This window comes from Myripristis murdjan, chromosome 1 (genome assembly GCF_902150065.1).
Source record: "Myripristis murdjan chromosome 1, fMyrMur1.1, whole genome shotgun sequence".
NCBI lineage: Eukaryota > Metazoa > Chordata > Actinopteri > Holocentriformes > Holocentridae > Myripristis > Myripristis murdjan.
In genome coordinates this window covers 2,711,074-2,855,252 of record NC_043980.1, presented here as the reverse complement: position 1 = coordinate 2,855,252, position 144,179 = coordinate 2,711,074, and the positions used below count along the sequence as shown (strand labels likewise).

The following is a 144,179-nucleotide window of genomic DNA, read 5'->3' as shown; positions in this document are numbered from 1 at the left end:
TATTGATTTTAAATAAACAAACACAAAATCTCATCTAGCCTATATGGTCCTTACACTCCCACCAATCATTCATTATAAACATCCCATTCTTGAATGATTCAAAATCTTCAGGACCATTTAACCCTTTGAGTTGTGCAAGTAAACAAAGGTTGCATTATGTAAAGGGCTAAATGTGCATGTCTGTGCAAATATGTGTACATGTATTCTATCTCACCGTTCACTTTCAAAGAGCAACACTAACTTTTGAAACTGGTCTCTCCACAATTGTGGGCTTGATTTGGAATGAAGCTTCCCTGAGTCCTTCTCTCCCACTTGTAGTTTCACTTCTTCTCACTAGGCCGTCACTGTCCACAGTTGTTTCCACTATTCGTCCCAACTGCCACTGATTCCTTGGAAGTAAGTCCTCCTTCACAATAACCACATCATTCACCTTGAGATTGCGCCGAGGCACATGCCACTTCTGCCGGGTGGAGATGTTAAGAAGATACTCCCTCTTCCATCGACTCCAGAACTGCTCAATCAAGTACTGAACACGACGCCAGTGCTTTGCACTATACACATCTTCACTCACAAATTTCCCTGGAGGTGGAAGAGCAATCTTTGACTTCATTTGAATTAAATGATTGGGTGTTAAGGGCTCAAGGGAATTGGGGTCATTTAACCCATCTACAGTCAAAGGCTGACTATTGACAATGGCCATGGCCTCATAAAAGAGTGTTCTTAACGAAGCATCATCAAGTCTTCCTAGGCTTTGAGCCAAGGTGGCATTCAGTACATTTCGAACAGTGCGTATCTGACGCTCCCAAACTCCACCAGCATGACTTGCTGATGGAGCATTGAAGATAAACTCACATTGCTTTTCGGCCAGAAATGCTTGCAACGCTTGATGATCACATTGTTTGAGTGATTCCTTTAGTGCATTACTTGCTCCTATGAAGTTCCGGCCTTGGTCACAGTAAAGTTGTCGCACTGCCCCTCTCAGGACTGATAAAGCACCGTAAGGAGTTGATGAAGGAGTCAGTGGATAGATCCTCTAACATTTCAAGATGGACAGCTCGAGAATAGAGACAGGTAAATATCAGGCCATACCTCTTATGCTCTTTGCGATTCTTTTTATGACAAATGGTCCAAAGCAATCCATGCCACAGTGTGTGAATGGGGCAGATGCTTCAATGCGCTCCTTAGGAAGTCAGCCATACGCTGCTCCTCAACTGGACGCCTCATTTTCCTACATAGAACGCATCTTGTGGATCACTTAGCGACCAACTTGCTACAGCTGATAATCCAAAAGCCATTTGCTCTGAGCTCCATTTGAGTCTGACTTCGACCTTGGGACATGTTTGAACGTGATAATGAGATATGATAAGCTGAGTGATATGGCTGTCTTTCGGCAGAATAAGCGATGTCTGAATTCTTCACTGAGAGAGGAATGTTTAAGTCTTCCACCAACATGCAGTATGCCCTCCTTCAAGAATGGATCGAGGCAGAAGAGGGGACTAGAAGAAGGAAGGCTTTTCCCAGCCTCAAGCACCTTCATCTTTCTGCTGAATGCTTGCTGTTGAACAGCTTTATCACAGTTTCAACAGCATTCTCACACTCCTTGACAGTCACAACATTTATAAGACACTTTGGCCTTAAAGCTAGTCTCTTAATTCTTGCCACCACCTTCAGAAGTGTTGTCCAGGATGAAAATCTTGACAGACGGTTGAGAATGTCTGTACAATCACTGATTCTCGTGGCAAAGGTTCTTGGAAGTTTTGACCTCAGGGTCGCCGACCAGTCAGGTCAGTTGATGGTCTAACTCCCTCATGAACTTCTTCCTTCCACAAGAATTCAGGCCCTGACAGCCAGTTTGTTGACAAAATATCAGAGGCTCTAAGACCCCTGGAAGCGTGGTCAGCTGGATTTTTGGCTGTGTCAACATAACGCCACTGGCTGGATTGGTGTTCTCTCTTATCAACTGTGACACGATTTGCCACAAACACATGAAATCTCTGTGCGTCATTGTTGATGTATGCTAGAGTGACTTGAGAATCTGTCCAAAAGAATTCTTCATCAATCTTAATGTCAAGTTCTGATTTCAACAGAATACTCAGTCTGTGCTGCAGTCACAGCAGCTGAAAGTTCCAAGCGAGGGATGCTTGTGATCTTTGTTGGAGCGACTCTTGCTTGGCCATGACTAGACTGCAGTGTACTTTATTCTCATCATTCTTGTATTTCAGGTAAGAACATGCACCATATCCCACATTACTCGCGTCTGAAAAGTGGTGCAGCTCTACCCTTACGATCTTGCCGAAGTCTCTAGGATGGTAACACCTGGGATTGACACCCTGCATAGATTTTGAAGACCAGCCTTCCACTCCTCCACCGTGGGTGCAAATCATCCGGAAGCAGGTCCATCCCATCCAACACTTCTGCGACACAACTCCTGCAGAACACACTTTCCACTCAAGACAAATGGAGCTACAAAGCCCAGTGGATCATACAGAGAAGCTATGACAGATAGAATGCCACGGCGTGTAGCTGGCTTGTCTTTCAAGTTTATATTGAAACTGAAACTGTCACTTTCTATTAGCCACTGGATCCCCAGGGCATGCCTCCAATGAAGGAAGGATTTTATAAATGCAATACATAGTATGAGCCTACTTCCTACAATCACTAGACCCAGCAGAATTACATCTCATAGTGCCACTCTCATTGATAACATATTCACCAATGTAATGGAGAACAAAATAAGTGGATTATTAATCAGTGATATTACCGACCACCTGCCAGTATATACAGTATTGATTGTAATTATAGGAATAAGACTGATAAACAAAAATTATACAGATGAAACAGGACAGATGAATCAATTAATATGTTAAAAAATGAACTAGTGTCACAGAACTGGGAATATGATATATAGTGAAGCTGATGTGGACAGCGCTTATAACACATTCTTATCAATATTTAGGTCATTATATGATAAACATGGGTCCAATCAAGGAATATAATAAAAAGCTAGCATATAATAAGTGTGCATGGTTGACTAAAGGTTTACAAAATGCCTGTAAAAGATAAATGCACTGTACAGGAACTTCATTAGACAGAGAACTAAGGAGACTGAAGATAAATATGAACATATAAAAATAAGCTAACCAGTATTATAAGAATAAGTAAGAAAGAATATTATAAGAATAAACTAGATAACAATAAAAATAATATAAAAGGGGATATGGAACATATTAAACTGTATTATAAGAGATGGTGCTAGACAAAACAGCTTACCTAAATATTTTATTGAAAACGATATTGAAAAGCACAATATGGATGAGGTGGCAGATTGCGTCAATCAGTTTTTTGTTAATGTAGGCCCTGATCTAGGGAGTAGAATTCTGGATCGAGGGGCAAATGGGGAGCAATTGGGGGAACTGGTTGACAGAAATCCATGTTAAATGTTCCTTAAGTTAGTGGATGAAAATGAAATATTGGATATAGTTAGAAATTGCAAAAACAAGAAAATCGACCGATTTTAATGATATTGACATGTCACTGGTCAAACTGGTCATTGAGGGGATTTCTAAGCCGCTTACCGCACATATGCAATCTATCTTTCAAAACCGGTACATTTCCAATCAAATGAAAATAGCAAAGGTCATTCCACTGTATAAAAATGGGAGCAAACACCACTTCCACGAACTACAGACCTGTTTCATTACTGCCACAATTTTCAAAAATACTGGAGAAACTTTTTAACAGTAGACTAGATCATTTCTGGAAAAGATTTAATGTACTTTCGGAGAGTCAATATGGCTTCAGAAATAACAGATCAACTTCTCAGGCATTAATGGAATCCATAGAAAGAATCACAGACGCAATTGACAATCAGCAATATGCAATTGGCATATTCATTGATCTCCAGAAAGCTTTGATACGATAATCACAATATATTACTTAATAAACTGAGAAAATTGGTATAAGAGGTATTGCTTTAGACTTGGATTAAAAGTTATTTGGACAGACGTCAACAGTTTGTGAAGCTGGGTAATCATAGCTCTAAGTGCTTGGACATTGTTTGTGGCGTCCCCAGGGGTCAGTATTGGGGCCCAAACTTTTTATTCTATATATTAATGACATTTGCCAAGTATCAAGGTTCAAGGTTCAAGGTTCAAGGTAAACTTTATTGTCCCCAAGGGGCAATTTGTTCCACAGACAGCAGGTAAAAAACAATGAAAACACAGTGTACATACAACAACAATCATACATAAAAAGTCATACATAAACACAACAAGGTTACAGGAGGCCGTTCAGTAAGCCAATGGAGGCCGGGACAAATGAATTTTTAAGTCTGTTAGTCCTGCATCTCGGCAGGATATATCTACGACCCAACGGTAGCAGTTTGTACTCCCCGCACAGGGGGTGGCTGTGATCAGCCAGGACTGACTGGGCCTTCTTTGTGGCTCTGACCCTGTATAATACGGAGAGATCCTCAAGATGAGTAACCAGCGATCTTGCTGCTGACCTTGGTACTTTTTGGCTGATGACACAAATGTTTTTGCTCTGGTGATAATATAGATAAATTACAGGAGGACATTAATGAAGAACTAAATAAACTGAAGTTATGGTTTGATACTTATGTGAATTAGGATAGTATTGGCTAAATGTATGATATGGATGCCTGTGTGCATATATGCATGTATGTGTGTGTATATGTATGTATGTATGTGCATATATGTGTGTGTGGATATATACATATATATGTGTGTGTGTGTGTGTGTGTGTGGGTATATGTATGTATATATGTATGTATGTATATGTATATTTATATATATTTATATAGTATAAAAATATATGTGTGTGTGTATATATATATATATGTGCGTGTGTGTGTGTGTGTGTATGATATATATGTGTGTGTGTATGATATATATATATATATATATATATATATATATATATATATATTGATATAAAATTGAGTAATATAAGAGCAGTAGTATAAGCATGGAAGTCAACATAATTATTAATGTAAGCCATTATAAGAGGGTGAGAGGTACATAAGTTTTACTTCTTCTCACTCCTTTTCGGATATGTTTAGATTCTTTTGTTTTGTTCTTGATTTTTTTTTTTCATTTTTGCTATTTGAATCTGTTATTCATTTTGTATGTCTTTTTTTGGCAGTTTTTTTTTTCTATGATTTAAATTGCAGAATTGTGTTTATGGAGATATTCGAAATAAACATGACTAAACTGAAACTAAACTGAAACTGAATTTTCCTTCTTGTGATATGAGGGGTTATTTATGTATTATGTAACTGGAGGAGCCTTCAAATAAGATGTAACCAATAATAAAAATTACCTTGAAAGAAATATTTAAGTTAATTGAATAGACCAGCGCCCACGCAGCAAGAGAGGGGCAACAGACCTTACCAAAGCATGCTCTGCAAACAGGTAGATTTAGGAATGCATGGATGGATGTTTGTTATGGGTGTATGTTCATTATTGGGTGTGAGTGAATGGGTGTTTTGTCTGTCTGTTCCTTTGTTCTTTGTATGTCTAATAGGAATTATAAGGGGGTGAGCGTGATTATGTTTTCTCTATCGTATGAGAATATCTCTCCACCACATATAGAATATATGTTATGGGATTTACTGCATTCTAGCAGCTGACGTGAAAACCTCTTTAAGACACACCACACCTACCGTGGCTTCCCCTGCGCCCTATAAATTGACCCAGCTGCACAGGGATCAGCTGATTCTCTGATTTTCACTGCAGATCAGACGACGTGAGAACGAAAGACAAGAGACGAAAGTTGTGAGAGAGGGAGACGAACGGTGGCTTTGTGCGACCCACATACCTTCGGGTAGAGAGCTGGTCTGTGTTAGACTCCTCTCAGGGTGAAAAGTCGCCTTTGCTCCCTTACAGTTCTTGAGGAAAGGAGTTGAGTTGGGGGTACTCAGCGTACAGTTGGTCTGAGGAAGCGACGAAGTCGCGGTGCAGCCAGCGTCCTCTCTCATATCTCCTTTTTTCCTTTTAGTGTGGGGAAGTTGTCCATTAGGAGGATTGTGCCGTACAGGTGCAGCTGGCCGGAGAAGCGACAAGTCGCGGGCGCGGCCAGCACTTTCTTCCTGGGCGGCTTTCTTGCCATTAAAAAAAAAAAAAAAAAGAGCTTCCTCGTGTATTGTGTTGTCGTGTCGGCAGTGACACAACAGCGCCCATTCTCCCCATCCCCTTTCCAGGTCGATTCTTGTGGGAAATCTAACTCACAGGGGAACAAAAATAAAGCTAACAAACTTAGCAAAACAAAGAGCACAACTTTCCGGGTCACGTGACGGTGACGTCACCGCGATGAGCCGGGAGAGTCCATTGTGCCTGGGCTGTGGGGGGAAGATCCCATAGATGATTCCCATGACTTGTGTGTTTTTTGTTTGGGAGGGGAGCATGCATGGGCAGCACAAGAGGATCCTGCTGCATGTATGAGTTGCGTTTGCATGTCAGCTAGGCAAAGGGAAGCACGTTGCCGTTTCTTTCAGAAACAGGGCATAATACGGGAGACCCCTACTGTGGGCCTACAGGCTACCAAGCGGTTCAAGCCTACAGCTGTAGAAACTGGGCAGGCTGGCATGGCTTCTGCTACAGGCCCCCTTACTGTGCGGACAGTGGGGGGGGGTGCGGTCTGTGTCCAGGTCTGGTCCAACCGAGGTGGTGCATTCGCCCCCAGGGCCCTCATATGAGGAACGCCCCGCATCCCCATTGATAGATTTGGAGGGGGATGACGAGGAGGTTTCCCTGTTTCCTTCGGAAGAGGAGGATATGTTCGCTGCAGACCAGCAAGAGGAGGGGGAGCTTGATGAGAAGCGGTCACCCTTCCTGCAAGGTCTTATTAGCAGGGCAGCAGCAGCTCTTGGCGTTGACATGCCGCCTATACAGGAGCTCGGCCCGTCACGGTTTGATGATGGAGAAAAGGGGTCCCAAACTTCGATGCGCTTCTTGGTGCCCCTCCTCTCAGACTTTGAGGAGGTGGTCAGGAAGCAATTTAGAGAGCCGCGGGCAACGGGTCACTGGTCCGGGCTCTCTAGGGCCATGACTGTAGTTCACATTCCAGAGAGGATTGGTTGTGGGCCGCCACCCTCGGTGGATGCAGCATTGGCAGCTCTGGTGGCTCCCTCAAACTCAGTTCTGGGGAAAGGGAAGAGCCGGAGCAAGAATTGCAATATGATGGATGGTTTGCTGGTGAAGATGCAGGGGGCTATGGCAGTCCAGACAAAACTGGCCAACACAGCGGCCATATTGTCCCTGTATCAGCGACACTTAGTCCAGCAACTTTCAGCCGAGTGTGGGGGGCAGCTCGTAGAGGAACTGCAGCAGGTCTCCTCACTTCTCCCCAGGCTTATGAGAGAGCAAGGGGAGGCAGCTGGCAAGGCCTTGTCAGGTCTCTGGCAAGCGCGGCGTCATCTGTAGCTGTCGCAGTCCCAGTTGCAGCCTGACGACAGGGCATGTCTGCTCAGGCTGCCTGTGGAGCCGACAGCTATGTTTGGGCCGGACGCGACGGTAATGATCCAGCAGGCGCAGGAGGCTCATCGTGCGGCTCGTGAAATGTCAAATGCCCTGAGGCAGACCACGGGCTGGCAGGAGGTGCGTTGGCCACAGCAGGGGCACCAACAGCAGCATCAAGCCAGTCATGCTCAGTCAAATCTGAGGGTCCAGCTGGATGCAGGGCAGCGCAGCAGGAGAGGACAAAGAGGGTGCTGGGGCAAAGCACCCCAGGGGCCCAAGTCCCAGTCCTGATGCCATTTTTCCCCATGTCGGCATAAGCCCTCAGGGGCCTCATGCAGCATGGGAGTCCCTGGGGGCGGACCCCTGTGTCGTTTTAACAATGACTCAGGGGTATCATCTTCAGTTTTTGAGTGCCTCCTGTGACTTGGTGTCTGCTTTTACCATCGTTGCAGATCACCAACACAGAGGGATTTTGTGCTCTGACCCATTTTGGACCTCAGGGGCTTGAACAAGTTTCTTTGACCCCTGAAGTACAAGATGTTGTCCATATCACTGGCTCCCCGCACCTTACCAGGTGCATGGATGTGACCCTAGGGCCTCTGCAGCCGCAGGGTCTCAGGGTAATAAATTGCCTGGACAATTGGCTCATATGCACTCAGACAGAGGAGCAATGTTGTCACCATGTCCAGATGTCGTTGGCGCGCATCCAGTATCTGGGTCTGTGCATCAACAAAAAAAGTGCAGTCTGTAGCCATCTCAGGCCACCCAGTTCCTCGGTATGTGGCTGGATACCAGGACTGGATTGGTAATGCTGACTCAGGCCTGACAGGATTCCCTCAGGGAATGTCTGGAGCAGTTCACCTGGGGGCCAGGGTCACAGGGAAACTGTGTCTTCGCCTGTTAGGTCATGGCCGCTGCTGTACAGGTGGTGCCACTAGCTCTCCTGCACACGCGGCCAGTACAGAGGTACCTGTACGGCTTGGGGCTCTGCCCTCAGAGGCATTGCCGGGCGTCAGTGCTTGTTACCAAGAGGTTGTGCACAGCTCTCAAGTGGTGGAAGGTCCCAGAGAACTTGGCGAGAGGCAGCAGGCTGGGCCCTGTGCTGCACCGCCAGGTGATCTCTATGGATGCATCCCTCGAAGAATGGGGTGCCATCCACGAAGGCAGAGGGACCAGTGGATGTTGGGGAGCCCTGTGGCAGGGCCGCCATATCAACACCTTGGATCTGAGGGCAATCCACCTGGCCTTGGTGCCTTTCCTCCCAGTACTGCAGGGCTGCTACGTGCTTGTAAGAACTGACAACACCACGGCAGCCGTATACATAAACAGGCAGGGAGGCATGGGCTCTTTGTGCCTGAGCAGGCGCCTCCCCTGGGCTGCGGTGCCATAGCACACCAGTGGCCTCAGGGGCAGCTCTATGCTTCCCCCGTTCAGCCTCCTGCCCAACCTGCTGCAGAGGATCGGCCAGGAGGAAGTTCATGTGATTCTGGTGGCACCGGATTAGCCACACATGTTGTGGCTCTTATGGGTGACACCGCTGTTGGACACCATGGAAGCTCCCAGTTCGCCGGGACTTGCTGAGCCAGGCGCAGGGGACCCTGTTCCACCCCTTTCCGCAGGGGCTAAATCTTTGGGCCTGGCCACTGAGAGGGCCAGCCTGTTAGACATGGTGCTCTCAGGTTCGGTGGTTCATACCTTGCAGAATGCTTGAGCCCCATCGACAAGGGCTCCTATTGGTGGGAGCTGTTTGCGTCATGGTGCAATGCCAACCAGTTCGACGCAATGTCATGCTCGGCTCTAGAGGTACTCAGATAACTGCAAGAGCTCAGGTAAGTCAAGCTCCACCCTGAGAGGTGTAGTAGCGGTCATAAAAGCCTCTTGTATTGGGGAGGCTATGCTAATGGCAAGGATGCTAGCCTCATTGCACAGTGCCTCAAGGGGGCACAGAGGCTGGTGCCACGCCATAGGCCGACAATCCCGACATGGCACCTGGGCAAGGTCCTGTCAGCTCTGGGACAGGAGCTCTTTGGGCCCCTGACAACCATGAGCCTTCAGTGGTTGCCACTCAAGCTGTTTTTCCTCCTGGCAAACACATCTGCTAAGAGGGTAAGGGAACTGCAGGCACTCTCGGTGCAGGAGAGTGCTGCCGATTCCTTCGAGAGGATGCAGGGGTTATCCTCCGTCCAAACCCAGCATTTTTAAGACCTAAGGTGCTCACTGATTTTCACATAAATCAATCAGTGGAGTTGCAAGCCCTAGGCCCTCCCAGGGGGCCGGCAGGGATCTGCAATGGTCAGCACTGTGCCCAGTTAGGGCACGTAAGATTCTATTCAGCATACAGCTGCATTCAGGAAGACTGATCAGCTGTTCGTCTGTGTCCAGCCTCAGTGTCGGGGGGAAGCCGGTGTCTAAGGCTGGGCTTTCTCACTGGGTGGTGGAGGCCATCCACCTAATGTACAGTGAGATGGGTGAGCCGGTGCCGGAGGGAGCGAAAGTGCACTCTACACGAGGTGTATCCACCTCCTGGGCCTTGTGGCACTGGGCTGCCCTCTCAGAAGTGTGTGCAGCCGCCACATGGGCCACACCAAATATGTTCACCGGGTTTTATAGTTGAACGTGGCCACCAGTACCTCCTTTGGGGAGCATGTGCTGGGGTTCATGCCAACGTGAACACTGATTCACTGTGCCCTCGGCCAGTTGACCTCGGGCCTGGCCAGGGTGATTTTAAGATCCTAGTCAGAGGCCTAGCAGAGTGCGGGCCATCTGAGTGACCTCTTCCTTGCTCCCAGCCCCTGCATCTGAAAAAAGAGATAGCAGGGTTGGGTATGCAAGAATCATGTACAGCTGGTGGTGGCGCATAGCGCCTTGCGGTGTCGCCACCTTACATGCGTGCATTTGTATATAGTTCTGTGGTGTTTTTGTACACACTGTAAATTTTGTGCACTCGGGGTGGGGACGTCTCATTCGAAACTACCTCATGGGGTTACTATTGGAGCGGTGTCTGCTCTGTCTCTTTGGGACCCTCACGGTGTGTCTTACAGAACCCATAACATATATTCTATATGTGGTGGAGAGATATCCTCATACGATAGAGAACGTGGGGTTACAGTGTAACCCTGGTTCTCTGAGAATAGAGAATATCTCTCCACATCGAGGCCGCTCGGGACCCGTTCAAATCAGAGTGAATCAGCTGATCCCTGCGCAGCTGGGTCAATTTATAGGGCGCAGGGGAAGTCACGGTAGGCGTGGTGTGTCTTAAAGAGGTTTTCACGTCAGCTGCTAGAATGTCAGTAAATCCCATAACATATATTCTATATGTGGTGGAGAGATATTCTCTATTCTCAGAGAACCAGGGTTACACTGTAACCCCATGTTTTGTTCGTTTGGTTCCCTATTAAAGTTGTCACATCAGTCTAGAGCTTGGTCAAGAATATTCACCTCTATGTCCACCAAACAGGATGTTGGATAGTAGTCATATTAAAATACACCCTAATAATTTTACTATTACAACATGGAACGTAAATGGAGTTAAAGACAGGGTAAAGCAACAAAAAGTCCTGCAACACCTAAAGAATTTGTCCTCAGATATTGTTTTTTTGCAAGAACTGCATCTGAAACCTGGTGAGATTAAATTCCTAAAAAAAACAATGGGTAGGAGAGGCATTTGAATCTACTTATACATCTAAAAGTAGAGGAGTAGGAATTTTAATAAGTAAATCCCTACCATTTAACTTAATCTCACAAAAATCTCTCTTTCCACTCTTTTCTGCTGCTTCTATTGTTTTTACTGCTTTTAGTTGCTGATTAATAATTTCTTTCTTTACTTTTTAATACATATTTATGTTGCCTGCATTGTTTTATTGTTTTAATTTTATTGTTTTTAATTTATTATCATTTATTACACTTCATTTTTTTTATATGTTTTTATATATATATATATATATATATTATTTATTTACTTATTTCTTCTCTATTCCGTTTAGTATTGATTGTATTTTACTCTGTTATCTTTTAGTTTTTAGCTCCAGTGTTTTCCTCATGGGGGCCCTCCACACCGGGAGCTGTATCTGGCCTGCCTGCGGGGGGTGCCGTCCTGGGGGTTGTCCTGGCCTGGATGGTTGGGGGCCCTGCTCCAGGGCCTTATGGCCGTGGCGTGGGCTCCTATCTGTCTGGGTCGGGGTGGTCTCTGTGGTGGTGCCCCCTGTAGTCGTGGGCTGGGACGCCTCCCGGTGTGGATGGCTCCCAAAGAATGAATGGTGTTTCCTCATCTGGTCCCTCAGTGCTCAGCCATATTTTATTCTATCTTTGGGTTGGGTTGGGGTGGGCTGGGGCGTGGTGGGGTGTATGCCTGGAGTGTATGCATGTGTGAAATATGTTGTACTTGTGTGTGTGTGCGTGTGTGGGTGAGTATGAGGGGGTGGGGGATTAGGGTTGTATGTATTTTAATGTAAAGCACTTTGTGTTGCATTTTTTTTATGTATGAAAGGTGCTATATAAATAAAATTTGATTTGATTTGATGAAAAATCTGATCCAGAGGGATGATATTTAATAGTTATGTGTGAAATCTATGGAGATAAATATACACTGATAAATATTTACTCCCCTCCCTTAACCAGTATGAAATACCTCATGAGTATTCAAAATATTGTTAACAGTAACTCAGTAGGAATAATTTTATTTGCCGGAGACTTTAATCAGGTTTTCACCGAGCAAGACAGTTCTAGCAGGAAGAGGAAACCCAATGTTCCTAGGGAGCTCCTGGATTTCCTCTCATTAAATGACCTAACTGATGTGTGGCGACTAATGCATCCAAAAGATAAAGATTATACATACTCCTCTTATGCACAAGACAGCTATAGCCGCTTGGATTACATCTTTGTATCCAAAGCAGGAGTAGAAGACGTGACCACATCTAAAATACAGGATATAGTAATATCAGATCATGCAGCAGTTACATGTACAATGTGCCCACCAACAAATAAGGTATGACATAGAATTTGGAGAATGAACAGAAAGTATTTGAAAGATGAGGAGTTTATTAATTATCTAACCAAACATATTAATGAATTTATAACAATAAACTTCACAAACCCTAGCGAGGATAAGCCGCCAGTTCATATAATATGGGATGCTTTCAAAGCATACATTAGAGGGATTATTATCTCTTTTTCATCTAGAAAGAAGGCAGAATTAGACAGAAAAGTTAAAGAATTAGAGATGGCTATCAGCCGGGTGGAACACCTTCACAAGAAAACTGGGCTAAGAAAGGATATCGAACATCTGCAAGAATTAAAGCTTGAGTATGACCAACTGCTGCTGGAAAAAGCCAACAATGTTAGGTATAATTTAAATAGATTAAGATACATATCAGCAAACAAGACAGGTAAGCAGTTATCCTCCTTAGTTAAGAAATTGTCTAAAAGAGAGAGTATTATTCTCAAAGATCCGGTCAATAACTTGGTGGTTAGAGACAATAAACTTATTAATCAGGAATTTGCTTCCTTTTATGAAAAATTATATTCCTCTGAAATTGTATGTCAATCAGACGAACAAAAGACCTTCTTAAAATCAGTCAATATTAAAAAGTTATCAGAGGAAAATAAAGCTATATTGGCTAAAGAGATTTCTTTGTTGGAAATCAAGAAGGCAATTGACAGTTTTACAAAGGGTAAGGCACCAGGTATGGATGGACTACCAACAGAGTTCTATTCAATATTCTGGCCCCAAATTAACCTATTTTTCCTTGAAGTTATAAAACATGCAACTATAAATGAAATTCTACCGCCTTCAATGTACAAGACTATTATTAATGTAATTCCTAAACCAGGGAGAGAGTGCAATAAACCCTCCGATTTCAGACCAATAAGTTTAATAAACTGTGATAATAAAATAAGTAAATAAGCCAAAGTGTTAAATAACAGAATAGCTGAAGTTCTCCCATCAATCATTCATTTTAACCAAACAGGATTTATTAAAGACAGAAATTTAAAAAACAATGTAAGGACCTGCATATCCTTAATCCAATTTGCTAAAAAGGAAAGACTAGATGTGACATTAATGGCAGTAGATGCTGAGAAAGCATTTGATCGCTTAGAGTGGAGCTACCTATATGAGGTACTGGATGCATATAACTTCCCAAAGAAAATAATAAATATGATCAGAACTGTATATAAGTCTCCTATGGCATATATATACTCCAATGGGATCCTATCAGAAGCAATCCAGATAACAAGAGGCACGAGGCAGGGATGCCCACTATCCCCGTCACTCTTCACTTTGGCTGTTGAGCCAATGGCTCAGAGAATTCGTCAATCAGACAGGATATGTGGTATAAATGTTGGCGGAGAATGTTATAAACTTAGTTTGTATGCAGATGATCTAATGTTGTATCTGACTAACTTAGATAAATCCATACCATACCTAATGGAAATTATTGAGCACTACTCAAAAATATCAGGTTATAAAATGAATATAGAAAAAACAGAACTCCTATCAACAACGGGACTCGGGCCCAAAAAAAAAAATGACCTATTAAAATACAACTTTAAATGGCAAAAGGAAAGGATTAAGTACTTGGGTTGTTATATCAGTTTAGATAAGACAAAATTATATAAAGATAACTATACATCAGTAATTAAAGAACTTAAGTCTAGTTTAGATAAATGGATAGACCTTCCTATCAATCTAATTGGCAGAATAAATTTGCTTAAAATGATATGTCTTGTTCCTCTTCCAGACAATACCAGTGATCCCCCCCTAGGGACTTTTTTAAAACTATTAATAAGTTATTTAGTTCATTCATCTGGTCAAATAAGGCTCATAGACTGAGTAGGAAACTACTTCAGAATAACAGAAAAGAAGGAGGGGTTAATTACCCAAATCTTGAGTTATACTACTATTCTGCTCAGTCCTTTTATATTAATAAAATTATTAATAGATCAGAGGAAGATATGTGGATACACATAGAGGATCACCAGCTTGGAACAAAAAAAAACTGTCCTCAGCCTTATTTACAAAGAAAAAAATTAAAAATGTCTGTTTTGTCACGAATAGTACTTTAAGAAGATGGGAAAAAATACAGCACATTTTGGGAATGGAGATTAGTGTCCCGAAGAATACATGCTTGTGGAACAATCCATCCATTACCATTCAGAAGGAGAAACTGCAGTGGAGATCATGGATGGACAAAAGAATAAGAACTATTGGAGATATTAGCTCTCAAAATAATATAAAGCCATTTGAACAACTGGCAAGAGAATTCAATTTAACTAACAAGGAAATATTTAGATATCTTCAACTAAAAAGTTGGATAACAGAAAACTTTGTCTTAAACTACAACACAGAACCCTCACCTATGGAGAGGCTACTTCTAAATTCAGGAGAAAAAAAGAAATTAATAGGGAGAGTGTACAGCCTGCTCATAGATGCACAGGTAGATAATTATTCACTCCAAAAAGTATATGAGGGCTGGAACAAGGATTTTACAACCAATGACTCTAGTGTAACATGGAAAGATTGTTTAAATTTAACTAACACTATTACCACTAATGAGAATTTGCGCCTCATACAATATAAGCTTATGACAAGAATATACTACACTAAATCTAAAATAAATAAATTTGACGTCTCCGCCTCTCCCCTCTGTGTCAAATGTGGCACACAAGAGGAAACAATAATACATGCCTTCTGGAAATGTGACAAAGTTTATAAGGGCTGGTTAGAAATTCAAAAATGGTTGACCAAGGCTTGTAAAATCCCAATTAGATTTACAGCTCTGAATGGTATCTTCCAAAAGACAGACAATCTGAAATACCCCATAGGATGGAAAGTCCTTTTCTCCTCTTTGGTGTATAAAAAATTACTTTTAAAGCACTGGAAGGATACACGGGCCCCGTCACTACAAGAATGGAAGGGATTACAGTTTTTCTCAATTGCTAAAACACTAAACCCTGTTATCTGAACCAAATGCTCCATTGCCTGAACCCACTGATTGAATCAGTCACTCTTTTGGCAAAACCATAAGCACGTTTCACCTGTTTAGACACAACTTACCAACACATTTTCATTGTGATGCACCTGTGCTGCATAATGGTGAGCACTGGTGGCAAAAGTCAAACACAAGTAAAGCACTGGTGTCACTGGTTAAACACAACAACTCAAAATTGATCACACTTTTGGCTAATGATGTGAGGGAACATATATACAGTTTTTTTCAATCGCTTTACCAGTTAATCCATAGGCCTAATGAGAGGCGCACTTCCCAAAATAACACATTTTGTTTGCAAAAGGCTCTTACCATGACAAAACATTTCAGACATGCAGCAAAAGCACATTTTGTCACCATCCAATACAACTTGCAGTCAAGCTACATAATCCAGCCACTCACTCACTTCATACTCAACACCAAAATACAACACGCCCTTTTTAGTCTGAGCAGGATCAACCTTACTTTTTTCCTGTGTATTGCAGTCATTTTTTTTGACAATTTACATTGTTACATATTGTAAAGCAAGTAGCAAAATCCAATATTTCCCTCAAACAACTCAACTTCTGCCCAAATGAGTAGATTCCTTCAGTCAGCTCTACTGTACTGTAACACAGCTGACAGCAGAATACAAAATACAGCTGTCAGTTTGAACAAGGTTCTCCTGTGTGCTGCACATTCAAATGTGAACTTACAGTAAAGAATTGCATCCAAACTCAGAAAGACTTTGAAGTGAAAATTTACTGTATTGATGGCAAAAACTGAAATACGGTAAGTCTCATACAGTATTACACAGAAAAACTCAAAGGAGTTGAGAAAAAAAAAATACAGAATACAATTTATAGGCCCCTTTTCTGTAGGTGCATACTGATTGATTGGTGAATGGTGATTTGTGGAAAGGGTAGTGATGCAGGTGCACTAGTGATTTCACAGTGATGCAGGTCATTTCTATCAGCTGTGAGCAGATGTTTTGCTTTTGACCACCATAGTGAGGTCAATGGAGTCAGGGCCATGTAAATGACACATGTGAGAAGTGTTGTGCAAAAGAGCGTGAAAAATGTGTGAATCCAATGAAAAGGTATGAACACATTTGCAAAAGAAAACTTCTGCTGTGGTTTGGAGGTGAAGATGACGACAAAGTGGACCCCAGTTCCTTTATACTGGAAAAAGCGATTGAAAAAAACTGTAAGACAGTTCAGAGAGCACTGCTTTGGGAGGCCCTACAATGGATAGAAATCTGAGAGGAGGAGTTTGTGTGAGAGGAGGTCGAGGTGGTCGAGGTGGTTGAGGAGGTCGACCCAGTACGGAGAAATGATGCTGTGGCTGAGTAATGCCCTTCTCATTTGTATATTTATGTACTTTATTTTTACGTAGACTTACTGTATACAAGTGCTAAATGCACAAGATTTCTGTTTGTTTTTGTACTGTGCAAGTGCTACTTGTAAATACACAAGATTTCTGTTTTTTGTACTTTTTTTTTTACTATGTACAAGTGCTAAATGCACAGGTTTTTTTTTTTTTTTTTTGCAACATGCATTTAGCCTACAGTGAACACTAAACATTTATTTCTACAGCTTCATGTCCTGAGCATTGTGTTTTCTATTTTTCTATGTAGTGTTTAGTGACTGCTCAGTAGTGTTTTTAATTTTGATTGACTCGGGGCACAATTTGACAACAAAGTTCAGTTTTGAGCACAGATTGAACTGTTTTGAGGTGAAAGTTTGGTTTTGCAAGAGGAGTCTGAGGTTTTGTGAATGTAGCTTGAAAATTGGGTTTTGTGTTCACAGGTTAGAGAAAAGGAGAGCAACTTTCGAGAAATGTGTCTTAGCAATCGAGAAAAACTGTAACTGTAACAACTATAACAACTGTAACAACTACCCACATAGCAAAATTGGTCTGGCCCAATTCTGGCCCACATAATGCACTTACACTCGGCCGACATACCGCAAAGAATGACGGCCCTTTGGTGGCCCAGATCTCATTTGCCAGAGCTGGCCCATACATGGGCCAGCACAAAGCCAGCTGCGGACACACTGCTGGTCCTGTTCTGGCCCCGAACAGTTTCTGCACTGGCACCAGATGTCAGCCTCAAGTATACCTTAATCAAGCCATGTAATAACCACACATGCCCTATTTGGCCCAGATTAAAAATGACTCAACAACGGTGGTACAATTATACAAATGACTTGTATTTATTTTGATATGGAACATGTTCTAAATAACAAGCAATTCATATTAAATGAGAATTCAATATGAATTGAACATTCAACATTCAACATTCAACATATGAATGAACACTGACTGCCTATGGCATCACTCCATGTACAAGGTAAACAGAATTTCAACATACAGGGTAGCAACACTATGTAACTTTGACCGCTAACCCTGGCTTCCAGACTTAAGGATGCACATTCATACTTGCATAAAACAGCAATTTTAGTAAAACCGGGTCATATTTTACAGAGAAAATGTCCTTTGGTTTTCCCTCTGATGTCGTGCGACTGTTCTGCCTCAACTCTGTGGTTCATGGAGGTTCCTACAAGCTGCATGTCCGCTTCCTGCCAACTGAAGCAGCAGCTCCAGCATCGGGACGACCGCGGGTCGGTTGCTGGTGACAGAACCCACAGAATACTGTTATAACACATAACAGCTTGCAGGGACATATGTGCACTGTATGTTAAGTCACAAAGTTATTCCTTAATCAACAATATTAAGAAACTGTACAAGTGGATATAATAAGACCGTAAACATACCTTCTCTTTTCTCTCTTTTGCTCAAAGTAGCGCACTCCAAAGTAAACATTCAGTTCTGTGCGCGGGATTTACAACAGGAAGTAGCTACAGCCAATGAGAGCACAGGAAACGGAGTCACATGTTGAGAGTTGGCCAATGAGAGCGAAGGACACAGCCTGACACGTTCAGTGGCGACCGAGCGGTGGTTTTATTGGTTGGCTGTCAGGGAAACATCACGACCAATCAGCGGACAGTCTTTCAGGAATCAGGCAGTGAACGATTTCTTTTAATATAAATAATATATTTAATATAATGATATTTCTCAACACAAAAACACGAAGTTGTCCTTGATAACTCAACAATAAGGTTAAGGCCATCAGTTTTAATTATTAGGCTACTCATTCGATTCTGAGAAATAAAGTTTTTTTTTTTGTCAGTTTTGAAGCTCATTGTGTTGTGGATGTGTTTATCATTTTAAATTCACTTATTACTGTAAACTCTGAAAGACTCAACTGATTTAGGAGTGTATATGTATTTTGGGGTGGTGATGTGTGAGACAAGGTAGAAAAACATTTGAAAGGTAAGACTTAACAGTTCTTTATTTTTACAGAACCTATGTGCGTCAGTTAATATAAGACAGATCTGGGCCACATAAACCCAACCACAATCGGCCCACATGTGGCATGCTGTCACATATCCGGAAAAAGGACAGGCTGATTGACGACCTCAGATCGGTCGCCTTATCCCAGTCAAAGCACATTATTTCATACATCCAGGCATCCCGACTCCCATCTTCACCCTCCCGGCTGTCACAGGCCGTGGCCTCGGACTCTGCTGCAACCCTTCCCTGGGCACCGGCTGGTACAAATCCAGACGCCGGAGCGGAGAGCCCGTTGGCTGCGGTGAATGAACGGTCGGCTGCCGCAATGATGCCAAGTATCGCAGCTGCAGCGAGCGAACCATCGCCACCAGTTCCAACCCAGCCAGCTGTCGATGAATGGGCCCGACTAGGAGCCCGACCCAGGTCCCCGATCCTCACCTCCACACCAAATCGGACAGCCCCTCAGAAACTGCTATCCTGGTCCGAAGTCGTCCGAGGCGGCAGGAACTGCGGTAGGAACTGCTCGGGCGCAAAAACATCACTAACAGGCCTTGAGCTGTCAAACCGCTACGAAGCTCTGCCTGATGATACCCCGGCCCACCCGACGGACGCTGCAGTGGTCGCCCCTTCACCTGCCGACATCCCTCGGGCTCCGCACCAGCTCACCTCAGAAACAGGAGGCAAGCGATCCCATCCAGCGGCCAAGCCCTCCTCCTCCTCCTCCTCCTCTCGTCGTAGGCTGCTGAAAGAAGCGGCTTACAGGAGCAGCTCTGGGGGCTCCCTTCGCCTGGAGACACCCGGTGCCCGCTGTGCCGTGAAGGTCACCTCCCCGGTACGGCTGCTTCCAACCCGGTCTGCCGAGAGGGAGAACGCCTCCTCGCAACAGTCTGGGCCATCCTCCGCCGAGAAGGACTCCGCCACCGCGCAGCAGCTGCCTCCCGTTGCCGAGATGGGCACTGCCAGTGCGCAGTTGCCTCCCCCTGCTGCTGCTCCGCCACCATCCAGCCAGCCGCTTTTCCCCCCAACAGCACTGATTATCGGTGACTCCATCATACGGGATGTACGTTTCTTCAATGCCACCACACTTTGTCTCCCTGGGGCAACAGCCTCTGACGTTTTGAAGAAGCTCCAGAGTTTACTTCCATCTCTCCCGTCCTCCATAACAAAGGTCGTAGTTCACGTTGGTACCAATGACACTGCACTCCAACAGTCTGAACGCACCAAAAGTGACTTTGATAATCTCATTCACTTCCTGAAGTACTGTGGAATGGCTGCTTTTATCTCCGGCCCCACCCCCACAGTCAATCGCGGTTCTGGACGCTTTTCAGGAATCCTTGCCTTGAATTCCTGGCTGCAGTTTGCATGCAGACCTCATAACGTGGGCTTCATTGACAATTTTAATTTGTTCTGGAACCGCAAATCCTATTTTAGCAGGGACGGCTTGCACCCAAACAAGCTGGGTTCCCGTATGCTGTCGGCAAACATTCAACACCAGGTGTCATCTCACCCACGTGATTGACTGTTCACGTCACACCCAGGCCCATCGGCAACCGACTCTTCTTCTCTGGCCCCATCACACTCCAGTAATTTGATTAACAGCTCCCCCTGCAGCCCTCCATTGCCACAAGCTCTTCCACCAGCTACCGAAAATAGCCATACCTTCTCCATTGTCACTAACCCCCCCTTGTGGACCGCTCACAGCGCTGCCCGCCCTATTCCTACTCCTGCCCATTTCACATACAGGCTGCCCCCTCCGATAAGTGATCTTCCATCTATTACTGACTCATCAGCTATTCCGGTTATAGTGACCAACAGAAAAAATATGCCTGTCAGACGCAGCTCACCGAGAAAACATAATGTCTGTAATATAATCTCTGTTACCTGTGTATCACAACCCCCTCTACAAAAGAGACTGCCTGATCAGATCAACATGGCACTGTTAAATGTGCGGTCACTCAGCAATAAGTCATTCCTCATAAACCACCTTATAGATGAACATAAATTGGACTGTATGTTTCTTACAGAGACTTGGCTTAAGGATGATGGTGCAGCTACTCTAATGGAGGCATCACCAGCTGGCTTCAGCTTCAGTTTTTCTGTGAGGTCAGGGAAAAAAGGCGGGGGAACGGCTGCCATATATTCAGATATTCTTCGCGGCCACACTATCTCTATGGGCAATTTTGGCTTGTTTGAACATGAGGCTTTCATTTTAAATTGTCTTTTTCCCATCCTAGTAATTATTGTATATAGACCTCCTAGGCAGTGCACTGCCTTTTTAGAGGAATTTTCTGATTTATTATCAATTGCCAGCACTAATCATGACCGGATCATGATTGTAGGGAATTTTAACTTACATTTAGACAACTGTGCTGACTCCCAAGCTGTTGAATTTCTCAGTATTCTTCATGCACTAGATTTTACTCAACATGTCCAGATGCCAACTCATGACTGGGGCCACCTGCTGGACCTTGTCATTACACGTGCAGTGGACATTACTATCACCTCAATTACCGACTTAACTATTTCAGATCACTACTGCATCTTCTTTTCAGTTTATCAATCACTTCCAAATCCTGCTGGAAAAAGGGTGGTCAAGAAGAGATATTTCAATACAGAAACTGCCTGTAAATTCATAGCCCAGATAAATAAGTCTCCCATTTGTCCTGTCATCTCATCGAATGAGGACATGATGATTAATTTTAACATAAAACTAAGGAACTCTTTAGACCTCATAGCACCACTGACGCTGAAACAGACCTCCTTAAGGCAAAAACCTCCCTGGAAAACGGCAGAGATCTGTCAGCTTAAAAGAGCATGTAGGAAGGCAGAGCGACGTTGGAGAAAATCTAAACTGGAAGTACACCGAGGCATTTTTAAGGAAAAACTGAATACACTGAATAAAGAAACCCGAAATGTGCGCCGAATCTACTTTTCCAATCTTATCACCGGTAACCCTCGTACTCTCTTCTCCACTATCAGCCGCCTTCTAAACCCAGCACCGAACCCGTCTAACTTCACAATAAGTTGTGAAGATTTTGCTGTCTTTTTCCAAGACAAGATAAGAAATATCAGACAGTGTATTGAACAAAAATCCAGCCTTTGTCTTAGCTATGAGGAAATGCCTCCCTCTCTTCCCTACAATTGGAATGCTTTTTCAACAGCTGACACAGCTCTACTTAGGAAAGTGGTAAATGATCTCAAAAGCTCAACTTGTGATCTTGACCCAATCCCCACCTGGTTCTTCAAGGAGGTTTTCAGTTGTCTTGAAGATACTGTTTTAGAAATTGTAAACCAATCTCTGCTCTCGGGCACTTTCCCCACAGCTCTCAAAACTGCAATTGTCAGACCTCTTCAAAAGAGTACTAATGTGGACTCTCTGGTTTTAAGCAATTTCAGACCCATCTCAAATCTACCTTTCATGAGCAAAATAATAGAAAAATTGGTCTCAGTTCAACTAAATTCCTATCTAAACTCTAACAATATCATTGAGAAATTTCAATCCGGCTTCCGTTCTCAACATAGCACAGAGACAGCACTCTTAAAAGTGGTAAACGATCTTAGAATGAATCTGGATGAAGGAAAGATATCTGTTCTTGTCCTTCTCGACTTAAGTGCCGCTTTTGACACCATAGACCATAGCATCCTTCTCAACCGACTCCAGACCAATTTAAACATTTCAGGCACAGTTCTAAGCTGGTTCAGATCATTTTTGACAGGGAGAGACTATATAGTGTCTCTCGGTGATTCTGTCTCCTCCAAAACTGAGGTCACTTGTGGTGTCCCCCAAGGGTCCATTCTGGGACCCACTCTTTTTAACCTGTACATGCTGCCTCTGGGAGGAATCCTCAGAGAGCATGAAATCAATTTCCACTCCTATGCGGACGACACTCAGCTATATATCTCCTTTTCATCTAACGACACTAGCCCAATTGACAAACTGTCTTCCTGCATTAACCATATTAATTCATGGATGTCACAAAATTTCCTGCAACTGAACCGGGATAAAACTGAGGTACTTCTCATTGGTGCCAAAGAAATGCACTCTCACTTTAATTCTCATTTACAAAAGCTTGCTATGAACACAAAGCATGAAATAAGAAACCTTGGAGTTACTTTTGACTCTGATCTGTCCTTTGAACCCCAAGTGAGAAATATCACCAAAAATGCATTTTACCATCTCAGAAATATTGCTCGTGTGCAACCTTTTATATCTAAAAAGGACACAGAAACACTTATTCATGCTTTTATTTCAAGCAGGCTTGATTATTGCAATGCCTTGTTATCTGGTTTCCCAAAGAAATCCCTGCACAAACTGCAGATGATACAAAATGCAGCAGCACGACTACTCACTAAGACAAAACGCAGAGAACACATTACTCCAGTTCTGAAAGCTCTTCATTGGCTTCCTGTTCATTTCAGAATCCATTTTAAGATTTTGCTCCTAGTTTTTAAATCCCTCAACGGACTGGCACCTGTGTATTTATCCGACATGCTGATCAGATACACTCCCTCTAGATCCTTAAGATCCTCCACCTCTGGTCTACTGATGATCCCCCAGAGTAGAACTAAGAAGTACGGTGATGCTGCTTTCTGTATCATTGGCCCTCGTCTCTGGAATAGTCTCCCAGACGAGGTCAGGCTCTCTGGCTCAGTGGCCAGCTTCAAAAAAAATCTCAAAACCCATCTCTATCGACTTGCATTTGCTTAATTGTTGTGCCTCTGTATATGCATATGTACGTATGTTTGAGTGTGTGAAGGTCTGTGTGCGTTTATGTGTGTGTGTTTGTGTGCGTGTGTGCTGGTGGATGTGGAAGGATTGGGGGAGGGGGGCAGTTTTACTTTACTTATTTATCTATTATTCTGCTTTTCTTTTATTTGTCTCTGTCTCCACTTTATTGATGTAAAGCACTTTGAGTTGCACCTGCTGTATGAACTGTGCTATATAAATAAAGTTATTATAAACAGTGCCATCAATTCCAGACCTGGCCCACATCCGGTTAACATACCACTTGCCATGCCAGCAGTAGCCCAGCAGTGCCGTCTTAATGCCGAATCCGGGCCAGACCCATCTGCTATGTGGGTATACATGAGGGCAGACAGTGACTCAACATCATCAGCGACATCATCCATCCTCACGGCATGTCTGGAGGAGACAAAGGTATGGATGAGCCATAGCTTTCTCCAGCTGAACGGCTCAAAAACTGAAGCTATCCTCATCGGCTCCCCTCATCAGATCCAAAACTCCACCATAACCTGCATTACTTTCTCTGGCAAGGACATCCCACTATCATCAACAGTTACCAACCTGGGTGTCAGGTTTGACCCCCATCTAACCTTTGAAGCCCACATCAATCACCTCTGCAAAATATCATTCCACCACCTCAGAAATATAGCCAGACTTCGTCCCACACTCACCTTAAGAGACGCGGAGAAGCTCGTCCATGCCTTTGTTTCCTCCAGACTAGATTACTGCAATGCACTTCTCAGTGGGATTCCCAGCAAGAGCATACAGAAACTGCAACACGTGCAAAACAGTGCCGCTAGAATCCTGCTGAGAGTGCGTAAATATGAGCACATCACACCCCTCCTCCACTCATTACACTGGCTACCCATCTCTGCTCGGATTAAATACAAAATTTCCCTCCTGACATTCCAGTGCATCCATGGCAACGCCCCCCTGTACCTTAAAGAACTCCTCACCCCCCAGTCCTCAACACGCTCACTCCGCTCTACCAACACCCACAGACTTCTCCCCCCAAGGACTAAGAGCTGCACACTCGGGGACCAAGCTTTCTGTTCCTCGGCTCCTCGACTGTGGAACACCCTCCCAGAACATCTGAGGGCCCCACAGACTATTGAGTCTTTTAAAAGGGGACTTACAGTTTTTCTCAATTGCTAAAACACTAAACCCTGTTGTCTGAACCAAATGCTCCATTGCCTGAACCCACTGATTGAATCAGTCACTCTTTTGGCAAAACCATAAGCACGTTTCACCTGTTTAGACACAACTTACCAACACATTTTCATTGTGATGCACCTGTGCTGCATAATGGTGAGCACTGGTGGCAAAAGTCAAACACAAGTAAAGCACTGGTGTCACTGGTTGAACACAACAACTCAAAATTGATCACACTTGTGGCTAAAGATGTGAGGGAACATATATAAGCCAGTTCAGAGAGCACTGCTGTGTGAGGCCCTACAATGGATAGAAATCTGAGAGGAGGAGTTCATGTGAGAGGAGGTCAAGGAGGTTGAGGAGGTCGAGGTGGTTGAGGAGGTTGAGGAGGTCGAGGAGGTCGACCCAGTACGGAGAAATGATGCTGTGGCTGAGTAATGCACTTCTCATTTGTATATTTTTGTACTTTATTTTTACGTAGGCTTACTGTATACAAGTGCTAAATGCACAAGATTTCTGTTTATTTTTGTACTGTGCAAGTGCTACGTGTAAATGCACAAGATTTCTGTTTTTTGTACTTTTTTTTTTTTTTTTTTTTACTATGTACAAGTGCTAAATGCACAGGTTTTCTGTTTTGCAACATGCATTTAGCCTACAGTGAACAATAAACATTTATTTCTACAGCTTCATGTCCTGAGCATTGTGTTTTCTATTTTTCTATGTAGTGTTTAGTGACTGCTCAGTAGTGTTTTTAATTTTGATTGATTGAAGAGGAGTCTGAGGTTTTGTGAATGTAGCTTGGAAATTGGGTTTTGTGTTCACAGTTTAGAGAAAAGGAGAGCAACCTTCGAGAAATGTGTCTTAGCAATCGAGAAAAACTGTAAGTGTATGTTTATGAGTTGCAGAACATAATAAATTATCTTGAAGGAGTAGATGTTAGGAGTAGAAGCATATTGTTAAATAATAATTTAACAATATGTTAAATTATTATTTGTTTTAAAAATGTAAATTACTTATCAAACAGACCTAACAATTCAGCTACCAATGAATGAGCAGTAGTATGCATGTGATAACATAGATTGAAAAATAAGCCGAAGTGATACCTCTTCTCTGAATAGACAAGCTAAGCCAGTGTGCTGCTGTTAGCCAGTGAAAACAGAGCGGAGTGGCAACTCTTCGTTTTATCACACAATCTATGTCAGTGCGCTGCTGTAGCTGGAAAGTTTCTCTGCCTTTTGGACTCCTATGGTGCCGGTGCAGTTGTTGTAATGTTTTTCTTAGTGGTGCAGGTGAAATGACTGGAGGGGTTGTGCCACCCAGATTCGCTTCCCTCCATGTAAAACACCTCTGCTTTCAGCGTTAGCGCGAGGTCTTCAGTGACGTATTCGTAGCATTTTCCCGGGGCTGAATTGCGTTCAAAATTATTGGTTCCGCCGTTCTTTGTTTAAGTTACTTTATCAAAATAATCGTAGCTGACAAATGAAACGTTTGACGAGAAATGCAATATGGAGAAATTACATACAGAACAAATTTTAAGACCTAGATATCAAAATTCAAGGCTTTTTCAAGTCTTTTTAAGGTATTATTTCCAAATTCGTAAATTCCATGCTTTTAAGACTTTTTAAGACCCCGCGGGAACCCTGTCTGTTGCATCACGTTTGTTTGTGGCATCCAGTGCCAGCCCTGCCTATGTTGACACCCTAGGCGAAATTACTCCCTTGCTCCCTTGCGCCCCTCCATGCCTAACACCTCGTAAATGTTGAATTGGATATTTCCATTACAGTTTTTCTCGATTGCTAAGACAAATTTCTTGAAAGTTTCTCTCCTTTTCTCTAAACTGTGAACACAAAACCCAATTTTTAAGCTACATTCACAAAACCTCAGACTTCTCTTCCAAAAGCAAACTTTCACCTCAAAACAGTTCAATCCGTGCTCAAAACTGAACTATGTTGTCAAATTGTGCCCCGAGTCAATCAAAATTAAAAACACTACTGAGCAGTCACTAAACACTACATAGAAAAATAGAAAACACAACGCTCAGGACATGAAGCTGTAGTAATAAATGTCTGTTGTTCACTGTAGGCTAAATGCATGTTGCAAAACAAAAAACTTGTGCATGTAGCACTTGTACATAGTAAAAAAAAAAAAAAAAAAAGTACAAAAATCAGAAATCTTGTGCATTTACACATAACACTTGCAGTACAAAAACAAAAAGAAATCCTGTGCATTTAGCACTTGTATACAGTAAGCCTACGTAAAAATAAAGTACAAAAATATACAAATGAGAAGTGCATTTCTCAGCCACAGCATCATTTCTCCGTACTGGGTCGACCACCTTGACCTCCTCAACCTCCTCGACCACCTCAACCTCCTCGACCTCCTCGACCTCCTCTCACACAAACTCCTCCTCTCAGATTTCTATCCATTGTAGGGCCTCACACAGCAGTGCTCTCTGAACTGGCTTATATATGTTCCCTCACATCATTAGCCACAAGTGTGATCAATTTTGAGTTGTTGTGTTCAACCAGTGACACCAGTGCTTTACTTGTGTTTGACTTTTGCCACCAGTGCTCACCATTATGCAGCACAGGTGCATCACAATGAAAATGTGTTGGTAAGTTGTGTCTAAACAGGTGAAACGTGCTTATAGTTTTGCCAAAAGAGTGACTGATTCAATCAGTGGGTTCAGGCAATGGAGCATTTGGTTCAGACGACAGGGTTTAGTGTTTTAGCAACTGAGAAAAACTGTAATAAATACATAAATGATCGCTCGAAATTCAAGGTGTTCATTTTTCTTTGCCGGTAGGGCTGTGAAATAGGCCGAGAAATAGGTATTAATTTTTGATATAAATGGTCTTAAAAAGGTCTTAAAAAGACTTGAATTTAACTTGAAGAAACCTGTAGGAACCCTGAACAGAATATGTTTCCCCTTCAATTAATTAATAATGCAGTTTAGTTGTATAGGAACATAATTTTTAGGAGACAAAGTTGCTATAATTTCTTTTGGGTTTGACTTCATAAAATAGAGTTTAAAGTCCAGTATTTCAGCTTCCTGTAATAGTTGTTTTTTCTATGGATACTCATTGTTTTACTGTTATGTAATGTGTATAGCCAGTTTTGTATCTGAGGATGGCCAAAAGTCATATTGTGATCATACACTCTTAGAAATAAGGGTTCCAAAAGGGTTCTTCATGAGGGGCTCAGGTTCTAGCCAGAACCATTTGCTTCTGAACAACCCTTTTTTGAAGAAAGGGTTTTTCAAGGGTTCTTTGTAACACTAAAAGTTCTGGTAAGAACCATTTTGATCCAGAGAACCCTTTTTGGAGGAAAGAGTTCTTCAAGTATTGTTGAAAGCATGGGTATAAGATCCTCACCCTACATCCTACATTAATGTAATTAAACTTGCTCAATAAAGAGGCAAATAAACAAATATAATCATCCCAGGGAGAATTTTGCTGTTGAAAAGACACTTAAACAGGGTACCAGCACTGAGTCTTGAACCCTGCTCTCCCATGTAAAAGATAAATGTGATACCGCTCATCCACCACTGCTATGTAATTAAACAATACATGTTGAATAGACCTCTATCCTGTCTTGAACCCTCAATCTTCAAAATAGCACTGCTATGCTGTTACCTACTGAGCCACCATGCTATATTGTTATGCTATGCAACTACAACCTCTGGAGGGAGGAGCTCATGAGCCATCAAAAGAAAAATAAGAAAATGGTATTTTCTTTTTAGAACGTGGGCAGTTGATCATCCTCATCTATTTTTCCTTGAGTATGGATAGTGCAGGTGCTGGTGGGATGATAATGTCGGGACTTGAACCCCGATCTCCCAGAGGAAAGGCTGAGGTTCAGTGTGTCAGGCCAGGGAGCTGGCTACCCTGCCAATGGCCATGTGGGAGCTAATAGCTGGTTTTAATGTGGATTGCGTCACATGGTCTGCCCTTCTCAGCAAAACAGGTGTGACACATCAATAGTGATTACTGTGGTTAGAGGCCAGACTGAAGTGACAGAAGATCAAAAACTTCAGAGGATTAAGGTAAGCTAAATATGATTTCTTATTTCAGCAAGCTTGACTCTAGCTAAGGTCTTTTTATGGTGAAAGATGGACTATTTTAATGCATGCATTTGTTTCTTTTTTTTTTTTTTGTAGAATGAGTTACACAGCTTGAACAACAACTGAAGTGTGCCGCTGGCTTGAGCAAGAGGGTTATAACTTAATAACCTGTATTCCTTTTTGTTTTGAAGAGAATGATATTGATGGAGCAACCCTCGAAATTCTCTCTGAGAGGATGTCAGAGAGATTAATCCCATCAATAAAAAAACAAGCACAATTCCTCAAGTATCTCGAGCGGTTGAAGTCATCATCATCATCGCCATCATCATCATCGTCAACAAGAACAAGAAATTGGAACAGTTAAAATGCTGTCAAGATACTGTAATTCTGGTCATTTGTGGGGGAAACTTTATTTCTCTACTAGTTACAGTCTGTTCATTACTATTTCACACAGCTCGGTCTAACACATTCTTGCATTTTTCCATATTACAGAGACCTCATGATGAGCAAACAGCTGGACCTGCTTCACTGGGTCAGTTTGCTTTCCTCAAAGCATTAAAAGATACACTTGAGGCAAAGGACCCAGAACTTTTGTCCCCTCGGAGAAATGATCTGTCACTGTATGACATCCTCAGCAGCCAAACAATGTAGGTTACTTTTATTATTATTATGGAAAACTACTGCACATTGTAGCTTTAAATTGAGATTATACTCCATATAATGGCACTTTAAGACAACATGTTCAACTTATTTCTCTCCCCAACCAAGGTATCCCTCAGCCAAACAATATACAGAGATTTTAAGCCTGTTCATACGCAGATGTCCCTTCATGCGGGAGAAAATTGGTTCAGGACATGTGAGTAAGCACAAAATGAGTCTGTTAATGTATGTTTGCATATCTTAATTGTATAGATATAGCTACTGTACATACTGTATCTCAATATATAATAAACAGAAAATGCATTCACCTAATGTTCACATTTGCCAAAAATGAGTGTGTCTAACTTTTACTTTATAGGTGTATTTTACAAAATGGCTTGATGTTGACAAATCTGGACAATACTGAGGTCAACAATCATCTCATTATCGACTGCACTATCCCCTTAAGTAAACAATTCCTCTCTTGGTTGTAGGATGATTTACGTGAGTCTCTAACAAGTTCAAAAAGGAAAGGCAACCCCTTATTGGTGACTCAATGGTGCAACAAATGTGTCCAAAATTTTCTGTGGCAGGATCTGGAAAGAAGCGCCATACTCCGGGTCAACCAAGCCAGGTTTTCTACATAACCAGGCCCGCTGTAAGTCTTTGGAAACAACATATAACTTAAGCATACTTTTTAAAAAATGATCATGTACACCTCATCTTAGTGGTGACCTCTTACCATATTGTTGTGTCATTTTTCATGCATCATAGGCTCAGGAAGATGGAGACTTTGGAGAGGATGAACGGACCATTCAAGCTCATATCCAAAATATGTCTACAGAGATGCTTAAAGTACACCCAGATGAGAAATCATTAAAGGAGGGAATGAGACGAACACGTGCTTACCGAAAAACCTTCATGGCAAATGCCAAGGCTGAGGAAATCATTGAAAAGTTTCCAGCAATGGGGCTTCCTAAAATAGTTGAATTGATCATATTTAATTTCATGTCTATTACTGGATTTATGATAATCAAGTATTTAGAGCTAATATATTTTTGTCCCTCCTTTCAGCGTCTGTGGGAGATGAAGGCACAATTCCTTGTTGAGGCTGATCACAAAATGGTCACACAGCTGGATCAGATGTAATGGGAACTATTGGGTAAACATGAAATTCATGTGTTATGTTTTATTTAAAGGGCTATTTAGGTAGTCAACAAAGAAACATAAAGTACTTGACATGTAAACTTTGGTAACAATTTTAGTTTATGTTTGGGGTCAAACTGACCCCTAAAAGATGTTAGTAAATTTGAACATAACAGGAGGGTTAATGTGGAAACTTTGTGGTGTTCCCTCACTTTCATCTGATTCTATTCCACTGTTACCATTAGTGCTGTATGTGCCCATATGCTGATTGCTCTCATTGGACCATGCATTATTTTATTGTTTGTAGATAGTTAACTGCTTCATCTGGTACAGTGTAAGTCTACCTTGGATTGATGCTTTTATCTTCTCTCTCTGTCATGTCACCATTGCTGGAGATTACATGATGTGATTATGATGCATAATTACAGTATGATGCGTCTGGCCTGAGTCCTATCGTCATGTTGCTGATTCCACAGGACCTATGCTTTGACTTGTTTTCCCCTCGGACCTACAAAGCCTCTCCTCTTCTGTTGGACTGTCCTCAGAGAGTCTCCCCTCCTTATCCAACATTGTTCCAAGTTTTTTAAATAAAAGAAAAATTCTCATTAAAATTGTTTGAATGTGTCCTCAATCTCAACATTATAAACAACCACAATATAGTATAAGTAATGAAATAATTGTTTTGCCTGATCTGTAGAATACAATATGGTTCTTCATAGAACCCCCAGAAAATGGTTATTGGTGAAACCCTTGAAATATGAAAGGGTTCTTGGTGAAACTCCCTGGATGGGTTCTAGATGAAACCCTATGATGGTGGAATGGTTCTGGATGGAACCTCCAGTAAGGGTTCTTTGTAGAACCTCTCATGGGGGGTTCTGGGTGGAACCTTTCACAGACGGTTCTAGGTATAACCCTCCAAAAGGGTTCCAGATGTAACCTTTATAAAAGGTTCTACCTGGCACCAAAAAGGGTTCTCCTATGGGGACAAGCCAAAGAACCTTATATGGTTCTAGTTAGCTCCTTTATTTCTAAGAGTGTAGAAACTGGGCAGCCTTGTTTTGTACAGCTAGATAATGGGTCTCGAAACCTGTTCATTAGTCTAAAAAAATGAATGCTTTTGGGTCAGTGTAAAGCATGCAAATCCACTGAGTGAAGTGATATCCTAATTCATCTTTCTGCTAAATACTCAACATAAAAGACCACTCACTTCAGTCAAAAGCTGTCTCAGCATTTATTGTACAGTGTGTAGCACAGGAAAATCAGGAAAACACACTTAGACAGTGACCATTTAAAACACATTACAGCTAAAATTAAAATTCACTTCAGCCATTAGTTGTGTTTCCCAACTGGAGTTTAAACCATCAGTTAGTTTTGAAAAGTTGCCCCATAGTCCTATCAGCTCTATGAATAAAATTAAAAAAAAAAGGTCAGATCATCAGCTCAACTTAGAATTGTCATTATCACAATTTTCACTGAAAAAACATTTATTCAAACTAAAATTTACAGTGCATGATTTGAAAGCACAGCAACTCCAAAAGCGCTGCATTAGCTACAAATTTCACATTAAGCAAAAGTTAAATCAACTGAAGATCATAGGCAAACTTTAGTTGCTAAATATAGCACTAAAGTTATTACAACCAGCTTCTAAATGGATTCCAACGGCTTTTGACAGCCTTACCGAAGTACGATTTTAGGTTGTTGTCCTCAGCCTCCTGTCTGGCTGTTCTTTCATACTTTCTCTCCAACTCTTGTGTTCTCTCTTTCAATTCTCTTTCAAGCTCTGCCTTATATTCTCTGATTTCCCTCTCATTTTCCTCTTTCTCTCTTTGTCTTTCCTTATCTCTCTTTTCCTTTTCCTTCCTCCTCTCCTCATCTATCTTTTCCCTCTCTCTCTTCCTCTTCTCTCTCTCTTCCCTCTCCCTCTCCCTCTCCCTCTCCTCCTCTCTCTCCTTCTCACGCTCCCTCTCAGCTTGGAGTTGCTCATTTATTTTCTTCAGTTGCACTTCATATTTCCTCTCTACTTCCTTCTGCAGTTCCTCTCTCTCTTTGCGGACTTCTTCCTCCTTCTCTCTTAAGATTTGTTCTTTCTCCTCCTTTAGTTTCCTCTCAGCATCTTGGAACATCTCATTTGTGTAATGGCTTCCTCCGTTCTTGTCTATTATATGTCTGATTTTCTCCAGCAGCTCGGTGACCTGGGAGCCATCCTGCTTCTTATTATTGAAGACGTGATACTGGCCATCACATTGGTTCACAAGGTCTTGCAGCTCTTCACTGTACTCCAGGAACTCTTCAATGGAGGCATCCAGCAGGTCTCCATGAGTGAGGAGAACCATGCTGTATTTGTTTGCATCTTCACCAAAGGTTTCCTGAAGATTCTGCACCGTCTTCTTCTCCTCCTGTGTGTATCTGCCCAGCATGATCACTATCAGGAAGACATGAGGACCAGGAGCAGCAAAAGAAATGCACTGGGTCATATCTTTCAGTGTTTTCTCTTGGTCATATCTTGTGTAAAACAAGCCTGGAGTGTCGATAATAGCAACCTCTTGACCATCCACCACACCTGTAGCCTTAGCACATTTAACAGTCGTAGACGTGGGGCTGAACTTTGATTCAAAGTGTTTTCTTCCCAGGATGGTGTTTCCAGTTGCACTCTTCCCAATTCCAGTCTTCCCCACCAGCACGATCCTGAGCTCCTCATTGTTATATATGGTGGACTCTGCAGGAAAGAATGAACAACATCAGCACTAAAACTAAAAATCAACACTCTTACACCAGCTGCTTTAACACACACATCTTCAGATGACTGACTAAACAGTTTGGCTATTTTGTTGTATCTTAACTAGTGGTGTCAAGAGATTAAAAAAATTGAGAGATTAATTAATTATGATCTGTAATTAATTGATCTAATTAATCTCTTTTTTAATCTCACCTAAAATTGCTGAGAAAAGCCCTGAACTTGAGGTATTTCCCTTTAAATTCATTATATTATTGTAGCAGATCAGTCCGATGCGGGTCGGGGGGACGACCCCTCTTTTTCAAGACCCTTTTTTGGAAAAAAAAAAAAAAAAAAAAAAAAATTATATGGACAAAATCTTGTTTGAATAAAAAAGCCACCGGTCAGCATCAGGCGAGCCGGCCGCGGCACCGGGTCTGGTCTGCTGGATCTGACAGCTGAGCGGCGCACACATCGCCTACTGCCATATCAATTTTTGTTCATACGCGGCTGCAATGACTGCGCAATGCGGCCATTCGCTGGTAATCGCGGCATCAGGCGAGCCTACCTACTGGTTTACATATGCACAATACATGTGTATTTGCTTAGACCCCCAATATTAGACGAGGGCGTTTTTTCAGGGCATTTTCAATGGAAAAAATATCGTCTTATATTCGGATGAATACGGTAATGTATTAACTTCGATCACGCAACCTTTTCTTCCACCTCCTCTCCTCTCCTCTCCTCCACAGTCAGACACACACACACGAGTCGCGACACCCCCTCCTCAACATGCGCTGCCTGTTTACAACGGACTCGGACTGTTGGGGCGGGTGTTAATCAAAACAAACCAATCATGTCTTGACCTCTTCACAGGTTGCTGGCCTCTGATTGGCCTGGCCTGTCTCTCTGACTTGAAAAAAAAAAAAAAGATCAGACTGGTGAGGCCAGCCGGACCGGACCGACAGCTGATTGGCCTGGCCGGCGACCTGTTTAAAAAATAAGAAAAAAAAAAAAAAAAAAAAAAAAAAAAGACGGGCAGGCCACCGGGCCAGTGACAGGCCGGCACAAACACAATGACAGCCAATCAATGTCCACTTCAGGGTGTGACTGACCATTGTTTTCCACCCCCAACAACTTAAGCACAGGAAGCCCAACGCCTACAAACCGATTTTATAAAAAGTAAAATTAGAGATTAAAAATTAGATTAACTCGATTAAAAAACATAACGCGCTAAATATGACTGTAATTAATTAATCTCAATTAACGCGATAATTTGACACCACTAATCTTAACAGCAAATCATTTTGTCATACACTCTTAGAAATAAGGGTTCCAAAAGGGTTCTTCATGAGGGGCTCAGGTTCCACCCACAACCATTTGCTTCTGAAGAACCCTTTTTTGAAGAAAGGGTTTTTCAAGGGTTCTTTGTAACACTAAAGGTTCTGGTAAGAACTGTTTTGATCCAGAGAACCCTTTGTGGAGGAAAGAGTTCTTCAAGTATTGTTGAAAGCATGGGTATAAGATCCTCACCCTACATCCTACATTAATGTAATTAAACTTGCTCAATAAAGAGGCAAATAAACAAATATAATCATCCCAGGGAGAATTTTGCTGTTGAAAAGACACTTAAACAGGGTACCAGCACTGAGTCTTGAACCCTGCTCTCCCATGTAAAAGATAAATGTGATACCGCTCATCCACCACTGCTATGTAATTAAACAATACATGTTGAATAGACCTCTATCCTGTCCCTCAATCTTCAAAATAGCACTGCTATGCTGTTACCTACTGAGCCACCATGCTATATTGTTATGCTATGCAACTACAACCTCTGGAGGGAGGAGCTCATGAGCCATCAAAAGAAAAATAAGAAAAAAGAAAATGGTATTTTCTTTTTGGACTGTGGGCAGTTAACTATCCTCATCTATTTTTCCTTGAGTATGGATAGTGCAGGTGCTGGTGAGATGATAATGTTGGGACTTGAACCCCGATCTCCCAGAGGAAAGGCTGAGGTTCAGTGTGCCAGGCCAGGGAGCTGGATACCCTGCCAATGGCCATGTGGGAGCTAATAGCTGGTTTTAATGTGGATTGCGTCACATGGTCTGCCCTTCTCAGCAAAACAGGTGTGACACATCAATAGTGATTACTGTGGTTAGAGAGACTGAAGTGACAGAAGATCAAAAACTTCAGAGGATTAAGGTAAGCTAAATATGATTTCTTATTTCAGCAAGCTTGACTCTAGCTAAGGACTTTTTATGGTGAAAGGTGGACTATTTTAATGCATGCATTTGTTTCTTGTTTTGATTTTTTTTTTTTTTTTTTGTAGAATGAGTTACACAGCTTGAACAACAACTGAAGTGTGCCACTGGCTTGAGCAAGAGGGTTATAACTTAATAACTTGTATTCCTTTTTGTTTTGAAGAGAATGATATTGATGGAGCAACCCTCGAAATTCTCTCTGAGAGGATGTCAGAGAGATTGATCCCATCAATAAAAAACAAGCACAATTCCTCAAGTATCTCGAGCGGTTGAAGTCATCATCATCATTGTCAACAACAACAAGAAATTGGAACAGGTAAAATGCTGTCAAGATACTGTAATTCTGGTCATTTGTGGGGGAAACTTTATTTCTCTACTAGTTACAGTCTGTTCATTACTATTTCACACAGCTAGGTCTGAGTAGTCCTTGGAGTGCGGAGGAGTGCAGTCGCACCGCTCTTTGCTCTCTGCTTTGCTCTCTGCTTTTCTCTCCTTTACTTACTTTACTTAAGCTTTTAATCATTTTTAATCATTTTCTATCACCACATAACTTTCTGTGGGGCTTTTATTTATTTTTACCATTTTTACCGCCATTGAAGAGTGACTTTACTCGGTCACAGTCAGACTGCCTGTAGCAACTTAGCTTGGTTTGCTAAGCAGATGGCTACATCCAGCCCTCCAGATGAAAACCAACTCGTTAGGAAAGACAGGATTATTGCCAACCTCAGAGAAGACATCCGAAAGCTCTCAGCGGAACTCAAGTCCCAATCTGAGCTGCTGTCAAACAACCTGAACGTGGCTCATGAGCAGTCTCTACAGATCTCATCGTTAAAAGCTGCTCTTCAGGACACACTGGCCTGGGATCCTGCCTCTTCTCTTCCGGAGCCCAGCAGCTCAACGCCCCGTCATAAGCTGCAATGGTCGGAGGTGGTGGTAAGGGGCAAAAAAAAGGACTTCACTCGGTCTCTCATCCCACCTCAGCCTCTCCAACAGATTTGAGCCTCTGTCATCACGGCTCGAAGCGCCGGACTCCGACGAGCTCAAGGATGATGCAGCCCGTCCCACGTCTCCCCAGTCCGGGAGTCTTCCTCTGCCAGCAGCCCCCCTCCCGGCTGACAGCCGGCAGGCCCCCCGTGTGGATGGCTCTGTGTCCCCCCCCCGCACACACCACGGAAACAGAGCAGCGACAAAGGAAAAGGAGTCCCTCAACTCATAAAGGTGAGACTATGAGACTGAACAATAACAAAGTTAGTGGGTCACAAGCCAGTGCCAGGCTGGGAGCCAGAGAGCAATCCGCTAAAAACAAAGCTAAGAAGATAGACACTATTCTGCTTGGGGATTCTATAACGAGGCAGGTGGAAATGGCCAGGACTGAAAATCTAACTGTGAATAACACATCAGTCAGAGAAGTGGCAGCTATGCTACCTGACATCATGTCTACACGGCCACATATTAAGAAGATTGTTATTCATGCTGGCTCATTTGACATCCTCAAGAATAAATCTGGGTCTGAGACCCTAAAGAAAGACTTTTTGTTTTTGTTGGAAACACTTAAAAAACTTCACTCAGGAGTGTCTTTCATCTCTGGACCTATCCCAACACTCGGCAGAGGTTGCGAGTCCTTCAGCAGACTCCTTGGCTTAAGCACATGGCTGTCATCAGCCTGTCTCGAGCAACAGGTTGGATTTATTGACAATTTTAATATTTTTTGGAACATAAAAAGCCGCTTCATGCCAGACGGGATTCACCCAAACAACCTTGGCTCCAGACATCTTGGGTCCAACATACGCCACACCATTGAGTCGTCTTATCAGAACATATATGCACTGATAAGCAGGAAGGTCAGCACACAGGGAGCAGCCAGAGAGACAGTTACTGCTCCCACAATAACAACCGCCTCCCATAATGATGACGTCACGGCCTGTGACTCTGTCCTCCACATTACAAGAAGCCTGCAGAGATTGTCTTTGTCCCAGCCAGAATGTCAAGAAAAGAAGAGATAGGACAGTCACCATGCCGCTTTCCCCCTTATGCCGGCAATTTCACACAGCCGGCGGCATGGCAAACATAAAAACAATTGCAGGAAATCAAGGACGGCCAACCCATCAAATCTGATATGTATCTCATGTCAGTCACAGTCTGTCTCTAAACATAGGCCAGATAACATTTCACAATTAGCACTTCTAAATATCAGGTCTCTGGCTGGTAAATCCTTCATAGTCAATGATTTTATTAACAAGTACAAACTTGATTTTATGTTTCTAACTGAAACGTGGCTAGGTCAGGAAAATAGTGCCGCAGTTTTGATTGAGACAGCCCCTCCAAATTTTAGTTTCTTTAGTGAAGCGAGAATACACAAGAGAGGAGGCGGAGTTGCCACTCTGTTCAAGGACAGCTTCCAGTGTAGGCAAATGTTTTATGGTCAGTTTGACTCCTTTGAATATGTTGCCACTCAGTTAAAATCCCCCTGTCGAGCAATTTTAGTGACCATCTACAGACCGCCCAAATATAATGCAAGGTTTTCTGATGAGTTTGCAAAATTGCTGTCTATTGTGTGCATGGATTTTGACTGTGTTCTTTTAGTGGGAGATTTTAACATTCATGTTGATAACCTTACAGATGGGTGTGCTAAGGAACTGTTAAATATCCTGGATAACTTTGGGCTTTCTCAGCATGTCACAGAATCAACACATAACAGAGGGCACATATTAGATCTAATTATTTCCAAAGGTCTTAATATCTATGAGGTTGTGGTGAACGATGTCGCTTTATCTGACCATTACTGTGTTTTGTTCAAAATGACCACCTCTGCTAATAATATGAAAAGTGAAGCAGAGGTGATCAGTAAGCGTTACATAAATGATAACACCTGTGCATTATTCACCCAGGGTTTTACACCATCACCAACCCTGCCCTCAGCTCTAGTTGATGACCTTGTAAACAGTTTTAGCTCCAATGTTATGACTGTTATTGATTCCATTGCCCCAATTAAGACCAAAGTTCTGTCAGGAAGAAAAAAGGCACCCTGGAGAAACGCCACACTGGTTAAAGAACAAAAAAGATTAGATAAGCTGAACGCAGGTGGCGAAAAAACAAACTCCAGGTACATTACGACATTTATACAGAGAGTCTTCGCAACTATAACCAGGAACTGAAGAATGCAAGGCAATCATATTTCTCAGAGATTATCAATAGAAACAGTAATAATGCCTGCACACTTTTTTCTGTTGTGGACAGACTGACCAACCCCACAGCATCACTCCCTCCTGAACTACTGTCCAACAAGTCATGTAATGACTTTGCAGCCTTCTTCACAAACAAAATATTGCAGATAAGACAGGCAGTGTGCAGTTCCAGCTCAGGAATGATAACACTTGTGCCTTCCTGTTCTCCGGTTAATCTAGGACATTTTAGCCTCCTTGATTACACAACTCTAACAGAAACGGTTTCAAAATTAAAGCCCACAACATGCTGCCTTGATATTCTGCCTTCAAACTTTTTTAAAACCATTTTTAACTGCATAGCTCCGGATGTACTGCAGATAATAAATACTTCTCTTAAAGCAGGCCAGTTTCCCCAGGCCTTGAAAACTGCAGTAATAAAACCTCTTCTAAAAAAATCAAATCTGGATGCCACAACAATTAGTAACTATAGGCCAATATCAAATCTGCCATTTTTGGGGAAAATCATTGAAAGGGTTGTCTTCCAGCAAATCCATACTTTTATGATGCAAAACAATCTTTTTAACAGATTTCAATCTGGATTTCGGCCACACCACAGCACTGAGACTGTACTTATCAAAGTCTTAAATGATATTCATCAGAATACTGATGCATGCAAATCCTCTGTCCTGGTATTACTAGATCTCAGTGCTGCATTTGATACAGGTGATCATAATATTCTACTTAGCAGATTGGAAAAGTGGGTGGGACTCACCGGCACTGTGCTACAATGGTTCAAATCTTACTTACAAGATAGGGACTTTTTTGTGTCAGTTGGTAACCATAAATCTGAGCGAACCACAATCACACGTGGGGTTCCTCAAGGGTCCATTCTTGGACCACTTCTATTCAACATCTATATGCTACCCCTAGCCCAGATTATGGAACATCACAACATCTCCTATCATACATATGCCGATGACACACAACTCTATATCTCAGTGTCATCACATGACTACAGTCCCTTACTCTCATTGAGTAACTGCATTCATCAAATCAATGACTGGATGTGCCAGAATTTTCTCCAGCTAAATCCAGAAAAGACAGAAGTATTAATTTTTGGCCCAAAAAATGAAAGGGCAAAGATCAGCGCTCACCTTGGCTCTATGTCACTGACAGCTACGAATCAAGCCAGAAATCTTGGTGTTATCATTGACTCAGACCTGAACCTCAACAGCCATTTAAAGTTTATCACTAAATCTGCCTATTACCACCTGAAAAACATTGCTAGAATTAAGGGGTTTCTGTCTAAACAAGACATGGAAAAACTTATTCATGCATTCATTTTTAGTAGGTTGGACTATTGCAATGGCATATTTACAGGCCTTAACAAAAAATCAATCAGACAGCTGCAGCTGATTCAGAACGCTGCTGCCAGAGTCCTTACAAACACCAGGAAACTGGACCATATTACACCGGTCATTAAATCGCTACACTGGCTTCCTGTGAGTCAAAGGATAGATTTTAAAATCTTACTGCTGGTCTACAAAGCCCTGAATGGTCTCAGACCAAAATATATGCTTGATCTACTGGTTCCCTACGATGCATCTAGACCCCTTAGGTCATCTGGAACTGGTTTGTTGTGTGTTCCAAGAACAAGAACCAAGCAAGGTGAGGCAGCATTCAGTTACTATGCTCCTCACCTATGGAACAAACTTCCTGTAGATCTGAGGTCTGCTCAGTCTGTCAGCTCCTTTAAATCAGGGCTAAAAACACTACTGTTCACTGAAGCGTTCTGTTAGATTAAATACTTGCCTGTTGTATTGCCTGTACTTTTTAACTACACACTGTTGATTTATGCCTCCTCCGCACTCCAAGGACTACCTGTTGTACTGCCCGTACTTTTAAACTATGCACTGTTTATTTATGCCTTTTATTTTTCTTACTTTGTTTCTTATCCTGACTGTTTTACTTAGGTTTATTGTTAAATCAGCAGCAAATGTCAGAGATTCCAGGGCTGAGGACTGAGTCCGGGCTGAAATCTCTAATAGGAGAGGTTTCAGAGTCTAAGGAATTAAGAGGTTGGGCTGTCGGCATCCCTGCGGGGGGTGACCGGGAAGTCTGAGTCAGCTACTTCTGTGACTCGACACTGGGGAGCAGGCTGTGAATTCAGATCTAGAAGGGAGACATCCTGTGATGGATCTTTAGAGTTCATTACGATCTGAATAAGACCAGAGTGTGGAACCTGTGTCCAGCGGGACTGTAAGACTCTGAGTGAAGGACTCAAGAGCAAATAGTGTGATGTATTATTAAGGGCGACGTCCCATACAAAAAAAAAAAAAAAAAACAGACCCGACCAACCAAATTCCTGATGGTTCAGAGCCAGGGACAAGAGATACTAGCTGAAATCTCTGACAGAGCTGGTTTTGAATTTAAACTCAAATTTTGTCTAGTCTGGTGGCAAGGAGTCGCGGGCGTGATATAGGCTATCACGGCCTGGACCCTTGGCCTATTGCCTTTTGGTGGCAAGGAGCCGCAGGGGTGATAAGGCCTATCACACCCTGGGCCCTTGGCCGTCTAGCTCAGGCAGTGTACTGAGCCTGTTGTTATTTTATGTTATTTTATATTTTATGTTACTGTATTTTATTATTGCTATCATTCTAAATTTTTATTTCCCTTTTTATTGACTGTTTTTATTGTTTTAATTTGTGTCTTGTTGCTTTTAATGTTTCTGTAAAGCACTTTGAATTACCTTGTGTTAAATTGTGCTATATAAATAAACTTGCCTTGCCTTGCCTTGCCTAACATATTCTTGCATTTTTCCATATTACAAAGACCTCATGATGAGCAAACAGCTGGACCTGCTTCACTGGGTCAGTTTGCTTTCCTCAAAGCATTAAAAGATACACTTGAGGCAAAGGACCCAGAACTTTTGTCCCCTCAGAGAAATGATCTGTCACTGTATGACATCCTCAGCAGCCAAACAATGTAGGTTATTTTTATCATTATTATGGAAAACTACTGCACATTGTAGCTTTAAATTGAGATGATACTCTATATAATGGCACTTTAAGACAACATGTTCAACTTATTCTATTATTTCTCTCCCCAACCAAACAATATACAGAGATTTTAAGCCTGTTCATACGCAGATGTCCCTTCATGCGGGAGAAAATTGGTTCAGGACATGTGAGTAAGCACAAAATGAGTCTGTTAATGTATGTTTGCATATCTTAATTGTATAGATATAGCTACTGTACATACTGTATCTCAGTATATAATAAACAGAAAATGCATTCACCTAATGTTCACATTTGCCAAAAATGAGTGTGTCTATCTTTTACTGTATAGGTGTATTTTACAAAATGGCTTGATGTTGACAAATCTGGACAATACTGAGGTCAACAATCATCTCATTTTCGACTGCACTATCCCCTTAAGTAAACAATTCCTCTCTTGGTTGTAGGATGATTTACGTGAGTCTCTAACAAGTTCAAAATGGAAAGGCGACCCCTTATTGGTGACTCAATGGTGCAACAAATGTGTCCAAACTTTTCTGTGGCAGGATCTGGAAAGAAGTGCCATACTCCGGGTCAGCCAAGCCAGCTTTTCTACATAACCAGGCCCGCTGTAAGTCTTTGGAAACAACATATAACTTAAGCATACTTTTTAAAAAATGATCATGTACACCTCATCTTAGTGGTTACCTCTTACCATATTGTTGTGTCATTTTTCATGCATCATAGGCTCAGGAAGATGGAGACTTTGGAGAGGATGAAAGGACCATTCAAGCTCATATCCAAAATATGTCTACAGAGATGCTTAAAGTACACCCAGATGAGAAATCATTAAAGGAGGGAATAAGACGAACACGTGCTTACCAAAAAACCTTCATGGCAAATGCCAAGGCTGAGGAAATCATTGAAAAGTTTCCAGCACTGGGGCTTCCTAAAATAGTTGAATTGATCATATTTAATTTCATGTCTATTACTGGATTTATGATAATCAAGTATTTAGAGCTAATATATTTTTGTCCCTCCTTTCAGTGTCTGTGGGAGATGAAGGCACAATTCCTTGTTGAGGCTGATCACAAGATGCTCACACAGCTGGATCAAATGTAATGGGAACTATTGGGTAAACATGAAATTCATGTGTTATGTTTTATTTAAAGGGCTATTTAGGTAGTCAACAAAGAAACATAAAGTACTTGACATGTAAACTTTGGTAACAATTTTAGTTTATGTTTGGGGTCAAACTGACCCCTAAAAGATGTTAGTAAATTTGAACATAACAGGAGGGTTACTGTGGAAACTTTGTGGTGTTCCCTCACTTTCATCTGATTCTATTCCACTGTCACCATTAGTGCTGTATGTGCCCATATGCTGATTGCTCTCATTGGACCATGCATTATTTTATTGTTTGTAGATAGTTAACTGCTTCATCTGGTGCAGTGTAAGTCTACCTTGGATTGATGCTTTTATCTTCTCTCTCTGTCATGTCACCATTGCTGGAGATTACATGATGTGATTATGATGCATAATTACAGTATGATGCGTCTGGCCTGAGTCCTATCGTCATGTTGCTGATTCCACAGGACCTATGCTTTGACTTGTTTTCCCCTCGGACCTACAAAGCCTCTCCTCTTCTGTTGGACTGTCCTCAGAGAGTCTCCCCTCCTTATCCAACATTGTTCCAAGTTTTTTAAATAAAAGAAAAATTCTCATTAAAATTGTTTGAATGTGTCCTCAATCTCAACATTATAAACAACCACAATATAGTATAAGTAATGAAATAATTGTTTTGCCTGATCTGTAGAATACAATATGGTTCTTCATAGAACCCCCAGAAAATGGTTATTGGTGAAACCCTTGAAATATGAAAGGGTTCTTGGTGGAACTCCCTGGATGGGTTCTAGATGAAACCCTTGAAATATGAAAGGGTTCTTGGTGAAACTCCCTGGATGGGTTCTACAGGAAACCTTATGAAGGTGGAATGGTTCTGGATGGAACCTCCACTAAGGGTTCTTTGTAGAACCTCTCATAGGGGGGTTCTGGGTGGAACCTTTCACAGACGGTTCTAGGTATAACCCTCCAAAAGGGTTCCAGATGTAACCTTTATAAAAGGTTCTACCTGGCACCAAAAAGGGTTCTCCTATGGGGACAAGCCGAAGAACCATATATGGTTCTAGTTAGCACTTTTATTTCTAAGAGTGTAGACTATATTCATGACATGCAGCATAAGTGCACATGGACTTGGGTTACCCATTGTAAAATACAGGTGCGTCTCTTGGAGTGACACATTTTCCTCTGGGCTGTTTTTTGGTGATTTTTTCTATTATTTTATGAAACCCTGTAAGTACATGTTGTGTTGCTAGGATGCCAACTTGGTCTCTTTTGCTTAGCCTACATGTTATAAATAACTTGATATGGCTTTATGCAACTCATTAGTGCATATGTTGGGAAAAAAAAGGGGGGGGGTATGGTTGTGGTTAGGCACTATGGGCCCTATCTTGCGCCAGACTCCCTAAACCCGCTATTTGCGGATTTAGGATTTAGGAAGAGGCGTTCCCCCGTAAAAGTTGCTATCTTGTGCACCTCCCGCTATCCGCAAAACATCTCCGCTACCCGCTATATTATGTATAGGCGTGTTCTGGGTGTTACGCCAGCTAAACCAATCAGTGTGCCAGGTGCCATTGCCTTTAAGGGCAGGATGCGCTATCCTAAATCCTAAACCCGCGATGGAGAGAGGGAGGTAGATTTTCTCAGGGGTTCTACTGAGGCTAAAGCAAGTTGGCTTTATATACATATTATATATTTTATTATAGGCAAGTTAATTCGGGAGGTGGAGCCACATGTGTCCAAGTGGACGTGTCACAAGGTTGTACTGATTGAGTAAAATCCCCGGGCCATATCACAGACACACAGGAGGCAGAGGTGGAACTATGTGTAAACTAATTTATTGACAAGGTCGATTGGGCAAATAAAATATTAAAAACAAAAATATAGCACAGCTGCTGGCTTATGATAAAACAATAAAACGTTCCTGCGTAAGTGTCCAATTAAAACAGTCTTTCCTCTAAACAGTCTATATGAGTAATATACTCAGTCCATTCCGGCGGCGTCCCGGTATCAGCCCGACCGTGTGTGTGGCGAGGCTCCGTCGGGGCGCGCATTGAAGCCGCCTGGGTGCGCTCTCGTAACAGCCCAAACTTTAGGGATAGCGGATAGCGGGTGGTCAGGACCACCCGCTATCCGCTATCCCTAAAGTGTGTGCGCAAGATAGCAACTTTAGGGATAGCGCATGAAACACACCCACGGACACACCTCCAGGCGCAAATGACGGAGTCGGCATAAGGATAGCGGGTAGCGGGTGGCGCAAGATACCGTTTAGGGATAGCGGAAGCTCCTAAATCCGCAATTTGCGGGTAGCGGGTAGTGGCAGCGGATAGCGGGTGGCACAAGATAGGGCCCTATATATCGGTATTATTAAACATTTCTATAAGAATGCTTTCATAAAGGTTTATGATAGCACCATAGGTTTTTGATTACATAACGTTTTGTTTATCATCCTTAACATTTCTTGCATTATAAGGGAACAATGTTCTTGGATAAAAAATAAATAAATAAACATGGAACTCACATATAACACATTCTATGAGGAAACAAGCAGAAACAGACGAGGTAAAATAAGGAAAAGTCACATGCAGAATCTCGATCAGGTAATAAGCCTGAAAAAAAAAATAAAAAAAAATCACCCAATATGTGCCTAGAGGAGGTATGTATATATTCTCAGATGATCACAGATCAATTTGGTTTCTCCACTGATTGCTATGAGTGCTCATATGAGCAAGAAATTCATCTGAGCTGTTATAAGAAAAGGATGATCATAGTTTCAGTGAATGCCCTCTGAAATACAATGCAAACCTTCATTCAGCAGTACAGGGACTCACCATGTCTGGCCTGGTCGCTTTCCATGTCTGGGTTTTAGAGTTCAGAGTAGATGTGCTGCTGCTGAAGTGTCGATGCAGAGTTCAGAGTAGATGTGCTGCTGCTGAAGTGTCCATGCAGAGTGCAGAGTCAGTCTGCAGCATCCTCTTTATGATGCTGTGATGCTCCTCCCACAGCCATACACACTGTGCTTACTGTCCTCTGAGCCTCACACTGCTGCTCCCCCCGCCTGTCAGCATTTACAAGAAATGCTGCTCTTCTTTGAAACTGAAACTCCTCTGTGAAAATGAAAATGAAAGTCCTAAACATCTTCTAGCACATTCATTAGGAGTGATTCCAATTTCATGCCAGCTTTTGTAAGACCTTTATTCATTCAAATATTTCCCAAAGGCTGAACAATAGGGCCAGCCAATATGGACTCAATCAAATATCACAACATTTTTGACCAAATATCCCCATATTGTTACAATGTTCTGGCGTTAAGGTTACAATTAGGTTGTAAATTCATAATGTATTCCATACTATTGGTGCCTGGACCCCAGAAAATTCCTTCTGCTTCTCTTGAAGGAAGGAGGACATTTTATTCCAGGTTGACCACGCCTCATCAATCCATTCCTTACATAGTCCAGTCATTTTATGAAAAAACCTGGGATAAATTGCAAGAGAAGCAAACTCAACTGATTTTGTATCCTCAGTTTGTCCTGAGTGAGGGGAAAAAAAGTCCCAAGAAATCCCATTGGTGGAAAATTTTAAAAATCACCTATATATAACCATATAGTACCAAAAAAACACTGTTTTTAACACACAGGGGAAAGGGCTTCAACATTTTACTTTCAGATATCACTATAAAAATTCACAAGCTGATTACACACACAAAGACAAGAAAAAAAGTCAATTACAAGTTCTTTGAATTATTCTGTTTACACATGCATATCACACATTATCTGATTTGATATGCACTAATAAGGAATATAAGGAATAAATGCCAGAACAGATATTTAAACAGTGAATTAAAAGGTCACTATATATATAGTAACCTTCTGGGTGAGAAGAGTTGAGGGTGTTAGGATCAGAGGAGCGTCTGGGTCAGAGGAGACAGGCACTAAAGGTCTTGCATTAATGTTAGCAGTCACTTCAGCCATCAATTTTATAAGAACTTCATGAGTCAGTTTGTAGTGGCTCTCTTGTAAGAGCATTGAGACTAGGATACGTTGTGTAACTCCTATCAGATGCTCCCAGGTGCCACCCATGTGGAATGAGTGGGGAGGATTGAACACCCATGAACATCTGTGTTTGAGAAGGTAGTCATCTACACTACTCTCACTATGCTTTGGAGGATCCAGCTTCAGTTCCCCGGATGCACCAACAAAGTTGGTGCCGCAGTCGGACTTCAGCTGCTTAGCAGAACCTCTGATTGCGAAGAATCTGCGAAGTGCATTGATGAAGCTGGAAGAGCTCATAGTTTCAATCACTTCAATGTGAACAGCTCTAGTGGACATGCAGGTAATAATAATAATAATAATAATACATTTTATTTAAAGGCGCCTTTCAGGACACTCAAGGTCACCGTACAAAAGGACAATAAAAACAATCAATAAAACATAATAATCAATGAAAAACAAAGTGCAATACATAAAACAACAGTAAGGTGCAACAGTAATGTCATTCCGGGATAGAGATAGCGGGATTTAAAGGTAGTGACAGAGTCTGAGTGTTGTATGGTCTGTGGCAATGAGTTCCAGAGGCGGGGGGCCGAGCGGCTGAAGGCTCTCGACCCCATGGTGGATAGGCGAGCAGGTGGGAGGGTTAACTGGATGGAGGAGGAGGACCTGAGAGTACGGGTGGGTATGTTAATGTGAAGGAGTTCAGCAAGATACTGAGGGGCGAGGCTGTTGATCGCCTTGAAGGTGAGAAGAAGGATTTTATAGACGATGCGGTATTTAATAGGAAGCCAATGGAGCTGCTGTAGGACAGGTGTTATATGACTGGAAGAGGGGGTTCTAGAAATGATTCTGGCGGCGGAGTTTTGAACAAGTTGCAGTTTATGGATGGATTTGTCAGGTAAACCAAAGAGCAGGGAGTTACAGTAATCGAGACGGGATGCAACCAGAGTGTGGACCAGGATAGCAATGATGTTGGGTGTGAGTGATGGGCGGAGGCTTGAGATATTCCGTAGATGGAAGTAAGCTGACCGTGTGACATTATTAATGTGAGACTGAAATGATAGAGTACTGTCACGGATGACACCCAGACTCTTAACCTGGGGGGAGGGAAAAACTGAGGAGTTGTCAAAAGATATGGAGAAACTATTTATCTTTGTTAAATAGTTTCTTGGTAAACAAAACTGCCCATCTCTTACTGTTGGCTTGTCCTCCTTTAGGACGTTGTGCAATGACTTCCCATGGTCCAAATACATCAAGGCCAACATAAGAAAACGGGGGATCAGTCCGTAAACGTTCAGCTGGAAAATCTGCCATGATCTGTTGCTCCACCTTTCCTCGAAGCTTCCTGCAAGTCACACATCTGTGGATTATGCTGCTAGCACATCTCTTAGCTCCTACTATCCATAGGCCACTAGCTTTGACAGCCCCCTCAGTAAAGTGCCTCCCTTGATGCTTTACAGCTTCATGATGATGACGGATGAGCAGTGTAGCAATGTAATGTCTGCCTGGGATCAGAAGAGGGTTGGCTTTATGGCTTGACAGCGTTGACTCTGCAAGGCGACCTCCTACCCGCAGCAAGCCTTTGTCATCGATCACTGGACGAAGCTTGTACAGGGAACTGTTAGACAACAGATCTTGTTTTGCCTGGATGCATTTGATTTCTTCTGAATACACTTCATGCTGGACACATCTTATGACTGTATGTTCTGCCTGAGTTAAAGGCCCCAAGGTGTAAACTTTTCCAGGGTTTTATTTGAACTGCTGATATCCCTAGTAAGATGTATTTGTGGTTTTGAGGACCTGTGGTCTGCTAAATATAGTTTCACAGCTCCTCTCTCTTGCTTTTCTCCCTGAGCTCTGGCAGCACGGTTCGTTTAGCCAATCAGAAGAGAGAATCAGCCCCTCTCCACTGATTGGCTGACTGTTTTCTGAGTGACATATGGTCGGGCCAATCAACCGACATCACTGCGCAATGCATTCTGGGATGTAAACAATAGAGCGAGAGAAAACGAGCCAACGAGATACGATAACTATTTGAAAACTTGTCAAAAGCTAGTTATCATCTTATGTAAGGTTGTCATGGCTACCGCCGAGCGTGTTGTTATACAACCGTACGTACCTGAGCCCGACCCCCGATCCCGAACCACAGACGACGTGCATGGACGCAGCAGCCCCTCCAGGGATCAGCGAGAGTGAATGTTTGAAATGTTTTGTTTAACCCAGACGCTCAGGTTGCATAACCTACAGCCGAGAGACTTTACTAAACATCAGGGTAAAGCATGCTGCAGGAACTGAGGCTCTCTGCTTTGATGTGGACACACTCCGCCAGCACGGGATTTTACCTGCGTCTACACCGGCTGTCACCAGGGAGAGGAGGCAGCTCAAGCGGTGTGAACGTAAACAAAGGAGGGGGAAGAGAGCCGGGATCCACGCCAGGCTGACTTTACCCATTACTCGGGGATAGAAACGCTATCTCATTTTGTGTGCAATACTGCTGTATGTGCAGCTAAATGACAATAAAGCTTGATTTGATTGGATTGTGTCAGGTTGATAAGACAGTCGGCGCTGAAATGAGCCCAACAGACGAGCAAATGTAGACTAAAACCCTGTGGGACCAGTGAAACCGGGACCCCGAGCGTGATGTTATATGACCGTATGATCCCAAACCACAGACAGCAGGAGAAACCGAACCACCTCAAATCTGTTTATTACAAGATGTTGCAGAATGGTTCGTTATTTTTGTCAAATATGTTGTGAATTTATTGCCCGGGGAGAGGAGGGGTACTGGCTAATTTTACTAGCTTGGCAGCTTGTTGGTCGGGGAGTTGAAGCTAACTGGCTGGGCTCGTTAGCTTGGTAGCTTGTAGCCCGAGAAGCGTAAACAAACTTCAGGAAGTGAAATCCGCTTGTTTTACAGGGACAGTTTCAAAAAACGGGCTTTGTGCACTTCTCCATTTATCATAGGTGAAATGCTTGGGACAGTATATATGTGGCCCCAAGACGTTCCCTATCACGTAAAAACAACAAAAAATTCATTTTTCAGGCCATGGGGCCTTTAAAGCTTCACCTGTGAGTCTTGTCTTGCAGAGGTCGTAGAGCTTCTTCTATATCAGACACAAAGCAGGTTTATTCCTACCTTACATGTTTCAGTGGTATGCTTCCGCCTTCATCTATGAGTAACATCAGCTGAATTATAGTGCAAGACGTTTCGTAGGAATTTGTACGAATACTGAATGAGAGCAGCCTTATGTGTGTGTGTGTGTATCTATCTATCTATCTATCTATATATATATATATATATATATATATACACATACATATACATACATACATACACACACACGCATTAACCGCCACTTAAGAGACGTCAACATCATTAGCGACACAGTGTTCAAGAGCAGTAATGCGGTTTTTAAGGCGATACTGAAGCGTCACAGAAAGAGTTGGAAAGACACCAGCTTCCACCATCCTCGTATCCCTGAGTCAGACCTTGAGATAATCAGATGTTCATCTGCGCTGTCTCCCGATACGCCCCTCGGCCTCGTCAGAAAGGTGTGGTTTGACATCCAGCTGTGTTTGGCTCGGCGTGGCAGGGAGGGGAACCGTGAGCTGACCATGACATCTTTCAGCATCCAGAGAGACGAGGATGGCGTTGAATACGTCAGCCTAGCGCATAATCCTGACACTAAAAATCATAAGGATCCGAACGACCCACACAAGCAAAACCTAAGAGGTTTTATGTTCACAAGGCCCGGGGATCACCTGTGCCCAGTAAAAAGTTTCAAAAAGTACATCTCTAAATGTCCCCCAGACGCAAAATCTTTTTATCTGCACTCGAAGCGCTCCATCACCGTGGCATCTGATGTGTGGTACTCCAGGGAGCCGACGGGTGTCCACTTCCTGGGAGACATGCTAAAAAAAAATTAGTGAAGAGGTCTGTACAATTCTAATAATTAAGTAGCCCTATGTATTATGCCTAACCCTTCTTCTGCCCTCATTAATAGCCTGTGTGTTTTTTATTGTTTCTTTAAGGTGGGTCTGTCGCGGATTTACACGACCCACAGCCTCCGGTGCACGGCTGTGGGTCGACTCTCAGACGCCGGGCTGGAGACACGCCAGATCATGTCTGTGACGGGGCATCGCTGTGAAAGCAGCCTGCAGGCTTATTGGGCTCCGTCAGGCCAGGAGAGACGAGAATGGAGCAACATTTTGTCGTCCCGCAACGTCCCAACCAGCAGTGGTCAGGGTCCACAAATGTTAAATCTCCGTCCTTCAAATGCCACTATGATGGACATGCCAGTATCTCTATCAAATTTCAAAATCAACGGCAATGTTGCATTCAATTTTAAATAGTTTGTTGCCTGTCTTTCTGTCTTGCTTACCTTATTTACTTACTTGCTTGATACACATTTAATGATCAGAGTGAATGGTGGATAATATCAGAAGTTTGAAGGATTTGGAAAAATTTGCATAGTTATACTGGTCAAATGCATCTAAACAAGAACTAAATAAAATTCAGCTTACCCAAAATAGAGCTGCGAGATTAGCTCTGCATTGCTCTTTTAAGAACAGCGTTGAAAAAATGCACAATCAATTGTCATGGATGAGAGTCGGTGAGAGACTGGCTTGTAGCTTTATTATATTTTTGAAAAACATCTATATTTCACGTAAACCTACTAGTTTATATTCTCAGCTGTTGCTTGCTAGTGATAGTCACAACTACAGCACTAGACAAGCCGTGAGAGGCAATTTCACCTTGCCTAAACCCAAAACTGATGCCTTCAAGAAAACAGTGATGTACAGGGCAATCACATACTGGAACAGACTTCCACAATATTTAATTTTAATGTCTAACAGATTTAGTTTCAAGAAAATACTTAAAAGAGCTATAATACAGAAAGAAGTTGTTCTAGATTGATACTATTTGTGAGTAATGTGAGTAATGGATGTTTATTGTATTACGCTCATTTGATTTCAACTTAGTGTACGAAGTAAAATTATCTTTACTATATGGACATATGTTCTATTTTTGTTTACTTCTGTAGGTATTTTATGTCTGTTATATTTTGTTTATCATTCTTTGCTATTTAGGATGATAGTTGTTGTTTTCATTTGTTATTTAGGATGATAGTTGTTGTTTTAATTTTTTTGATATATGTGTGACTGTATATGTTACATGTTTTTAATTTATTTTATTTTTTATTATTTCTTTTGTTTTTTATTAGGTTTTGCTTGTAAATCTTTTGATTATATTGTATTTCTTATTTGACCCCAGGAAGAATAGTCACTACTGAGGCAGTGACTAATGGGGATCAACAATAAACAATAAACAATAAACAATTTCTTGCAATAAAAACGATTTAGGAAACTATCTGTGGACTTTGATTCTTTGAAACAAAATTTCGCATCATCCTCTGGACACACACAAGCGGTAAGAGGTGCACTTGCCCTCTGAAATGATACTTTGTATCACGTAACATAACGTAAAGCAATCATCTCACTTCCCTCCACTGATTATATAACAGCTGCGGCCGGCCGAGCTGCAGGTTCTGTGGCCAGAGCCGGTTACACGCCCAGTCAACATTCACACACTAGCATAACACATTGTAGAAACAAGGCGTGGACAGTGGTTGGCCTGTCCATGTCCGGGTAACTGGCCAATTATTCTCGGTTGTGTGTAAGTCCAACCTCTGTACGGGGCAGGCCCAGCCCAAGAAGATAAATGTGCATCATTTCCTAATATCAGGGCTCATTTTGACCGAGATCCTGTGATAGCTCTGTCACCCTGAGCCCAGCGCTGCCTTACTTTATATGTGACCATAATCAATATTTTGTAGAAAACTGAAGATTTTCTCCAGTTTGTTCTTGGGCTTTCAACAAAAGAATCGGGTGCTGACAACTTGAACTATCACCCTGAAAACTAGGAAATAGCCATTAGTTTGGAATGTGTATGTAGAGAGTTCTGACTTGCTGTTGTTTGTTATGGCTTATATGCTTTTTCTGGCATGTTGAAAATGTTCATGTTTGTTAAAATAAATATGTTCATACACTCATTAATATCTCAAGTAGTAGTTTTAGTAGGAGTGTGGCAGAGGGGTGGGGCAGTGTGTGTGTGTGTATGGGAGAAGGGGGATATGCAGTCGGGGGCCTGTGCCCCAGTAGAGCTTTATGCCTAAGAACGCCCCTGCTCTAGCTGAGATATCTGGTCAAAAATATTATGATATTTGATTGAGTCCATATTGGCTGGCCCTATTGTTCAGCCTTTGGGAAATATTTGAATGAATAAACAAAATTGGAATCACTCCTAATGAATGTGCCTGAAGATGTTTAGGACTTTCATTTTCATTTTCACAGAGGAGTTTCAGTTTCAAAGAAGAGCAGCATTTCTTGTAAATGCTGACAGGCGGGGGGAGCAGCAGTGTGAGGCTCGGAGGACAGTAAGCACAGTGCGTATGGCTGTGGGAGGAGCATGACAGCATCATATAAAAGAGGATGCTGCAGACTGACTCTGAACTCTGCATGGACACTTCAGCAGCAGCACATCTACTCTGAACTCTGCATGGACACTTCAGCAGCAGCACATCTACTCTGAACTCTGCATCGACACTTCAGCAGCAGCACATCTACTCTGAACTCTAAAACCCAGACATGGAAAGCGACCAGGCCAGACATGGTGAGTCACTTTACTGCTGAATGAAGGTTTTGCATTGTATTTCAGAGGGCATTCACTGAAACTTTGATGATCCTTTTCTTATAACAGCTCAGATGAATTTCTTGCTCATATGAGCACTCATAGCAATCAGTGGAGAAACCAAATTGATCTGTGATCATCTGAGACTATATACATACCTCCTCTAGGCACATATTGGGTGTCACTGGAATCTTTTTTTTTTCAGGCTTATTACCTGATCGAGATTCTGCATGTGACTTTTCCTTATTTTTCCTCATCTGTTTGTGCTTGTTTCCTCATAGAATGTTTTACATGTGAGTTCCATGTTGAGTTTTTTTTTTTTTAACAGAGATCTTTGTCCTCTTATAATGCAAGACATGTTAAGGATGATAAACCAAATGTTATGTAATGCAGGGACGGTTTTTGCTATGGGCAATGTGGGCAACCGCCCAGGGCACAATCTACTTGGGGCGCACGAGCGCCCTTCAAAAAAAAGGGGCGGCGCGGGGGTTCAACTTGGGACTGCAGAGGCTGTGAGCATGTCAGTAGCGGTTTTTGACATGGGCGAAGCGGGCAGCCAGAATTTTTTATGTCACATGGGGGGCGGCACGAGCACTTAAAAAGTAAAAAATCATGTAGCTATCTATGCAGCTGCAGGCGTCCCATCTTGCTGAAAAGATGCTGTGCACCTGCTAGAGGCGGAGGGGCGCCGTCTCCACCTCTAGCAGGCGGAGGGGTGCCAGTAGCTACCGTTACCGTTACCGTCTGAGAAATTGTCGCTGTATACTTTATTAAAACAAAGAAAGAAAAAAAAAGAAAACAGTAATGTCATTCTTGTAAATCATACTTTCAGATCATAATAAAAAAAAGAAAGCCCATTCCTGTTGAGAAGAAAGAGAAAGTTTTGGTGAGAGCATTGTCTGGTTTCATATTTATTTTCATATTTAGTCATATTTATTAACTCTTCACCACAATTGTGGTATGGAGTACAAACAATACAAAATAAATGATGAACAGTCATAATGAGTCATCACAGGTCGAAGTAAAAAGAAAAAACAAGCCTGCACTTGATCATTTAAAGAGTGGCAAAACCTTATTCAAGAAAGCACCCAATTTACATATTGTTTGTAAATTATCAGTCTTCAATAAAGCTATACATTTAAACATAGATGGGCGATTTAAAAAATATTTAGGCAAGTACTTGGTCTCGGACAAAATTAAATTTTTACATTCAAACAAAACATGATATTCATCTCCCAGGTGGCCGTCATTACGCAGGTTACAAAACCTTTCATTCCTTTCCAGACTCTTGTATCTACCTATTATTTTAGGAAGTCTATTATTAGAAGTTTGGAGATTACAGATGGCCTGACTATACTTCTTATTTTCACAGAGTAAATATTTTTCAAACTTAAAAACTTCTTTAAATTCACAATATAAATCACATGAGGACATATTCTGTAGTTCATAATGCCATTTCTGCACAAACTGATCCTTTAACCTCTGCTCAGCTGCCATCTTCAGCCATTTAATGTTATCACATCTCTGGTCTGACCAAACATAAGAAAAACCGCATTCATCTAATATTTGCTTAACAAAGGAAATCCACGGTGATACATATAGATCATTAATATATAAATTAAATAGACAGTTATACATCACCGTGCTGATCTTTGTTTCCTTCCCCATCACTAAACTCCCCCAATAGCCAATAATTCTTTTTTTGATGTCAACACATAAAGGGTATCTTCCAAGTTCGCCATAAATCATATTATTACAAGTGGACATTTTAACTTTCAAAATATACTTGAGAAATTTCAAGTGTAATTTCTCTAAGATGTCTACCTTCTCGAATCCCCATACCTCACAAGCATACAGCATTACTGGCGTCACCAGCCTATCAAAAAGCTCTAATCTAATATCTATTGGTAAATCAAACTTCCTACATTTACACAATAAGGAAAATATAGCTCTTGAAGCCCGTTTATAGAAATCCTCAATAGCAAGTTTGAAAGACCCATTGTGGTTGAAAAGTATTCCTAAATATTTAAAACTATGTACAATTTCTAGCTCCTCACCATTACAGAGGAACTGATACTTTTCAACATCAGCTTTACAGTGGCCAAATATTGTAACTTTAGTTTTATTACTGTTTATAGTTAATTTCCATTTCTTGCAAAAAAGACACATTAAATCAATCCCTTTTTGAAGTCCTTCCTTTGTTGAAGCCATAGTGATAGTATCATCCGCATACATAAGCACCATAAGTTTAATGTAACTATCTATCATATCATCGCATCCATTTACAATTAAATATTCTTCAAGATCATTTATAAAGAGGGCAAATAGTATTGGGGATTTCTCTCCTTTGACAAAAACACAGGATTTGATATGATTATACATATTCACAATAATATTAAACAATCTGCCATTAATACCTTCTTTCCGTAATTTAAACCAGAGTGCATCTCTCCACACCATATCAAATGCTTTGCTGTAGTCAATAAATGAACAAAACAGGTTCCTTTTTTTAAAACAAAATAGGTCTACAGCTTGTTTAAGAACAAAAATATGGTCAGTTGTGGAGTACCCATTTCGAAAACCTGCCTGATTTTCCTTCAGGATATTATTACTCTCACAGAACTTGCACAACCTTACATTAAGTATATTAGTAAAAAGCTTGCCAAGGCAGCTTAGAAGTGTAATACCCCGATAGTTGTTACAGTCTTCGATATTCCCATTCTTCTTATAGATTGGGACAATGAGACCGATAACCCAGTTTCTAGGGATTACTCCTGAATTCAAAATCATATTAAACAGTTTAACATAAACAGGCAAAAGAATGCTAGCTGTACTCTTAATGTATTCATTTAAGACTTTATCTATACCAGCAGCCTTACCAGCTTTAAGGCTTGCTATACCTTTTACAACTTCCTCCTCTGTAAAATCAGCATTTAATTCCTCAGTATCAAAAATACCATCACTACTGACCTCCTCTGGTATCTGATCCTTGTGAGGTTCACTGTCTGCCATGGTTTTAAAATGCTCATCAAAGTCTTTCAGCTGGACAGTGCATTCTTTACCTGTATCGTTATCGGACAGTATATTCCAATATTGCTTTGGATCTTTTACCTTCATTTGTCTAAGTTCATTATTAAATTTATTTCTGTATGCTCTTTGTGCCTTAATCAGTTCTTTTTTATAGTCTTTACTTTTGACCCTTAAGTTTTCTTCATTTTCCACATTTTTACATTTATTGTACATCCTCTTAGCTTTAAGATATGTCTGTCTCTTACAATAACAGTCAGGATTAAACCATTTTTTCCTATTCACAGGTTTTTTCTTTTTCTTTTTCCACCTCTTTCTAGGAAAAGTAACTCTCGCACTGTCAGTCATAATTCTACATATTTCGTCAGTTATTTCATCCACAGACATGTCATCCCAGTTATGTAACAAGTTTTCCACATTACTTAGCTGAATATTTGCTATATACTCCTCTTTTTTCTCTTTATGCCATTTACCTATTTCTGGCCCGTCTTGTGTAACACAGCTCTTTATGTCATCTTGACTTACTAGTTCTGCCTTCTGGTTTTTGTGATTCCCGCCTAACACCAGTTCAACTACACAGTGTTTGTCTGACAACAGGCAGTCAAAATCATGCACATAAAACTGTTTTATTCTACTAAATATTGGGAGGGAACCGATCATGTAGTCAATCACAGTGTGATCAGTTGAGGTGGCTTTTCCTACATATTTATCCTCCCCACATCTACCATTTATGATACAAAGAGCAAGATTTTTACACATATCTAAAAGGACAGTACCATATCCACCATAGTCTTTACAAGTGTCCACTGACTTTCTCCTCAATGGTATATCAGCCAGTTCCAGCATTTTTGCAGTGCATACAGTTTCTTCATTGTACTCTTCCTCGTCAATTTCATCCATAACCCATTCCTCCCTTTCATTAGTGTGTGCATTCATGTCTCCACAAACAAGAATATAGTTAGTATACACGGAGAGTTCAATAATGACTTGTGTCAGATCATCAAAGATACCAGTATTGGAGTATCTGCTCATATAAGGTGGAACATATGCTGCCAGGATGACCAAGTCTTTCTCCAAGTTCAACATATTTCTGTTGATGTGTACACACACACAAACATCACTATGAACTGGTCTCTGCACACACTTATATCCAATAGCATTCTTCACTGCGATCATGACCCCCCCTGATCTCCAGTTTGTTAAGTTATGTCGATTCTTGAAGAACACTTGAAAGCCCATGTGATTAAACTTTTCAGTCAAATCCGGTATATCCATGTCATCTGTTTTTGTCTCACAGAAGCATAAGACTTCATATTTCTTACACATTTCAATGAAGTCAGGGACTTCTATTTTACTTCTTAAGCCACATACATTAAGAGTGATAATACGCAGGTCATCACAGTGGCTTTTTTGTACTCCAGATTTGTCCTATAAGTCAATTCCAAAGTCTTTGTAGTCCACATTGTCATACCCTATCAGAAAGAGGTCATCCGGGTTGTTAATTGTAATGTATTTACCATCTTTCTTACTGATAACTTTTCCGTCTCTGACGAATGTGTGATCGCACTTTTCCTTAGCATATCTGAGCAGCTTGTATTTCATATTTGTGAGGTCTTCACAGATGAAAACTTTTTTGTACATGTCATTTTCCTTCAACGTTATCTTCTTCTCCATCAGATCAGCTTTTTTTCTTCTACTCACAAATCTGACAATCACAGGGCGCGTCTTACCCTGCTTCTTTGCACCACCTAGCCGATGCGCTGTAGAGATGTCCTCCTCCTTCACGTCAGAGCCAGCAGCTGCAGCGAGGCTGCACACTTTCTCAATCAGCTGATCCTCGCTCTCCTCACCACTCAGCTCCTCCATCCCGTTAATTCTGATGTTCTCCTTGCGGCTGTATTGTTCCAGCTCATCCTCTTTGTATTTACATTCCAGGATGTTGTTGTTAAACTTGGTTTTATCCACAGATAGATCCAACTGCTTCTGTACAGCCTTAACAATAGCAGGCACCGCTGCCTTAATGGTAATCAGTACTATTTTGGTCAAGTCCTCAGTACCGATGACCTATTCAGATTCATTACCCTCCTCTTCACCGTCCTGTTTGGGGTCTTTATTCTCCCGTGAACCTTTATGAAAGCATTCTTATAGAAATGTTTTAAAATACCGATATATAGTGCCTAACCACAACTGTACCCCCCCCCCCTTTTTTTTTTTTTTTTTTTTGGCTACTTTGTTTTTGTCCCCAACATATGCACTTATGAGTTGCATAAAGCCATATCAAGTTATTTATAACATGTTGGCATCCTAACAACACAGCATTTACTTAGAGGGTTTCATAAAATAAAACACAAAAATCACCAAGAAACAGCCTAGGGGAAAATGTCACTCCAAGAGACACACCTATATTTTACAATGGGTAACCCAAGTCCATGTGCACTTATGCTGCATGTTATGAATACATTCTATGACAAAATGATTTGCTGTTAAGATACAACAAAATAGCCAAACTGTTTGGTCAATCATCTGAAGATGTGTGTGTCTTAAAGCAGCTGGTGTAAGAGTGTTGATTTTTAGTTAATGTTGTTCATTCTTTCCTGCAGAGTCCACCGTATATAACAATGAGGTGCTCAGGATCGTGCTGGTGGGGAAGACTGGAATTGGGAAGAGTGCAACTGGAAACACCATCCTGGGAAGAAAACACTTTGAATCAAAGTTCTGCCCCAAGTCTATGACTGTTGACTGTGCTAAGGCTACAGGTGTGGTGGATTGTCAAGAGGTTGCTGTTATCGACACTCCAGGCTTGTTTGACACAAGATATGACGAAGAGAAAACACTGAAAGATATGACCCAGTGCATTTCTTTTGCTGCTCCTGGTCCTCATGTCTTCCTGATAGTGATCAGGCTGGGCAGATACACAGAGGAGGAGAAGAAGACGGTGCAGAAGATTCAGGAAACCTTTGGTGAAGATGCAAACAAATACAGCATGGTTCTCTTCACTCATGGAGACCTGCTGGAGACCTCCATTGAAGAGTTCCTGGAGAACAGCGAAGAGCTGCAAGACCTTGTGAACCAATGTGATGGCCAGTATCACGTCTTCAATAATAAGGAGCAGGATGGCTCCCAGGTCACCAAGCTGCTGGAGAAAATCAGATATATAACAGAGAAGAACGGAGGAAGCCATTACACAAATGAGATGTTCCAAGCTGCTGAGAGGAAACTAGAGGAGGAGAAACAACAAATCTTAAGAGAGAAGGAGGAACAAATCCGCAAAGAGCGAGAGGAACTGCAGAAGGAAGTAGAGAGGAAATATGAAGAGCAACTGAGGAAAATGAAGGAGGAACTCCAAGCTGAGTGGGAGTGTGAGAAGAAGGAGAGAGAGGAGGAGAGGAAGAGGGAGAGGGAAGAAAGAGAGGAGGAGAGGAAGAAGGAGAGGGAAGAAAGAGAGGAGGAAAGGAAGAAGGAGAGGGAAGAAAGAGAGGAGGAGAGGAAGAAGGAGAAGGAAGAAAGAAAGGAGGAGAGGAAGAACGAGAGGGAAGAGAGAGAGGAGGAGAGGAAGAAGGAGAGGGAAGAAAGACAGGAGGAGAGGGAGAGGGAGAGGGAGAGGGAGAGAGAGGAGGAGAGGCAGAGGGAGAGGGAAAAGAGAGATGAGGAGAGACAAAAAGGGAGGGAGGAAAAAGAGAGGAAAATCAAGGAATTAAAGGCAGAGTATGATAGAGAATTGAGAGACAGAACACAAGAGTTGGAGAAAGAGCATGAAAGAAAAGCCAGGGAGGAGGCTGAGGCAAAGAACCCAATCCATCACGCGGCAAACGCTTGTAAATCAGTAGGTAAAGTTTTCACAAGCACTTGGAATACATTTACAAGCTGGTTAAAATAACTTCAGTGCTATATTTAGCAACTAAAGTTTCCCTATAACAGTTTCCCTATATACAATCATATACAATCATACAAAATATATTCAGCCAGAACACTGGCTGACCTGTGTGAGGAAGGGTTTTTTCATCTTTTTCATCCCTCTCAGCAAAATATAACTTGCCCAACAGTCATCTTTTCTGTTTCTTTCAAATAAGACATTTAATTCAAAAATAGTTTCCACATTTCCCCAAGGGCCCCCCTGACTCAGAAATTGATGAATTTTTTACCCTGGACTTTGACCAGAAACGACTAATATCCATTATATATAGTAAAACTGATTCCTTAAATCCAACAACACTGTGACTTTGAAAGGCTCATGGGAGCATGATTTGGGTTTAAAGATATCTTTCAGCCAGTGGAGCCATATCATAGTTTTGGTCCATTCCTCTTCTATATGCACAAGGCACGGCCTTTTGCAATGCAAGGTGATTCATAAAGTTCATTTCACTAATGCCAGATTGGCTAAAATATTTCCAAATCAGAGCGATGCTTGTAAGCGTTTAATTAGTTTAGTTTAGTTTAGTTTTTTTATTAATTTATTTATTTTTAAATTAGTTTAATTTAATTAATTGTTAATTAATTCATTCATTTCGGTATTTTTCTTTTGAGTCAGTCTTTTTTTCTGATTAGTGTTGATTTTGGCTGTGACCGCTAGGGAAGGGGGGTGGGTGGGTTTTGGGGAGGGTTGGAGGGATGAAGTTGTGCTTGTCACTACAGACATCATACCAAACCTTGTATTTGATATGCAGTGTTGGGACCAATTACTCACAAAACTAATAAGTTACAATTACTAATTACTTCTGTGAAAAAGTAATTTTGATTACTACTCAATTACTGCTGCAGAAGAGTAATTCAGTTACTGGAGAAAGTAATTTTTATGATTACTTTTTTTCTTTTCTTAAATCCTCTTATTAATGCACATATTTTTGTGTTGCTGTTGCAGTGTGGGCATTGCTGTCAAGTTTCATCTATCATTGTCAGTGTTGGGCACGTTACTTTGAAAAAGTAATTCATTGTAGTTTAAAGTAGTGATGCCAACTTGCCCAGGTGGGGAATTTAACCCCCAGTCTTCTGTATGGCAGGCAGAAATACTATCCACTCTGCCGTTGGGGAGCACATATGTTTCTAGTAATTTGTGCTCAGTCATTCTCCATGCATGTTGAGAAGTTACGAAAAACTGCAAAGTCCGACTGGTTTGAAAATTGACACATCGCTTTTTGTCCACAAGACGCAAATTTTTTGAATAGGATAATAAAATAATAATAATTAGTAGTAAGTAACGGCGCATTTTATTGTCAGTAACGGTAACGGCGTTGTAACGGGGGAAACAGTAATTTCTTTGATTACTCGTTACTGATAAAAGTAACGCCGTTAGTAATGCCGTTTCTTTGTAACGCCGTTACTCCCATCACTGTTAATATGCCATGCTGTTATGTCTGCAAAAATTCAATATATCTATATCTATCTATCTATCTATCTATCTACATATATATATATATATATATATATATATATATATATATATATATATTATCTATCTATCTATCTATCTATCCATATATATATATATGTGTTTATTTATTTATTTTTCAGCCAAAGAGTAATTTATGATCTTCAGTGGATTTAACTTTTGCTTAATGTGAAATTTGTAGATAATGCAGCGCTTTTTGTGTTGCTGTGCTTTCAAATCATGCACTGTAAATTTTAGTTTGAATAAATGTTGTTTCAGTGAAAATTGTGATAATAATGACAATTCTAAGTTGAGCTGATGATCTGACCTTTTTTTTTTTTTTATTTTATTCAAAGAGCTGATAGGACTATGGGGCAACTTTTCAAAACTAACTGATGGTTTAAATTCCAGTTGGGAAACACAACTAATGTCTGACCTGAATTTTATTTGAATTTTAGCTGTAATGTGTTTTAAATGGTCACTGTCTAAGTGTGTTTTCCTGATTTTCCTGTGCTGCACTCTGTACAATAAATGCTGAGACAGCTTTTGACTGAAGTGAGTGAGTTTTATGTTGAGTATTTTGCAGAAATATGGGTTTGGATATCACTTCACTCAGTGAATTTGCATGCTTTACACTGAGCCAAACGCATTCATTTATTTAGACAAATGAACAGGTTTTGAGACCCATTATCTAGCTGTACAACACAAGGTTGCCCAGTTTCTATGATCACAATATGACTTTTGGCCATCCTCAGATACAAAACGGTCAGTTACACATGTGTAACCATGGTTCTCTGAGTGAAGAGACTATCTCTCCACCCATTTACATATTCCATATGTACGGGGAACTGACCCACGGGGGTCAGGTGACGTGGATAATTCTTTAAGACAAACCACCTGTGAGGTGGCTGATCACAGCATAAAAGCACCTGTGCGCCACGCCCTCTCTGGTCACAATTTTGATGGAACAGATCCCCGAGCGGCCTCGAGCTGGAGAGATAGTCTCGTCACTCAGAGAACCATGGTTACACACGTGTAACCGACCGTTCTCTATCGTATCGAGACTATCTCTCCACCCAGTTACATATCACTGATTCTTGGGAATTTGGATAAAACAGGTTTTAATTTTGAAAAAAAAAAGTGTGTTAAATTACAAAATCTGAAGGTATATCATTATAGGCCAAGGTCTTGACTGTTCAGCAATGCACCGGTGCAACCTCCTCATTTTGCATTTTTTTCATAAAATAGGCGTTTTCCAGTTATTAGGCTACTTTGTTGTTGTCAACACTGTCACCGTAATGTTTTTTTTTTTTTTTTGAAAAACATATTTTTGTATTAAAGAGACTATTACTTTAATAATTCAACAGCACCAAAGAGACTTATTGTACGTATATTCATTTAAAACCAATATAACTGCCTCTGACGGTGGTGACACTAATCTGACGGTGGTGACAGTCGCCTCATTAAAACATACATTTCCAAAATTTATACCACTCAAGTCAATGGCTTCTTGCTTAACAACTTTATTTAACTATTTGGTACAAAAAATAACATTCCTGAGCACTGTTATAAGCATTTTTCAGACTTCAGTCATCACCGTCACACAGAAAACCTGACGGTGGTGACGTCTGACGGTGGAGACAAAAACCTGCTCTTTCACATGATAAGCATGAGTTGTTCACATTAGCCAGCTTGTTTTCGCCCTGTTGCTACCTACATCAGACCTCTTCTTAAAAAGTATACATTTATTCCATAATCTAATTTAATATTTTTTATACATAAGTGACGGTGTTGACAATTTATGGTTGTGACAGTAGCAATCTCCAAAAATATGAAGAGATTTAAGAGAAAATAGAAAACTTCCAGGAGCCTGAGTGGTCTTGAAGCATGCAGTAGAGCTGAAGGTTTGAAAAGGGCTCCTCAGGAATGTAATTGACCTTGTAGTTTTTTTATTATTATTTTTTAAATAAATATCTGACGGTGGTGACGAATATGTGGGACACATTTTGAGCAACCACAAAATAATTGTAAATATTGTTCAAAACCCATCGTTTGTAGTTTTTAATACATATTATAATGTACTCTTTCATGTGGTAAAGATATTATTCAATGAAATTATTACTTTTTGTTGTTTTAATCAAGTTGAAATGATTATCTCCTATCTGAGGACAACTGGTTTTGTAGGCCATGGGCCAACATATAATCATTAAATTAATACAAATTAAAAAATAAACCTATAAAAGAACCTTACAAATGTGCAAAGGACCCCCTGATTATGCCCTTGATTCTTTTTATTCATTAAAATGTTGTAAATTTCCAGCAGAAATAGCATTTTTCTTGGTGGGACATGATTTATCCAAATTCTCAAGAATCAGTGATATTCCATATGTACGGGGACACTTTAAGACACACCATGAGGGGATAGAGCAGAGTGTCGTTCGAATGAGATGTTGCCGCCACCAGAAGTGCTCTAACATAAATCACCCCCACAGGAGTGCTATACAAAAAGAAAACACCAATATCAAGGTGAACGAACTATTTACAAATGTACACTATATACTCACCCCCTCCCCCCAAACAGCCATTGCAAGACGCATTGTACTGTTGCCTCAAGACCTGGCACCAGACGCTACCAGGCCAGCCCAGCCCCGCAAGACGCCAAGGCTCAGCTAGGGGTAAAGAGGCCACCCGATCAGCCCACTCCAGGCTGACCGGCGGGGAAAGAAAGAAACTTACGGCACTACACTCTTAGAAATAAGGGTTCCAAAAGGGTTCTTCATGAGGGGCTCACATTCTACCCAGAACCATTTGCTTCTGAAGAACCCTTTTTTGAAGAAAGGGTTTTTCAAGGGTTCTTTGTAACACTAAAGGTTCTGGTAAGAACCGTTTTGATCCAGAGAACCCTTTTTGGAGGAAAGAGTTCTTCAAGTATTGTCGAAAGCATGGGTATAAGATCCTCACCCTACATCCTACATTAATGTAATTAAACTTGCTCAATAAAGAGGCAAATAAACAAATATAATCATCCCAGGGAGAATTTTGCTGTTGAAAAGACACTTAAACAGGGAACCAGCACTGAGTCTTGAACCCTGCTCTCCCATGTAAAAGGTAAATGTGATACCGCTCATCCACCACTGCTATGTAATTAAACAATACATGTTGAATAGACCTCTATCCTGTCTTGAACCCTCAATCTTCAAAATAGCACTGCTATGCTGTTACCTACTGAGCCACCATGCTATATTGTTATGCTATGCAACTACAACCTCTGGAGGGAGGAGCTCATGAGCCATCAAAAGAAAAATAAGAAAAAAGAAAATGGTATTTTCTTTTTGGAACATGGGCAGTTAACCATCCTCATCTATTTTTTCTTGAGGACGGATAGTGCAGGTGCTGGTGGGATGATAATGTTGGGACTTGAACCCCGATCTCCCAGAGGAAAGGCTGAGGTTCAGTGTGTCAGGCCAGGGAGCTGGCTATCTTGCCAATGGCCATGTGGGAGCTAATAGTTGGTTTTAATGTGGATTGCGTCACATGGTCTGCCCTTCTCAGCAAAACAGGTGTGACACATCAATAGTGATTACTGTGGTTAGAGGCCAGACTGAAGTGACAGAAGATCAAAAACTTCAGAGAATTAAGGTAAGCTAAATATGATTTCTTATTTCAGCAAGCTTGACTCTAGCTAAGGTCTTTTTATGGTGAAAGGTGGACTATTTTAATGCATGCATTTGTTTCTTGTTTTGATTTTTTTTTTTTTTTTTGTAGAATGAGTTACACAGCTTGAACAACAACTGAAGTGTGCCACTGGCTTGAGCAAGAGGGTTATAACTTAATAACTTGAATTTCCGTTTTGTTTTGAAGAGAATGATATTGATGGAGCAACCCTCGAAATTCTCTCTGAGAGGATGTCAGAGAGATTAATCCCATCAATAAAAAAACAAGCACAATTCCTCAAGTATCTCGAGCAGTTGAAGTCATCATCATCATCCCCATCATCATCATTGTCAACAACAACAAGAAATTGGAACAGTTAAAATGCTGTCAAGATACTGTAATTCTGGTCATTTGTGGGGGAAACTTTATTTCTCTACTAGTTACAGTCTGTTCATTACTATTTCACACAGCTTGGTCTAACACATTCTTGCATTTTTCCATATTACAGAGACCTCATGATGAGCAAACAGCTGGACCTGCTTCACTGGGTCAGTTTGCTTTCCTCAAAGCATTAAAAGATACACTTGAGGCAAAGGACCCAGAACTTTTGTCCCCTCAGAGAAATGATCTGTCACTGTATGACATCCTCAGCAGCCAAACAATGTAGGTTACTTTTATTATTATTATGGAAAACTACTGCACATTGTAGCTTTAAATTGAGATGATACTCTATATAATGGCACTTTAAGACAACATGTTCAACTTATTCTATTATTTCTCTCCCCAACAAAAGGTATCCCTCAGCCAAACAATATACAGAGATTTCAAGCCTGTTCATATGCAGATGTCCCTTCATGCGGGAGAAAATTGGTTCAGGACATGTGAGTAAGCACAAAATGAGTCTGTTAATGTATGTTTGCATATCTTAATTGTATAGATATAGCTACTGTACATGCTGTATCTCAATATATAATAAACAGAAAATGCATTCACCTAATGTTCACATTTGCCAAAAATGAGTGTGTCTATCTTTTACTGTATAGGTGTATTTTACAAAATGGCTTGATGTTGACAAATCTGGACAATGCTGAGGTCAACAATCATCTCATTTTCGACTGCACTATCCCCTTAAGTAAACAATTCCTCTCTTGGTTGTAGGATGATTTACGTGAGTCTCTAACAAGTTCAAAAAGGAAAGGCGACCCCTTATTGGTGACTCAATGGTGCAACAAATGTGTCCAAACTTTTCTGTGGCAGGATCTGGAAAGAAGCGCCATACTCCGGGTCAGCCAAGCCAGCTTTTCTACATAACCAGGCCCGCTGTAAGTCTTTGGAAACAACATATAACTTAAGCATACTTTTTAAAAAATGATCATGTACACTTTATCTTAGTGGTTACCTCTTACCATATTGTTGTGTCATTTTTCATGCATCATAGGCTCAGGAAGATGGAGACTTTGGAGAGGATGAAAGGACCATTCAAGCTCATATCCAAAATATGTCTACATAGATGCTTAAAGTACACCCAGATGAGAAATCATTAAAGGAGGGAATGAGACGAACACGTGCTTACCGAAAAACCTTCATGGCAAATGCCAAGGCTGAGGAAATCATTGAAAAGTTTCTAGCACTGGGGCTTCCTAAAATATGTAAGTATTTTAGTAGCATCATGTTGCTGATTCCACAGGACCTATGCTCACTTTTGACTTGTTTTCCCCTCGGACCTACCAAGCCTCTCCTCTTCTGTTGGACTGTCCTCAGAGAGTCTCCCCTCCTTATCCAACATTGTTCCAAGTTTTTTAAATAAAAGAAAAATTCTCATTAAAATTGTTTGAATGTGTCTTCAATCTCAACATTATAAACAACCACAATATAGTATAAGTAATGAAATAATTGTTTTGCCTGATCTGTAGAATACAATATGGTTCTTCATAGAACCCTCAGAAAATGGTTATTGGTGAAACCCTTGAAATATGAAAGGGTTCTTGGTGAAACTCCCTGGATGGGTTCTAGATGAAACCCTATGAAGGTGGAATGGTTCTGGATGGAACCTCCAGTAAGGGTTCTTTGTAGAACCTCTCATGGGGGGTTCTGGGTGGAACCTTTCACAGACGGTTCTAGGTATAACCCTCCAAAAGGGTTCCAGATGTAACCTTTATAAAAGGTTCTACCTGGCACCAAAAAGGGTTCTCCTATGGGGACAAGCCGAAGAACCTTATATGGTTCTAGTTAGCTCCTTTATTTCTAAGAGTGTAGAAACTGGGCAGCCTTGTTTTCTACAGCTAGATAATGGGTCTCGAATCCTGTTCATTAGTCTAAATAAATGAATGTGTTTGGCTCAGTGTAAAGCATGTAAATCCACTGAGTGAAGTGATATCCAAACCCATATTTCTGCAAAATACTCAACATAAAACTCACTCACTTCAGTCAGAAGCTGTCTCAGCATTTATTGTACAGTGTGTAGCACAGGAAAATCAGGAAAACACACTTAGACAGTGACCATTTAAAACACATTACAGCTAAAATTCAAATTCAGTTCAGCCATTAGTTGTGTTTCCCAACTGGAGTTTAAACCATCAGTTAGTTTTGAAAAGTTGCCCCATAGTCCTATCAGCTCTATGAATAAAATAAAAAAAGGTCAGATCATCAGCTCAACTTAGAATTGTCATTGTTATCACAATTTTCACTGAAAAAACATTTATTCAAACTAAAATTTACAGTGCATGATTTGAAAGCACAGCAACCCAAAAAACACTGCATTAGCTACAAATTTCACATTAAGCAAAAATTAAATCTACTGAAGATCATAAATTACTCTTTAGCTGAATATATTTTGTATGATTGTATTATTGTACTGTCATAGGGAAACTTTAGTTGCTAAATATAGCTTTTGACACCCTTACCTGCTGCATCACAAGCTTTTGCCAAGTGAAATATTGGATTGTTCTCCTCAGTCTCCTGTCTGGTTGCTCTTTCTCTCCAACTCTTGTGTTCTCTCTTTCAATTCTCTTTCAAGCTCTGCCTTATATTCTCTGATTTCCCTCTCTGTTTCCTCTCTCTCTCTTTGTCTTTCGTTATCTCTCTTTTCCTTTTCCTTCCTCCTCTCCTCATCTATCTTTTCCCTCTCTCTCTTCCCTCTCCCTCCTCCTCTCTCTCCTTCTCGCGCTCCCTCTCAGCTTGGATTTCCTCCTTCATTTTCTTTAGTTGCTCTTCATATTTCCTCTCTACTTCCTTCTGCATTTCCTCTCTCTCTTTGCGGACTTCTTCCTCCTTCTCTCTTAAGATTTGTTCTTTCTCCTCCTTTAGTTTCCTCTCAGCATCTTGGAACATCTCATTTGTGTAATGGCTTCCTCCATTCTTGTCTATTATATGTCTGATTTTCTCCAGCAGCTTGGTGACCTGGGAGCCATCCTGCTCCTTATTATTGAAGACGTGATACTGGCCGTCACATTGGTTCACAAGGTCTTGCAGGTCTTTGCTGTACTGCAGGAACTCTTCAATGGAGGTCTCCTCCAGCAGGTCTCCATGAGTGAAGAGAACCATGCTGTATTTGTTTGCATCTTCACCAAAGGTTTCCTGAATCTTCTGCACCGTCTTCTTCTCCTCCTCTGTGTATCTGCCCAGCCTGATCACTATCAGGAAGACATGAGGACCAGGAGCAGCAAAAGAAATGCACTGGGATATATCTATCAGTGTTTTCTCTTGGTTATATCTTGTGTCAAACAAGCCTGGAGTGTCGATAACAGCAACCTCTTGACCATCCACCACACCTGTAGCCTTAGCACAGTCAACAGTCATAGACTTGGCACAGAACTTTGATTTCAAGTGTTTTCTTCCCAGGATGGTGTTTCCAGTTGCACTCTTCCCAATTCCAGTCTTCCCCACCAGCACGATCCTGAGCACCTCATTGTTATATACGGTGGACTCTGCAGGAAAGAATGAACAACATTAACTAAAAATCAACACTCTTACACCAGCTGCTTTAAGACACACACATCTTCACATGATTGACCAAACAGTTTGGCTATTGTGTTGTATCTTAACAGCAAATCATTTTGTCATAGACTATATTCATGACATGCAGCATAAGTGCACATGGAGTTGGGTTACCCATTGTAAAATATAGGTACGTCTCTTGGAGTGACACATTTTCCTCTGGGCTGTTTCTTGGTGATTTTTGTATTATATTATTTTATGAAACCCTCCAAGTACATGTTGTGTTGTTAGGATGCCAACTTGTTCTCTGTTGCTTAGCCTACATGTTATAAATAGCTTGATATGGCTTTATGCAACTCATAAGTGCATATATTCGGAAAAGGGGGGTGGGTGTTACGGTTGTGGTTAGGCGCTATATGTTGGTATTATAAAACATTTCTATAAGACTGCTTTCATAAAGATTCACGACAGCAACATAGGTTTTTGATTACACACCATTTGGTTTATCATCCTTAACATTTCTTGCATTATAAGAGAACAAAGTTCTTGGATAAATAAATAAATAAAATAAATAAATAAATAAACATGGAATTCACATATAACACATTCTATGAGGAAACAAGCACAAACAGATGAGGTAAAATAAGGAAAAGTCACATGCAGAATCTCAATCAGGTAATAAGCCTGAAAAAATAAATAAAATTCCAGTGACACCCAACATGTGCCTAGAGGAGGTATGCATGTATTCTCAGATGATCACAGATGAATTTGGTTTCTCCACTGATTGCTATGAGTGCTCATATGAGTCAAAGTCAAAGTCAAGTTTATTTCTATAGCACATTTACAGATGGCTGAGCCACACCAAAGTGCTTCACATGAAAGTGCTTAAGTGCAATAAACACAGGAAATACTTAGAGCAAAAGGAAAAAGGATTAAAAAACACTGACAGTAATCCAAAAGAAAAGATAAATTAAAAGGTAACTGAGGAATTACCAGGGGACACTATACACTGGCAAAAAAAAAAAAAAAAAAAAAAAAAAAAAAAAACTAATCAAAGGCAAGTGAAAAGAGGTGGGTCTTTAAATGAGACTTAAAAATATTCAGAGTCTGGGCTGCACGAATGTGGAGGGGGAGGCAGTTCCAGAGTCTGGGGGCTGCTACTGCAAAGGCTCTGTCCCCTCTGGTTCTTAGTCTGGACCTGGGCACTTCCAACAGCAGTTGGTCAGCTGACCGTAGTGCTCTGGGGGGGTGTGGTGGCGTAAAAGATCAGACAGGTACGTGGGGGCCAGGCCATGAAGGGATTTGTAAACAGCCAGTAGAAGTTTAAAATCGATGCGGTAGCGGATGGGGAGCCAGTGGAGTGATGAGAGGACCGGGGTGATGTGTTCATGCTTTTTTGTGCAAGTGAGGAGTCGGGCGGCTGAATTCTGAACCAACTGCAGGCGGCGAAGCTGTGACTGATCAATGCCGGTGTATATGAGCAAGAAATTCATCTGAGCTGTTATAAGAAAAGGATGATCAAAGTTTCAGTGAATGCACTCTGAAATACAATGCAAAACCTTCATTCAGCAGTACAGGGACTCACCATAACTGGCCTGTTTGCTTGCCATGTCTGGGTTTTAGAGTTCAGAGTAGATGTGCTGCTGCTGAAGTGTCGATGGAGAGTTCAGAGTCAGTCTGCAACATCCTGTTTTTTATGATGCTGTCATGCTCCTCCCACAGCCATACACACTGTGCTGAAGAGTTAGCTCTCTGCTTTGGTATGTTTGTGGGATTAGATGACAGTAAATTATTTTGTAGTTTAGGCCTTTGTGACAGAAATTTACTTGTAAACCCTTTTTCCACCTTTGATATCATGTCAAGGATATTTGTCTCAACCTCACTCATGTGTGGCATAAATGAGCGCCAAATCTGTTTGTCATGTAGCAGTTATGCAGATTTAACAGTAACAGGACATCAGCCCATTTCCTCCGAGCCTCACACCGCTGCTCCCCCCGCCTGTCAGCATTCACATGAACTGCTGCTCTTCTTTTAAACTGCACTGCACTAAAACTCCTCTGTGAAAATTAAAGTGCAGGGGATTTGGGGATTTCAGACCACTCCTACACACCTTCAGGCACATTCATTGGGAGTGATTCAAATTTCATGCCAGCTTTTGTAAAACCTTTATTCATTCAAATATTTCCCAAAGGCTGAACAATACGGCCAGCCAATATGGACTCAAATATCACAATATTGTTACAATGTTCTGGCGTTAAGGTTACTGTGCTAAAATAAATAAATAAAAATAAATAAATATAAATAAAATAAATAAAAATAAATAAAATAAATAAATAAAATAAAAATAAATAAATAAAAATAAAATACATATGTTAAAATAAGTTGAAAAATAAGCGAAAGGCTGAAAAGGTTACAAAAATGGAGCTGTATAATACAGAAGTGTAATAAGAGTTAGTTTTCTGCATCATTTTGTGTTCTGTGAAGCCACCTACTGGTGAAAGTTTTGTCTGCAGTTAAGCTCCATTTTCAATGAAGCTCAGACTTCAGTTGACCTCAGACAGTGGCCATGCTCACAGCTATGTCCATGTTGTTTGGACATGATTTCTGACACGCTTCTGCCTTGGAGACCATGTGTCTTTAAGTAGTGTTTATAGAATGATTGTGTTTTTGTGAATTTGACCAAATGTCATGATGTTAGCTGTATAGAGAACCAGGTGCACTGCTAGCTAGTTGCAGCTAGCTCTGTTGTTTGATTAGCTTTGAGTTGATAGTTATTACTGGAGCTAAGGTGTTTTGTCATACAGTAGAGTGCTTGTTTGATAATATTTAAGTGATTGTATGTTTGTATGCAAATCAAAATGCTTGTGTACCATACCAATTTATATTTTTATTTCTATAATCTTGCAGTTTTACAAAGCAAAGAAAAGTAAAGATACACATTCAAGTGAATGAAGAAAGTCTTCAGTGAGCCGTGTGTTTTTTTGGAGGACTTTTTGGTGTTATCTGGCTGTCTAGCTATGCATAATTGAACGCACTGTAAGGGCAGTACAGGTATAATTATGTTGTAAATTCATAATGTATTCCATACTATTGGTGCCTGGACCGCAGAAAATTCCTTCTGCTTCTCTTGATTCCTTACAACACTATGCATGAGATTCAGTCTATTTTTCTTTTAATTATAATGTGGGAATGTTGGTACCATACATATTAAAATAAAACATGGATTTATATTCCTTCCATCCCGTGACATTTTACACAAATTCAATTCCAATCTGGAACAGCTGTTTTTCTTTTTCTTTCTTTTTTTTTTGGCTGAGCTTAAAACTCAGCCAAAAAATTCTTGAAATTGAATTCTTCCATTCATACCCCCTCATGCCAGAAAACAACTCGTTAACTCGGTCATAATTTTGGTAGTTACTGACTTGAATTGATATTCGCAGTATTTTCCCACATGTTACACATAAAAAATAGAAACATGAACTTTAAAAGGCCAAAAGAACGACTAGCAAACGAGGGAACTGGGGATTTTACGTTACAACTTGAATGCAGCATGCGGCACAGCGTGCTTACCAAAACAGAGAACATGGCGTCGATTGTGTGGGACTTCTACAAAGTTTCCGAAGAAGACAGTTCACTGGTTATTTTGTAACAAATTTTCCAAGCGAGTTCCATGAGGAGGGAGTGTGGTGGGAATTCTAGGAACAGAGGACACGCAGCAAGAGTCTAGTACACTCTGGATTTTATTGGGGACACTTGCAAGTGGGCGCCTTAGCCAACGACAAGCAATGTCTGAGGACCAAGAGCGCCCTGCTTGGTTGGTGCAGCCTGCTTTTATACAGAGTCATGGAATGCGTTTGGACACCTATAGTATACATCACATTGTCTGGTGTTTTTCCATCCTGCTGACCTTCCCGTCCAGTTAATGTACACCCCATGTTAGTAAATTTTTGGTTGTTTGTAGACATCTCGCAACGACACCCATGGTTGTAAATGACCACGCCGGCACCTCTGTGTCCTCACGCTGGACCTCCGGCCTGTTTGCACACTCAGTTTGCCCTCTGGTATCTTCTGCGTCCTCAGGTTAACCCCAGCTTTATGATCCTCACAGGTGGTACACGAATGTGCTGTATTTTTCCACAACAGGAGAAATAGCTCGAGCTTTAATACTTCAAACCTGACCAGCCACATAAAACATAACCTTCGACGGAGTTTTGAAAGCGTATGAGGACGCCCGGGCTGCTAAAGATGCTAAGGTTAGCAAGCCAGCCGCAAAGAATTTATTTTTTCAGGGTTCCCGCAGGGTCTTAAAAAGTCTTAAAAGCATTGAATTTATGAATTTACAACACCTGCACCGGCACCATACGAGTCCGAAAGGCAGAGAAACTTTCCAGGCTATAGCAGCACACTGACATAGACTGTGTAACAAAGTGAAGAGTCGCCACTCCGCTCTATTTTCACTGGCTAACAGCAGCACACTGGCTTAGCTTGTCTATTCAGAGAAGAGGTATCACTTCGGCTTATTTTTCAATCTATGGTATCACATGCATACTACTACTCATTCATTGGTAGCTGAATTGTAAGGTCTGTTTGATAAGTAATTTACACTTTTAAAACAAATAATAATTTAACATATTGTTCAATTATTGGAGTCAAGCTTACTGGTAAACATCTACTCCTTCAAGATAATTTATTATGTTCTGCAACTCATAAACATACACTTATGATCGCTCGAAATTCAAGGTGTTCATTTTTCTTTTCTGATAGGGCTGTGAAATAGGCCGAGAAATAGGTATTAATTTTTGATATAAATGGTCTTAAAAAGGTCTTAAAAAGACTTGAATTTAACGTGAACAAACCTGTAGGAACCCTGTTTTTTATATCAGTAAGTAATGCACCTTATTTAAATTGATGTGAGATATCAAATAGGTTTGTTTGATAGCTTTAAGAAAATGTTTGAGAGGCTTGCCAATAGTTTTTCATTGGAAAAAATAAATATCAATTCATTTAAAGAGTCAAAATTGTTTTTGGTTTTGTTCATAGTATTGATCTTATGTGTCTTATGTCATGATCTTAGGTATATGTGTGTGTTATAAATAGATAGATAGATAGATATACTTTATTGATCCCACACTGGGAAATTCCCATCGGTTATCAGTTATCGGTTATCGGTATCGGCCTTTAGGAGGTGAAACTTATCGGTTATCGGTATCGGTTTTAAAAAACAGTTATCGTGCATCACTAAAAATAGATAATAATTTAAATAGAGACTAATTTAAAATTGTCTGTTTTATTTTTGTCTATGAGGATGTTTTTAATTCTAGTTTCTTTCAAAGTAATTTAACTGATATACTCTGACTATGTCTACACCCTTCTTCAGTCTGGTTTTAAGTAGCACAGAATCCGCCCTGTTAAAAATCCACAATGACCTGCTCCTCTCCATTGACTCTGGAAACTGTGCCATCCTCATTCTCCTCGACCTCAGCGCTGCATTCGATACAGTGGACCATGATATATATTTATAGACCGTCTCCACCATGCCACTGGAATCAGTGGCACTGCTCTGAACTGGTTCATATCCTACCTCAACAACAGAACCTTCTCTGTAAACATCGGCACACTCTCCTCTCCCCCAGCTGCTCTCTCCTGCGGGGTTCCACAAGGTTCAATCCTAGGTCCCATTCTTTTCTCCATTTACATACTTCACCTCGGTCAAATCATCCAAAAATATAACACCTCTTTCCACTGCTACACTGATGACACCCTGCTCTATCTCCCCCTCAAACCAAACGACCAATCCAAAATCACCAACATATTCAACTGCATCACTGAAATAAAGTCCTGAATGGCAGAGAACTTCCTTCAACTATATGAAGCTAAATCCGAAATCATTCTCTTTGACCCCCCTGACATCAACCCAATATCCAACAGTCTTAGCAACCTGTCCACCCTCATCAAACCTCATGTCAAAAACCTTGGTATCACTTTTGATTCAACACTCAAATTTTTTGATTTTGATTCAACAGGTCAACACGGTAGTCAAAGTCGTTTTTTTCCAACTTTGCACCATCTCAAAAATCAAACCATTCCTCACCTTTACAGACCTTGAAAAAGTCATCCATGCTTTCATTTCCGCCTGCCTGGACTACTGCAACTCTCTATACACTGGTATCAATCACTCTTCTCTCTCCCGTTTACAACTGGTATAAAACCCTGCAGCCAGACTCCTGACAGGTACTCGAAAGAGGGACCACATCACTCCTGTCCTAGCCTCTCTCCACCAGTGTTAATTTCGTCAGACAAGACTAGACGAAATATATTCATCAACGATGGGTTTTTTCATGACAAAAACGAGACGAAGACGAGACGAAATCAGTACCCTTAAACACTGACTGTGGCGAAATTAACATGCATTTTTTGTTGACGAAAAAAGACGAGATGAAATCTACTTCATTAAATAAAAACTTGATAAAATGTCTCTTTCCTTTTTCGTCATAGACTTTTAAATTACAATCCAAAAAGTGCATTCATTGGATGCGTGTTAGTTTTTCTCCTCCTGCGCTGCTGTGTGCTCATGCCGGGGTGTGTGTGTGTGTGTGTGTGACTGTGTGTGTGCTTATGCACAGGGCGTAGGAGGCTAATGTGCAGTAGTGCTGAGGCAGTAGTGCCTGTAGTCAGGGGCGCCGTATATGGGGGAAAAGTTAGGACAATTCCAAGGGCCCTTGCCTGACAGGGGCCCCAAAAAATAGGTAAAACTAACATAAAATTATTGAACCATCATCGAGTAAATATAGCCTATATATATTTTAGAAATAATACTGTCATTATGATCTCTTTGTTTTTACTTGTTTTTGTCAGTAAAAGTTAAAAATCCCCAATTGACCACAAAGTAACCCCCCACCATCTGCATGAAATGGTTTGGTCCTGCAGCCGCGCTAGCTTTTCAAGCCGATCGGACTTTGCGGTTTTTCCGAAATGATCAACATGAATGGAGTATCTGCCCAACTACACTTTAGCTACAGAAGGTCCGATAGCAGAGCGGATGGTGTCTCCGCCTGCCGTGCAGGAGACCATGGGTTCAGTTCCCCGCCTAGGCAGAGAGTATCATTTCTTTATTACCTCACTTTGTTGTTAACCATTACAGTGAAGTGATTCTTGTTATTCTGCCTCTCACTGGCTAAATGGGACTCTCATCCCCCCTACTCCGTTTCTACTGCAAAGCAGTAGGAACAGAGGAGAAAATTTCTGGTGCATGCAGACTGAGTGACTGCTGTCAATACAATCAGAGAAATGTTTATATTTTCTGGAAATCAGAAGATTAAATTGCAATGACCATATAGCCTCATATATGTATTTCACCCCAAATCCAATGCCACCACCTGTGAGTCTACAGTTTTGGAGATAAATTAGACCTGCATGCAGGACTACAAGGGAGACAGTGAGCAATAACCAAGTAACTGTCATGTTGTTCTTTTCACAAATATGGCAATGATGGTCAAAAATATCATTAAAATGCATCGTTTTATATAAAACAGCATCAAAATTTTTCGCTGGCCTTTTGGCCGGCTATACAAGCGCCCAATAAGATTTCTTTTCATGGGGCCCAAAATCCCTGGCGGCGCCCCTGCCTGTAGTTGTAGTAGTCGTAGTGCATGCTGCTTCTGCTTGCTACCTTCTGCTTCCAGCTGCTACTGCCGGCTAGCCTCCATCACAAGGGGTGAAAAGAGGAGCAAAATGAGTAAGTCTCCTTCTGCCAGCACATAGCCTACCTAACGCCAAGACTCCTGTAGTGCGTCCTTGTGGGACAGTTTCCACACACGGAAACTGGGTACCTGGCGGTCCCAGGCTAAACTGCAGGGGATCTATGGAGCTACAGTGGTCCCCAGAGGTCAACTGTCTAGGCATTGACTAACCACTGTCCCGCTGCCTTGTGGGTAAGTCTTGGATGACAAAGGCTAGGGGAGCAGACCCTGAGAGAAAAGCAATGTGTGTGGCGGCGCACGACAGGCGATCCTCCGAAAGACTGGAGCTCCGGCAGCCACCTGCAGCTGTTGAAGAATGCTGGTCGTCCTGGACTTCCCCTTGCCACCAGATCCCACCCTCCCATGGTGAAGAAGTTGCTGCTGGGTTACGCGCACCCGCAACAGCACTCTAAATAATTTCATTGCGCAGGTATCCACCTCTGCTTCGGTGAAACCAGATACCGGAAATATGGGAAGTCTGGCGGCGACAGGGTGCCTGGTGATGGGGGCAGGTTAGAATAGACTGGGAGCTCCTAGCCAGATCCCTGCACGTCAGCGGCACAGGGCTATTCATGGTCGCTAGCAGCCGGTGAGTGGCAGCTGCTCTCGGCAGACCCCTGTGCGACTGAGCAGCCCCATTAAGGATCGCACTGCTCGCCCCCTAGAGGGGAGGGGCCTAGAAAAGGTGGCCCAAACATTGCCCACTCAACCTCATCCTCAGCCGGGAATTCCACTCTGCGGTCGAAATCAAATAAAGAAAAATATCCCTCTTAGACTGGCAACATGGAACATTCGGACCCTGCTGGACACCGATGCCGAAAGACCTCAGCGACAGACTCATCGCAGCGGAACTCAACCGCTACAGTGTTGACATCTCCGCCCTGAGCAAAACAAGGTTCCTGGATCAAGGTTCCCTGAAGGAAGATACTTACACCTTCTTCTGGAAGGGATACCCTTCCGGAGGACAACATTAGCATGGTATTGGACTTGCAATAAAAAATAGCGTCCTACCAAGACTCACCGAAACCCTGATTGGCATAAGTGAGAGGCTCATGTCACTCCGGATCCCTCTGGCCAAGAAACGCTATGCGACTCTCCTAAGTGCCTATGCACCAACACTACCATCAGGGGATGACGTGAAGAAGCGTTTCTATCAGTTAGTAGATGAGGCTCTCCGTCATGTACCCAAGGATGATAAGATCTTCCTGCTGGGAGATTTCAACGCCAGAGTGGGCACAGATAACAAGGTATGGCGTGGTGTCATGGGTGGGTATGGCACTGGTCAAGTCAATGCCAACGGCCTGTTGCTAAGCCTCTGTGCTGAGCATGGCTTGACCATCACAAATACACTCCTCCAACTCAAAAACAAGCACAAAACATCATGGATGCACCCATGCTCCAAGCATTGGCACCTGCTGGACTACACCATAGTAAGACACTCTGATATAAAAGACGTCTTACTTACTCGTGCAATGAGAGGGGCAGAGTGCTGGACGGATCACCGACTCATTATGACCAGGCTCCTGGTGAAAATACACCCTGCTGTCCGCCTCCAGAGGTCAGGAAAGAAAAGGCTTGACTGTATCCAGCTTGAAAAGGCTGGTATCTGGGACAACCTCTGTCTCTCTTTGACCGAAAAGCTGGAGGACATTGAACCACTTCTGAGCACAGAGGACCCTATTGGCGAAAAGTGGCCCTCTGTAAGCTCCAGACTCTTTGAGGCAGCTGCCCAATTGATCGGGTACAAGGGTAGAAAGCAACAGGACTGGTTCAGTGACAACACAGGCACAATAACATCCATGCTCAAAGACATGCACAAAGCACACAGTGCTTCCCTCAACAACCCAACATCACATGCTCTCCGGAAAAAATGGCGAGAATCCAGGAAAGAGGTGCAGGTAAGACTGCGTGCCCTGCAGAATGAGTGGTGGATATCGAAAGCAAATGAAATCCAATCTCATGCCGACAGAAACGATATGCACAACTTTTATGATGTTGTGAAAACCATCTATGGCCCAAGAAACTGCTCCATCTCCCCCTTGAAGTCTGCAGATGGCACCACACTCATTAAAGACCAGAAACTTATCACTGAAAGGTGGGCAGAACACTTTACCCACAAAAACCACTATTCAATGCTACTACCTCAATCAGCACATAAATGTATCTCCATATCGACTGTCCCGTCACAACTGATGTCAGATCAAAGGAGATTGGCACCGTTTGGCAGCGTAATGGAAACCCAACCTGATCACCTGTCAGTCAAACAATGTATCCAGTATGGTGATGTGCAGTAGTTGCGCCAAGGCGCACGGCGTGCCAAACTTGCAAAATCCACTTGGCCATACCCGCGCCTCACCAGGGGCTCTAGTTTCGCAGACCTGGCGAAGCGCGGGCCAACTGGGTGTGACCAAGTGGATTTTGCAAGTTTGGCACGCCGTGCGCCTTGGCGCAACTACTGCGCCATTCCTCCTACCGGCGCAAGGGAGGAGAGAAGGTGTGGTGTGGGTTTGACACAGCCGATTCACTTTAAACCAATCAAATGAGCCCCTGTCCTCGCCTTTAAAATGCGCTGCGCGAAGGCGTAGTGGTAGTCTACACATTTGACATGGATGAAGAGAGCAGCCGCATCACACACTCAGTGAGGCCAGACTTGGCTGCTGCAATGTTGCTGGAGCTACCTGCCATCCATCTGTCTACCCATCCATCTGTCCACCCATCCATCCATTCATGCATCTATCCTTACATTCGTCTTCCTGAGTCCCGTCTTTCCATTACCTGCCTGCCTCGCATCTCTTTTTTTCCAGCTCTGTCACCGTCTGTTAAAGTTATTGATTTTTACGAGCAAATATAAATTTTACTGTGAAGCCCCCATTTTTAATGAGTGTTTTTACCTCAAAGCATAATCCTCGCCATATTCATATAAACAGGGACGGTTTTTGCTATGGGCAATGTGGGCAACCGCCCAGGGCGCAATCTACTTGGGGGCGCACAAAAAAAAAAAAAAAAGTGCACCCGCAAAAAAAAAAAAAAAAAAAAAAAAAAAGTTTCTAGACTAATATCGCTCATTTCCATGTCAAGTTGGTGCAGTGGGCGCTACTATCACGTCAACTTGCTGCTCAGAGTCATGTATACAGGTTGTGTGTGTTAGAAGAAAAGGCAAGGGGGAGGGGGGCGCGGGGGATCAACTTGCGACTGCAGAGGCTGTGCGCAGGTTGTGAGTCTCAGGAAAAGCAAAGGGGAGGGGGGCAGGGGATAGACTAACCTCTGATATGAAAGATCCCAGGCCAAACAACACAAACTGCTGCTTCCAAATAAATTGTATTTCATTCATAAAATTAATATAGACCCCTTATAGCTACATGTAATTTATTGGGTTATGTGAAAATGCCAAACAACAACAACAACAACAAAAAGTCAATGGAGTATCATGGACAAAAGGCCAAAAAAAAAACATCAGGTGCCTTGTTCAGAAAGAGAAGGATGGTTCGCCCAGGGCGCAAAACTTGCCAGGACCGCCTCTGCATATAAATAGCCTACATGTTTGTTTTGCAACTTTCGACTCCATCACTTACTGATGCAACAACACACTAGAGATTAAAACAAAATCCGGTTCATGAAAGCTTTTACATTTGCTGTTCTAAACGCCCAGTGTCTGGCAAGGAACCGATGCATTTTACATTTTCGATATGTGTGGAATCAGGATTTCCGTTAGAAAAAATTGGCACCGGACAACGTGACCGGCACGTTTTCAATTTACCGGACAAATGCTTGAAATTCCGGTCAAATATTATCTGAATTTACTGAGCTTAAAATTATATGCAGGCTATATAACAATGATATCAAGGCATGTCAATTTATAGCATAATCTTTTTTATTGAAAAGCAGCCTGTATCAAATAAAATTAGTGCCGTCAATTGACTCACGTGCGTAACGTCTAAAATAAATAAATAAATATTGCACAAGCCTGTGCTCTTTTAACATGAACATTGCATACAATTGCAACTACAATTTGCAAACAAAAAAACGGGGTCATATCATTTTAATAACGCGGCGTGCTGCCAACTTGAAATCAAATAGATGCAATAAAAACTTAATTCAGCAGCTGAATTAAAATCCAAAGTCTCAAGTGTCTCTCCGCAACTTGCAATGCACATCAGTCTTGTGACCTTGTTCTCCCCCAGGCGACTTCACTGCACTGTTTTGATCTGGTTCTGCAGAAAAAAAAAAACCCTCTCTCTCTCCCTCTGGTACACCGGAGCAGTGGCGGTTCTGCCTATGTTGCCGCTCTAGGCGAAATTACTGGCTTGCGCCCTTTCATGTTACTACTCCAACCGGGGCAGCATCAGTCGGCATCAGGCGAGCCGGCACTGGCCGGCATTAAGCCCCTCACCTGTCAGATCCGGCAGACCAGACCGGGTGGGCGCGGTACCGGCCGGTGCCGCGGCCGGCCCGCCTGATGCCGACTGATGGTACTGATGGCATGTGCGGGTCAATACGGTAGTCTAGGAAACTGGCGATTTTTTTTTCTCGTGCGCCCCCAAGTAGATTGCGCCCTGGGCGGTTGCCCACACTGCCCATAGCAAAAACCATCCCTGCACCAGAGACAGGGATCACGCAGTCTATTTTTTTTTTAATTATAAATAAAATTACGTGGAAATTGACTGTTTTAATAAAATTCAAATTGTGAATATTTTCACCGGACATTTAAAAATTACCGGACTTTGGCAGATTTTACCAGTCATAGTCCGGTAATGAAAACCCAGAGTGGAATATTTATATATATGGAAGAAGAACTGTGTAGTTAACAGGAGCAGCGCCAGACACCATGACTGGAAAAAAGACATCACCGTACTGGACACAGTGTTTGACTGACAGGTGACCAGGTTGGGTTTCCATTACGCTGCCAAACGGTGCCAATCTCCTTTGATCTGACATCAGTTGTGACGGGACAGTCGATATGGAGATACATTTATGTGCTGATTGAGATAGTAGCATTGAATAGTGGTTTTTGTGGGTATTTATTGCATTGTTAATGTGTCTGACAGTCTGTGAGGTTGTGGTGATGTGTGTGCACTGCCCGCCTGTCAGCCAAACTTCCACTGCGCCAGCCCCGCTGCGCCTTGTGCCGAAAGTAGACATGGTTTCAGGAGGCGAGCTTTTGGTGCACCTTGGCGAAGCCTTTTGGCACGAAACTGTCACTGCGCCAAGCTGAATCTGTCGACACCTCCCCCTGCTGCGCCGCCACTCCCATCTCGGCGCACATCCGTCTGCGAAACTTGGAAACCGTTCGCCTCGCGCGTTGCGCTGGTCGAAACTAGCTCTGCGCAGGGTGCGCCTCACTGCGCCATCCTGCGCTGCGCCGGGAAACTAGAGCCCCAGGTCTGCGAAACTAGAGCCCTAAGACTAAAACTAAATTGAAAAATAGCCGACGAAATTAACACTGCTCTCTCTCACTGCTCTGGCTGCAGTGAAATACCACATTGATTTTAAACTTCTTTTATTTGTATATAAAGCCCTGAATGGAGCGGCCCCCTCCTACATGACAGAATTGTTAATCCACTAATCCCCCTCCAGACCCCTCAGGTCGGCTGACCTAGGGCTTTTAACGGTTCCACGGACTAATTTTAAACTCAGGGGTGACCGTGCCTTTGCAGTCGCTGCCCCCAGACTTTGGAACAGCATTCCCCCCCCTCTGTCAGATTTGCCCCCTCCATCAACTCTTTTAAATCTAGGCTAAAAACATATCTTGCCTGGTACGGCAGCTGCAGCTCCCAGGACAGGAAGGCCCTGCACAGAGTGATCCGATGTGCTGAGCGCATCACCCGCACAGCACTGCCCTGCCTCCAGGACATCTACACCCAGCGGTGCAGGTCCAGGGCAAGTCGGATTTTAAAAGACACTCATCATCCCAACCACAGACTGTTCGAGTGGCTGCCCTCAGGCAAGCGGCTTCGCTCCATCAAAGCCCGGACTGAGAGGCTGAGAAGGAGCTTCTTTCCCCAGGCCACACGGATTCTGAACTCATAACACAAACTCTGTATATCAGTCCACAACACCACCTGCATGCAGTGTCAGACAGCTCAGCACCTTACTATTCCCTGTTGTCTGATACTCACTGCCCCCCCCCCCCCCCCCCCCCCCCCCCCCCCCCCCCCCCCGATGCCCAGTCCCGGGCATCAGGTTCTGTCACTTGGTCTCACGGTTTCACACTAACCCTGAACCTCCGGCGGAACGTGTTGTTCTTCAGGGTTTCTTCTACTCATTTGTACTTACCCTCTACTTATTTGTACTTTTTGTACTTTTTGTACTTTTTGTATATTGTTGCATATTGTATATAGTCGTTCATTGTATATAGGAATGTCATTTATTCTTTCTATTTTATCTTTATTTTTATTTTTATTTTCTTTTATTTTTTATTATTATTATCGTTATTATTATTATTTGTATTTTTTATTTTTATTTTTATTTTTTACTTGCACAGTGCCGGAGTTGTTGCAATTGCATTTCACTGCTGCTGTACCTGTACATTCATGCATGTGACGAATAAACCTTGAATCTTGAATCTTGAATCTTTCCCCACCAAGCAAGTACTTTACATGGCTAAAGTAATGAAAATGGCTAAAATGTTGCCTGACATGACATACAAGACATGTTGATTAGAAGCATATTTGTGATATGTCACAAACAAACATGATCTGCAACAGAATGTTTCCCCTTCTATAAATTAATAATGCAGTTTAGTTGTATAGGAACATAATTTTTGGGAGACAAAGTTGATATACTTTCTTTTGGGTTTGACTTCATAAAATAGAGTTTAAAGTCCAGTATTTCAACTTTCTGTAATAGTTGTTTTTTTCTATGGATACCCATTGTTTTACTGTTATGTAATGTGTAAAACCAGTTTTGTATCTACGGATGGCCAAAAGTCATATTGTGATCATAGAAACTGGGCACAGCTAGATAATGGGTCTCGAAACCTGTTCATTAGTCTATATGAATGAATGCTTTTGGGTTAGAGTAAAGCATGCAAATCCACTAAGTGAAGTGATATCCAAACCCATATTTCTGCAAAATACTCAACATAAAAGACCACTCACTTCAGTCAAAAGCTGTCTCAGCATTTGTAGTGTAGCTCAGGAAAATCAGGAAAACAGACTTAGACAGTGACCATTTAAAACACATTACAGCTAAAATTCAAATTCACCTCAGCCATTAGTTGTGTTTCCCAACTGGAGTTTGAACCATCAGTTAGTTTTGAAAAGTTGCCCCATAGTCCTATCAGCTCTTTGAATAATAATAATAATAATGATAATAATAATACTAATAATAATAATAATAATAATAATAATAATAAACAGATCATCAGCTCAACTTAGAATTATTACAATTTTCATTGAAAAAAAAACAACATTTATTTAAACTAAAAATTTACAGTGCATGATTTGAAAGTACAGCAGCCCAAAAAGCGCTGCACTATCTACAAATTTCACATTAAGCAAAAGTTAAATCTACTGAAGATCATAAATTACTCTTTGGCTGAATATATTTTGTATGACAGTATTATTCTACTGTCATAGGGAAACTTTAGTTGCTAAATATAGCACTGAAGTTATTTAAACCAGCTTTTAATTGTATTCCAAATGCTTTTGACACCCTTACCTGCTGCAGCACAAGCTTTGGCCACGTGAAATATTGGGTTGCTGTCCTCAGCCTCCTGTCTGGCTGCTCTTTCATACTTTCTCTCCAACTCTTGTGTTCTCCCTTTCAATTCTCTTTCACACTCTGCCTTTAATTCTCTAATTTCCCTCTCTTTTTCCTCCCTCTCTTTTTGTCTCTCCTCATCTCTCTTTTTCCTCTCCCTCTTCCTCTCCTCTCTTTCTTCCCTCTCCTTCTTCCTCTCCTCCTCTTGTTCTTCCCTCTCCTTCTTCATGTCCTCCTGTCTTTCTTTCCTCTCCTTCCTCTCCTCCTCTCTTTCTTCCCTCTCCCTCTTCCTCTCCTCCTCTCTCTCTTCCCTCTGCTTCCTCCTCTCCTCCTCTCGTTCTTCCGTCTCCTTCTTCCTGTCCTCCTGTCGTTCTTCCCTCTCCTTCCTCTCCTCCTCTCTTTCTTCCCTCTCCCTCTTCCTCTCCTCCTCTCTTTCTTCCCTCTCCCTCTTCCTCTTCTCCTCTCTTTCTTCCCTCTCCTTCCTCTGCTCCTCTCTTTCTTTCCTCTCCCTCTTCCTCTCCTCCTCTCTCTCCTTCTCACGCTCCCTCTCAGCTTGGAGTTCCTCCTTCATTTTCCTTAGTTGCTCTTCATATTTCCTCTCTACTTCCTTCTGCAGTTCCTCTCGCTCTTTGCAGATTTCTTCCTCCTTCTCTCTTAAGATTTGTTGTTTCTCCTCCTCTAGTTTCCTCTCAGCATCTTGGAACATCTCATTTGTGTAATGGCTTCCTCTGTTCTTCTTTGTTATTTGTCTGATTTTCCTCAGCAGCTTGGTGACCTGGGAGCCATCCTGCTTCTTATTATTGAAGACATGATACTGGCCGTCACATTGGTTCACAAGCTTTTGCAGCTCTTCGCTGTACTCCAGGAACTCTTCAATGGAGGTATCCTCCAGCTCGTCTCCATAAGTGAAGAGAACCATGCTGTATTTGTTTGCATCTTCACCAAAGGTTTCCTGAATCTTCTGCACCGTCTTCTTCTCCTCCTCTGTGTATCTGCCCAGCCTGATCACTATCAGGAAGACATGAGGACCAGGAGCAGCAAAAGAAATGCACTGGGTCATATCTTTCACTGTTTTCTCAAGGTTATATCTTGTCAAACAGGCCTGGAGTGTCGATAACAGCAATCCTCTGACCATTCACCACACCTCTAACCTTACGACATTTAACAGTCAGAGACGTGGGGCCGAACTTTGATTTAAAGTGTTTTCTTCCCAGGATGGTGTTTCCAGTTGCACTCTTCCCACCTCCAGTCTTCCCCACCAGCACAATCCTGAGCACCTCATCGTTATATATGGTGGACTCTACAGGAAAGAATGAACAACACTTAGGGTCAACATTTTTGATATCTATAACAATTTGTATTCTGAACCTTCACCATCTGATTTGGGCCATTTCCTATTCCTAAATCAGATGCATATCTGGGTCCATATTCACATAACATCTTATCTTACCACTAAGAGTACTCTTAAATGTCACTATAACTTCCTTAACTAAGAGTTTACTCTTAAAAGCTATTCACAAAGCTGCTGAGACGATTTTTTACTAAGAAACTTAGAAAACTCTTAAGCTAAGAGAAAGGGGCACGGTTGACCCCGTTGCTATGGATGATGTCATGTTTCAGGAACAAGTTGACTTCCTCTGCCTGCAATGATTGGTTGATGGGGAATGGGTCTTTGTGAGTGATTTTTATCTTAGGAATACTGCAGCAAGAGGTATTATGATACTCTTGGCTTATTTAAATAAAGAGTTAAAAATTAAACACGTAGCCTTCTCTGATTAAAGATGAAACAAAGAAACATATAAAGACCAATCAAGCACATGTTTAGCTCATTTTCAGCAGCCTCTTATGCATCTGTATCTCGTTAAAGAAATAGAAAATATGTATATAAGCAGCCCTTCAAGTATTATCTAGATACTGCAGTGACCATGGCTGATAAAACATTTGAAGCTGTGCCTCCAAAAGAAAGCCAAAGCCATACTGGACATAAGAACAGCACCTCCTTCTTGTATAACTTGTGCATTAAAGGGGGTATATCATTTAAAGTGAAATGTGGAGCAGGGCTGACAACAAGATGCAAAAAAGAAGCATGGGAACAGATCTCAGCCTCAGTTTCAGGCAGGGACAGGGACTGCAGAGTTCAAGCACCAAACAGCTGCAACAGGTAACATTTCAGCCACTTATTTGTAAATACTCGAGATTATAATGTATTACTCTCTATCATTCAGTCTGTTTAGCATATGGAAAAATTAACAAATGCTAAACTGAACTTTGATACACAGCATCAAATTATATTTATAATAAACCTTTATTATAAATCTTTATTGCATTTATTAGGAGGAGGCTCTGCACCCAAATCTTTATCACCTGTTACCTCGATGGTAAACACTGAGCTTGGCCATTCTGACAGCAGCATAACAGGGCTGGAGGTCTAAGCTGGTCTCAGTGGACTCCAGCGTCTCTTGACTGCCCTGAACTTGTCACAGAGTCAGGAGCCATTTTTAGTGCTAAGACACTTATTCTCTTTTTAGAGAAATTTAGGAGTCCTAAAATTAAGACTGACACGCCCATTATTTTAAAAAGTTTCTCCTAAATTGGCAAGTTAGGAGCTACCTTTAGCATTAAAATATTTTGTGAATATGGGCCCAGATTCCTGCTGTGTGAACACTCAGTGCTCAGACCACATTTAATGTTCATGTTTTTTTCCCCCACTGAGCATGCTATATCTATATCTATATCTACAATCTATCTATCTTTGTATGTCTATCAATCTATCTATGTATATATGTGTGTGTGTTTATATACAAATGCATACTGTATATAGACAATAAGATGACACTAATTATAGTACAATAAACTTTTTCAGCACATTTTAAAGAGCAAATCCTGTTTTTCTACCAAGAAAATAATTTTATTTAGAAACAGAGCGAAAGTGAGAGAGAAACACTTCAGTTAACCTGGGCAACGTCTGAGCCACTTTTTTCAGTATCTGGTGTTGCAGTGGCTTATACCAGGCCTCAGAACCCCAACCTCAGACCCTAACTAGTGCCAGGTTGCCACCTGCTGTATTGAATGCATAATGACATGGAACTGCTGAGTCTTCGAATATATACAGTATAATACTGTATTTATCCCTTTTTCAGATATAGTTTCCAGACTAAAAAAAAAAAAGTTGTCTTCTCTACCAGTTTCTATTAGTACTTACATGGGCAAGAAATGTATCTAACCTATTTTAAAGAAAGTGTAAAAAATGCAGTGAATGTCCTCTGAAATACAATACAAAACCTTCATTCAGCAGTACAGTGACTCACCATATCTGGCCCGGCTGTTTGCCATGTCTGGGTTTTAGAGTTCAGAGTAGATGTGCTGCTGCTGAAGTGTCGATGCAGAGTGCAGAGTCAGTCTGCAACATCCTCTTTTATATGATGCTATCATGCTCCTCCCCACAGCCATACACACTGTGCTTACTGTCCTCCGAGCCTCACCCTGCTGCTCCCCCCGCCTGTCAGCATTTACAAGAAATGCTGCTCATCTTTGAACCTGAAACTCCTTTGTGAAAATCAAAGTGCAGGGAATTTGGGGATTTCAGGCCTCTCCTAAACACCTTCAGGCACATTCATTAGGAGTGATTCAAATTTCATGCCAGCTTTTGTAAGAAATGCACTGGGTCATATCTGTCAGTGTTTTCTCTTGGCTAGATCTTGTGTCAAACAAGCCTGGAGTGTCGATAACAGCAACCTCTTGACCATCCACCACACCTGTAGCCTTACGACATTTAACAGTCGTAGACTTGGGGCTGAACTTTGTTTTATTCCATTTCAGGGAACCTGTAACCATGTGACCTATTACCCTCAGATCAGGAGCATTATACCAAATTAACCCTCACCTGTGGGTGTGACGTCAACTGCTATATGGTATATAAATGTCAGTCACCCACACACTCTCCCTCTTTCTATCCTCCTGGGGTCCATTTCACAAAGCAGGTTTAGTGAAAACTCTGAGTCTGTTAACCCTGAAATGAGGGAAACTCTGAGTTTTCCTTTTCACAGAGGGAGGTAACGCAAAGCAGAGACAGAGGAGTAACTCTAGCCTGTTTCACAGAGGGAGGTAACTTAAGCTCTCGCTCAGTTACCGCAGTAACAGACTCCATGAAACTAACCAGAGGCCTGTATCATGAAGCGGGATTAAGGTGTTAGCGAGATAACTTCAGGCTCAACTCCGGATTATCTGTATCACAAAACTGGTTCACCTGTCATCCAGATAGGAAACCTATCCTAAACCTGTCCTGAAAGCTAGCCTGCTCCGGGACAGGCTAGCTATCAGGACAGGGGAGTAGGGGATATAGGGACATTATGAGATGAACTACAAACATTTCCCTTGCATGATCTAAAATTTCAACGGCTACATTGAATACTTTCTTCTGATTGGTGAATCACAGCATTCTGTGGTTGGATATTTCTTGATAACAGACCATTGCTATGTATAACAGACTGTTGCTATGCACGCAGTTCCGTGTCCATAACAACATATGTGACTATTTCTATTTGCGGAAGCAATGAACTCGTTTTTAAATCAATAAAAATCATATGAAAAGCAGCTAGTTTATTTCCTTGGTAAGTAGCCATGGAATAAGTGGGATAATGTCTAGCGAGTTGGTCATTATTATTGCGGATGAAAACCCCAACAGGGTGATAGGGGTTTTCATTCGCAATAATGACCGCCTTGCTATATATTATCCTTTACGTATTTCATTAGCTCACAATCATTCAGTGCTATTCAGAATATTTCTCATTCCTCTTTGTCTTTCCACTCTTTTCCAAACTCCTAAGGCTCCTAAAGTCCTTCTGTCTACTTCTAACAGATTTTAACCTTAGGATCGCTCTTAAGGGCTAAGATATTTTGTGAATAGCTTATTTCTTTATTGGGATGTACACTATTGTACACTTAGCTCTTCTTTAAAAAGAAAATTCACAATCTCCTTAGAGTTTTGTCACTAGGTGCAACTTTTTGTATGAAGAAGCTTTGTGAATACTGGTCCATGATATTTGTGTACAGTATTAGGCAGCCTTCTTTTTGTCTCTTTTATAAAGGGTTGTGTCAGGTTTTTTGATGTGGGGCTGAATGACTTACTGTACTTATCCACAGTCAGTGTATTACCTGCAGTAGATGATGGTCAGCTCACCCCCTGTATGGAGAAGCAGTGCATAGTACCAGCAGAGAAGCAGATCATTGTATTTATATAAATGGTACCAGCAACCTGTTATATATTAGCGACCGTGAATGGGTCATACCTGTAAATAGGTTTAGACCACATTTTAGTCATTTTTCAGTGCTTTACATTTACATCATCTGTGGATTAAGGTGAGGCACAGCTGCACATCTGTTCAGGAATATGGACATGATATGGTTGAGGGAATGTACTACCAAGGGACCAGGCACTATGACAACAAAAACGCCAAAAATGGTCAAGATATAGCATACAATCACATGGATTTGTATTTTTCTTGGTGTGTCCCATTTCAGTTGGCTAAAATGAGACTCATTGCTGGTATCATTTACAGCAAAACAATCCTCTGCTTTTGTAAGAGCACTACATGCTGCTTCTCCACAGAGGGGCAAGCTGAACATCATCTACTGCAGGAAATACACTGACCAAGGATAAGTAACTCATACATCTAACCATCAAAACATCTGAACTATTTTTCACAATAAATGCAATAAATGATGCATGTCTTGGTTTTTACTTTTCATTTTACATATTTCAAGTTTGTTGTCCTCTCTCACCTAAAGTTAACAGACACGCCTCTTCCCTATTCACAGATTGACAGAGGGGTCATCCTGCTCATGGAAGATGCTCAACTGGCAAATTATCTTCCATCGTATGGAGACAGGATTGCTTTGTTCAGTTTTTGCAAGCTTAACACTGACTCGTCAAAGCGAAAACAAGGCCTTTTTGAAAAACTAAGAGATAAGCTCTGTGGGTTCCAGGTTTCCAGGCTTGGAGACAAACACCATCAAATGGCATGCCTGCCGTTTGACCGCAGCAACCTTTGCCAGTTTAGGGTAATAAAGGCATCCTGTTTCTCACTCAGCGACCACATGGAAAAACACTGGAATGAACATTTTGCCCCTCACTAGGTGACCAAAGGGTCAGGGATTTGTGTTCTATTCCCCTCAAGGACTCTAACAGTCTCAATGACTCAACCAACCCTTGATTTGCAGGTACCAGAGGTCAAAGAGTCACATTCCTAAACCCGGCATCCTCTCCTGATAAGGAGAGCAGACCCCCACGAAACACAAGGAATGCAACTAAAACCCCCACTTCCACCTACACTCACACACACGCACACACAAAGGACATCCTGAATCCCTCAGGAGCTTTGTTGCATCCTAAAAAGGTGGACTTTATCTTTCTAAATGGACTGTGCAGCTACATTGAGTAACCAAATGTTCCGCAAATCAGTAACAAGGGTCAGGCTTGTTGGAGAAGCCTGAATTACATCTGCTTAAATGAATTGGCAGATGTGGATGGGACCATGTTGTGATTTTGTATGTCATGTTTGGTATCATTGTGCTACTCAGGATAAGGTGAAGTCAATTTTTAGGTCATCTCCAAAATTCCTCTTACAGGTTGGCTGATATGAAAACCTGTTAAAGGAATACTTTCATCTCAGGGCAATTAACTCCCTGTCTGTGAATTCAAGTTACCGATAACAGATAACTATCCGATTGGCTAAACTTTCCCGCCTGAGGAGTTGCTGAAGGGGTTAAAACCTCTGTGCACCCGAGAGAGAATTAGAGCTTATACCATCTGAACTTCCCAACCCAAGCCTCCGCAGGGAGAGCTTCTTCAACTAAGACACACCCGCAGCGTTTCTCCTGCGTGACTCCATTCCAGCAAGCGGCCGATCCATCCCGAGCCTTAGCTCCAGCTCCGCACGCTGCTCTCCTCTCCTGGCTCCTGCTATAACCAGCTGGTCCGCTCCGCCGTCAACACCGCGAACTTCAAAACTCCGGCAAGACCTGTCGCTGTCTGTTTTTATCCATTCCATGTTTTTCAACCCTCTTTGCTCATTCATTACATGTCTCATCGTTTGTTTGTCTGTTTGTAATTTGCTTGGTTTAATCATATATTCATACATATATCTTTCTTTCACCTTAGCTAGTTGTTTGTAATCAGTAGTTGTAGTAATAAAGTGTGTTTAAATTCACGTTCGTTGTTGAGTGGCTTTGTGAGTGGAATTCTTGATCCCTAATCGGAAAAGATCTTGCTGCCCTTTTATTGTGTTTATGGTTATTTCCGTGCATAGGCTACCATCTCCAAGGGTGTAATGTTCCCGATATAAACTATTCTGATAACTAGAAACTTAGTTAATCGGTCATTGTTACATCTCTCCTCCGGCCCAGTTGCCGTAATAAACTAATCATCACTCTTAAAGTGTTGAATAGTTTATTCTTATAATTTCCCCATTATTTCATGATAGTCTATTCAAGCGAGTAATCCTACAGCTCAAACTTTGAAAGTTTGAGCAACAAAACAAAACAAAAAGCAGAGCAAAACAGCAGACAAGAAATATTGAACTAGGATGGATTCACACAGATGAAGTTAAAATAGTTGGAACCCTCTTGTGGATGCATACAGTGGCATAGAACTGTATTTACTATTAAGAAAAAAGTAATGTGTGCAAAGAAAGTGTCCTTATGTACACAATATTTACACAGTATTTTACACAGTATTTGTAAAGATAGAATTGCCAAAGGGTCTGTAGGAGTAACATCATATTGTGCCAACCTCTTGTGAGGCCATGTCAGACAGTCTTTACATGGCAATACAAAAACAAGGTGAGTATAGAAAAACATTTAAATATTTTCAAGTATCTCATTTCTTAATACTGAATACAGTTCCGTGCCACTGTATGCATCCACACGAGGTTTCCAACCATTTTCACATATTAACAGAATTCAGAGCTCAAAAACAGTCTCATCACAGGGGTACTGCCCTTTTGGGGTGCACTCCTCCTTGCAAACAGCAACTTCCTCAGGTAGCACACTCTGGAGTTTGTCCTCTGCTGCTCCATAGAGATGTGGCATAGAGAACATGAGAATGGGCCGTCCTCTGTGCACACCATGGGCAGGCCTTGATCTTATCTGGTGTGTATTCCATGTTCTGACAACATCATCACGTTCATCCTGTGACAATGAACAATCAAATTAATTGCAGTAAAAACAGTCACTGTCTATCACAATAAAATGCATTTTGTATGTGGTTCCCTAGGCTGATATGAAATGAAACCATGTATGAAACCATTCAAACATTGAGTGACGTACAAATAGACTTACAAAAAACCCTCAAAAATTCCTGAAGAAACTGCTTTAAGCAAATTATTCAACACTGCAACTGACTCATAGTAATCATTTTAATTCGTAAAGGATCTGATTATGTTCTCTAACACCAGGAGTGCAGTTATGTGGGAGCCAGTGGGAGCTGAGCTCCCATAACGAGACATGTGAGCTCCAATGAAAGTGGTAAAAACATACATCTGTGGGAGGTCATGTTAACAACACGCATTATTTTTCAGCATGGTGCACAGTAGAATGTTACGCTGAGTAACCCATGCCTTTTGAGAGCATGCAAACCAAAAACATTTCAACACATTTGGAAGAAGAGGCCAATACTTCTATCATTATCTTTATATTAAATTGCTTAGAAAGTAATGGTATAGAGTAGCTGCCATGCTGCTGAGAAAGCCACTGCTGTTGCTGCCAACAGTCTACAAGCCTGGATAGTTTCTTTTTTTTTTATTATTTTTATTTTTTTTTTTTCAGTTTCACAAAGAAACTAAAAACTGCTTTAGACAACTGGAATTCACCTGCACTCATGACAGCTTAGCAGCAGCTTTGCTACAGAGACCTAACTGTTGTTTCAGAACCATGGACAACGCGGATCGCTGCTTCAGCAACGTGGACTGCGCGGAGTGTTGTTTCAGAACCGTGGACAGCGCAGAGTGCTGTTTCGGCGCAGTGGACAGCACTGAGTGCTGTTTCAGCACCTGGACAGCGCTGAGTGCTGTTTCAGCACCGTGGACTGTGCTGAGTGATGTTTCAGTACCGTGGACAGCGCTGAGTGCTGTTTCAGCGCCGTGGACAGCGCTGAGTGATGTTTCAGCGCCGTGGACAGCGCTGATGCTGGTCGTCACTTCATCCTGGCACTAGGCCTTGGCTGTAATATTTCAGACTGTTGACACTTTATGGCCATTATTGAGCAGTTTGGGGTTGTTGCAATGTACTTGACACAACTGCTGCAAGAAGTGGGCTGCTACATGAAAATCTGGAAGGCTTCAATGGTCCACTGTGATGAAGGAAAAGAAGTTTGTTTGTGTGTGTGTCTGTGTGTGTGCGTGCGTGCGTGCGTGCGTTCGTGCGTGTGCGTGCGTGTGTGTGTGTAAGTGTAGGTAATGAGAAGTGAAGTCTCTCTCCCTAAGGAGAATGCACCTATTATTCATTTATTTATCTCCAAATCTAACGTTAGTTATTTTAGAGACTCCTACAAAGCTCACATTATAACTCAAACCCTGTTCAACACTGTATCTGGATGAGCTTGAGGAAGCAGAACTGTACCAGGTTTTTGTCCAGGAACTCCACTGTGAAAAGCCCATCATCTCTGTACACTCTGTTTACGCAGGATTCCCCGCCACAACTCTATCCGCTGACTGGCCGTGCTGCATCCGTAGATGAAACGTCCTTCTCCTGCATGATGGTCCGTGTAATTTCTCCACAGAAACATCTGCATTTCACTGACTTGTCCGTTTTCCGTTCCTGGGTCAGACCTCAACCGCTGCGGACACCCTCCAATGCGCGCCACAGTGTTTATGAAGTAGTCAGCAATTACCTTGGGATTACTGTTCGTTGTATATGCCTCCATCCACATTATGTGCTGACTGAACCAATCAATACAGCCATTGATGGGTTTAGCCACAGCTTTAGTTTATCATATAAGTCCACATGCCATAAGGCGTTGGGGCCCCTGCACGTGTACTCCCGACGTCGGAGACGCCATGCTCGCCGGAGCTCCACTCCAAAATCTTGATCACCAGTCTGATCGTTTCTTGAGAAACCACAAAACCCCTCTGATACATCCAACGATAACCTTGCAGACGACCGGTGCCAGCCATTTCCTCCTCCACAAAGAGGCACAAGTCCGTATGGAATAGACGCAGTTTCTTTCATATTCTTTTTAAAGTCCTGATACTGATGATAATGCGGTGCTGATGTGCCAAAAGAAGAAGTATTTCCTTGTTTGTGAAACCGATGCTGAAGTATAACTTCACAAAGTGATCCACGGCCCTAATTTTAACTGCTCTCCTGATATCTTTATTCTCCTAATATTTCAACTTTATTCTCAAAAAATACGACTTTCTTGTAAATTTACGGCTTTGATCTCGTAATATTACAACTTTATTAATATTGCGACTTTATTCTCGTAAATTTACGACTTTATTATCGTAATATTACGACTTTAATCTCGAAATCTCGGATTTTTTCCCCCTCAGTGTGGCTCTAATCCCTCTTCGTACAAACAAATACTAATAATAGAAATAATAATACTCAAGAGAAGTCAACCGTCAGCGCTATTTATACAGTTTCATCTTTACACTTTGCAAACATCATATGTTTATATATATTTTTTTAAACTGCTCTATGTTCGAATCTTTGTCTCAGTTCATCATTCAGACTGTGCCAAATTTTTACCCCATAAACAGACACACACAAGCTTTTCCTGGTAGTTCTCACTTTTACGTTTTTAAAATAAAACATCCCCCTTAGGTAATATTTTCCCTCGCTCTGACTGAACATGCCATGAATATTTCCTGGTAATTGATTATTTTTGGCTTTGAACATGATTTGTGCTGTTTGATATTCTATTTGATCCTTGAATTTTAACAGTTTTGACTGAAGAAACAATGAATGTGTGTGATTCCTATAACCTGCTCTGTTAATGACCCTGACTGCTCTTTTTTGGAGAATGAATAGAGATTGTAGAGAACTCTTGAAATTGTTACCCCAGACCTCAGTACAGTAGGTTAGGAATGGTGAAACTAGAGAACAGTACAGAATGTGAAGTGAGTTTTTATCCAGAACATCACTGCAATTGTTTTTGAGACTTTGGACTGTAAAAGTTTTATGTGAGGTTTCCAATTAAGATTTTCATCAATTATTACTCCAAGAAATTTGGTGTAAACAGGAATTTTACTGATGTTCCTCTGCACTGTACACATACAGAGGGGGAAGCTTATCCCTGTTTCAGTCTAAACAACAGTCAGAAACGGTGGTGCTGCCACCTGCTGGCTAACATGCCCCACAACACTCTGCACCACATTCACAGACAAACAGAGCTACTTGACAGTAAACACATGAAAAAAATAAACTGAAAATTAAAATGATTACTAAACTTGAGCTTAACTGAATGCATAAAAATTAAACAGACCTCTATTTATACATCCCGCACACACACACACACACACACACACACACACACACACCTTTCAGCATGCACAGCACATGTGAACTTCTTTCTGTTCACATGCTTGTGAGAGTCGTATTGGACTTTGTCTGTCGTTGGTTCCCAGCTGGTGTGATGGACACAGTCTTGAATCCACGGCCTGAGCTCCTTCCACCTGTCAGTGACTCGTTCGGCCAATGAGACATGAGGATGAGAATGTGGGACATCAAACAGAGGATGCTTTGACAAATCAGAAAAAGAGAACATGACGTGGTGATGTTGCAGCGACTGCACATCTGTGACGAGCACAAAACCCGACTCAGAGTTCATTTTTCTGGCTTGTAGCCATCTCTGAACCGTTGTTTCTCAAACTGTTAGGCCTGTTCTTCATGTATGTGTACTGGTTTCATAAAGGAAGTGTCTGTGTGTTGTGTTGTGTGTCTGCAGTTTGTGGGAGGATGTTGTTTAGTGACGTCACAGCTGCAGTGCTGGTTTTCCACTCCGAGACAACAACAGAGGATCTGGGCTGAACTTCACAAATGTGTGAGGATCATTTATCCAGATCACTTTAACCCCTCCTGGTGTTGGCAGAAGACAAATCCCCAACTCACACATCACATCCCTCCACATCACATTTACTAAGCAGAACGGAGAAAAATGAATGAATGCTTAAACTTCCCTGAAGCTTCATCAGAGCATCATAACCCATAGCAGTCAGCTGTGTGAGGTTATAAGGGTACAAAAGTCAAAGGTCAACAGAGGACAGTGGAATTAGCCAAGACAGGAAAGATCACAACAGCAAACTAAACTGTCTGACAGCGTCTCCACTTTTATCAGTCAGTTAAATTCCAAAACTTTTCCATAATTACAGACTGAATTTCCATGAGTGGACATGTGCGGCCTAACAAGTCAAGCACCAATAAATCACGATGAGAGATTTGTCTCCTAGCAACCGCCACATTTCTGAAGTCTGACTGGCCGGTCGTTCAAAATGTCTGAACTGCTCTCCCTCCCCAGGTTGTAGATCCACATGTGGAGCTATTATTTAAAAAAAAAAAAAAAAAAACTTCCAAGACTTTCTCAAAACTTTAGGTTTCGATTAGATCATTGTCCAAAACACTTCCAGGTCTGGAAAACACACTTTCAAATTCCATGACTTGCCCTGGATTTCCATGACAGCAGAACCCATACACAAATCTGATATACGGCCATATATGTAAACTACATATTAAGTATATATGTCCATGTATGTCTCATACATATATGATAATTATATAGGCATATATGACAAATATAAAATAAAATATAGCAAAAATGTGCACTTTCAAATATGTTCCATGTATTTTTCCAGATATACACATATATGGCAAATATATTTCTATTGCATAAATGTTAATATATGATTTAGTCATATGCTGTTAATCATATTAAGGATCCAAATCATACTTGCCAACATTGGGTTGTGAAAAATAGGGAGATTTTTTTTTTTTCTTTGAATGTGCTTGCCACCCTTGTGACCACGTGGACATGTGGTAACTCGCCAGCCCTATGCTGTTTGTAGGTTGTGTATAGTGTTGCTCTTGGCCAGGTGGGGATTTGAACCCTGGTCTCCTGCATGGCAGGCAGAGACACTATCCACTGTGCCACTGGGGTTTGTGTGGCCTGAGCCAGAAATGAGACTCTATAAAGCACACAGCATGAATGACAGTGGCGCTTGGGAAAGAGTCGCCTAAAAGTAGTGGTCAAACAGATGTTTTTATCTCAATGACAGTAAGTCCAAGCGGAAAATATAAGATATCATGAGAAAGGTAAGGCTTTGGGCTTTCAAACTGTGTCAAATTATTTTCAAACTCCCAAAAATCCCTGAGATTCAGCGAGTTGAAAAGTGTTTGTTTCTCCCTCTCTCCCCAGCTTGTGGGTTCCAGATATAATGGGAGTCTATGAGGGAGAGAGCTGGCACTCCTGCCTCGTTAAGTGTCAGCGTTTAAAAAGTTGAAGCTACTTTGCTTTTGTATTTACATTTTTCAAAGCAAAACTAGTTTTCCTACTACTTTATCCTGAATTTATGCATGTGGAGTGAAAACTGTCTCTCTTTCTCTATCCATCTCGTCTGTCTGAATGCTGAACTCAGCGGAAGACAGAAACCCCGTCGGCAGTATCAACGCTACTTAGCGAGTGACTGAGTGACGTCACCGGCCGCAGGCAGGCCAGGGTCGCCAGATACTGCCCCCCACAATCTGACTTGTTTCCTTCACTGTAAAATCGGGAGATTATCAGGAGAAATTACTGACTGGGAGCATTGCGGGAGATAGGGTTAAAAATCGGGAGTCACCTGCATGAATCGGGAGAGTAGGCAAGTATGATCCAAATATACAATGCATGTATGTATACATAATTGCATCATATATGTGCAAAACAAATACATCTGCCACATATTCACACTTAAAGTTCTTAATATATGTGGAAAATAAATAATGTAATCCAGTATATGCACATATATGTTACCCTCTGTCAAAGACCAAATATTTACGCCTCATATTTGCACACATATCCTGAACTATGTCCAAATATGTGAACTTATATGTCCCATTATTTAATATATATGTTCATATATGGCCGTATATCAGATTTGCGTATGGGGATACATGAGCTTCAGAAAATGCTATAAAATGCATGTGAAAAGTTTAATGTGACTGATGTTAACGGGTTCCTTTACAGCTCCTTCCTTTTACCTTCAGTTGACACATTTAATTATAATTATTCCTCAATTATCCCTGAAACGCCACTTGAAATATAAAAAAAACACAACTTGCGCCTTCAATGGAAGATAACATGTTCAGTTCACTGTAAAACATTGGACTTCTCCCTGAAATGCTAAATCAAGAGATTATCAAAAAAGCCTTGATTGGCTCTTAAATTAAAACAAAGACTTAGATTCTCCTGAAATGTTCCATCATTTTGTCTTCAGTTCAAATTAAGAGGACTAGTCTGGAACCAAAGCGCTGATTAAGGAGTGTGGAGAGTTTTTAAGGCAAAACCTAAAGACGTTTTGAGGGGTTTGTGGTTCATAGTGCATTGAAACGTTGATCTGAGAAGTCTGCAGGCATTTTTCAAAACTTCTCCTCCATGATCAAAGTGATCTGATTGGATTAAATCTGAAAATTGGGTTTTGCCACAACAGATTGCCAGGTTTTGGATCTGGAAGATCTGGACCTGGATTTGGTAATCCAGTCCAACCTGTAATCAGGATTAAATGCTGCCTTTTGGTTTTTCAAAACTCACAGCAACATGAGAACAGAAGCATCAAAGCTGATCATCATCTGATTAATCACAATACATACAAAATAATAAGACAGAATATTAATGTGACATCAGTCCATAAGTCAAAAGAAAAGATTTACATCACTTTGATTAGTTAGAAAACTGTGAGAATATAATTTGCAGTCAGCAGAAGAAATGGCTCTAACAGTGACTCAGAATCCGTGTATCATTCGTTCTTTCTATTTTCAATTGCCAATCAAAAATGAAAAAATGAAAAAGTGACTGGTTATTTTGTTATTTGTTTTTTAATCTAACACCAAAATCCAAAATATGCCTGGTTTTTCATAGTTCAATTTTAGGCTCAGATCAAAAATACGAAATGGAAAAACGGGAATCAGGACTGAATTTGATTTTATTATTTAATTGGTCCGGTTTACGTGACCCAGAAGTTTGGTAATGAGCGTAGCTCACCGCCACCCTGATCACCGCCACCATGGATAGTTATTGTTGTTTTGAGGACCAAAGCGTGTGGCTCTAAAAGAAGAGGACATGACAACCGAAAAAATCAGCTGAGCTGAGCGGCACCGGACGCTCACCTGTCAGATCCGGCAGACCTGACCGGGTGGGCGCGGTACCGTCCGGTGCCGCGGCCGGCCCGCCTGATGCTGACCGGTGCCGCGGCCGGCCCGCCTGAGGCCGGAGTAGTAACAAGCCAGTAATTTCGCCTTGGGCGGCAACATAGGCAGAACCGCCACTGTGCAATTTCACAGAAAAGGGCCGGGTTTCCCAGATCGGTTAAGAAGGTCTCCGGAGCTACTACCCATCATTGTTAAGAAACTCAGCTGATTTTTTCGGTTGTCATGCCCTCTTCTTTTAGAGTCACACGCTTTGGTCCTCGAAACAACACGTAATAACTATCCATGGTGGTGGGACTGAATGCACCTGGCTGCTGTGATCTGCTGTGAGCTACCGCTCATTACCAAACGTCTGGGTAATGTTAACCGGACCAATTAAATAATAAAATCAAATTCAGTCCTGATTCCCGTTTTTCCATTTCGTATTTTTGATCTGAGCCTAAAATTGAACTATGAAAAACCAGGCATATTTTGGATTTTGGTGTTAGATTAAAAAACAAATAACAAAATAACCAGTCACTTTTTCATTTTTTCATTTTTGATTGGCAATTGAAAATAGAAAGAACGAATGATACACGGATTACTCAGCTGTATTTCTTTATAATTTAATTCTTCTCTTGAGCATGTGATTTACTGTGACTGACCCAGTTTCGCCTCTGGGGTAAATAACATATTGTTCCTCAGGTTTTTTCTGTTTGGAAATAGTTCAATAAATATATATAAATGACTTTTAAAAGTTCCTCTGGAGTGAACTGCCATGTCAGCAGCTGTCTTTGATCAGCAGTGTGAGAGTTTCTCCACACAGGAGGCGACTCTCACTCCTCAGATCTCACACAGAGACACTGAGGACTCAAATGAACTCCCTAACCAAACCCCAAAGCCCGGGTACAGAGGTTCAGTGAAGGTGCTGTTGAAGGTGTGGAGGTGGATCAGTGTTTCAGAGGAGACGCTGTAGAAGGACAGAGAGCCAGCAGGCCAGTCCAGATACACTGCCACTCTGTTAGAGGAGGAGGGGGCCGGGATGTCTGTGCCCCTGTTATTGTGTCTGGCTGTGAATCCTTGATCAGAGCCTATCAGACTCCAAGAGTTTTTATTAAATCCAAGCTCACAGTCATAACGGCCTCCTCTCCTGCTGATTCCCCTGTAAGTCAGTCCAATATCAACCCTTCCTTCCCATTGGACCTCCCAGTAGCAGCAACCAGTCAGACCATCTCTACACAGGATCTGTGGCCAGTGCTCAAACCTCTCTGGGTGATCAGGATATGGCTGCTTCTGTCCCACTGCTGTCACCTTCCTGTTGTCCTTAGACCAGACGAGGTCTCTGTTTGCTGTGTTTGTGTCCAGTTTGAGTTCACAGGAATCTGATGGAGAGAACAAGACACAACAGACCTGCTGTGGTTATTATCTGCTGATTTATTAACAGTTTGATTATTGATTTGTTAACACTTTGATGATGACACACTGTGTCAGCCGTCCTCTTCATTCACAGCAGGATCTGAATGAATGGACGTCACAAACTGCTGTGGAAATACACTTTACATCTGTAAGAGCAATTTATACACAAACTAAACTACATTTACACATATATTTCTTTATAGATGTGAATATTGCTCTATTAGTATGATTTTTTGAAGTTATATTCACATGGTTTAAACTACATACACAAAATGCTTCATGAATAATCTTAATTTTTAAACAAAAAAAAAAATGTTGCAGTGTGTCATTTTTTGTTTTTTGTTTTGTTTTGTTTTGTTTTGTTTTGTTTTATTTTGTTTTTTTGTTTTGTTTTTATTTTGGAATTACATGACACTTTTCTCATTTCCAGCACATTTAAATGTTTTGAGAGTTTGGAGCTTAACTTGGAGAAATGTGTAAAAACCAAATTGAGAAACTGTGATTATGTTTGCAGTGGAGCATCAGATCTGTTTGTGTTTGGTTCAGCAGGTAAAAGCAGCTGAGAACAAACAGCAGAAACTGCAGCTGCACCATCTAAACAGCTGAAGGTTTTGTGTTGATGAATCAAATTAAATCCACACTTACACTTCCTCAGGCCTGGTTTCAACCTCTGCTCTCCACCATGGTCCACCCTGGAGGAAGAAACAGAGTCAGAGCAGCAGATTCTCTTTGAGGATGGAAACATGGGCAGTAAATAACCTTCCCTATGAAGGATTTAGCAGACCACATCACTCATATCCACCATTCAACATGAAACAATATTCCTCAGGCCTCTGTAAAACATTGTGTGTGTCTCTCCATACCTGAGAGCCTCCAGTCTCCAGGTTGGATCCTCCAGTCCAGCAGAGAGCAGTTTCACTCCTGAGTCTCCTGGATGGTTGTAGTTCAGGTCCAGCTCTCTCAGATGGGAGGGGTTGGAGCTCAGAGCTGAGGCCAGAGAAGCACAGCCTTCCTGTGTGAGCAGACAGCCTGACAGCCTGCACACCAACACAAACACAATCAGTCCACCACATCATCTGCTTTGTGTTTTCACAAAAACCTACACAGCTTAGGAATGTGTTGAGTGACAGGAAGCTGCATGGAAATCAGGACTGAACTGGTCATGTGTTGAGCAGGTTGAGGAATCCTGACCTGAGAGCCTCCAGTCTGCAGTGTGGACTCTCCAGTCCAGCAGAGAGACGCTTCACTCCTGAATCCTGCAGATCGTTGTGACTCAGGTCCAGCTCTCTCAGACTAGAGGACTGGGAGCTGAGACCTGAGGCCAGAGCTGCACAGCTTCTCTCTGACAGATTACAGCCACTCAGCCTGAGGAAAGATATATGGACATAGAAATGTTGCTCTTTAGTATCTAATGTAATTCATATATGAGCTCTGACAGTCAGTATTTTGTGATTCTGTATGTAAAGTTGGTTGAGAGCAAGACTTAACACAATTTCAAGATTTCCATTCTAGTGGGAATGAAAAGTAAAATGTCTTATAAATCCTGATGTAAAACTCAAGAGGTCACCCTTTAAATATTTAACAACACTGACCTGAGAGCCTCCAGTCTGCAGTGTGGACTCTCCAGTCCAGCAGAGAGACGCTTCACTCCTGAATCCTGCAGCTGGTTGTGACTCAGGTCCAGCTCTCTCAGACTAGAGGACTTGGAGCTGAGAACTGAGGCCAGAGCTGCACAGCTTCTCTCTGACAGATTACAGCCACTCAGCCTGAGGAGAAATCAAAGATTAAGAAAACAGCTGTCAATTTTCTCTCTCTTGAGTAGAAAGCATCATGTATTTAATATGTCCAGTTTTCTATGAACATACACAGATTTCCTGGAGGCTTTGACTACTGGCAGCAGCCTCAGAAGAGCCTCCTCTGAAGCAGAGTATTTCTTCAGGTCAAACACCTCCAGATCTTCTTGAGATGACAGTAAGATGAAGACCAGAGCTGACCACTGAGCAAGTGACAGTTTGTCTTTGGAGAGACGTCCTGATCTCAAGTACTGTTGGATCTCCTTCACTAGAGAATGGTCATTTAGCTCATTCAGACAGTGGAACAGGTTGATGCTTCTCTCTGGAGAAGGATTCTCCCTGATCTTTTCCTTGATGAACTTAACTGTTTCCTGATTGGTCTGTGAGCCACTTCCTGTCTGTGTCATTAGGCCTCGTAGGAGAGTCTGATTGGTCGGCAGTGAAAGACCCAGGAGGAAGCGCAGGAACAAGTCCAGGTGTCCATTTGGACTCTGTAAGGCCTTGTCCACAGCACTCTGGAGGAGGACTTTTAGTTCAGATTTCTTGTTGAATCGTGCAGACCACCTGGAGGCTGATTGTTGGAACAGCAGACTGACTCCAGAGTTGATGAAAGTCAGAAAAACATAAAGAGCAGCCAGAAACTCTTGAAGGCTCAGATGGACGAAGCAGAAAACCTTATCCTGGTGCAGCCCACGCTCCTCTTTAAAGATCTGTGTGAACACTCCTGAGTACACTGAGGCTGCTCTGATATCAATGCCACACTCTGCCAGGTCTGCTTCATAGAAGATCAGGTTGCCTTTCTCCAGCTGTTCAAAAGCCAGGTTTCCCAGAGACAGGATCATCTCCCTGGTCTCTGGAGTCCAGAGTGGATCTGTCTCAGATCTCCCATGATACTTGACGTTCTGCACTTTGGACTGAACCAGCAGGAAGTGGATGTACATCTCAGTCAGGGTCTTGGGCAGGTCTCCTCCCTCACTGGTCTTCAACACGTCCTCCAGAACTGTAGCAGTGATCCAGCAGAAGACTGGGATGTGGCACATGATGTGGAGGCTTCGTGACGTCTTGATGTGGGAGATGATTCTGCTGGCCTGCTCCTCATCTCTGAATCTCTTCCTGAAGTATTCCTCCTTCTGTGGGTCAGTGAAGCCTCTCACCTCCGTCACCATGCCAACGCACTCAGGAGGGATCTGATTGGCCGCTGCGGGTCGTGTGGTTATCCAGAGGCGAGCAGAGGGAAGCAGCTTCCCCTTGATGAGGTTTGTCAGCAGAACGTCCACTGAGGTGGACTCTGTAACATCAGTCAGGATCTGGTTGTTGTTGAAGTCCAGAGGAAGTCGACACTCATCCAGACCGTCAAAGATCAACACAACCTGGAACTGCTCAAACCTGCTGATTCCTGCTTCTTTGGTCTCAGTGAAGAAGTGATGAACAAGTTCCACCAAGCTCAACTTTTTCCCTCTCAGCAGATTCAGCTCTCTGAATGTGAATGGAAATGTGAAGTGGACATGCTGGTTGGCTTTGTGTTCAGCCCAGTCCAGAGTGAACTTCTGTGTTAAGACTGTTTTCCCAATGCCAGCCACTCCCTTTGTCATCACTGTTCTGATTGGTCCATCTCTTTCAGGTGAAGGTTTAAAAATGTCCTCACATGTGATTGGTGTTTCTGGTCTCACTGGTTTCCTGGATGCTGTTTCAATCCATCTGATCTCATGTTCCTCATTGAGCTCTCCACTCCCTCCCTCTGTGATGTACAGCTCTGTGTAGATCTGATTCAGAAGTGTTGGGTTTCCTGCTTTAGCAATCCCCTCAAACACACACTCACACTTCTTCTTCAGCTTCGATCTGAGTTCACGTTGGCACGCTGCAGCTGCAGTTTCTGAATGAACAAACAACAAAAACATCAGTAAGTGAATGTCACATTAATGAGAGAAATGTGAATATTTGTGAATAAATGTATCTGATTTGTGGCTGCATGGCATCTATTTAGCTCATAGCTGCTGGTGGAAAAACCAGTCCTGAGTGTCTGCAGCCAAATGTGAAAGGCAACATTTTCCATGTCAACTTTGTGTTCAGTATTTTACACAAATATGAATAAATCAACACTTTAACCAGGTTCTCCATGAGGATTTTGCTCATTTTCCTTCCAATCTGGGATTGCTGAGCTCTTGTTTTAGAAATGTCTGTATTTAAAGCAGAGGTTACAAATGCAAACATTCAGTTTTTCCCATTGTAACCCGTTCAAAATAAACACTCAATAGGGGTGAATTCAGTTGTCTTTTCACATCTGCAGTACTTGGTTTACTCCACCAGGAGGTAGTGGTGTCGCTGCAAAAGAGCTGAACCACCAGTTTTTCAAGGTGAGACAAAGAAGAAAAAAGGAAAAAAAAAAACGACCGCAAGCTAATATGAGAAAAGCAAACCATGTCGAGCAGAAAAAAAGAAGACAAAGCACGCTGGACAGAAAGTATTTACAGATGAAACAAAACTTCACTTAATCTTAAGTTAGTTTTAAGATCCTTCTGAGTGAAATCCGTTCCAAACAGGGTTGAGAGGCAGTAACGGTTTTAAGCATGGGCGAAGTGGGCAGCTATGATAACCTAGCTATCATAGCTAACAAAATAATAACTTTTGTGCACTTAAACCTACTGAAAATTATGAAGTCCATCACTCTGTTTTTTTTTTTCAAAAACTGTAAAACTTCTTCACTTATCTCCTCCCACCATTTTTGCTCAAATGTCACCACAGAGCGTTTATTGATACAGAGCGTCTTCAGACTGTCCTACACAAACGATGTTCACAGATTGCACAGATCACAGTGCATCACAATATTTGACTGTAAACGGTACTGTAAACATATACTTAAAAATTCTCGGTAAATAATCTTCAATGTTCATGAAAAAAATGGACAAAATTCTGGAGTCATGGTAGATGATGTGTGGCAAATTATAGAATTGTATCTCAAAAACTCAATTTTTGACAGCATTTTGAATTTTGCTCTCATGTGAACAATTGGAATTAATGCAAGAATAGCACTTTTAAATATCAGTTTTTCACTTATGGAGCAAATCAGTTATTGTTAAAAACAAATGATCAACATCTCCATGCTGTCTAGATGCAATATGTGTATTTTCAGATTTTTGTCTTAATAACTGAATTTCTGACAGCTGTTTAAAATCTGCCTTTCCATGCATGGCTGGCTGCTGTCCTGCAGGTCAGTGATTGGCTCAGTCAGTTTGTGAAGCTGCATGTGAAGTTTTAGCTCCGTGAGATAGAGGCCAGGCCTCGGTATCGAAGATTGTGAGTTCAAGCCTCAGCTTGTGCAACATTCCCATGTGCCAAAACTCAGCAAACTTTGCACAAAGGTCCAGTCCCATGCCAGATAATCATTGTCAAATTTTTGTCTTGATGACTGATTTATTTATTTATTTATTTTTACAGTGGTTTGAAATCTGCCTCTCTATGTATAGGCAGCTGCTATCATGTGACTGGCTTAGTCAATTTGTGAAGCCTAACATGAATTGACACTTGCCAATTAGCTCAGTGAGAAAGTGTTGTCCTTCATGCCAGAAACTGTGAGTTCAAGCCTCAACTGATGCAAAATGCACATTAGAATGCCACCTTTCTTTTCATCTTCCTATTCTCTACTTGTTGCTCAGAATTGCCTAAACTTGCCTGGCCCTGACCATTGCTGCACAGCAGCTATAATGTTTATTATATTTTAGTCTGCTGTGTTCATTTTGTCCCTATTGTTCCTCCATAGTCTTGTCAGCTTGTTCGTCCTCACACCTGCCCTGCATTGTCTCATTAGCCCCACCCCTATGTTGCATGTCTTTGTTGTGTTTCAGCCAATCATCTGTCCCCTCCAGGCTTGTGTCCTGCCCCTTTCTTACCAGGTGTGTCAATCAGTTCAGTTTGTATTTAAGTTCATATTCTTCTGCTTTTTGCTTAGAATTGCCTAAAAATGCCCGGACCTGACCCATCGCTGCGCAGCAGCTATAATTTTAATAATAATAATAATAATAATAATAATAATAAATTTAATTTATAGTGCACTTTACATCAAATAAATGATCTCAAAGTGCAACAATTGCAATGAAAGAATAAAAGGTAAAAGCAATGTCACAGTAAAAACAACTAAAATAAGTGGAAGGAAATTACAAATTACAAAAGCCATACTAAAACAACACAATAGGCAATCTATGCAAATGCTTTTCTGAAAAGATATGTTTTTAAGCCTTTTTTAAAAGAGTCCACATTCTGCGGTGCCCTCAGATGGTCAGGGAGTGCGTTCCACAGACTGGGAGCAGCTGCACAAAAGGTACGATCGCCCATAGTTCTGAGCCTAGTCCTTGGAGGCTGGAGGAGATTGGCCTGCCCTGAGCGGAGGTGGTGTGTGGAGGATTGCGGGGTGAGGAGTTCTTTGAGGTTGGGGTTAGGGTTAGGGGTTAGGAAGATTGAACAGGAAGCCAGTGGAGGGATTTGAGGACGGGAGTGATGTAGTTGAACTTTCGCACCCTCGTCAGGATTCTGGCAGCACAGTTCTGGATGTGCTGCAGCAGCTGGATGTTCTTGCTGGGAAGCCTTATGAGGAGTGCGTTGCAGTAGTCCAGCCTGGAGGAGACAAAGGCATGGACAAGTTTTTCGGCGTCAGTGAGAGTATGTGTGGGGTGGAGTTTTGCAATATTCCTGAGGTGGAAGAAGGAGGTTTTGCACAGATGTTTGATGTGGCCTTCGAAGGTCAGGTGGGGGTCCATTCTGACACCGAGGTTGGCAATTGAGGATGAGAGATGGATGTCCTGGCCGGAGAAGGTGATGGTGGTGATAGTGGATGACCGGATCTGGTGTGGGGTGCCAATGAGAATGGCTTCTGTTTTTGAACTGTTCAGTTGGTGGAAATTCGCTGTCATCCATGCCTTTATCTCCTCCAGGCAGGTGGAGAGTGTGGATAGAGCTACAGAGGGGGCTGGATTTGTTCTGATGTAGAGCTGTGTGTCATCAGCGTAGCAATGGAACGATATTCCATGTCGGCTGATGACACGACCAAGGGGGAGCAAGTACAAGGTGAAGAGGGTGGGGCCAAGGACCAACCCTTGAGGGATACCACAGATGACTGAGTGGGCAAATGCTGCAGTGAGGTCTAGAAGGATGAGCAGGGATGGAGAGCCAGCATCAGCCGCCATCAGTAGGTCATTGGTGACCCTAACCAGTGCTGTGTCAGTACTGTGGCCCGAACGAAAACCAGACTGGAACTTCTCGTACAGGCAGTGTGACTTAAGGTGGCTGTGGAGCTGTGCTAGAACCACCTTTTACAGCACTTTAGAGAGAAAGGGGAGGTTGGAGATGGGGTGGTAGTTGGCAGGATCCTCAGGGTCAAGACTGGGCTTTTTGAGTAGTGGCTTAATACCACTACACTTTTTGGCTTATGCCGGGACCTGAGTGCTAATTTTGTACCACTAGCATGTAAGTGTGAACTGGTATGACAATAAAGTTCCTTGAATCCTTGAATCCTTGAATCCTTAATGACAGCAGTTTTCAAAGTTGAGGGGACAAGGCCAGACCGGAGGGAGTGGTTGATGATTTTGGTTATCATGAGACTTATTGCAGAGGAGTGACTTTTTATCAGGGCTGAGGGAAATGGGTCCAAGGCACAGGTGGAGGGCTTCATCATCCTCAAGATGTCCTCAATGTCAGGCTGAGTGATGTCCCTAAAGCAGCAGAGGGGCTGAGCGGCCCCGTGCTGGGGCTCAGCAGATAGGACTGGAGATGCAGAGGGGGCAGAGGGGCAGGAGAGAAGAGAGCGGATTTTTCCACCTTTTGATTTAAAGAAGGATAAAAAGCTGTTGCACCACTTCTGCATATTGTCAGAGTGTGGTGGGGTCTGAGGTTTGAGGAGATGGTTAATAGTTGAAAAAAGTTGCTTGGAGTTTCCTGGGCTATTGTTGATGATGTGGGAGTAGAACTGAGCCCGTGTGTCACTGAGGGACTTTCTCTAAGCCCTCTGATGTTCCCGGTAGGCTAGTTTATGAAAAGCAAGTCCAGAGTCTTTGAAACGCCGTTCAAGGACACAGGCCCATTCGCTTCAGTAGTCGCAGCTCACTAGTGTACCAGGGAGCTGAGCGTGTGAAGGTGAAAGTTCTTGTCTTGACTGGGGCATGGCGGTCTAGGAGGGTACTTAGTGATGAGTTGTAGAAATCCACTGCTTCGGTAACTGAGGAAGGGTTGGCAGTGGAGAGGTGGCAGAGGTCAGCAGTCAGGGCGATGTGACTGATTTTTTTGAGGTTCCTGAAACTGATTTTTCTGTTTGGCTTGTTGACGGGGGACAAGGTTGGAAGCTCCATTGAAATGGCCTTATGGTCGGACACACCCAGATCGTGCACTGTAAGATTGCTGATGAGGTTGGCGTTGGTGATCAGCAAATCAAGAGTGTGGCCTATGGAGTGTGTTGGGACGTTAATGTGTTGAGTGAGGTTGAGACCATCAAGAAGATTGATGAGTTCAGCAGCAGAATAGGAAGAGTGGATATCAATATGGATATTAAAATCGCCCAGTATGATAATATTCCCTGTGGTTACGCAGAGAGTGGTGAGGAGGTCATGCATCTCGGTAATAAAGGCTGGGTTCGGTTTGGGGGGGCGGTAAACCAGGAGAACTGTTGTGGAAACTGGGGGTTTACATTTGAATGCAAGACATTCAAAAGAGGAATGAACAGGTAGAGACAGGGGGGACAGCACAAAGTCTATCCAGTGCACAATGGCAAGGCCACCACCATGGCCAGTGGTGCGGGCCTTACTAAGATAGGTGTAGCCAGGGGGACAGGCTTCATTTAGACTGGAGTAGACATCTGGCTGCTGCCAGGTCTCAACTAAACACATAAAGTGTATACCAGCATTAATTTATGTGGTCATGAATAAATGATGCCTTGTGTAACCCGGGTAACCATGGTTACCGATCTCAATATAAGCTCCGGGTTACGAGGTCACTTCCTCTTCCACCTCTTCCTCCGCATGTTATGCGAGTGTTTGGTTGTGTGGTTGCTGTTACTAAACTTATAGTCTACTCCCGCTATAAAGCTGTGGGTTCTACATTCAACGGTGAGTAGAAAGTCGTTACATGGTTAGGTGTCACCCGTTGTCATTTTTTTCTAAGAATTGTGTTAAAATGGTTAATATTGCGACCGAGTTACACGGTCGGCGGGTTCATTGCTAACGCTAAATGTATGTAAATTGCCAGTTGGGTTAGCTGGTTAGCTTAACTTTCGAGATTCGCACACTAGCAATGTGTGTATATATATATATATATATATGTAATTTTGTGATATTTATGCCGGCTATAAATTGTTGAGTTTATGATGCTGATAAATTGTTGAATTTATGATGCTATTGAATGTTGTACAGCTAAAAAAAGAAAAGAGAAGTTTAAGTTGAATGTTAATACTGTTGTTTGACCTGACCTTTTAGGTCAGGTTTTTTTGTGGGATTTTGTTTTTTCTCTCCCCGAGGATTTTCCAGTGATCTGCACTATAGATGGCGAGCTACCTCGAACTTAAGGGATCTTCATTTTCGTCCGTGAGCTACCCCGAACCTAAGGGGTCTTCATTTTCGTCGATGAGCCTCCTCGAGCCTTCATCTTCATCTTCGTTTTCGTCTTCGTCTCCCTTCACCCCCAACATGTGGTAGGAAGAGAAACAAACTGAACTCTTCTTTTCATTCTCAGGAACATTAAACTGGACTGTGAAAAAGGACACTAAGACATTTAAAGAAGGGCCCATATTTTTGTTATTTATTTATTTTTTTCTCATTTATTGTGAAACTATTGTGTATGTGCCATACTGTTGATGACTAAAACCATTTATAAAAGATATATTTGTTGAAATCCGAACCTGCCTGCGGTGTTGTTCTTTGGCACTCACACTTTAAGGCTCCTTCCTGAATCCTGGGTTTTCTGATTTTCAGCCAGTTATTCAGCAACTTAAATTCATCCTTGTGCACTGGTTACACTTGTTATTTAAGGATTGTGCATTAAAAAGTTCAAATTTAACAGAGTGTCCTGGTTTGGTGGAGGTGGAGTGTCTCTGTAGAGGCCGGTAGGGCTGTAGTCAACCAGAGAAAATCTTGGTCGACTAAAGTCCTGAAATTTCGACCAAAAGTCGACTAATCTGGGGGCAGCAGGAATACAAAATAAATAAATAAATAAATATATAATACTATTTTTAGATTAATTAACTGGACAGTAGCCTACCTGGTAGCCTTGTCCGCCTAAATGAATTATAAATAAACATAAACAACAAGTATTTGCAGTATTTTAAATCGTTTTTGACCTAATTATTTTGCACTGAATGACCATACTTGCCAACTCTCCCGATTCACGCGGGAGACTCCCGATTTTTAACCCTATCTCCCGCAATGCTCCCGGTCAGTCATTTCTCCCGCTAATCTCCTGATTTTACAGTGAAGGAAACAAGTCAGATTGTGGGGGGTATTTGTCGCAGTATCTGGCCATAGCTTAGCTGCCAACACTCCTGTTTTTCCCTGGTTTCTCTCGTATTTTAGACTCATCTCCTGCCGCCCTCCCGTTTTGTCTTTTCTCCCGGGAATCTCCCGTAATTTACAAGCCCCAATTTTGTTTGTTAATAATAATGAGAAACGCACAGTAACAAAGGTTTTATTTTGAAAGCTGAGACCGGAAGCCGCCACAGCTCCGTTTGTTTAACAGAAGCTGAAACACACGGCGAAATGTTTTTAACTGTAAATAAAAGTGCACATTTTCCAGCCTGTGTCAGACAATGCCGAGTTTACTGGCTAATTATTAAAAACCTGGAAGTGTTGTAAATCTTAACCGGCTCGGCAGGCACTAATATCCCCGCACATCTTTTGCTGCTCTCCACCACAAAAATCTCCCGGATTTTACTACTCAAATGTTGGCAGGTATGTGACACGCTTGAGTCAGTCGGCTCTGACACGCTGCATCACGTGCACCTACTCAATATCATAGCCTATGATTTCCGTTTATGTCAAGCTGCCGTCGTCGCGGGTGTGTGCGCCTACAGTTATAAAACGATTAGACTAAAACTTTGAAATATGCCAAAACTGACAGAGCAGCCTAACGCAGACATGTTAGTTTACCGTTTTAGGTGATATGCCATGTTGGTTGTTGAGCTGTGATACGCAAACTGTTGTTTGCAAAGTTTGCATTCAACTTTTTTTCCATATATTTTGGTAAAATGCTGCCACACTGACGACGTCTATGACATGGTAGAGGACTAAATGTTAATTAAACGTTCTTAGTTAAGCAAAAAGTCGGAAAACCAGACCTAATTTTTTCTTCAATTCAGAACATACCGGCCTACCTATCTGTCTCCGCCAGTGGGTTGGGCTAATCCAAAACTGTGAAAACAAGGGGGGTGTTCTGAAGACAGACTGTTACCCGTGAAACAGGGTGTTCTGAAAACACCCCCATTAGCACTTAGTGCTTTACTCCTGATAAAATTAATACGGCAAATAATCGTCCAATCAGGTTTTGGTCGACCAAGAACGTATCGACCAATAAATCGACCAGTCGACTAACAGACTACAGCCCTAGAGGCCGGAGTAGGCTGTGATCCGCTCCACGTTTTTTGTCCTGCTTGAAGAGAAATAGCGTCCTGATGGCAGTGCTCTGATGACGTGTCAGTTGTGCGACGGGCGTCCAGATGGAGGGGATACACTGCTCAGTGGGCATAGCGGGAGCGCCGCAAGAGTCAGAGTTCTTTTACAATGGGGATATTAAGTCCAGGAGTGACTGCAGGATTGAGTTTGTGGAGCTGTACAGCGGAGTAACGGAATGTCATGCCGACTCAGGACAGATGCTGGTTAACTACCTAGCCATGGCAGCTAATGGCCGGCTACGGTTAGCACCGTTCAAACAGCCTGCTGACAGCCCAGATCATTAAACAGAGAAAACTTCTCAGGATGAAGTCCAGGTCGAACTTGTGGGACGGAGATGAAGGGGAGGAAAGCCGTCAGTAATCATCCTGTGGAGGGATCCAGTTGGGTGAATTTGACAGCTGGACCCAGTTGCCAGTGGCAGGTACTTTGGCCAGGTAACACACTGGTTAAAAGTGGGTTATCGTACCGCAAATAAAACAGTTCGTGCAGTAAAACGAACGCGCATAAAATAACGCTGGAGACTTTCAATTGAAACAAAGCGAGCTTAAAATAGCGCAAGAGACTTTAAAATGACAAGCCGTAGTAGTGCGGAGTGGGAGAGCGGCGAACAGTCAGCGCCAGCGTCCCTCCCTCCCCAGTCCGGTCGTGCAAATCACGACCAGATTCTCAACCTAAGTTGGTTGATGAGTTGAGTAAAAGACACTGAGTTTGTCCAATTTTAGAGGACAATATAAAGGGAAAAAAATTGACTGAACTGACAAATAACAAAATTTACCTCAAACTGTTCAAAATTTAAGGGGATTCTGTGGTTTATTTTCAAACTGGTTTCCAAGTGCACTAAAAGATAAGAACTGTTTTTTTACGTTCTGTGTTAATGTAAAATAAAGGCCGGCTACATATATTCTGAGTAACAAAATTAGAGTTTTGGTATTTTCATTTCCTCTACTCCTCTTTGAAAAGTACCTATAGATTAAGCATTTGTGCATAATATTCCATAGTGTGCTAACTAGTGCTTACACCATCATTCTTCCTCTCCATCCTGTTAAAGGAGTTAAAAGCCTCTTACTGCTCCTCAGACGCTCAGCCAGCTCCTCCTGCTTCATTCTCCTCAGGAGGTGCACTGTGATCTGCAGAAAAGCCTCCCTGCTGCTCCTCCTCTGCTCTTCCTCTTCACCGTCCAACACCTCCTCATCCTCCCTCTGCCTCTCTGAGCATTCTGGGTAATCTGGACTCAGAGACCTCTGGAGGTTTTTCAGCTCCTTCTTCACAAAGGTGTTGATGTTCTCCTCCAGCAGCTGCAACAGAAAAATCAAAGAATTCAAGTTACTTCTTCAAATTTGGACACAAAACACAAAATCAGATCCAGGTTGAAGAGTCTGAAAGTCCAGCATGGAGATTATTTGTAGAAGTAATTCTGAGCCCAAAATATCCACACTGTAGAGGGTAGCAAAAGTAAGAAAGCTCGTAATGAGCAACATAAATCTACATGGACCTCACAGTACTAATGTTTAAAAGAAAAGACTGTACTTTTTAAATCTGCATGGACATTACATCAGTAAGCCTGGAAAGGCTGGACTATCCTTTTTAAAGGTGTACAGACAGGGCCGTAGCGAGGTTTAGAAGGCTAGACTATGCTCTTTTAATGTGCCTAAGCAGGGCCGTAGCAAGGTTTTAAAAGGCCTGACTATACTTTTCTATGAATAGACATCCACCTGCACTGATCACAAAATGTCATGGATTGAGGTTTATGGGTTATTCTTGACTTCAGTTCAAAGCCTGACCTACTCTGAGTGTGTCCAATTAGCCCTCTTCTTATCTGGAAAAGTGACCGCAAAGCATCGGCTGGCGTCCAAGATCTACAAGCCTAAGGTAAATATGGCCCAATTAGTAGCTTTTTATCTCACCGGCTGGCCGAACGCTGACACCCTGGGAATCATACAGGATCCCTTTGTATGAGCAAAATTGCTGACAAAGGAAATTAGTAAGGGTGGGCACCCAGGGGTTAGGGCACATATAAACCTGTGTAAAAACTAAGAACGCCAGTCGTCGTCGTCGTCGTCGTCATTGTCATCGTCGTCGTCGTCGTCGTCGTCTTCCTCTGTGATCGACTCATTGTTTGTTTCCATTTGAGATCTCGAATGAAAATAAACCTGCCTGCTTAAGACTCTGCCTGGTTCTCAGTCTTAATTTTTGAAGCCTCCAAGATTTATTTTATTGGTGTTTGTGGTACCAAGCAGTGTTACTTTCGTCAACGATTATGATGACGAAATATATTCGTCAACGACCCTTTTTTTCATGACGAAGACGGGACGATGACGAGCTAAAAATAGCTCTTTGATGACGGAAACGAAACGTGGGTGTATTTTCGTCATGACGAGACGAGACGGGACGAAAATGTCAGTAGGTGGTGTAGTGGACTTTCAGAATGCATTATTTCCTCTTATTGTGCGTGCAATCTGTCTGCCAAAGGCTCAAAATATGAGCAATGCATCCTGTGGCTTGTTTGGTTGAGAATGTGCGCATCAGCGCCACAGCCTCATTTACACTGTGGTGTGCGCCGGAGACGCGCAGCGAACACAGCTGATATACAAGCCCAGACGGATCGTGGTCATGTTCGCCACGCGTATCCGTCCAATGACACAGTATAAATGAGGCTACCAGGCAGCCTGCGCGCGCACACACACACACACACACACACACACGGTAACACACGGGTGATGGACTTGCACTTACAAGTCAGCAAAGTTAGCTAACTTTAAACAAACAGGTAAATATAGACTGGGGTTGTATATTTTGATGTCTGTTAAGTTTTACATCATAATAGTCAAATGCAGCTTCTTTATTACAGCGGCACAGTACAGTCAAGGTCTGGTTCTCAGAAATAAAGCCACGATCGAAAAGAAAGAATGTTTTGTTTCTTGACTGTCTTTGTATAATGACAATTGATTCCACTGTTAGCAGTTTTACATGTGTGTAATGTACAATCCTGAGTATATCATTAAGTACTGCATGGCTGCATTTCATCTCCATTGGTGGGAGAGTCTATATATATGTATGTATATATACTGTATATATATATATACACACACACACACACACACACACACACACATATGACTAAAACTAATGACTAAAACTCGACTAAAATCTTTTTAATTTTTGTCGACTAAGACTAGACTAAAACTATTAAGGACAGCAATGACTAAAATGTGACTAAAGCCCGACACACACCGGCGGCGTCCGACGCGCGTCAAACAGCCGCCCCCATTATTTTTATGTGTGTCGGCACACCGGCGGCGGCTAGACGCGCGTTAACGCGCCGCGCCGCTACCTTTTACGCCACTGTCCTATTTCCAGCGTCGACGCGCCTGAAAAAGCGTATTTTTTCCCTTACGGATGTCCATCCCAGCTTCTGTAGCTGTTCTTCTTCTCTACTTCTGTGGCTCTTTCCTGTATTTTAATAAAACTGTCAGTCAAACAGATCTAGTTTACATTACAAATAAGCGCTCTGCTGGTTTGAAGGATATATTGCGGTAAACATGTCCGTTATGCACCATTTTTTTTTGCACTACTTGATCAATAAGCTACTGCCCATCACTGGATATTACGTTATGGTAGCCTGTCAGACAGTGCTGGTTGATCTGGTTGATTTGTCTTTTTTCCGTGGTATGTAGTTTTTTCCCAGTTAACGCCGATTGACGTTCTACAGCACGACGCTTCCAGTTTGTGTTGGGTGCGTCAGGTGACGCTGCCGGTGTGTGTTCGGCTTAAGACTAATAAGCATTTTCGTCAAGAAGACTAAGACTAAGACTAAAATTAAAATGGCTGTCAAAATTAACACTGGTACCAAGTCTAAGAAGTTCTCTGCAGTCAATCTGGCCTGATTTGGACCGAAAGTTTCCACATCAGATTATGATCTGAGCTGCTGCTCAGTTTGGACCTTGTTGTTCATTATACAACACTTAGTGCCAGTGGAGCAATCTGATTGGACAAGAGGCGTTCCATGAGAGCTGACGTTCAGTAGAACAGCACTCGCTCTGGTGTCATATCGCTGCATTTACACACCAGAAATATGGAGGCCAGGTGTGTTTGATGTTCCTGGGCAGACTGACCACTGAGAACCTCTGAGCTCTGCTGCTGGACTCTGAGGAGGACACACACACACACACACACACACACACACACACACACACAAAATGAACTCCATGTTAGAAGCTGCTCTGATTATTGGATGTGATGTTTTGAAAGAGGAAACTCAGTCAACAGAGTCTGAGGGGCCGAACCCATTCTGGATCTTTAAATAATTACCCATCATCAGCAGAGGGTGGTGAGTCTTTGAAGTGAATACCTCGACCCATAGACCGGTCGCTCTTGAAGGACACACAGCTGGGTCCAGGGGAATCTGGTCTCTCCTGCTGGATCCTGATAGAAACATCATGAACACAGCAGTGGTGTAAAAACTCATCAAATTCATACTTAAGGAAAAGTAAAGATACATCATTCAACAACAACTCAGGTAAAAGTGAAAGTCACCCACTACAGTACTACTTAGTTAAAAATCCTAAAGTATGTGGTCAGTAGTAGTACTAGGTAGTAATTTATTTTTCCAAGTGTCTTGCAGCAAAAGGTGGCCAGCCTGCATGGGCTGCCAGGACACTACAGAACATAACAGACAGCAGCAACAACATCATGAGAGCCAAAGAACAAATATGATCCACCTTCATTGGTGTTAAACAATGTCCAAAGCAAATGTGAATAGCAGCTCCTCAGACATCACTGCTCTAAAACAGAGCTTTGCCACTTCTTAGCCACAGACTGTGCATTTCACTCTCAACACTTTTAAACAGAAAGCGTCTCCATACACTGTTGATAAGCATTTAACACAAACTGAGCCACATGGAACCCTTTGTACCGCAATTTGCATTCATCAGTCAAGGAAAACAAATCATTTTTAAGAAAAGCCTCTATCTATAGATTATGATATAATGGACAATAAAACAAACAGTGCATCTCATTTTCCACCTGTCCCAGGTAACACAGGTGACACTTTCTATCCTCCTCTGGAAGTGAATGGAAGAGATCCCACATCTCAGCTGGGCACAGACACACCTCTGAGCTCTGCTCAGGTTAAGGCTCACCTCGTGCTCTGACTGTCTCATGTTCAGAAGAATTAAATATTCCAAAGTTCAAGTAAAATCGTGCCTAATGAAAAAAACATAAAATAAGAAAATTCAAAATAATAAAAAATCCTTTTTGGTCAGTTTTATTAAGAATAAAAACTTGGTCACTTGCTTGTGGCAAATATTAAACTTTCATAATTCAATTTTTTTTTTTTTTTTTTTGCAAAATTAACATCTCTGTGACTTTTACTTGAAATAATGCCTGTTGAATTTCACAATCTTAAGCAAAATGGACAAGATGGAAATTTACACAATGGATATCACAACTTCCTTCTGTCACCATATTCCTATGTGGTCTCCTCTCTGTCACACACTTTGGTTCAATAAGTCGGCTGCACGTAACTCTGTGAAGCTGATAACAGCAAACCATCTGTTTTATCAGCAGTTTGACATAATTACCCATCATCAGCAGAGGGCTGTGAGTCTTTGAAGTGAATACCTCGACCCATAGACCGGTCGCTCTTGAAGGACACACAGCTGGGTCCAGGGGAGTCTGGTCTCTCCTGCTGGATCCTGATAGAAACATCATGAACACAGTGAAGGGATCTGTGTCTCTATGAACAACACTGTTTTACTTTCTTAGGAACACTAACATACTCAGATAATAATCATGTACTTATTCTCAGAACCAACATTATGTGTAAGAGATAATCTAATGTGAGCACACACAGAGCTTTTCCTGTGAATAATGCTGCTGTGCTGATTTGCCTGCTGAGCTCTGAGATGGAGAACAGTCATGGACAGTCAGAGATCCTCATCTCACCTCTTAGCTTTGGTCTGGCTGTCATGTTCCCCAGGCAGAGTGCTTTCAGAGGCAGGGAGCCCCTTCCTTCTTCTCCAAAATCGCTCCATAGCCGAGCCGACACCTTGACACAAACAAATGAAATATGCAGGAGGATATGCAGGACTTTGAATCCTCTGGGACTCTACACACATGGACCGGGGAAATTAACAGTTTAAGTGAAAGGTAATGAATTATAATTCATTTGTTTTTAGTCAAGCATATCCATGTTTCCAGCTTCAATATGTTTGACTGAAGAGTATTTCTTATGTTGTTCCTCCTCCAAACTTTATTTATATAGCACCTTTCATACATAAAACAAATGCAACGCAAAGTGCTTTACATTAGAATACATACAACCCTAATCCCCCACCCCCTCATACGCACTCACCCACGCACACACACACAAATACAACATATTTCACACATGCATACACCCCAGGCACACACCCCATCACACTCCAGCCCACCCCAACCCAACCCAAAGATAAAATAAAATAAAATGAAACATGGGTGAGCGCTGAGGGACCAGATGAGGAAACACCATTCATTCTTTGGGAGCCATCCACACCGAGAGGTCAGGGCCCCCAACCATCCAGGCCAGGACAGCCCCCAGGACGGCACCCCCTGCAGGCAGGCCAGACACAGCTCCCGGTGTGGAGGGCCCCATGAGGAAAACACTGGAGATAAAAATCAAACTGACAATCACTTTGGTCGCCACTGAAAAAAATTCAGGAAAACATTTTTAGACAATTTTAATGTTGCTGACAAAGTCAGATGTTAGCAATGAAAACATAATGGTACAAGCAATTCCAGTAAAAATGTATTTCTACAAAACATCAAAAGCGCATTTTGAGGGACGTCACCGCCATCTTGTAATCCCAGTCTGCTCTCCAGTCCTCCAGTTATAAAACACAATGTAGGAGCCTGTTCTTCAAACATTTGTACTGATCCCTGGTCGGGTCTTTACCTGCTCAATCACATCCACATCAAATCCAAGAGACTTTCCAGCTTCATGTGGAGAGGAAACCCAGAGAGAGAAGACGCTGCTTGTTCTCCTGCGTCAGTCCTGAGAGTGTGAGTACTTTAGATCTGAAGGTGCAATAATGTGATCATAACTTCAGTATCAAAGTCCACAAGTGTAATTTGATCATGATATAAAACTTTAGATCATAAATATTAGGCACAGTAAACAGCCTTTGAAAATGAGACTCCACTCCAAGTCAAAGTCCTTGTTTGATCAAACTTACTTGGCAATAAAGATCTTTCTGATTCTGATTCTGATATCATGAAGGAAAGTCTCAGTCAGTGAGGACAGCAACTTCCAAAGACAGACTGTAGCATTGTTTCTCTTAAAAAGGCTCCTTATTGCTAAAAAAAAAAAAAAAAAAGACTCAGATTTCAGGAATCAAAAATATACCGCCTATTGCATAACACAAACACAATAAACACTATATATATATATATATATATATATATATATATATATACACACACACACATATACTGCAGGGACGTCAGGGCATATAGGACACTCCAGTGGACATATATAAAATGTCCCTGGGTGTGATGTGTGTCCTCCTCAGTCTCAGTCTCCACCAGAGACCTGGGACTTTGAGCGTCTTCAGGATCTCAGCTCTTCTGAACTCTGCACTCTTCTGGACTCAGATCTCACTTGTTGTTCTTGGACTCTGTTGGAGTCCCGAGTGCTCCCATCACCACCAGGACTCTTTGGCCTTCACTTCCCACATCTTCTCCAGCTCCTCTTCCACTCCCTGGTTCTTCTCCAGCTTCTCATATTCCTTCTTCTTCACGTTGTCCTCACCTGATTTCATTTGGTTTGAGCTGACTAACCTGAACCTCCAGGCTACACCCTCCTCCTTCCAGCATCTTCCCAGAGGTCAGCAGGTCTCACTGTTGGTGAAGATCATAAAAACACCTCCACTTTGTCTCCTTATCCCATCTCTCCTGCTGCTGTTTCTTCATTTGATATTCAATTCAATTCAATTCAATTTATTTAGCAGACTCAGGTCCATAAATACACACATAAAACAGGACAGATATAGATTATACAAATGAATATTTTTTTATTTTTACGTTACTCATATACATTTTTAGATCAGAGCAGTCCTGATTTAACGCCTCCTTCACTGATTCATCTGGATAATAGAAATTTAATTGATGAAAATGAACTGATTATTAACGTGAACATTCTGAACACTGAACATTTTGAATATTCTGAACATTTTGAACGTATGTATTTTGTTTTCTTTTAATGGGTTACCTGTGAAGGATATCTGTTTAATGAAAAAAGTCAGAATAAGAAAGAAAGAAAGAAAGAAAGAAAGAGAGTTAAATCAAAAGAAAGAAACAGATACAAATTAGGACTAAATAGCTGGAAATTAGATTAAACAATCAAAACCAAATAACTTATTAATAAGAGCATAGGAGACCTGTCTTACATCTAATATCCAATATATATATATATATATATATATATATATATATTATAATAAATAAATAACCTGTAAACACATCAATAAGATATAACTCTTCAACTTAAGAGAAGGTATCAGAAAGAATGTTCAAGAATATTGATTGTATATATTTATTGTACATATTTTATTTCATTTATTTTTTCCATATTTATTGATCTATATAATATTTATTCTTCTTCAGTAAAATGCAGGATCATTTTATTTGGGAAAAAAAAAAAACCCTGTCTCTAGTCTTGTTATTTCTAGTTTATTTCACCACTCTCCTCAAGCCTAGACACTGGCCCAGTAGCTGCATAATTGTGTTGTTGACACAAACACAGCGGCTGATTGATGACAACAAGCTTTCCATGACAGGATGTGTGCTGTCTTCCTGTCAGCACCATGTCACATATACAGAGTGGACGTAACACTCAGAGCAGCCGCCCTTTACATTAAACCCACTGAGCAGCTTCATCTACAGAGGACTTGACCTCTGGCACAATCTGGCGCAGAAAAAAATTAACTTTGAACTGTTCCTGTTTACAATCTACCTGACACAGAGGGAGCAGCACGGCCCGTTCAAAGCAGCACCAGGCTCTGCTTTCACTTTCACATTCTGTTTATGGAGCATGAGCGCCACCAAGTAGACAGGAATGGAAGTTCTCTGGATCCTTTTCATCGATCCAGAAAATATCAAAGTGAACACCAGGCTTCTGAAGTTTTAGAAATGGCTTTGAAATCTCATTCCAGAGCGTCTTGTCCTCCATGTCAGTATTGTAAACAATCAATAAATATTCCACATGATTCACAGACCATTTGAATCTTGATTGACTGATTGATTGATCAAATATTCTTTATTAATCCCAATGGAAATTCAGGTGGTGGTCATCAGCTGCTCACATTCACACCAACTTTAATAACAGGCACCAATAAACAACATCAGCAATAAAGACTCAATAAGAACATTATGTAAACATGAATAGATACTAAAAAAAAAATGTAACTAAAAAATAAAGTGTGTAATTAGAGTGTAATTAGACTCCTACCCTCCCTCAACATATGGTTACCAGCCCATATCAGCCCACCTCCTCCTCCCCCCTCCCCTCCTGACCAAAGTGTTGTGGAACAGCTCTGTGAGGGCAACCTGCCACAACCTGCCACAGAGCCCTTTTCCACTAGTACCTACTCAGCTCGACTCGGCTCGACTCTCACTCGGTTTGAGAGCTTTTCCATTAGGTGGTAGTACCTGGTAGCAGGTCCCATTTTAGGACCTACTCAGCTGGGGTTCCAAGCGAGCTGAGTCGAGCAGGGAGTGACGAGAGCGACTCCTGCACGAAAACCAAATGTACCCCTCTGTTTAATGATGGCAATAATAGAATCAGCACACAATGCAAACAAACACATGCAGTCCTTAGCATAAGTAATTAATACAGGAACATTCACACTCTCCGACACACACACACACACACACACACACGCACGCACACACACATACATTCTCATCTAATAGAAAAGACCAAAACACTGTTCAAATGTATCTCAGTTGCAGAAAAAAAGTATTGATCTCTTGTAATCAAACTGAGGTTTCTATTTTTTTTTTTTTTTTATAGAAAAATGCATTTATAAGTTATGATCAAATTGAGGTTTCTAGTTGTTTACAGAAAAATGTATTGACTAGTTGTGATCAAACTGAGGTTTCTATTTTTTTTTTTTTTTTTTTTTTTTACAGAAAAATAACTGAGGTTTCTAATTGTTGGGAGAAAAATGTATCGATCACTTGTGATAAAAGTGAGGTTTCAAATTGTTTACAGAAAAAAAATGTGTTGATGAGTTGTGATTAAATGGAGATTTCCAAGGTTGTAACTGCTGGACTTTATTCATTGTCATAGATTACAGTAATAAGTCAAAGACAATGATTTTCGTGAGGTCATTTGCAAATGTTTTACTATGAATGTTTACTTATTAAAGAAGTTAGTAAAATATATGTTTGACATTGTATATGAGTCCATTTTAATTAAAAAATGTTCATTCAGCAGTGGTGTAGAACTAAGTACATGAACTCATTTGCTGAACTCCAAGCAGATTGTTGTACTTGTACTTTACATGAGTATTTCCCCCTCAAGCTACTTTATCAACTTTTATACTACAATTCAGAAAAAAAAAATTATCACACACACACACACACACACACACACACACACACACACACACACAGCTTTTATTGCATTATGACTTGCTTTTTTTTAATGTAATACATTTTGCTGATATTATTTTATTGTAATATTGGGACTTTTACTTGTTATGGAGAACTTTTACAGCATATTGCTATTTTTACTAAAATCACATCAGTCATTCACTAATCATGTTACAGCAACTGTTTTAACCCCCTAACTTCCCATAGCTTTTGTATTTGGCTTTAAAGTGGACCTCAGGAGGAGGTTGAATACAGTCTTCAGCAATGGACAGTATGAGAAAGATAATGTGTTTTGAGCATTACAATATGGACACATATTCTAGTAGTAACCCACGATGATAGTATTAAACTGAAAATAAGCATGATATGCTCACAGAAAAAGTAAGTTTTATTTCCTGTACAGCATATACTTGACAGTACAACAAATCTCAGCTAAGTCTAATTAGGTTACCTTTATTGTTACTGAATAACTGCTTATTCGTGTCTTTAGTACATATTTGGATAGAATGTGAACAAGTAATGTGTTCAAAGAAAGTGTCCTTATGTACACAATATTTACACAGTATTTGTAAAGACAGAACTGCCAAGGGTTCTGTAGGAGTAACATCACATTGTGCCAACCTCCTGTGAGGCCATGTCAGACAGTCTTTACATGGCAATACAAAAACAAGGAGAACATAGCAAAACATTTAAAAATTTAGTATCTCAGTCCTTAATAGTGAATACAGTTCTGTGCCACTGTATGCATCCACAGCACCATGGACAGCGTGGGGTGCTGTTTCAGCACCATGGACAGCGCATAGTAGGGCTGCACGATTATGGCCAAAATGATAATCACGATTATTTTGATCAATATTGTAATCACGATTATTCATCACAATTATTCATCATGTTAGGGAAAGCATCTGTATTTTTATTGCACTACTTTTAAACAAACAATATATGAACAGTTTTCAGTGCAAAATGAAAAATTAAATAAAATAAATGCTTAATAATAAAAAAATAAAATTATTTGACTAGTGTGATCGCTCCGTTCCCTGCTTGAATACAGTACACTTCCCCCACTCTGGCACGGTTGGAGGGGATGTGGTGTGCTCCAGCACGGTACGGGCGTTCATGCACGAGCACATGCACGGTCACGCACGCAGCGCGCGAACGTGGATACAACGTAAATCATGCAACTTTCCTCCTGCCTCCGCAAAATCGTTTAATGCGCGCAGCGATTACTGGCGAATGGCCGCGTCGCGCAATCAATAATCAACCATGTTGTCTGTGTCGCTGTCCATGGTGCTGCTGCAACCGCGTATAAACAAAAGTTGATTTATGATGAAAGGTATATATGGCAGTCTGTGTGCGCCGCGGTGCCGGCCGGTGTGCGCGGCAGCCAGCTGACATGCCGCTCCGGCTGTCAGTTGGACCTTTCTGAAGGAGGAAGTTACCTCCGAAACTGTCAAGGTAAATAAACATCTCTTAACCTGTCTGATTAAAAGAAACAAAAATGTCTTTTAGTTAAAAGGAAGACATAATTAATGTATTTGAACTATATTGATTTATGATGACGTCGGACCATGCCTGTTGTCCTGTTTCAACGTGATGATGTGTATACCGGGGGCAATCGCGCTAAGGCGCGTTTGGGCTTTAGGTAATGTGAGTGCAGGCCAGCCAGGGACTGGGGAGAGAGGGGCATTTTTGCTTTAGTACGATACGCAGCAAATGGCCCTATGTGAGCAGGCCCTGAGGAGCCTCTCTGACGGGGAACTTGTTGCAGGAACTGCAGTAGCCTACCTTCTTCTCCCGACATGACTCGCTCTCATCAGTCCACCAAGTAACTTGAGGCTGCTGTTGCAGGGTGCGCTCGCTTGTTATTTAGGCAGCTTAATGAAGCCCTAACCATGCGTTCGCCCCCTGGTGGTTGGCTGACTACTGGCTGAGAAAGTTCTTGATTAGATATGCAGCAGAGCCTGCATTTTAAATGTAAATATCGCCGATGATCAGGCTCATTTAATCGTGGCAGCCAAAATCGTGATCACGATTAAAATTCGATTAATTGTGCAGCCCTAGCGCATAGTGTTGTTTCAGCACCACAGACTGTGCTGATTACTGTTTCGGCACTGTTGACAGCACGGGTGGTTGTTTCAGCACCGTGGACAGTGCTGAGTGATGTTTCAGCACCGTGGACAGCGCCGAGTATTGTTTCAGCACCGTGGACAGCGCTGATTGTTGGCCGTCACTTCATCCTGGCACTAGGCCTTGGCTGTGATATTTCAGACAATTGACACTATGTGGCCATTATTGGGCAGTTTGGGGTTGTTGCAATGTACTTGACACAACTGCTGCAAGTAGTGGGCTGCTACATGAAAATCTGGAAGGCTTCAATGGTCCACTGTGATGAAGAAAAACAAGTTTGTGTGTGTGTGTGTAATATTTCACCAGCAGCAACATCAGGTGAAGCGTTGGGGCAGGGAGCAGCGTTTACCTCGCACTCTGGACAAAGACACTGTCCTGAGGGTGTCAGCTGTGTGTGTGTGTGTGAGTGAGTGCGTGCATGCGTGCGTGCGTGTGTGTGTAAGTGTAGGACCATGTAATGAGAAGTGAATTCTCTCTCCTTAACCCTTATAAGAATGTGAGGATCACATTTCTGAAAATTCTGAGTCTGACACTGAGTTTGAAGAGGAGGATGAGCATCAGCCAACTCAGAAGCGTAAAAGAGCCTCTGGACCAGCCCTTCAGAAAACCAGGACGATGTGAGCAGCCAGGACCAGCCCATGAGCAACCAGGCCCAGGACCAGCCCACGAGCAACCAGGCCCAGGACCAGCCCATGAGAGGCCAGGATCAGCCCGTCAGCCGCCTCCCAAACGCAAGCGTACCTCAGGACCAGCAGGCCAGCAGCCAGCCCCAGGGCCAGCTGGTGAGCAGCTTGCAAATGACAACATATGGATGTCAAGAAATGGCAGAATTGAATGGTCTTCATTTTCAAGAAATGAACCGCCCCGCATAGCTGCCAATGTGACGAGTGTTAGTAAAGATCTTTATCTTTTCATTATTCTAGATTGTGGCCAGTAACAAAAAGAAGCGCTGTGATGTGTGTGGACCCAAGATGGACAGAAAAACACTCTACATGCACCCAGTGCAAGAAGTACATTTGCAATACACACATAGTGAAACTCTGCACCTATTGTATGGCATAGTCTGGTATGAAATGGCCATGTTCAATTGGGCTAATGTGTTGTTCAGACAGATTTTATGTGTAAATGTTAGGTTACATTTCTAATGAAATTCAAATAAAACACTAGTTATGAAAAAAACTGCCTTCATTTGTACATTTGCTGATTATTTTCTAGTTATGCCTGTTTTATGATAGATTTTCTTATTTTGTTGCATTTTAATAAAAAAAAAAAAAAACGAGTGTTATTTTTATTCATAAATGTGATTTTAATAAGGTAAAGGGAACAAATTTAACATATGTATTGTTTATATTACTTGCAATTGGGATGAAGTAAAAATCTGCTGAGTATTTTAACAAAAAAAGGTTTGATTCTGTTGAATTAAAAGCCACAAAATGCAATGGGTCCACCAGACCCAGCAGGACTCCCTGTGTAACAAAAAAACGAATACCATATAAGGGTTAAGGAGAGCGCAACTATTGTTCATTTATTTATCTCCAAATCTAACGTTAGTTATTTTAGAGACTCCTACAAAGCTCACATTATAACTCAAACCTTGTTCAACACTGTACCTGGATGAGGCTGAGGAAGCAGAACTGTACCAGGTTGTTGTCCAGGGACTCCACTGTGAAAAGCCCATAATCTCTGAGGGTTTGGAAAATGTCCATCCAAAACTGTACAGTCTTTTTACGTAGGATTCCCCCCCATTCCACCACGACTCTATCCGCTGACTGGCCGTGCTGCATCCGTAGATGAAATGTCCTTCTCCTGCATGATGGTCCGTGTGATTTCTCTGCAGAAACATCTGCATTTCCCTGATATGCCCGTTTTCCGTTCCTGGGTCAGCTCTCAACCGCTGTGGACACCCTCCAATGCGCGCCACAGTGTTTATGAAGTAGTCAGCAATTACCTTGGGATTACTGTTCTTTGTATATGCCTCCATCCACATTATGTGCTGACTGAACCCATCGGTGCAGCCATTAATAGCAATGCCATAGGGCTTTAGTTTATGAGTCCACAAGCCATAAGGCGTTGAGGCCCCTGTACGTGTACTTCCGACGTCGGAGATGCTCACCGGAGCTCCACTCCCTCTGTATCCAAAATCTTGATCACCAGTCTGATTGTTTCTTGAGAAACCACAAAACCCCTTTGAATAGCCCGCTGATGCATCCAACGATAACCTTGCAGACGACCGGTGCCAGCCATTTCCTCCTCCACAAAAGAGGTGATTTCCTCTATGTCTGTGTGGTTCTTTCGTCGGAATAGACGCAGTTTCTTGCATATTCTTTTTAAATTCCTGATACTGATGATAATGTTGTGCTGATGTGATGAAGTATTTCCTTTTTTTTCTCCAAATATATCAACTTTTTTCTCAAAAAATACGACTTTATTCTCGTAATATTACGACTTTAATCTCAAAGTTATTTTTGGCTTTGAACATCCTTGAATCGTTGAATTTTAACGGTTTTGACTGATGAAACAGTAAATGTGTGTGTGATCCCTATGACCTGCTCTGTTAATGACCCTGACTGCTCTTTCTTGGAGAATGAATAGAGATTGTAGAGAACTCTTGAAATTGTTACCCCAGACCTCAGCACAGTAGGTTAGGAATGGTGAAACTAGAGAACAGTACAGAATGTTAAGTGAGTTTTTATCCAGAACCTGTTTTGCTTTATTTAACACTGCAATTGTTTTTGAGACTTTGGACTGTAAATGTTTGAGGTTTCCAATTAAGATTTTCATCAGTTGTTACCCCAAGAAATTTGGTGTAAACAGGAATTTTACGGATGTTGCTCTGCACTGTACACATACAGAGGGGGAAGCTTGTCCCTGTTTCAGTCTAAACAACAGTCAGAAACGGTGGTGCTGCCACCTGCTGGCTAACATGCCCCACAACACTCTACACCACATTCACAGACAAACAGAGCTACTTGACAGTAAACACATGAAAATAATAAACTGAAAATAAAAATAAAATGATTACTGAACTTGAACTTAACTGAAATGCATAAAAATTAAACAGACCTCTATTTATACATCCCACACACACACCTTTCAGCATGCACAGCACATGTGAACTTCTTTCTGTTCACATGCATGTGAGAGTTTTATTGGACTTGGTCTGTCGTTGGTTCCCAGCTGGTGTGATGGACACAGTCTTGAACCCACGGCCTGAGCTCCGTCCACCTGTCAGTGACTCGTTCGGCCAATTAGACATGAGGATGAGAATGTGGGACATCAAACAAAGGATGCTTTGACAAATCAGAAAAAGAGAACATGACATGCAGTGATGTTGCAGCAACTGCACATCAGTGACGAGCACAAAACCCGATTTGGAGTTCGCTTTTCTGGCTTGTATAGCCATCTCTGAACTGTTGTTTCTCAAACTGTTTGGCCTGTTCTTCATGTATGTGTGCTGGTTTCATAAAGGAAATGTCGTGTGTGTTGTGTGCCACAGTGTGCAGTTTGTGGGAGGATGTGGTTTAGTGACGTCACAGCTGTAATGCAGACTTTCCACTCAGAGACAACAACAGAGGATCTGGGCTGAACTTCACAAATGTGTGAGGACCATTTATCCGGATCACTTTAACCCCTCCTGGTGTTGACAGAAGACAAATCCCCAAATCACACATCACATCCCTCCACATCACATTTACTGAGCAGAATGGAGAAAACACAAATGAATGCTTAAACTTCCCTGAAGCTTCATCAGAGCATCATAACCCATAGCAGTCAGCTGTGTGAGGTTATAAGGGTACAAAAGTCAAAGGTCAACAGAGTACAAGAAAGGAAAGATCACGACAGGAAACTAAACTGTCTGACAGCGTCTCCACATTTATCAGTCAGTTAAATTCCAAAACTTTTCCATAATTACAGACTGAATTTTCCTGAGTGGACATGGGGACTAACGAGCGAAGCACCAGGAAGTCACGATGAGAGATTTGTCTCCTAGCAACCGCCTAGTTTCTGAAGTCTGACTGGCCGGTCGTTCAAAATATCTGAACTGCTCTCCCTCCTCAGGTTGTAGATCCATTGAAGATGTGAAGATGACCATTATTAAAAAAAAATAAAAATAAAAATAAAAAACTTCCATGACTTTCCAGTTTCCAGGTCTGGAAAACACACTTTCAAATTCCATGACTTGCCCTGGATTTCCATGACAGCAGAAACTCTCAGAGTGAAAGGTTTCTCTTGGAGAGAAGGTCCGGTCCAGCTCCGTGAAACCATCTGACAGTTTAATGCTGTTTGCTTCTCAGAAGAAAACTCCAAACTCAACAACATGACAACACACACATCATCATCATCAGGAAGGTTAGGAGTTTCTTTCTTTTAGTGTAGCTTCATAAAGATTGCTCATTTTTCCAAGTCTTTTTTTTTTTCTATTTGCACCCACAAGACTTTGAGTAGATTCATAGTTGACTACATTTAACATCGACATCGTCGATTTATTAGATGCACAGTTGATACATGAGCTTCAGAAAATGCTATAAAATGCTTGTGAAAAGTTGCATGAGACTGATGTTAACAGGTCCCTTTACAGCTCCTTCCTTTTACCTTCATTTGACACATTTACTAATAATTATTCCTCAATTATCCCTGAAATGCCACTCAAAATATAAAAAACACAACTTGCGCCTTCAATGGACGATAATATGTTCAGTTCACTGTAAAACATTTGACTTCTCTGTGAAATGCTAAATTAAGAGATTATCAAAAAAAAAAAAAAAGCCTTGATTGGCCCTTAAATTAAAATGAAGACAGAGATTCTCCTGAAATGTTCCTTCATTTTGTCTTCAGGTCAAATGAAGGGAACTAGTCTGGAACCAAAGGGCTGATTAAGGAGTGTGGAGAGTTTTTACAGTTTTTTTCGATTGCTAAAACACGTTTTTCAAAACTGTACGTTTTTTTCAAAACTGCACACACAAAACTCCAAACATCACACACAAATTGCTAAACCCTGGCATCCCTTTGCAAAACAACTCTTTGCCATCAAATCTCTTAACATGTTCACAAAATGGAACTCGTGTTTTCATTTGGTAAACACAGCCATATTTTCACATGACACACACATACCATTCATTGAATAAACACAACTAAGCTTTTGGCTGAACACTACCAACAGTAGCGGTTTTAGGCACGGGCGAAGCGGGCAGCCGCCCGGGGCGGCATATTTTCATGTCACGTGGGGGGCGGCATGAGCGCAAAAAAAAAAAAAAAAATCATCCTCGCTGCAAAGCAGTTTTCTATTACCGTATTCATCTGAATATAAGACAATATTTTTTCCATTGAAAATGCCCTGAAAATACGCCCTCGTCTAATATTGGGGTCTAAGCAAATACACATGTATTGTGCTTGCATATAAACCAGTAGGTAGGCTCGCCTGATGCCGCAATTACCGGCGAATGGCCGCATTGCGCAGTCAATAATCAACCATGTTGTCTGTGTCACTGTCCGTTGTGCTGCTGCAGCCGCGTATGAACAAAAGTTGATTTATAATGAGAGGATGGCAGTATGTGTGTGCCGCTCACCTGTCACATCCGGCAGACCTGACCGGGTGGGCGCGGCACCTGTAAGCATCAAGCCGGTGCCGCGGCCGGCCCGCCTGATGCTGACCGGTGGCTTTTTTTTTTTTTTTTATACAAACAAGATTTTGTCCATATAAAAAGTATTTTTCCAAAAAAGGTATTTGTGCAGGTGTTGGCGCCCCTGCTCTGGGAGGGGCGCGTGTAGCCGCCAGAGGGGCACCGGTAGCGGCCGTTATCGCTTGGAAGTTCTCGCTGGCTAGAACGGAAGGGCGCAAGGCAGTAATTTCGCCCAGGGCGGCAACATGGGCAGAACCGCCACTGACTACCAAGCATGTACAGAACACTGAAGAGCAAAATTGAAAACACAATTATAGAAATGGAACACAATGAATCAATGACAATGCCCACTTCTCTCATAGACAAACATAAACAAACATAAAACATCACACAAATTTTCAGACAAAACATTTTATTTTTAAACGTTAAGTAAGTAAGTAAGTAAAAAGTAAGTAAAATTTTATTTATATAGCGCTCTTCACAGTACGAATACACAGAGTGCTTTACAATAAAAACAGATAAAACGAGACAGTCAGGTGACCGTCGACAACAACAACTTTTTTCAAACGTTGCTTTCTTGGAATCATTTTTCTTTACTTAAATGTTTTGAAATAATACAGTTTTTTTTTAAATTGCTAAAACCCATTTCACAAAACTTTCCTCCATTTTCTCAAAACTCTAAACACAACACACTTTTCTAAAGCTACATACACAAAACCACACCTTCTCTTTTCAAAACTCAAACTTTCACACCAAAACAGCTGCTCAAAGCCTGCAAAAATTTAAACACTATACACATCATTACACTCTACAACAAAACAACTGGAAACACAATGTTCAGTGTGTGAGAATGTTTTTTTTTACTTTTTTTCACAACTGCCAAAACACATTTTGAGAAACCTTACAGTATCTGTTCTCAAAATATATTACTGTAGATATTGGGCATTCATAGATTTGTGTGTTTCATATGAACAGTATGTAAATCTACAGAAAATACAGTATGTACACTACTGTACTGTATCACAACTTAATGCAAACACTACAGAGGATCCATTACACACAACAATACTCATTGAAAACACAATGTTCAGGGTGTGAAGTTTTTTTTTTTATTTATGGAACTATACCACACTCACACACCACAATCATTGTGCGCCATCACATCGTTGAGCTGGGTCGGGCCACAGGGCCTCATCTACATCGCAGGCAATATTTTCCCTCTATGATATATACCAACCTCCTCTATGGGGTTGAGGAAAGGTGAGTAGGGTGGCAGACAGACATTGAGGAATTGTTGGCTGATGTTGAACCACTCTCTAATCTGGTTACATGGATGTGTACTTACTTGCACATACTCGTAATGCAGGTCTTTGATACGATCAGAGTTGCACACAAAGGGTATCCTATAGGCAGTGGATAAAGTGGGATTTGACAGGAGGGGGGGCCCTAAACTTCCATGTTCCATGTTACTAGGCCTACTCCTACCTAAAAATCTACTGTAGTGACCAACACAGCAATACAGTACAGTACAGTACCTGTTGTGTTCTCTGAATGCCTGGATAGCCTAGTCTGGGCGGACTCTTAGTCCTGCCTCAGCCGTTGTCATGCCATGGACAATGACATGGTCAATGACTGTTGCTCTCATCTCATCTGTAATGACGGTGCAAGTTTGTCTTGCTCTCTCTCCTTGGCCTGCTCCTCTCCCTGCTCTGACTCGAACTCCTTCCTCTGCCTCTGCCTCTGCCTCTGTCCATTGTGGTGTACGTTTGGAGCCTTCAGCAAACTGTGCACTCTGAACTGGCTTTTTATAGGTGTGGTCACATCATTTGCAACAACTGTCTTCAATTTTGAGTTGTTATGTTCAATGAATGAAGCCAGGTATGTTCATTGTGTTCAAATTTTGCTGACAGTGGCAAGCATTTTGCATCACATGAGCTTTAATTTGAGAATTTGAGCAGAGTTTTTTTGCAACTTGTGTTTTAGCAATACAAAATATGTTCAGATTTATGAGAAAAGGAGGACTGCGTTTTGTGAATTGTGTCTTCATGTGAAATGTGTTTATGGTTTTGGCAAATGGGGGCTAGTTTTGTTAAATGTGTCTAGAGAACTGATCATTTGGTTTAGAGAATTGGGTTTTGTGTTTTAGCAATTTTAAAAAAACTGTAATAATACTTAATAACAAAATGTAGGAAACAAAGAATAAAGGGACCCAAAACAATGTGACTGCGACCCACAAATACGTACCAAAACACTGTTTAGGAAACAGTGCTGTAGTCTATTGAATGCAGTATTACAATACACACGGACAATAGATTTCGTACCTGTTCTCCATCCTGAACGCACTAATGATGGTCGACACTGTGAAGCGGCTGAGGTTTGGCTGGACCCTCTGGCCAGCCTCTCTCATGCTCAGCCCATTGTTGAGCACATGGTCCAATACAGTAGCACGAATCTCATTGGAGATTCAGATTCTCCTTCTTCTTTCTCTTGCTTCTCCTTGTTGTCCTCCTCCCCCTCCTCCTCCTCTTCCTCTTCCCCCTCCTCCTCCTCTTCCTCCTCTTCCTATTCCTCCTCGTCCTCCTCCTCCTCCTCCTCTTCCTCCTTTTCCTATTCCTCCTCATCCTCTTCCACCTCTTCCTCCTCCTCCTCTTCCTATTCCTCCTTGTCCTCCTCCTCCTCTTCCGCCTCTTCCACCTCTTCCTCCTCTTCCTATTCCTCCTCGTCCTCCTCCTCCTCTCATTCGTACCCCTCTCCTTCTCTTACTGTTGTCTCTGTTCTCCATTGCTCATCAAACAAAACAGAGGGTCAAGCCTCCTTTTATGCTGCAGTCCTTGATTGCAAATTGCTCGCCAGACCCAAAAGTTTAGAGATTTGAATATTTGTGTGTTGTCGATTGATGCTTTGAGATTTTATGTGAGAAGTGTGTGCAAACCTGAAAAATTGTGTGTTGTGTTTTGACAACAAGGTGATGTGAAATTGACATCAGAGTGTAAAGAAGGAAAGTCAGAGTTCTAATATGATAAGGAAATCTAAAGTAATAACAAATTGAGCCAAGCGATTGGGGACAGAAGTAAAGGTTGTGAAAATTGTGCCTAATTTTTGCTTTTTGTGTTTTAGCAATCGAAAAAAACTGTAAGGCAAAACCTAAAGACGTTTTGAAGGGTTTGTGGTTCATAGTGTGTTGCAAATGTTGATCTGAGAAGTCTGCAGGCATTTTTCAAAACTTCTCCTCCAAGATCAAAGTGATCTGATTGAATTAAATCTGAAAATTGGGTTTTGCCACAACAGATTACAAAGTTTCGGAGCTGCAACATCTGGACTTGGATTTGGTAATCCAGTCCAACCTGTAATCAGGATTAAATGCTGCCTTTGGGTTTTTCAAAACTCACAGCAACATGAGAACAGAAGCAGCACAGCTGATTATCATCTGATTAATCAATACATACAAAATAATTGATCAGAGTATTAATTTGACATCAGTCGAGTCAAAAGAAAAGATGTACATCACCTTGATGAGTTAGAAAACTGTGTGAGTATAATTTGCAGTCAGCAGAAAAAATAGCTCTAACAGTGACTCAGCAATATTTCTTTATAATTTAATTCTTCTCTTGAGAATGTGAGTAACAGCGACTGACCCAATTTTCCCTCTGGGGTAAATAACATATTTCTTATTGTTCCTCGAGATTTTTCTGTTTGTAAATAGTACAATAAGTTTATACAAATGAATTTTAAAAGTTCCTCAGGTGTGAACTGTCATGTCAGCAGCTGTCTTTGATCAGCAGTGTGAGAGTTTCTCCACACAGGAGGCGACTCTCACTCCTCAGATCTCACACAGAGACACTGAGGAGTCAAACCAAACCCAGAACCCTGGGTACAGAGGTTCAGTGAAGGTGCTGCTGAAGGTGTGGAGGTGGATCAGTGTGTCAAAGGAGACGCTGTAGAAGGACAGAGAGCCAGCAGGCCAGTCCAGATACACTGCCACTCTATTAGAGGAGGAGGGGACAGGGATGACTGTGTCTCTGTTATTGTGTCTGGCAGTGAATCCTCCATCATAGCACATCAGACTCCAGGAGTTTTCATTCCATCCAAGCCCATAGTCATAACTGCCTCCTCTCCTGCTGATTCCTCTGTAAGTCAGTCCTATATAAACCCCTCCTTCCCTCTCAACCTCCCAGTAACAGCAACCAGTCAGACCATCTCTACACAGGATCTGTGGCCAGTGTTCAAACCTCTCTGGGTGATCAGGATATGGCTTCTTCTGTCTCACTGCTGTCACCTTCCTGTTGTCCTCAGACAGGACAAGTCTTCTGTTTGCTGTGTTTGTGTCCAGTTTGAGTTCACAGGAATCTGATGGAGAGAACAAGACACAACAGACCTGCTGTGGTTATTATCTGCTGATTTATTAACAGTTTGATTATTGATTTGTTAACACTTTGATGAAGACACGTTGTGTCAGCTGTCCTCTTCATTCATAGCAGGATCTGAATGAATGGACGTCACAAACTGCTGTGGAAATTCACTTTACATCTGGAAGAGCCATTTATACACAAACTTAACGACACATACACCTCATATAATTCTTTATAGGTGTGAATATTGCTCTACTAGTATTATTTTCAAGTTAAATTCACTTTGTGGAAACTACACACACAAAATGCTTCCGGAATTAATCTAAACTCTTAAAAAACGTTGCAGTGCGTCATTTTTTGTATTTTTATTTTGGAATTATATGACACTTTTCTCATTTCTAGCACATTGAACTGTTGGTTCAGCAGGTAAAAGCAGCTCAGAACAAACAGCAGAAACTGCAGCTGCACCATTTAAACAGCTGAAGGTTTTGTGTTGATGAATCAAACTAAATCCACACTTACACTTCCTCAGGCCTGGTTTCAACCACTGCTCCCCACCATGGTCCACCCTGGAGGAAGAAACAGAGTCAGAGCAGCAGATTCTCTTTGAGGATGGAAACATGGGCAGTAAATAACCTTCCCTATGAAGGATTTAGCAGACCACGTCACTCATATCCACCATTCAACATGAAACAATACTCCTCAGGCCTCTAGAAGACATTGTGTGTGTCTCTCCATACCTGAGAGCCTCCAGTCTCCAGGTTGGATCCTCCAGTCCAGCAGAGAGCAGCTTCACTCCTGAGTCTCCTGGATGATTGAAGCTCAGGTCCAGCTCTCTCAGATGGGAGGGGTTGGAGCTCAGAGCTGAGGCCAGAGAAGCACAGCCTTTCTGTGTGAGCAGACAGCCTGACAGCCTGCACACCATCACAAACACAATCAGTCCACCACATCATCTGCTTTGTGTTTTCACAAAAACCTGCACAGCTTAGGAATGTGTTCAGTGACATGAAGCTGCATGGAAATCAGGACTGAACTGGTCATGTGTTGAGCAGGTTGAGGAATCCTGACCTGAGAGCCTCCAGTCTGCAGTGTGGACTCTCCAGTCCAGCAGAGAGATGCTTCACTCCTGAATCCTGCAGATCGTTGTTACTCAGGTCCAGCTCTCTCAGACTAGAGGACTGGGAGCTGAGAACTGAGGCCAGAGCTGCACAGCTTCTCTCTGACAGATTACAGCCACTTAGACTGAGGAAAGATATATGGACATAGAAATGTTACTCTCTAGTACCTAATGTGATTCATATATGAGCTCTTACAGTCAGTGTTTTGTGAGTCTGTGTGTAAAGTTGGGTGAGTACAAGACTAGCAAAATTTCATGATTTCCATTCTAGTGGGAATGAACATTAAAATGTCTTATAAATCCTGATGTTAAACTCACAAATTCACCTTTATATATTCAACAACACTGACCTGAGAGCCTCCAGTCTGCAGTGTGGACTCTCCAGTCCAGCAGAGAGATGCTTCACTCCTGAATCCTGAAGATCGTTGTGACTCAGGTCCAGCTCTCTCAGACTAGAGGACTGGGAGCTGAGAACTGAGGCCAGAGCTGCACAGCTTCTCTCTGACAGATTACAGCCACTCAGCCTGAGGAGGAATCAAAGATGAAAACAAATTTAAATCAATTTCTCTCGTATAGGAAATATAATGTTATGTATTCAATATGTCCAGTTTTCTATGAACCTACACAGATTTCCTGGAGGCTTTGACTACTGGCAGCAGCCTCAGAAGAGCCTCCTCTGAAGCAGAGTATTTCTTCAGGTCAAACACCTCCAGATCTTCTTCTGATGACAGTAAGAGGAAGACCAGAGCTGACCACTGAGCAGGAGACAGTTTGTCTGTGGAGAGACGTCCTGATCTCAGGTACTGTTGGATCTCCTCCACTAGAGAATGGTCATTCAGCTCATTCAGACAGTGGAACAGGTTGATGCTCCTCTCTGGAGAGGGATTCTCCCTGATCTTCTTCTTGATGTACTGAACTGTTTTCTGATTGGTCTGTGAGCTACTTCCTCTCTGTGTCATCAGGCCTCGTATGAGACTCTGATTGGTCGGCAGTGAAAGACCCAGGAGGAAGCGCAGGAACAAGTCCAGGTGTCCATTTGGACTCTGTAAGGCCTTGTCCACAGCACTCTGGAGGAGGAGTTTTAGTTCAGATGTCTTGTTGAACAGTGCAGACCAGCTGGAAGCTGATTGTTGGAACAGCAGATTGACTCCAGAGTTGATGAATGACAGAAAGACATAAAGAGCAGCCAGAAACTCCTGAAGGCTCAGATGGACGAAGCAGAAAACCTTGTCCTGGTACAGCCCACGCTCCTCTTTAAAGATCTGTGTGAACATTCCTGAGTACACTGAGGCTGCTCTGATATCAATGCCACACTCTACCAGGTCTGCTTCATAGAAGATCAGGTTGCCTTTCTCCAGCTGCACAAAAGCCAGTTTTCCCAGAGACAGGATCATCTTCCTGGTCTTTTTAGTCCAGACTGGATCTGTCTCAGCTCTCCCATGGTACTTGAGGTTCTGCACTTTGGACTGAACCAGCAGGAAGTGGATGTACATCTCAGTCAGGGTCTTGGGCAGGTCTTCTCCCTCACTGGTCTTCAACACGTCCTCCAGAACTGTAGCAGTGATCCAGCAGAAGACTGGGATGTGGCACATGATGTGGAGGCTTCGTGACGTCTTGATGTGGGAGATGATTCTGCTGGCCTGCTCCTCATCTCTGAATCTCTTCCTGAAGTATTCCTCCTTCTGTGGGTCAGTGAAGCCTCTCACCTCTGTCACCATGCCAACACACTCAGGAGGGATCTGATTGGCCGCTGCGGGTCGTGTGGTTATCCAGAGGCGAGCAGAGGGAAGCAGCTTCCCCTTGATGAGGTTTGTCAGCAGAACATCCACTGAGGTGGACTCTGTAACTTCAGTCAGGATCTGGTTGTTCTTGAAGTCCAGAGGAAGTCGACACTCATCCAGACCGTCAAAGATCAACACAACCTGGAACTGCTCAAACCTGCTGATTCCTGCTTCTTTGGTCTCAGTGAAGAAGTGATGAAGAAGTTCCACCAAGCTCAACTTTTTCCCTCTCAGCAGATTCAGCTCTCTGAAAGTGAATGGAAATGTGAAGTGGACATGCTGGTTGGCTTTGTGTTCAGCCCAGTCCAGAGTGAACTTCTGTGTTAAGACTGTTTTCCCAATGCCAGCCACTCCCTTTGTCATCACTGCTCTGATTGGTCCATCTCTTCCAGGTAAAGGTCTAAAGATGTCCTCACATGTGATTGGTGTTTCTGGTGTGTCTGGTTTCCTGGATGCTGTTTCAATCCATCTGACCTCATGTTCCTCATTGAGCTCTCCACTCCCTCCCTCTGTGATGTACAGCTCTGTGTAGATCTGATTCAGAAGTGTTGGGTTTCCTGCTTTAGCAATCCCCTCAAACACACACTCACACTTCTTCTTCAGGTTAGATCTGAGTTCACGTTGGCACGCTGCAGCGGCAGTTTCTGAATGAACAAACAACAAAAACATCAGTAAGTGAATGTCACATTAATGAGAGAAATGTGAATATTTGCTGGTAAATGTATCTGAGTTGTGGCTGCATGGCATCCATTTAGCTCATAGCTGCTGGTGGAAAAACCAGTCCTGACTGTCTGCAGCCAAATGTGAAAGGCAACATTTTCCATGCCAACTTTGTGTTCAGCATTTTACACAAATATGAACAAATCAACACTTTAACCAGGTTCTCCATGAGGATTGTGCTCATTTCCCTTCCAATCTGGGATTGCTGAGCTCTTGTTTTAGAAATGTCTGTATTTCCAGCAGAGGTTACAAATGCAAACATTCAGTTTTCCCATCATTCCTCCTTTCCATCCTGTTAAAGGAGTTAAAAGCCTCTTACTGCTCCACAGACGCTCAGCCAGCTCCTCCTGCTTCATTCTCCTCAGGAGGTGCAGTGTGATCTGCAGAAAAGCCTTTCTGCTGCTCCTCCTCTGCTCTTCCTCCTCACCGTCCAACACCTCCTCATCCTCCCTCTGCCTCTCTGAGCATTCTGGGTAATCTGGACTCAGAGACCTCTGGAGGTTTTTCAGCTCCTTCTTCACAAAAGTGTTGATGTTCTCCTCCAGCAGCTGCAACAGAAAAATCAAAGAATTCAAGTTCCATTTTCAAATTTGGACCCAAAACACAAAATCAGATCCAGGTTGAAGAGCCTGAAAGTCCAAAGTGCAGCATGGAGACGATTATGAGCTGAGCTGCTGCTCAGTTTGGACCTTGTTGTTCATTCTACAACAGTTAGTGCCAGTGGAGCAATCTGATTGGACAAGAGGCATTCCATGAGAGCTGATGTTCAGTAGAACAGCACTCGCTCTGGTGTCATATCGCTGCATTTACACACCAGAAATATGGAGGCCAGGTGTGTTTGATGCTCCTGGGCAGACTGACCACTGGGAACCTCTGAGCTCTGCTGCTGGACTCTGAGGAGGACACACACACACACACACACACACACACACACACACACACACACACACACACACAGAGACACACACACACACACACACGTGATTAAAGGTGTTGTGCTCTGTCAGGATGAATCCTGGCAGAAACACAAAATGAACTCCATGTTAGAAGCTGCTCTGATTATTGGATGTGATGTTTTGAAAGAGGAAACTCAGTCAACAGAGTCTGAGGGGCCGAACCGATTCTGGATCTTTAAATAATTACCCATCATCAGCAGAGGGCGGTGAGTCTTTGAAGACAATAAGTCGACCCATAGACCGGTCGCTCTTGAAGGACACACAGCTGGGTCCAGGGGAGTTTGGTCTCTCCTGCTGGATCCTGATAGAAACATCATGAACACAGCAGTGGCGTAAAAACTCATCAAATTCACACTTCAGGAAAAGTAAAGATACATCGTTCATCAACAACTCAGGTAAAAGTCAAAGTCACTCATTACAGTACTACTGAAGTAAAAATCCTAAACTATTTGGTAGGCAGTAGTACTAGGTAGTAATTTATTTTTCCAGGTGTCTTGCAGCAAAAGGTGGCCAGCCTGCATGGGCTGCCAGGACACTACAGAACATAACAGACAGCAGCAACAACATCATGAGAGCCAAAGAACAAATATGATCCACCTTCATTGGTGTTAAACAATGTCCAAAGCAAAAGTGAATAGCAGCTCCTCAGACATCACTGCTCTAAAACAGAGCTTTGCCACTTCTCAGCCACAGACTGTGCATTTCACTCTGAACACTTTTAAACATAAAGCGTCTCCATACACTGTTGATAAGCATCTCATTTTCCTCCTGTCCCAGGTAACACAGGTGACACTTTCTCTCCTCCTCTGGAAGTGAATGGAAGAGATCCCACATCTCAGCTGGGAACAGACACACCTCTGAGCTCTGCTCAGGTTAAGGCTCACCTCGTGCTCTGAATATCTCATGTTCAGTAGAATTAAATATTCCAAAATACAAGTAAAATAGTGCTTCATGAAGAAGAAATAAAATAAGAAAATTAAAAAAAAATCCTTCCTTGTCAGATTTATTCAGAATTCAAACTTGGTCACTTTTGCTTTTGGCAAATATTAAACTTTCATAATTCAAATTTTTAGCAAAATAAATTAAACATCTCAGTGACTGATATTTAAAAGAATGCTTATTGAATTTCAGAATCTTAAGCAAAACGGACAAGATGGAAATTTACACAATGGATATCACGCCTTCCTTCTGTCACCATATTCCTGTCTGGTCTCCTCTCTGTGTCACACTTTGGTTCAAATCGGCTGCACATAACTCTGTGAAGCTGATAACAGCAAACCATCTGTTTTATCAGCAGTTTGACATAATTACCCATCATCAGCAGAGGGCTGTGAGTCTTTGAAGACAATAAGTCGACCCATAGACCGGTCACTCCTGAAGGACACACAGCTGGGTCCAGGGGAGTCTGGTCTCTCCTGCTGGATCCTGATAGAAACATCATGAACACAGTGAAGGGATCTGTGTCTCTATGAACAACACTGTTTTACTTTCTTAGGAACACTAACATACTCAGATAATAATCAAGCACTTATTTTCAGAAGCAACATTATGAGATGGAGAACAGTCATGGACAGTCAGAGATCCTCATCTCACCTCTTAGCTTTGGTCTGGCTGTCATGTTCCCCAGACAGAGAGCTTTCAGAGGCAGGGAGCCCCTCCTCTCTCTCCTCACACACATCCATAGCCGAGCCGACACCTTGACACAAACACAGCGGCTGATTGATGACAACAAGCTTTCCATGACAGGATGTGTGCTGTCTTCCTGTCAGCACCATGTCACATATACAGAGTGGACGTAACACTCAGAGCAGCCGCCCTTTACATCAAACCCACTGAGCAGCTTCATCTACAGAGGACTTTGAATCCTCTGGGACTCTTCACACATGGACTGGAAACTACTGACCTTTACAAAGCTCTCATTTCAGCCTCTCAGCAACATTCACTGCATTTTTTGGTTTTTATTTTCTGCCGGGAATTTGGTGATAAGTTTAAATGTGTATTTATAATAGTTATAAGTCATTGTCTATTTGTTTTACTAATTGCTTTGCTATCTTCTCGTAATTATTTTGCTAATTTTCTGATGTTTTTTGTTTGTTTTTGTGAGAAAGAAATCAAGTTAATTTTCTCATGTTTCAAAGGGTCAGTATTGAATGGTAGATGATAGCAGTATAAAAAACTAAAAATACAATGGGTGAAATAATTGATAAACATGTTTTTCTCTCTTCGTGAGTCAACAGCAGAAAAGGGGAGCTTCAGTCAAGCTGATCGAGGCTGTCACACTTGGTGTTTCCTGCTTTTTTCACCAGTCAAATGAGTTCAGATTACAATCTACTCTGAACTGACTTTGAACACGGATAAAAAAAAAAAAAAAAAAAAAACACATTTTAAATACTTCAAAGTTGATTTTGTCATCAGTATCAGACATTAAAAGTGAACATGATGGCACAATGAATATTTCGATCTGTAAAACATATAAACAAGATGTTGACAGACCCTCCCGCCATCTTGTGCTCCCAGTCTGCTCTGCAGTCTTCCAGCTGTGAGACACAAACATCTGTACTGATCCCTGGTCGGGTCTTTACCTGCTGAATCACATCCACATCAAATCCAAGAGACTTTCCAGCTTCATGTGGAGAGGAAACCCAGAGAGAGAAGACGCCGCTGCTTCTCCTGTTGCTCAATCTCAACTTTCAGCACAGAGGGAGCAGCACGGCCCGTTCAAAGCAGCACCAGGCTCTGCTTTCACTTTCACATTCTGTTTATGGAGCTTGAGCGCCACCAGGTGGACACGTAAGGATTTTCTCTCAATCCTTTTCATCAGTCCAGAAAATATCAAAGTGAACAGCAGGCTTCTAAACTTTTAGAAATGGCTTTGAAATCTCATTCCAGAGCTTCTTGTCCAGTTTTGTAAACAGTCAATGAATATTTCGCATGAATCACAGACCATTTGAATCTTGATTGACTGATTGATTGATCAAATTTTTTTTATTAATCCCAAAGGAAATTCAGGTGTTGGTCGTCAGCTGCTCACATTCACACCAACTTTAAAAAACAGACACCATTAAAAGACATCAGTAATGAAGACACAATAAGAACATTATGAAAACATGAATAGATACTAAAAACAGAGTGTAATTAGACTCCTACCCTCCCTCAACATGTGGTTACCAGCCCATATCAGCCCACCTCCTCCTCCCCCCTCCCCTCCTGACCAAGGAGTTGTGTAACCTGATGGGGTACAAATGACTTCCTGAGTCTGTCTGTGGAACAGCTCTGTGAGGGCAACCTGCTGCTAAATGTCCCCCTCTGTTTAATGATGGCAGTAAGCAGAATCAGAATCAGTACTCTCCCTCTGTACTCGCCCTCCCCTAATACACACCACGATGGCAGTATCATCAGCTGATTTCTGCATATGACAGAACTCAGAGCTGTACTGGGAGTCTGTTGTGTACAGTGTGAAGAGGAGGGGAGATAGCACAGTCCCCTGTGGTGACCCCTGCTGCTGGTTACAGTGCTGGACTCAGTGCCTCCAAGCCTGACAACCTGTGGTCTGTTGGGAGGTAGTCAGTGGTCCAAGTCACAAGATGTGGGTCAACTGTCATGGTGCTCAACTTTTCATGTAATAGATAATCTTGAAAAGTCAAAAAAGAGAATCCTCACAGTGCAGCTTCTTTCATCAAAGTAGGAGAGGGTCTGGTGGAGGAGGTAGAGGACAGCGTCTTCGACTCCTATCCTCTCTCTATACGAGAACTGGAG

General features: G+C 41.9%; 4 protein-coding genes and 1 long non-coding RNA gene across 5 annotated transcripts; 2 read left to right on the top strand and 3 right to left on the bottom strand.

Moving 5' to 3' along the window:
• Positions 1-32,387: 32,387 nt before the first annotated feature.
• LOC115357177 (GTPase IMAP family member 8-like) lies at positions 32,388-91,947 on the bottom strand (the record flags this gene model as incomplete). The annotated part of the gene is given in 6 exon segments (XM_030048581.1): positions 32,388-33,254; positions 68,841-69,423; positions 85,570-85,992; positions 85,994-86,198; positions 87,270-87,371; positions 91,761-91,947. Coding segments are annotated over 6 exon segments (2,367 nt in total), but the record flags the coding sequence as incomplete, so codon positions are not given.
• Positions 41,813-42,791, top strand: LOC115360178 (uncharacterized). Its single transcript, XR_003928313.1, has 3 exons — positions 41,813-41,864; positions 42,142-42,305; positions 42,422-42,791. It is a non-coding gene; the product is annotated as an uncharacterized LOC115360178 (long non-coding RNA).
• LOC115359160 (GTPase IMAP family member 9-like) lies at positions 53,386-59,895 on the top strand. The gene is given in 3 exon segments (XM_030051540.1): positions 53,386-53,458; positions 59,104-59,742; positions 59,745-59,895. Coding segments are annotated over 3 exon segments (735 nt in total). The 5' UTR covers positions 53,386-53,433; the 3' UTR covers positions 59,816-59,895.
• Positions 91,948-101,113: 9,166 nt separating the features above from the next.
• Positions 101,114-118,809, bottom strand: LOC115377029 (NLR family CARD domain-containing protein 3-like). The gene is made up of 9 exons (XM_030077113.1): positions 118,700-118,809; positions 117,186-117,264; positions 114,187-114,415; positions 103,552-105,352; positions 103,279-103,452; positions 102,878-103,051; positions 102,550-102,723; positions 102,332-102,378; positions 101,114-101,652 (listed from the first exon to the last, which is right to left on the bottom strand). The coding sequence occupies exons 1-9, from the start codon at positions 118,747-118,749 to the stop codon at positions 101,114-101,116; spliced, it is 3,267 nt and encodes a 1,088-aa protein (XP_029932973.1). The 5' UTR covers positions 118,750-118,809.
• Positions 118,810-135,291: 16,482 nt separating this feature from the next.
• On the bottom strand, positions 135,292-141,960 carry LOC115375335 (NLR family CARD domain-containing protein 3-like). Its single transcript, XM_030075083.1, has 11 exons — positions 141,952-141,960; positions 141,735-141,848; positions 140,611-140,724; positions 140,282-140,360; positions 139,787-140,015; positions 137,591-139,391; positions 137,317-137,490; positions 136,918-137,091; positions 136,590-136,763; positions 136,372-136,418; positions 135,292-135,847 (listed from the first exon to the last, which is right to left on the bottom strand). Exons 2-11 carry the CDS (start codon positions 141,782-141,784, stop codon positions 135,321-135,323), a joined length of 3,369 nt encoding a protein of 1,122 aa, XP_029930943.1. The 5' UTR covers positions 141,785-141,848; positions 141,952-141,960; the 3' UTR covers positions 135,292-135,320.
• Positions 141,961-144,179: the final 2,219 nt, after the last annotated feature.

Bases quoted from the DNA above. Each gene is read 5' to 3' on its own strand.
- LOC115375335 (XM_030075083.1), bottom strand. From the start codon at position 141,784: ATGGGTCGACTTATTGTCTTCAAAGACTCACAGCCCTCTGCTGATGAT. The intron at 140,016-140,281 runs GTGTGTAAATGC...TTTCTGTTGCAG, and splicing joins ACCTGGCCTCCATATTTCTG to CTGCTGGAGGAGAACATCAA. The intron at 137,092-137,316 runs GTCAGTGTTGTT...ATCTTTCCTCAG, and splicing joins TGCAGACTGGAGGCTCTCAG to TCTAAGTGGCTGTAATCTGT.
- LOC115377029 (XM_030077113.1), bottom strand. From the start codon at position 118,749: ATGGGTCGAGGTATTCACTTCAAAGACTCACAGCCCTCTGCTGATGAT. The intron at 117,265-118,699 runs GTAATTATGTCA...TGTCCTCCTCAG, and splicing joins CAGCCCTCTGCTGATGATGG to AGTCCAGCAGCAGAGCTCAG. The intron at 103,453-103,551 runs GTATGTTCATAG...ATTTCTCCTCAG, and splicing joins AAAGCCTCCAGGAAATCTGT to GCTGAGTGGCTGTAATCTGT.